The sequence below is a fragment of the Peromyscus californicus genome, unplaced genomic scaffold (genome assembly GCF_007827085.1).
Source record: "Peromyscus californicus insignis strain IS unplaced genomic scaffold, ASM782708v3 Scaffold_5__1_contigs__length_169319896, whole genome shotgun sequence".
Taxonomy (NCBI): Eukaryota; Metazoa; Chordata; class Mammalia; order Rodentia; family Cricetidae; genus Peromyscus; species Peromyscus californicus.
The window spans coordinates 22316155-22449052 of NW_026294573.1; the positions used below are offsets into that span (position 1 = coordinate 22316155).

The window sequence follows — 132898 nt, forward strand, 5'->3', positions numbered from 1 at the left end:
TCTGTGAGTTCGAGGCCAGCCTGGTCTACAGAGCGAGATTCAGGACAGGCACCAAAACTACAGAGAAACTCTGTCTCCAAACCCAACCCCCCCCCCCCCCAAAAAAAAAACCTTACCTGAGTGATGGAGGTTCCTGAGCCAATGCTGTGAGTTCAGAGAGCTTACAGACTAAGGTGAAGTGGTTGAAGATGGACAGGTGACAGGAGAGATAGGTTGAAGAGGTAGGAGGAGTCGTTTTAGGCCACACCTTGTACAATATGGTAGACATTTGGGATTTAATTCAGTGTGCAGTGGAAAGGCACAAACTGACGAGTGAGATGCTAATTTATATCTACAGAATACTTGTGGTGCCGTGTGTTAGCACACGCCTTTGATCCCAGCACTCAGGAAGCAGAGGCAGGTGAATCTTTCTGAGTTTGAGGTCAGCCTGGTCTCCAGGCTCTCCAGGGCTACACAGTAAGACCATGTGTCAAATAAAAGGACACATGAACACTGTTGGGTTATAGGATTCCTTGATGGACACTTGTTAGCACCCACTAGTTTCAACTACCTCTTTTGCAGTGTGAGAGCTGTTATTTATGTATCTCCTTTTTTTTGTAGATTCCACTTCATAAAGAGCAGGGAACTATACGTTATTAAAATATATTAAAGTACAATGACGCTGGGCGGTGGTGGCGCACGCCTTTAATCCCAGCACTCGGGAGGCAGAGCCAGGCGGATCTCTGTGAGTTCGAGGCCAGCCTGGGCTACCAAGTGAGTTCCAGGAAAAGGCACAAAGCTACACAGAGAAACCCTGTCTCGAAAAAACCAAAAAAAATAAAAAAATAAAAAATAAATAAATAAATAAAATAAAGTACAATGTCCAAAAGTCTGGTTTTTGGTTATTGTTTGTTTTAAAACTAAGCATATGCCATTGTGCCTAGCTTCTATACATGTTACTGTGAGAATGGTAAGGGGTGGGGAAATGGATCACTAAGTGGGGAAAGTACTCAATGCGAACATAAGGACACCTGCATTCCACCCCCAGCATCCTCAGACTGCTGCGCCAGACTGGTACCTGTATGCTCTGAGGAGGTGAGAACAGGAGTCCTGGGGCTGTTGGTCAATCTACATGAACTGAGGATGGTTAGGTGAGAGACCTTGCCTCAAAAAATGAAATGATTGGGGAAAAACATCTGACATTGACCCCCTGGCCTATACAAACAGTAAACTGAGCATTACTGGGACTTTCCAGTAATCCGATCACTGTGGCTACTGGATTCAGAGTTAGAGGGCTGCAGAGACATGCCGAACAGTGAGAGCCTTTTTTTTCCTTTTTTTTTTTTCTATTTCTTTTTTTGTCTTCCTTAAAAAGCACTCTGGAAGCTGAAGCAGCAGCCACTCCAGTCCAATCCTGCGCTACACAATGAGACACTTCTAAGAGCAGACATAACATCTACCCTTCTTCCCAAAGTCCCAAAGACAAACCAAACTGAGGCATGATTCCACCAAAGTTCACTCTGGGCAGCCAATTTATTAATTTATTGGGCTGCTTTACAGAGTGAGTGAGGGGTTAGCAACAGGGGTGGGAGTATTTTTGTCCCCCAGAAGTCATACTTTAAGCAGGGATAATGGCTCTCCTATAGTGCATGGATGAGCCCCCTCCCCTAGTGTTCTTTGGCCTATATACTGTCACCTTTGCTGGACACCACATGCAATTAAAGAAGAATTGCACGTGACAGGTGGTTCTTGAGCAACCCAACCCTCTCCTTGAGGGGATGTCAATTAACTGGTATGATCTTTTGCAAGTGGGCTCAGCTGAACACCCCAAGATGGTGATTAATGGGCTTGGGGTCTAGTCATGAGCAACACCCTGTCTCAGAAATAAGTAGATTAAAATTCATCAGTCATTTTTGGGGGGCTTTTTGTCTTTTGACACGGGTTCCCCATGTAACCTAGACTTACTTGGAACTGCTACAGCCTCCCATGTGGGATTATGTGCACCACTAAGGTAGGCCCAATGGTTTTATGGGTTTTTTTCTTGTTTGTTTGTTTTTGTTGTTGAGATAGGTAGGGTGTCTTGTAGCCCAGGCTGGCTTGGAACTCATTACTCCAGCCTAGCTAGAATTCCCTATAATGCTCCTGTTTCTGCCTCCTGGGTAACACGAATCTTAGATGATCTTTTAAGAAAAAACCCAGAGCCAGATATTGGGATGAAAGCTGAAAGATCAGAGAAATAGAACAAGCCACAGCCAACCTCATCTCTCCAACTCCTCACCTGATCTGTTTCCACGAATCCTCAGACTGAAAGCTTCGTCCTCACATCTGAGGGTCTCAGTTGAACTGCTGCTTAGTACCTGTCTTCTCACGCCTTACATACCATTCTCCACCCAGCCATGGCACTTCCTGGGATTAAAGGCGGGTGTGTGTGTGTGTGTGTGTGTGTGTGTGTGCTTCCCAAGCAAAGGCAGGAGATCTCATTTTGGGATTAAAGGCATGTGCCACCACTGCCTGACTCTGTTCTCAGTGTGCCTTGAACTCACAAAGATTCAGAAGAATCCCTGCCTCCCAAGTGATAGGATTAAGGGTGTGTGCCACCATTGTCTGGCCTCTATGTCTAATCTGGCTCTGTCCTCTGATTCTCAGATAAGTTTATTAGGGTACACAATATATTGGGGTACACAATATATCACCATACTCCTGAGTGCAGGAATTACAGGAATAAGGCACCAGGCTGAATTTTTGGGGGGAGTGGGGGTTGCGGGGGAGTTGGTTTGGTTTGGTTTTTTTGAGGCAGGGTTTCTCTGTAACAGTCCTGGCTGTCCCGGAACTCACTCTGTAGACCAGGCTGGCCTCGAACATACTGAGATCCACCAACTTCTGCCTCCCAAGTGCTGGAATCAAAGGCGTGGGCCACCAACGCCCTGCCCAACTTCTTTTTTTAAAAAATATATCTGAGACGGTGGTGCACGCCTTTAATCCCAACACTTGGGAGGCAGAGGCAGGTGGATCCCTGTGAGTTCGAGGCCTGCCTGGGCTACAGAGTGAGTTCCAGGAAAGGCACAAAGCTACACAGAGAAATCCTGTCTCAAAAAACCAAATATATGTATATATGAACCGGGTGTGGTGGCACATGCCTTTAATCCTGGCATTCAGGATGCAGGAGCTGGCAGATGTCTGTGCTCAGCCTGGTCTACAAAACGAGTTCCAGGACAGCTAAGGTTACACAGAGAAACCTGTACCGAAAAACAGGGTGGGGATGGAGTGGCCGTGTGTGTGTGTGTGTGTGTGTGTGTGTGTGTGTGTGTGTGTGTGTGTGTGTGTGTGTGTGTGTGTGTGTGTGTGTGTGTGTGTGTGTGTGTGTGTATGTGTGTACATATATATAAGGGTTGGCTTTGCTTATCCCTCCCTATCACCTAGAATGGAGGTCCTAGATGTTCCAGTTGCTCCGTTTTTGCTTTTACAGTCTCTGGTTCCTCCTGTGCGTCTCTGTGTGTGGTCCAGGGTGGACGGCTAGGAGTGGCACTAGACTGTATATTTTCAGTTTTGATAGGTTGGGGCTTAGTGCTCCCCAGTAAATTACCCACAGTCTCCTAGCGCTAGGCTTCCCAGGGCGGATCTTCCCACCGTGAGCTGGAAGCAGCTGTTGGCGGCAGCGCCGCCTACCTTTCCCACCGCGCCAGCCAGCGCCATCCCGACAAGCACTGCTCTCATTTGCATAATGACTCACGACCTTTCCTTTACTTCGATTCAAAAATCTAAAAACAATAGTTCTCTTGTGAAGACGTCCCTCTGCCTCAGAAGAGTCCAGAGATTTTGTCGCAAGCCTCAGCAATATAGAATTGGAAGTCGGCTGGACTTCATTTTCGCCTTTACTCTAAGATGGGTGGACCGACAGTGCCACCCTGCTCCTGGGATCGCTCAGGCAAAAAGGGCTTCTGTCGTGAGTGGCACACGTAGGGCAACTCGATTGCTCTGCGTGCGGAATCGACATCAAGAGATTTCGGAAGCATAATTTTTTGGCAGTTGGGCAGCTGGTGATCGTTGGTCCCGGCGCCTGCGTTTTTTGTTGAAAAAAAAAAAACAGGTTTTCTTTAGTTTTTCTTTATACAGCTCTAGTGTTTACCAGCGTGAAGTTGCCGCCTTCCTGTTTGTAGCCACACGGTTTTCTCGGGGAAGTCGGCCTTTTCCATCAAAACGTTCAAGAGGTTGTATGTGGTTTTTCTGACATGTTGCCCCGCTCTCACTAGAAACTAATATGGGCCATGACTTTTATCGGATTTGTGAAGACCACTTTGTCAGCTTTCCGGGCGTGTGAGTTACAAATCTATGCCACACCTGGCTCAAGTCTTGATTTGTAATTAAAATGTATTTGATGTGCACAAGTATCTTGCCCTCATGGACACCTGAACTTACTTACATGCTTTATAGTGCCCAAGGAGCCAAAAAAGGACATCGGATCCTCTAGAACTGGAGTTTATATTTCATTGTGTTCTGTCATATGGGTGCCGGGAATGGAACTGGAGTCTTACAGAAGAGCAAACAAGTGCTCTTCCCCTCTGAGCCGCCTCTTCAGCCTTGATTTGCTATTTCTTTTCATTCTCTTTTAAATTATTTTTGGTTTATATGTGTGAGTGTTTTGCCTAAATACAAAGAGGATAGAAAGGTATGAGCTGCCATGTAGGTGCTGGGAATTGAACCTGGGTCCTTAGGAAGAACAGCCAATGCTCTTATCCAATGAGCCCCCAACTGATTCTTAAGAGGAGTGTGTATGGCTCTACACAGGTTAGAAAATGAAGGGTTACACTGTATTATGCACGCAAAAGAAATGTCCAACTTCAAAATGCCTTCCTGTAAGAGTAAGGGAATCACATGACACTTGACTGTAAAATTTCGTTCTTTGATATATATTTCATATACATATGTGTATTTATATTTAAAATATCCTAATGTGGCCGGGCAGTGGTTGCTCATGCCTTTAATCTCAGCCCTGAAGAGGCAGAGCCAGGCGGATATCTGTGAGTTTGAGGCCAGCCTGGTCTACAGAGTGAGATCCAGGACTGGCTCCAAAGCTACACAGAGAAACCCTGTCTCGAAAAACAAGAAAACAAAAACAAAAATCCTAATGTGTATAGATATATATTTTGATGTGTACATATGTCATATCCCTTTTTTGTTTTGTTTGTTTTTGAGACAGCATTTCTCTATAACAGCTCTGTTGTCCTAGAACTCACTTTGTAGACCAGGCTGGTCCCTATGCCTTTTTTAAATTATTTCTTTCTTTATTTTTGAGACAGGATCACACTATGTAGTACTTATGACTGGCCTTTTTTTCTCTTTGTAGATCAGGCCTGACCTTAAACTCACAGATCCGCCTGCTTCTGCTCCTTGAGTGCTTAGATTTTTTTATTTCTGTGTATGTGTGTATGCCGTGTGTGGGTTCATGAGGATTTTGCTCCTCATGAATCCATGTGGTGGAAGGAACCTCTACCGGCTGTTTTCTGACCTTCAGAGGTCAGTCATGGTGTTCCTCTCATCCCATAAATCAATAAATAAATATAATTTAAAAATAGGGGCTGGAGAGATGGCTCAGAGGTTAAGATTTGCACTAGCTGCTCTTCCAGAGGTCCTGAGTTCAATTCCCAGTACCCACATGGTGGCTCACAACCATCTGTAGTGAGATCGGATGCTCTCTTCTGATGTGCATGCATACATGCAGATAGAGCAATTTAAAGAGAAATGAATCTTTAAAAAAAAAATCTTTGAAATAAGCCAGGTGGTAGTAGCACACATCTTTAATCCCAGTGCTTGGGAGGCAGAGGCAGGCAGATCTCTAAGAGTTCGAGGCCTGCCTGGTCTAAAAAGACAGTTCCAGGACAGCCCTGGAAAACCCTGTCTCAAAAAAAACAAAACGAAAATCTTTGAAATAGCTATTCACATACACACACACACACACACACACACACACACACACACACACACACACACACACATACACACACACCTATATGTATGGGGGTATTTTTCTTTTTGTTTTGTTTTGTTTTGTTTGGTACAGGCTCTCACTATGTAGCTCTCTGTCTGTCCTGAACTCACTGTATAGACCAGGTTCGCCTCGAACTCACAGAGATCTGCCTGTCTCTGTTTCCCAAGTGCTGGGATTAAACTGAGAGGCAGAGAGAGAAAGAAAAGAGAAAAGCAAATGGCAAAGAAAAAGAATTTGGACTTCCTATGGGCTTTGATGTTCCTGCACTGGGCCGGAAGGTGGTCCCGGGCTCAAGAAGCTCATACTCCAGCGGCCAAAGCTGCATGTGTGGCTCCGACTCACTTAATACCCGCTATGGAAGAAACTCTGGTCTTCATCCAGGCCCCATGGGTAGCTGAGGCAGCACTTCCTGGGCACTGAGCACTTAGGTGGGTAGGTAGGTAGGTGGCAAGTGCCTGTGGAATAGTGGTGCCAGCTGGAATTTCTTTTTTGTTGGGGGTGTTTTTGTTTTTTGAGACAAAGGCTCATTATGTAAACAGACTGGCCTAGAACTCACAGAGATCTGCTGGGGTTAAAGATTTGTGCTAACACACCCAGTTCCCATTGGCATTTCTAGAGTGCTCACGACATTCTTGAGATGTTCTAAGACCTTTTTGCACGTGTGCAGTGCCTCATTTTCTCTTTACAACCCCTGCCCCAACACATACACCTATGTCTGAGGTGCTTCTTCCATCCCCCCACTGCCTCCCCTTTTTTTTGAGGCAGGGTCTCTCTACTGTCCTGGAACTTACTATGTAGACCAGGCTGGCCTCAAACTCACAGAGATCCTCCTGCTTCTGCCTCCTGGATGCTGGAATTGCAGGTGTGGGCTACCACTCCGACCTCCATCTCCCTTCTATATGTAAGGATACTGTAGTTGCAGAGTCTCATGAGCACAGCTCCAGCAGGCTTTGACTCTTACCCTGACTCCTAAGCCAGAAGTCAGCCTTTTCCTTTGGTCCTGACAGTGGGGTGCAGATGGGGCAGGGGTGGGGTGGGTGGGTGAGGCAGTGACTCACCTGTCTCCATCTACATTAGTCTCCAATTCGTTTTTTCTTTTTTTCATCAACTGCAGAGCTTTCTCCCTTTCTGATTCTGCCTCCTTTTCTGATTCACGCCCCATCTGTTACTAGTTTCTGGTTTCTGAGAGCGTGGAAGGGAGGGACAAGCTGTGGGGGGTGGGGAGGTAGGAACAAAAATGCAGTAGTCCTTAAGCAACCAATTATTTTTGAGAGTTCTGTGTACCAGGGTGTCCTCTGTGACTAACATAAGCTGTTGTTGCCCTCACAGAGAGTCTTTTGAGGGTGTGTATTGTGGAGGGGGACCTGTGCAGGCAGGAGGGAGCCCCGTCAGGTCTGGGTAAACAGATGTGGAAGGGAGCGTCCATGAGGACAGTGAGGACCAGAAAGGCCTCAGCCTGGAAGGAGGCTGCTGAGCTGGACGAGTGTCCCAGGCATGGGAAAACTGCATACTTTCGAAGGCTGTGGAATTCCTGTGTTGGAATGAGAGGGCCAATGTGGGGCTGAGGTGGGGTTCAGTGGAAAGTGGGGGGAGGGAAGCCAGTGTAAGGCCCCAGAGGGACAGAAAGAAAACAAATCAAGGTCAGGTAGCCTGATGAGAAGCCCAAGTTTGGTTCTAAGGCCATGGGGGCACATTAGAAGGCTGAATACTTCTCACTTCCTGCGGCAGGGCAGGGCAGGAAGTGAGAAGACCACCAGGGGGCTCTCTGACTGTTAGGGAGCTATGTGAAGAGGTCAAGACCAAGTAGGGGTACAGAGAAGAGAGGTGTTTTTTAATTTGTTTTTGTTTTTTGGTTTTTTTTTTTTTTTACTTGCTTTTTGAGACAGTTCTGATATCATGAGCTGGATTAGAACTCACTGTGTAGCACAGGCTAGTCTCAAAGTCATAACACTTCTTGCCTCAGCCTACCCAGATGTTGGGAATATATATTAAATGTATAAACAAAATGTATTTATAGGGGCTGGAGGAGAGCTTATGTCAAAATAAAAATCAGATAAATACACTAAATACATGTAAAATATTCATGTCTCATTGAAAGGACCAAGCAGATGCCATAACAGGCTGCTCAGTCTTCTCTCAGAGATCAGGCCTCAATTTCGGTTTCCTGAGACTTGAGCAAGCAGTTTCTGGGAGGGCCATGAACAAAAGACGTAGTCCTTGCAGTAGCTCCCTTTCTGCACGCACTCTGACTGCTCAAAGTTCAGCCAGATGTTTACTGTCTGGGGCACCTCACCAACTTAGAGTTATGTGCAGTACGTGCTTGGCCAGCCAGCCCCCATGGTGGCTCAAGGACAAAGCCTGGGACTTGTGCTGGACTGCCCCCAAAGTAATAAATTGTAACCACCAACCAGTAAATTCAAAGGTTACATACCCTCACCCAATTAAAAGAGAACAGAGATAAAAATAAACCAATCCGAGTTGCACCCGTGCAAAACTCCCCCAACCCCCCTGAAGGGCTTGTGGATTTTGCCTTTAAAAAGCTAGCCACACAAAGAAAAAGCAAGTTCCTCCTGGCCTCACAGTTACTACCAGTGAGTGCTTTGGATCGAGCTTCCCTGCCCGCGGCTTGTAAACAAACAGAAATAAACCATGCTATTGCATTCTGTACCTAAGGTCTGTGGTGGAATCTTTGGGGTCACAATCTGGGCATAACATCATTTCCCCCTCCAAAAATACTGCCTGGGGTCATCTGGAGTGCCCTGGGATGTGTGTGCATAGTCTCCCCAGGTATTTCCCCATGCATCCAGGGACAGTAGTGGGGGCTCTGTAGATCACCTACTCATCTTCAGATCTCACAACTGGGAACTTGAAGAAGTTGCCTCGCTTCTTACCCCAAAAGCAGTAACAGAGCACTTGAGTTTGGGTAGATCCAGTTTTTAGGGCAGGGCCTGGAATCTAGCAAGCTGGAAGCAAGCCTGAGCAGAAACCCTAATGTCCTCACTGTTGACAAACTGGCTTGCAGCCATGGAGGGCCTATGTCCAGTTTATCCCCCTAATCTCCTTAATGGGGCCTGGGAGATCTTTACTATCTCACGGGGAAATGTCTCTCAACCTTGATGGTTACTCCTTCAGAAAATTTGGCTGTTTCATTGTTCAATTGCCTTTTTCACTCAATAAACAGAATCATCTCCTAAACAAAATCAGCTAGCAGAACCCAAAAATGCTGGCAGGTAGAACAGAACCAGATTGGGCGTCGAGTATCTTTATTCCTTTGTGTTGTGTGTTTGGTGGGGGTTCCTACGGGGGGCCTCTTCCTGCTTTTTTCTTTCTTATTCTTATCTTTTTTTGGGGGGGGGTTTGAGACAGGGTTCTTCGATGTAGCCTTAGCTGTCCTGGAACTCACTCTGTAGACCAGGCTGGCCTCAAACTCAGAGACCCGCCTGCCTCTGCTTCCTGAGTGCTGGGATTAAAGGCCTGTGCCACCACCACCTGGTTTCTACTTTCTATTTTCAAACTGGGTTTTCTAAGTTACCCAGACTAGCCTTGAACTCACTGTGCAACTCAGGCCAACCTTGAACTTGTGATCTTTATTGCCTCAACCTCCCCAGTAGCAGAGATTGCAGTCTGGGCTACCAGGCTGGGTCCAAGCATCTTTCATATTGTAAAGAGACAAGAAGGCTGGGAGTATAGACCAATGGTGAAGCACTTTCTTAGCATGCACCAGGCACTGGGTTTGATCCCAGCATGGCAAAAAAAACAAAAAAAAATTCAAAACTAAACTATACTAACACCTCTTCAATGCTTAAGAAACAGCATTTAGTGGACTAAAAAGAAGTATACTTCAGAATTATATATTTATAATAAATCATGAAGGTAAACGAGGAAAATTAACAGAAAAATGTTGGAAGGAAACACATCAGTTATAAATAGAAATTACTTCTGTGTTTTTCCATCCTTTATGTGCTTTGCAGTTTTCCACAGTGAACATTTAGTTACAGGAAGAATGAGTACGTGTTGGTGGGGGAGGGGCTTTCACACCATTTTCCTCTTAAAACCTAAACAGTCATCTTATTGCCTTGTTTTATTGTTCCTTTCCTTCCAGCAAAATACATATAAATCCAGTTCAGGTTGTCTCTACTCAGTGTTTTCTGTCCACGCTCCAATTATGCCATCTAGCCTCCTTCCCAGCCTCAGAAAGGAAGCTGCCCCAGCAGGATCAGCTCTCACATGCTGAACTGATGGCTCTTCCTTTCCCTTCCAGAGTTCTCTGCAGTTCTGATATTGTTGGCATCTTCTCCTCCTAGGAACTTCCGGTCTGCTCTGTGGCATTCCTTTCTCCCTCTGCCCAGGGACCCAATCTTTCCAACCACTCTGGCTGACTGAGGGTTCCTTCAGGTTCAGTGCTCTCTAAGTTTGGGTTCCTGGTTCCCACCCTATTTCTGGATGTTCATTCTTTTCTGGGTGACCCCATCCATTTTGACTTTGGTGGTCTCATCTGTAGGACAACTCAAATACCCTACACACTAAATAAATCTTAAAAATAAACAAGTAAAAGACTTGGGGCTGGTGATGAAGCTCAGTTGGTAAAAGCTTGACTAGCATTTCCAAAGCCCTGGGTTCTATCCCCATACCTCAGAAACTGGGCTTGGTGGTGTTGGGTTGTATTCGAAACACTGAGGCAGAGGAAAGGAGGAACAGGTATTCAAGGTCACCTTCTACTACAAAGTGCTGGTCTCCCAAACACAGACTTAACATAGTACTGAATCTTTTTTTTTTTTTTTTTTGGTTTTCTGCTGAGACAGGGTTTCTCTGTAGCTTTGGAGCCTGTCCTGGACTAGCTCTGTAGACCACACTGGCCTCGAACTCACAGAGATCCGCCTGGCTCTGCCTCCCAAGTGCTGGGATTATAGGCGTGCGCCACCGCCTGGCGTACTGAATCTTCTTATTGGGCCCCGGTGACAGACTTGAGCACAGTGGGACAACCGTTTTATAGGTGAAGACAGCAGAGTTAAGGGAGGTGTGACTTGACCTTGATCCAGAGCAGCTAACACCAAACCTGGAATTCTGGTAGTCTCCTCCCTCCTCCCCCCAACCCAGTTCTACTGTTTAATTCCTGTCCTTGGGGGAGGGGGAGGTCAAATTTTTATTTATTTTTAACTGTATCTATTTGTTCATGTGAATGCAGTGTCACTAGAGACCACAATAGGGGTTGGATCCCCTAGAGATAGAGTTACAGGTGATCATGAGCCAGCCCACATGAGTCCTTTGCACGTACAATATATACCCTGAATTGCTGAGCCATCTCTCCAGCCCCCAGTGATTCCTAGCCTTTCCTGCTTGCTCTCAAATAAAAACCCTGTTAAAACCCCCTCATATACTGTATTAGTCAGGTTCTCTAGAGTCACAGAACTTATGGAATAAATCTGTGTGTGTGTGTGTGTGTGTGTGTGTGTGTGTGTGTGTGACAGAGAGAGAGGGAGAGGGGAAGGGAGAGAGAGAGAGAGAATTTATTGGAATATTGGAATGACTTCCAGGCTGCAGTCCAACAATGGCTAGCTGTGAATGGGAAGTCCAAGAATCTAGTAGTTTCTCCATCCCACGAGGTTGGGTGTCTCAGCTGGTCTTCTGTATGTGCTGGGATCCTGAAGAAGCAGGCTCCAATGCCAGTGATGGAATGGATGTGCTGACAAGGCCAGGGCAAGCAGGAGAATGAATGAACCCTTCCTTCTTCCGTTGTCCAGCAGGTGTGGCCCAGATTTAAAATGTATCTTCCCAGCTCAGGATCTGGATTAAAAGCCTGTGTCATCCTGCCTCAAGATCCTGATCAAAAGGGTATGTTTAGCCGAGTGGTGGTGACACATGCCTTTTTTTTTCTTTCTTTCTTTCTTTTTTTTTTTTTTTTTTTTTTTCGAGACAGGGTTTCTCTGTGTAGTTTTGCGCCTTTCCTGGAACTCACTTGGTAGTCCAGGCTGGCCTCGAACTCACAGAGATCTGCCTGCCTCTGCCTCCCGAGTGCTGGGATTAAAGGCGTGCGCCACCACCGCCCGGCTCTTTTTTTGTTTTTCAAGACAGGGTTTCTCTGTAGCTTTGGTGCCTGTCCTGGATCTCACTTTGTAGACCAGGCTGGCCTCGAACTCACAGAGATACAACTGAGTCTGCCTCCCGAGTGTTGGGATTAAAGTCCTGTGCCACCAAGCATGACTTTGACCTCAGCACTTGGCACTCAGGAGGCAGAGGCAGGAGGATCTCTGTGAGTTCGAGGCCAGCATGGTCTACAGAGTGAGCTCCACGGCAGCCAGGGCTACACAGAGAAACCCTGTCTCAAAAAACAAAACAAAACAAAACAAAAAAAAATGAGTCTTCCTGCCTCAACATCCGGATCACAAGTGTGCCCTCCAATTCTGGAATATAACCCATTCCAGTTACAGTCAAGTTGACAACCAAGAATAGCCATCACACATACTTACATATCGTTTTAAAAGTTATATTTATTTAGAGTGTGTCTGCTGCATCTCCTTCCATCACTGTGGGTTGGAGTGATGGAACTCAGGTCTTCAGCAGCCTGTACCGGATGAGCCATCTCCACCAGCCCTCCACCCCCCACGTTTTTTCTTAAAGGAAAGAAGACAGATACAATGTATAAGAAGCAAGATGGAGAAACAATTCAATTCTCGCTCTTCAAAAAAAAACTTACAGCCTGACACTCCCCCCCCCCATACTGTAGAAGGAATCCAGGTTCCGCATGTATTCTACCACAGATCTGTTTCATCTGTTCTTTTTGCTTGCTTTTTTGAGCCAGGGTCCCTCTAGGTAGCGTTGGCTGGCTTAGAACTCACTATGTAGACTAGACTGGCCAGGAACTCTTCTTACTTCGGCCTCAGAGTTCTGGGATCAAAGGCATGCACCACCATGCCCAAATGCTTATATTTAATATTTAAGACGAGAATGAAAGGTAAAGAGTAGGGTTGTTGTGAGGATTATAAACCCAAAGCATCTTCCCCAAGGCCTGACCACATTGTCTAAATGCTTGTCAGTTAATACTACTGGCCTCAAGAACTTTCCTAAGTACTTTTCAAGTATCATTTCATTGAACACGTGCGATATATACCTTTTGAGAAAAATACAGGCTTAGAGTTGTCAAGTCATTCTACAGTTGTACATGTTCCAAGTAGGTCCAAACTTGAACCCAGAACCCGCACAAGCAGGAAAGCCTGGGCCAAGAGCCATGGTTCAAACGCAGGACGGGGTTACTGATCTATGCTCAGCCACCTATTTTGATTTCACATTGGTAACCTGAAACCCCGATAAACTGTAATTGTCAATAAACAGGATTTGGGGAGAGAAAAACCCTAGCCTTCCACAAGAGTCAAGACGAGGTGACCTCTGCATCTAGGCCTTATTCAGTCCCAGGGGTCTCCCGCGATCCCTCCAACACTGCCTTCCAACAGCCGAAGGCCTAAGCTCACGAACCGCCCCAATCGCTTGGCTGAGGTGGTGCACCCTCCCGGCGGCCCACAATAGGGACGCGTCCCCTTTAAGGCGCCAGCACAGCTGCCGCGGCGGCCGGAAGTGTAGGAGCCCGGCTCGGCGGCGGCGGTGGCGGCGGTAGCCGTGGCGGCTTGTGCGCATGCTCCGTCGCCCGCCCGCCCTGGCCGCTCGCCGCCCGCCCGCCCGACGGAGACGGTGAGGAGGGGGAGGGGTGGGCGCGCGGCGCGGGCGCGGCGAGGGCTGGGGGCGGAGGGGGGGGGGCGGGCGCGGGGGCCGCGCGGCGGCCGGCGAGGGCGGGCGGGCGGGCGCGCAGGGGGCGGGGGGCTGCTGCCTCCGCGGGCGCCTCCCCACGCCCTGTGCGTGCCGCCGCCGCCGCCGGGGAGCGAGCGGACGTCGCGGCGCCGCGGGGGGGGTGGGGGGACGCTGCCGCTGGGTCCGCCCGAGCAGCCGGGCCGCCCCCAGCGTGGCCGGCAGGGCCTGGGCTCCCGGCCCCTCGAGCCGCGTGCCGGGCGGGGGTGGGGTGGGGTGGGGTGGGGTGGGGGGAAGGCTCGGCGCCCCCGGACCGAGGAGCCCGGAAGTCCCCGCGGAGGGGCCGGGGGAGCCGGGGTACCCCCCCCCCAAAGGCGGGGGTCTGGGAGCTCGGGCCTTCGGCGGAGCCGCTGGATCAGGCCTGGGTCGCGCCCAGGGGAAGGGGGGGACGGCGTGCTGGGGCGGGGGGGGGGTGTGTGCTGAGTGTGGGGAGTGAGGGGCCAGCCGGGGCCCGAGCGAGGGAAGAGGCCTCGGCCGCCGGACCTGCGGAGAGGGAGGGAGGCAGGTCCTTTCGAGGACCAGGGGGAGGAAGGAGCGCCCTTCCCAAAGACGAGCAGTGGGAAGGAGAGGGGTTCCACCCGAGGGCCGCAGAATGGATGAGTACCTCCGCTGGCTAAGGTGCAGAGCAGGGTGGTCCTCTGCTCCGGGAGATGGGGAAAGCCTATGGTTATGAGGGGTGGTGAGAAGATAATTACGGGGATAGGGAACCCCTTGTTTTCAGAAATGACAGAGGAATTGGCCAGGTGTCCTTTAATTGAGAGGTAAGAGGAATGAGGGCAGAATCTTACCCGAGGGTCTTGACCTAGGAATCGGAGGAAGGAAGGCTTGGCTGTCCAAGGAGCAGGGAAACTCAAAGCGAGACTTGTCACAGTGTCAAAGAGAACCAGGAAGTGGGGGTTTCCTCCATGTCTGGAGACTTCCCATTGCCTTAGCTAGTATTAGGGAACGTTTTCACGAGGGCTTGGGCCTGCTGTTAATTTTTCAGACTTAATAATAACTTGTTTTTCATCTGTACTTGATCAAGTCCATTGATTAGCTGCGTCCCCCTGCGTGTCTTTGGGTTAGTTTGGGCCCTGTTTTTTGGTTCCTTAAACTCTTGAGAGATGACTTTAAAAATCATATCCATTGATTCCTCCAAACACCTACATAGAAGTCTCCAATCTGATTTATATAGAACTTCATTTCCTCTGGATACTTCCTGCAAAGTGGTTCTCTGTAATCCTTGGGTTCGTTATACCTGAGGTCACTCTGGCTCAACTATTAAGTTCATAACAAAGGGGTGGATTTAATTTAAGTTTTTTCTTAAATAATAAAGTTGCATCTTGGGAGATTTTTGTTTTGTTTTGAGTTTCGTTTGTTTTTTTTCCGTCCAGCAGTGAAGGTGTACACCTTTAATCCCAGCACCAGGAGGCAGAGCAGGCGGATATGTTCATTTTTTTTTCTTTTCCTTCTTTTCTTTTTTTCTTTCTAGACAGGGTTTCTCTGTGTATCTCTGGGCTACCTAGCGAGTTCCAGACAAACCAGGGCTACAAGGTGAGATGGCAAGGAAGTAAAGAAAAGCACAAAAACCTGGTATGACCTCACCTATGATTCAAGCACCTGAGCATCTGAGACAGGATTGCCAAAAGCTCAAGGCCAGCCTGGGCTACATAGTGAGTTCAAAGCTAACATGGGATACAGTGAGCCCCAGTGTCAAAAAACATAACACAACAGCCTGGCATTGTTAGGGAGGCAGAGGCAGGTGGATTTCTGTGAGTTCGAGGACAGCCAGGACTATATAATGAGACCCTCGCAAAAAAATAAAAGCCAGGTGGTGGTGGTTGATGCCTTTAATCCCAGCACTTGGGAGGCAGAGGCAGGCAAGTCTTTGCATTTGAGGCCAGCCTGGTCTACTGAGTAAGTTCCACAGCCAGAGCTACATAGTGAGCCCCGTCTCAAAAAAAAAAAAAAAGTCTATATGTGTGTGGCAGGATCTGTGTACCACCAAGTCCTTGTGGAGGTCAGAGGACAACCCAGGATTTGATTCTGTCCTTCCACCATGTGTACCCTGAAGATGAAACTCAGGTTTCCGTGTTTGACCACAAGCGCTTTGACCTGCTGAGCCGTCTCACCAGCACCCATCCCACCAGGCACCACTCCTCCTTTCTTTGGGACAAAGGTTTCATAAAGTCTCAACCTTCTTATGTAACTGAGGGAGACCTTGAACCCCTGACCCTTCTGCTCCCCAAGTGCTGGTTTACAGACTTTCCCACTATGCCTGGCTTCATGCTCACTTTGAAATTTTTAAATTTATTCTGTGTGCATGATGTTAGGAGGGTGCATGTACCACGACGGTGTGCATGTGGATGGAGGTAGGGGACTTTATGGAATTGGGTCTCCTTTACTTTTATATGAATGAGGTCTAGAGATGTAACTCAGGTAACCAGGCCTGCAGCGCAAGCACCTTTCAAGAGTTTTTTTTTTTTTTTTTCTTGAAAATAACTACAGAGCAGCCGCCCATTAGCACCTGTCTAGAAACGCAGCTTTCTGTAGGCTGAACCAGGAGGATTGAAAATTCAAGTCCAGTCTTAACTATCTCTTGTCTCAAAAGAAACAAGAACCCCCAAGTAACTGAGTGTGGGATTCTTGCATGCAATTCCTGAGCTTGGGTCATCCTCTGCTACATAGTGAGTTTGAGGCCAGCCTTGACTGCATGAAACCCTGTCTCCAAAACCCCAAAGCAAGGGCAACAAAAGTAGAGAAGCTCTTTTTTTGCAGGTTGAACTCACATTCATGCCAAGCCTCTGCCCTGAGCTGTACTCCCTTTGCAATACTTCTTTCCACATCAGTTGACTAAGTTTTAACAAAATTTTGTCATGTTTTGTATGTTCTCATAGAGTTACAGAGCACACACTGATTTCACAAGGGATATTGCAAGGTCTCTTCTGTGAAGCACCCATGGGACCAGCTCCCTCACCTTGTCTCAGGAGTTTGTGTTGTTATAAACAAGGGGCAGTTTTCTGTGTACACAGCTTACAGAGATGACTTTGCTGTAGTCTGCTGTTTGTAGTTGGTTTGGGGTTACTCACTAGAAAAATGTGATATTTAAGATAATGAGAGATATTGAACCTAAACTTCATTTACTAAAGAATTATGAATCACCATGTTGGTGTGGACTCTCTTCTCTGTTACTAAAAACATGTTTTGTTTTGTTTCGTTTTGTAAGGTTTACTTTCTTAGACGGGTGTGGTGGTACATGCATTTAATCCCAGCACTAGGGAGGCAAAGGCAGGTGGATCTCTGAGTTTGAAGCTAACCTGGTCTACATAGCTCCAGGACAGCCATAGCTACATAGAGAAACCCTGTGTGTAGGGGATGGGGGTGATTTACTTTAGTTTACTCCAACCTGATATAGTGAATTTCAAGCTAGCAAAAGCTATATAGTGAGACCCTGTCTCAAAAAAAACCAAGACAAAATAAAAAGATATTTTTGCTTTTTTTTTTTTTAATGAATATTAGTGTTTTGCCTACATGTATGCATATGTACCACATGTGTGCCTAGGGAGGTCAGGAGTGCATCAGACCCCTTGGAACTGAAGTTAAGGTGGTTGTGAGCCCCTATGTGGGTGCTGGGAATCCAACCTGGGTCCTCTATAAGATCAACAAGGGCTCTTACCTGATGATACATCTCTCTAGCCCTACTTCAAACTTTCAAGAGGCTACTATTTCAGCATGCAACAAACTCAGGATTTCTTTTTGTTTTGTTTTGTTTGAGACAGGGTTTTTCTGTTGTATCTCTGCCTGTCCTGGAACTGGCTCTGTAGAGATCTGCCTGCCTCTGCCTCCTGAATGCTGGGACTAAAAGTGTGTGCCACCACCGCTGGCAGGATTTCTTATTAAATTGTACTGCAAAGCTGGGCACAGTGGCTTACATTTGTAATAACATCTGGGAAGTGGAGGCAGGAGGATCAGGAGTTCAAGATCATCCTTAAGCTAGGAAGAAGTGGCACATGCCTTTAAACCCAGAAGGCCAAGGCAGGCAGATCTCTTGAATTCGAGGCCAACCTGGTCTACAAATTGAGTTCCAGGATAGCCAGGGCTACACAGAGAAGCCCTGTCTCAATAAACAAACAAACAAACAAAAAGATCATCCTTAGTGACATAGTGATTTTCAAGGCCACTACAAGTAACCCCCAAAATTAGTAACGTATAATTCCAACTACTCTGGATGCTGTGGTAGTAGGCTCTCTTTGACCCAGGAGTTGGATACCAGCCTGGTCAACACAGCAGAACCATACCTGTGGGAACAAAACAGCCTGAACTTGAAGCTATGCAGAAGAGCCTTCACATCAATCCTCAACAGTCCCCCTCCCCACACCCAAAAAAAAAGAAAGAAAGAGGGCTGGAGAGATGGCTCAGCGGTTAAGAGCACTGGCTGTTCTTCCAGAGGTCCTGAGTTCAATTCCCAGCAACCACATGGTGGCTCACAACCATCTGTAATGAGATATGACACCCTCTTCTGGCCTGCAGGTATATTTGTAAACAGAGCACTATATATACAATAAATAAATAAATCTTTAAAAAAAAAAGAAAGAAAAACGCATGATGAAAAAGGAAAGAAAGAAAGAAAAAGAAAAACGCATGATGGGAAACTAGAGCATAAGCTGAAACCTAGTGATGGAAGTCACCGGAAGACCTTTCCGAAGAATGATGCTTCAGAGGGTTAACAGAGACTAGCCCAAAAGGAAGGGAAGAATCCTAGGGACAGGAAGCAAGTTTAAAGGCTCAGTCTAGGAAAGGCTGTACATTTGAGAACTGGAGAACAGTGACAGTGTGCCAGCCGGGAGGAAGGGGGCTGACCTGGAAGCTTTGGAGGCCATGCTAAAGTGCTTGCACTTTATTTTCACAGCAACAGGAATACAGTAAGACATTTTTTTTTTTTTTTTTTTTTGGTTTTTCGAGACAGGGTTTCTCTGTGTAGCTTTGCGCCTTTCCTGGATCTCGCTCTGTAGACCAGGCTGGCCTCGAACTCACAGAGATCCGCCTGCCTCGGCCTCCCGAGTGCTGGGATTAAAGGCGTGCGCCACCACCGCCCGGCCTAGTAAGACATTTTTAAGTGGGAAAGTGGCCTGTGGCCTTTAGTAGGATCATTTTGGTTGCTATGTGGGGAATGAATTGGAGGAATCCAAGACCAAAGGTTAGGATATGGGAAAGTAGCTGAAAAAACCCAGGTAACAGTGTGGCAGCCCACATATATTTTGACAGCACAGATGGAGTATATGAGGAACACACACACACACACACACACACACACACACACACACACACACACCTGGTAGACTGGATAGGATTTTGTGGCTGATTGGATTTAGAAAGAGGAGGCAAAAATAACTTCTGAGTTCCCTCTTTTTGAAAACGGGTGGAAGATAGCATCACTTAGGGAAACAGGAAATCTAGGAGCAGGTTTGAGGAAATATGGTTCAGTTTAATGTAGTAGAGACTGATAAATACAGGGATATAGAATTCATAAAAAAAATTGAATGAAATTAAAAAGCCAGATATGAAGAAATTTGACTAGGTCATATATACATGCAAAAGTGATTGAATCAACATATCAGAGTTGATGAGAGTGATGGGGGCACAAAGATGTTTAGATAAAATAGTGCCTAAGTGCAGGGCAGTGGTGGTACACGCCTTTAATCCCAGCACTTGGGAGTCAGAGGCAGGGGCATTTCTTAGGTTCTGTTTTACAGATCGAAGTACAAGACAGCCAGGGCTACACAGAAACTCTATTTCAAAAAAACCAAGAGAGGGAAACAAAACAAAAACAAAAAACAAACCAAGAGAGGAAGGAATGAAGGAACCAGGAGCTGTGGATTATAGTTCAGTTGTGAAACACTTGCTGATGTGTGCACAGCCCTGTCTTCCATCCCCAGAAGCAACAGAACAAATACACAAGAGGATGCAGGGTAGCTGTGGCTGTCAAGGTCTACATGGGGAGCTGCAGTGAAGGGCAGTGTGTAAAGACCAGGAGGGAGTGACAGGCCACATTTAGGGGAACATTCTGAAAAGCAAGTGTAGTGATGGCTTCATGGAGGAGTGAACATTAGGGACGAAGGAGCTTAGAGCTTAGAGCCTAGAACGGCTGGGAGCTCTGGAAGCATATTGGTAAGTGTTGAGAGTACTGTGAGTGGCTGATATGGTAGGGGAGTAATGCTGTAGCTAAACTGGAGTATTCCGAGGCCAGTGAGGTCTACTTTGAGCTCCACGTTATGTATGTATATTTTCATTTTTTTTTTAAAATGATTTATTTAGGCTGGGAGGTGGTGGCACACGCCTTTGATCGCAGCACTTGTAGGCAGAGGCAGGCGGATCTCTGTGAGTTCTAGGCCAGCCTGGTCTACAGAGTGAGATCCAGGACAGGTACCAAAACTACACAGAGAAACCCTGTCTCAAAAACACCAATTATGGCCGGGCGGTGGTGGCGCACGCCTTTAATCCCAGCACTCGGGAGGCCGAGCCAGGCGGATCTCTGTGAGTTCGAGGCCAGCCTGGTCTACAGAGTGAGATCCAGGAAAGGCGCAAAGCTACACAGAGAAACCCTGTCTCGAAAAACCAAAAAAAAAAAAAAAAAAAAAAAAAACACCAATTATGTAAACTGTTCTGCTTGCATGTATGCCTGCAGGCCAGAAGAGGACACCAGATCTCATTACAGATGGTTGTGAGCCACCATGTAGTTGCTGGGAATTGAACTCAGGACCTCTTGAAGAGGAGCCAGTGCTCTTAACCTCTGAGCCATCTTTTTAGCCCACGTATGTGTGTTTTCAAGATTGGCAGAGCTGAGGAGTGACTTGAGTCTCTGGCTACCAGTTACATATTCCAGTATGCATCTGTAATCAACACGGCTGTCCCCTGCCCACCTTCACATGTTCACATATATTCATTTAGTAAATTCAGTGTTTTTTTCTTGTATTCTCTACAGTAACTTTTTTTTTTTTTAAAGACAGGCTGGCCTTCAATTTATGTAGCTCAAGCTGTATTCATTCAAATGCGCCATAATCTTCCTGCTTCAGCCTCCCAAGTGTTGGGATAATGATGTGAATCACAGCACCTGGCCCCCCATGCTTTTCAGCTGTAACATGTAAAGGATTGCAGACATAGCTCAGGGTGAGCTCGAGTGTTAGAGCACTTCCCCACCATGCACGAGGCTTTGAGTTGGGTCCCTAGCACTGAAAAAATCAATTCTCCTGAACGCTAAAGGCTAACAGCAGCAGGATATCCTGAGACCCTCTGTGTTTTCATAAAGATTGGGACAACAGGGACAAGTGCTTGCCATGCAAGCCTGATGACCTGATTTTGATACCCGAATCTCGTGGCAGAGGGACAGAACTGACTCCTGAAAGTTGTCCTCTGACTTCTACATGTGTGCTGTGGCATGTGCACAAACATACAAACAACAACAATAATAAAAAGAGTGGGTTAGTACTTTAGATTGGAGGAGCACGTGGTACTTGCTGATAGTTTCCTCAGTAGCTCTGCAAGGAGCTGTCAGGCAGGGTCATCCCCATTCACACTGAGGAGCTGAGATGTTCCTGTGACCCTCCTGGAGGGACACACCTTAGTCCCAGCACTCCCAGTGGAAGCAGGAAGATCAGGAGTTCAAGGTCATTCTCAGCTCCATAGCAAGTTCCAAGTCAGCCATTTGAGACTCGTCTCTAAAAATAAAACAAGAACATAAAGTTCTTAGAGCCAGGCTTGGTGACTCACGGCCTGTAATTCCAGCACATTGAAGCTGAGGCAGAAGGATTGCTTTGAGTTTGAGACTAGGCTGGGCTTCAGAATGAGACCTAGTCTTGGCCTCTTGGTGTAGTCTATGTCTTTAATCCCAGCAACAGGATCTCTGAGTTTGAGGCCAGCCTGGTCTACAGAGCAAGTTCCAGGACAGCCAGGGCTACACAGAGAAACCTTGTCTAAGAAAGAGAGAAAGGAAGGAAGGGAGGGAAGAAGGAAGGAAGGAAGGCAAGGTTCTTAGAGATTATACAGTGAATTCAACATTTATTTTTTTTTTATTTTTTTTTTTTTTGGTTTTTCGAGACAGGGTTTCTCTGTGTAGCTTTGCGCCTTTTCCTGGAACTCACTTGGTAGCCCAGGCTGGCCTCGAACTCACAGAGATCCGCCTGGCTCTGCCTCCCGAGTGCTGGGATTAAAGGCGTGCGCCACCACCGCCCGGCGTGAATTCAACATTTATTAACAGCTATGCAGCTGACACTCAGATACTGAATATAAAGGATAGTACTGTATGCAGTGTCATATAGTTGATATGTAATGGTTACTTGGTCTTAAAATAGGTACAATTCATACTTTTCAGGGCCCACTCTTTGGGATGGAACTAGTCTATGTTGTAAATTGATCCACAGAAAAAGCAAGCCAGATGTGGTGCATGCTCGTAATGCCAGCACTTGGGAGGCAGAGGTAGGCAGATCAGCAAGCTGAAGCCAGCCTGGACTACTTATTAATATTCCCTTCTCAAAAAGAAAACAGAGGCTTTTGATCTCAGAAGCAGGAGACAGAGGCAGGCTCATCTTTGAGTTTGAGGCCAGCCTGGTCTACATATTGAGTTCCAGGTCAGACAGCATTTCTTTGTGAGACTATGTCTTAAAAACAAAAGAAAAACCTGAAACAACAGAAAAACCTTAAATCTAGTGCTGTTAATCTCAGTGCTGTGTGTAATCTCAGTTCTGTGATCCCAAGCTACCAATTTGATGTCTCTAAACTTAAGAGGAGAGGAGATGCACAATCAGGTCTGAGAGACTGGTGGAGTTGGCTCTGGCAAACCGCTGGGTGAGTCACATGTACTATGAAAGCATACTAAGAGCCTGTGTCGGCTTCTGTCAGCTCCCTCTCAGTCCTCATTCTTTACAGAGGATGGTGATGCCGGGGCGCTCAGAACTGTTGGTTATCTCAGCATCCCTTTCTTTCAAAGACAAAGTAATCACACTGCTTGTTCCTCATAGCAGTCCCGGCCAGCTGACTTCATGTGAAAGATGGCTAATGCAGAAGTGAGTGTCCCGGTAGGAGATGTGGTTGTGGTACCCACTGCAGGAAACGAAGGCGAGAACCCTGAAGACACTAAAACCCAAGTGATCTTGCAACTGCAGCCTGTGCAACAGGGGTAAGTAGCTGGAGATGTGGCTGCTCTGAAATGTATTATTGGGAGATTGAAAGGATGGGGATAAGAACTGTGCAGGAGTTTAGTACAGCATGAGCACTGGCATCAGTCAGCGTGTTCGAGTTTTCGTCCCAGGAATAGGTACTCCCTCTGCCATCTTAGGGCTTTTTGTTTTATTTAGTTAGTTTTAGTTTTAGTTTTTGTAATTTTTGAGACAGTCTCATGTAGCCCCAGGCTTACCTCAAACTTACTATGTTGTAAAGGGTAGCCTTGAACACCTGATTTTCCTACCTTTTCTTCCCAATTACTAGGATTACAGATGTACACACCATGTCAAGTTGTCACTCACTTCTTACTACAGCAGCTGTTTCCTGGTGTCCCTCTCTGTCTTTACAGTGTGAGCTCTCTGAGGGTGAGTTAGTTACATGGCTCCCTCGTCTTCTCTGTCCACACTATTTAGCACAGGGCCCAAATGCATGTTTCTCAAATACAGTGTTGACTCAGAGACTAAGCAAGGCACCTCCAAAAGATATTCCTACTCTAAGCTCTAAAATGTTCCTGGATTGGCAGTTTATTACACTGAGTCTATCACAAGTGTCTGTCCACTGCTGCCATGATGATGTGTCGTGAACGTGTTAGAAGAATCGAGTACAAGGTCCTCGCCAGCATGAGGCTTGCCGTCTAGTTGTAAAACAAAAGTGCGTGTATATAGTATGGAATCCTTACATAGTGAGGACTAAGACGTGTGGAGTGGCCTGGGAGTTCAGAGGATCACAATCAATTAGAAAGGAAAGTTGACCAAGATGCTTTTGCAATGTCCAAAGTCAAACCTGGGACCTTTCTCATGCTGCACAGATCATCTGCCACTGAGCTATGCTATATGCTAGCCCTAAGAGATACAATTTAACAAGTTTTTCTTTCAACCTGGGCAGTGGTGGCACATGTCTTCAGTCCCAGCACTTGGGAGGCAGAGGCAGGCAGATCTCTGAGTTCCAAGGCAAGCCTGGTATATAGAGTGAGTTCTAGAACAGCTAGGGCTACACAGAGAAACTCTGTCTTGGGTGGAAAAGAAAAAGAAGTCTCTTTCTCTCTCTCTTTCAGCAAGGTTTTGTTACGTAGCCCAGGTTGGACTTCAGTTTAACTATCCTTCTGCTTTAGCCTTCTCAGTGTTGGGATGACAGGTATGTGCTGCCATGCCTAACTTTAAAGGGGATCTTTAAAAAAAAAAAATTAGGCCAGACAGTGGTGGCGTACACCTTTAATCTCAGCACTTGGGAAGCAGAGGCAGTCGGATCTCTGAGTTTGAGGCCAGCCTGGTCTGCAGAGTGAGTTCTAGGACACCCTGGGCTACCCAGAGAAACCCTGTCTCAAAACCAAACAAGAAGGGGGAGTGGGAAGAGGGAAGAGGGGGATCTGTGGTTGGTGTGTAAAATGAATAAAAAAAAATTACAGAGCTAAACAGAGAATTCTCAACAGAAGATTCTCAAATAGCCAAAAGACATTTAAGGAAATGTTCAACATCCTTAGCCATCAGGGAAATACAAATCAAACAGCTCTGAGATACCATCTTATGCCTGTCAGAATGGCTTAAGATCAAAAACACAGATGACAGCTTATGTTGGAGAGGATGTGGAGAAAGGGGAACACTCCTCCACTGCTGGTGGGAGTGCAATCTTGTACAGCCACTCTGGAAATCAGTATGGCAGATCTCAGAAAATTGAAAATCAACCTATCTCAAGACCCAACAATACTACTCCTGGGCATATACCCAAAGGATGGTCAGTCATACCACAAGGATACCTGTTCGACTATGTTCATAGCAGCATTATTCATAATAGCCAGAACCTGGAAACAACCTAGATGCCCTTCAACCGAAGAATGAATAAAGAAAATGTGGTACATTTACACAGTGGAATATTATGCAGTGGTAAAAAAAACAATGTCATCATGAAATTTGTAGGCAAATGGATGGAACTAGAAAATATTATCCTGAGTGAGGTAACCCAGACCCAGAAAGACAGACACGGTATGTACTCACTCATAAGTGAATATTAGATGCAAAGCAAAGGATAACCAGGCTACAGTCCACAACCTCAGAGAAGCTAAAGGTAAAGAGGAGGACACTAAGAGGGGCACACATGGATCGCCCCAGGAAGGGGAAAGGGTTAAGATCTCTTGGATAAACTTGGAGGAGGGAGTAGAGGGGAGGGGGTAAGAGGTGGGAACATGAGGGCTCAAGATGGCCTAGTTGGGGGAGAGACGGGGAGGGAGAGCAATGAAAGAGATACCTTGACAGAGTGTACCATTAAAGGGATGGGGAAAAATCTGCAGATAAGGAAAACCCAGGAACTCACAAGATTGTCCCCAGCTAAGACTCATAGCAATGGTGGAGAGGATGCTTGAACTAGCCTTCACCTGTACTCGGATTGGTGACTACCCTAATTGTCATCATAGAACCTTCATCCAGTGACTGATGGAAGCAGATGCAGAGACCCACAGCCAAGCACTGGGCCAAGATCCTCAAGTTCAGTTGAATAGAGGGAGGATGGATTATAAGAGCAAGGGGAGTCAGAATCATGGTGGGAAAAACCACAGAGAGATGACCCAAGATAGTGGGAGCTCATGGACTCTGGACTGACAGCTGGGGACTTGCATGGGACCGAACTAAGCCCTCTGAATGTGGGTGAAAGTTGCATGGCTTGATGTGTTTGTGGGTCCCCTGGCAATGGGACCAGGACTTACCCTGGGTACACGAACTGGCTTTTTAGAGCCCGTTCACTATGGTGTGATTCCTTGCTCAGCCTTGATGGAAGGAGGAGGGGCTAGGCCCTGCCCCAACTTGGTGTGCCAGCCTGTGTTGACTACCCAAGGGAGGCCTTACCCTCTCTGAGGAGGGGCTGGGGGTGGGATGAGGGTAGATGGGAGGAGTGGGAGAAGGGGAGGGAGGCAGAACAGGGGTTGGTATGTAAAAGAAAAGAAAAAAAAATTAATAAAAAATGAATTAAAAAGTTAAAAAATGGAATACACTTATTCTAGGACTGAAAATATTAAAGCCAATTAAGATCTTAAAAAAAAAGGGGAGGGAGGGTCTGAAGAGATGGCTCAGTGGTTAAGAGTGCTGGCTGCTCTTCCAGAGGGCCTGAGTTCAATTCCCAGTAACCACATGGGGGCTCACAGCCATCTATAATGAGATCTGGCGCCCTCTGCTGGTGTGTAGGGATACATGCAGATGGAGCACTCATACCTAAAAAATATATACATAAATTAAAAATAAAAACAAAGCCAAAACATACACACATTTGTTTTGTTTTGTTTTGTTTTTCAAGACAGAGTTTCTCTGTGTAGCCCTGGCTGTCCTGGAACTCGCTCTGTAGACCAGGCTGGCCTCGAACTCACAGAGATCCATCTGTCTCTGCTTCCCGAGTGTACACATACAGGTGCTGGAGAAATGCTCAGTAGTTAAGAACACTGACTGCTCTTGAATGGGAACCCTGATTCAGTTCCTAGCACCCACATGGTAGTGGGCACTGTATGCATGTGATGTACATGTATGCAGGTATTCACTCATAAAAGTAAATCTGTTTTTAAAAAAAATCACAAAAACAAACCAAACCAAGAAACACTGAGGTGTAACTGCACCAAAGAGGAAACAAAAAAAGAAAAAGAGACTTGTGGTATGAGGACAACCAAGGTAGGGTAGCTGCTTCCAAAGCTGGGGGTGGAGTTGAGGTGAGGAGGTGGAGGAGAGTTTATACTTTATACTTTTTTGTTTGTTTCTTTTGAAACAGAATCTTTGATGGGTAGCACAGATTTGCCTTGTATTCCCGGCCGTCTGCCTCTACCTTGTAAATGCTGGTATTCGGGTATGCAAGACTGCCTCCAGCTTTTTGTTTTTAGTATTTGTAAATGAATTTTTAAAAGTTTGGGTATATCTTTGTACAGGCATGTGCATATGGGTGTAGTGCACATAGATACCAGAGGAGGCGGTCAGCTCCCCTGGAGCTACAGTTACAGGCAGCTGTGAGCCACCGAATGCGGGAGGGGCCTCTGGAAAAACACAGTGTTCTTAACCTCAGAGCCATCTCTTCAAGAGTACTCTTCTTCTCTTTCTTTTTTGAAAGCAGGATCTCAGGGTGGCCTTGAACTCACTATGAAGCCCAGACCTCAAATTAGAAATCCTCCTGTCTTAGCTTCCCAAGTGTTGGAATTACAGGCATGCAGCACTAAACTTCTATTTGGACTTTTCTAGGTATTTGTTATGTACATGTTTGCAGGAATGCATTAGGCAGCAAAGGTAGATTGGAACAGTCTTCCCACGTGTGCACAAAGAAGCTGGCATAGTATATGAGATGATACTTTAGGTTTTTCTGTTCTTTTCTTTCTTTCTTTGGTTTTTCAAGACAGGGTTTCTCTGTGTAGCCCTGCCTGTCCAGGAACTGGCGCTGTAGACCAGATGGCCTCGAACTCAAGGAGATCGGCCTGCCTCTGCCTCCCAAGTGCTGGGATTAAAGGTATGCACCACCACCGCCGCCGCCGCCGGGCTTTTTTGTTTTTGTTTTTGTTTGGTTTTGATACTTTTTCCCCCTAATTTTATTTTATTTTTTTATTTTATAATTTAATTTTACATATCAGCCACGATTCCCCTGTCCTCCCTCCCCCCACTCTCCCCCTCTTCCCCCCAGCCCACCCCCCATTTATTAGTAGGGTCACTTTAAATTAGGCCTTCAGCTTAACCTTTGTTTTCCCCCATATACAGTAAAATATCTAGAAAGCTTTTTACTAATTCTAGGGAAGGTTTGGGGTATATCTCAGTGATTAAGCACTTGCCTGACATGGGCAAGGCCCTCAGTTCACATTTCTATCACTGCAAATGATAATTTCCAGAACTTTCCATAATAGCATAAAAGAAAATATATTCAGCATGTAGTTTCTTGAGAGAGAGAGAGAGAGAGAGAGAGAGAGAGAGAGAAAACGAACGAACTGGGGCACGGTGGTGCATACGTGTAAATCCAGTACTTGGGAGTTGCAGGATAATCAGAGACTTAAGGCTGTGCTCAGGTGCATAGCAAATTTGAAGCTAGCCTGAACTACAAGAAACCCAATCTCAAAACAAACAAAAATCCAGTGAAAAGACCCAGTAAGTACAAGAATGTCCTGGAAATGTCACCTAGTAATCCAGTACTTCCTTAGTATTCAGAAGGCCCCGAGTTACATCTCCAGCATTTCAAATAAAATAAAACCATCTCAAAATAGTTATTAATTTTTTCAAATAAATCTCCTTTATAACATATTTAGAATTCTCAGAAGAAACGAAGGTCCCAAGATTCTGTCACCATTCTTGACTTTCCAGGCCATTTTGGATTTCCTAATGAACAGTTTTGGTTTACATTTTGTGGATGTTGTTCTTTGTTTGTTTTTAATGTGTATGGTTGTTTGGGCTGCATGGATGTTTGAGCACCAGGTGCATGCAGTGTCCACAGAGGCCAGAAGAGGACCTGGAGTTAGAGATGGTTGTTAACCTATATTTAGGTGCTGGTGACTAAATTTGACATCTCAGGTGGGCATGGTGATGAACACCTTTTTCTTTTTTGGTTTTTTGAGACAGTGATTTTTTGTGTTGCCCTGGCTGTCCTGGAACTCACTTTGTAGACCAGGCTCTGCCTCACGAGTGCTGGAATTAAAGGCATGGGACACCACCACCTGGCTATGACGAACACCTTTATTTATTTATTTATTTATTTTATTTATTTTATTTTATTTTTTTGGAGCTGAGGATCGAACCCAGGGCCTTGTGCTTGCTAGGCAAGTGCTCTACCACTGAGCTAAATACCCAACCCAAACTTAGGTCTTTTTTTTTTTTTTTTTTTTTTTTTTGAGACAGGGTTTCTCTGTGTTGCTTTGCACCTTTCCTGGAACTCGATTTGGAGACCAGGCTGGCCTCGAACTCACAGAGATCCACCTGCCTCTGCCTCTCAAGTGCTGGGATTAAAGGCATGCGCCACCACCGCCAGGCGACGAACACCTTTAATCCCAGTTTTTTAATTAGCATTCCTCTATTTGATTTGTTCATATGGTCTTATAACTACTATTGAAATTATGTTCAGAACTCAAAGACTTTGACAACACATCAAACACATCACAAACTTAAAGACAGCTGTTGTACATTTAACCTCAGCATCCAGTTCTGCTTTTGGATTGCACAGAATCAATAACTAATTCATACAGAAAATAACTAAATGTCTTAGCCAGCCTTAGCTCAGTCTACATCTTAAACATGGGCAACACCTGAAAACTATTGGTAACACAGTTGCACGTGACTGTGACAAGTATGTCTGAACCACACAAGCTGACATTTGAGAGAGGCCTGGGCAGCATGGCTCCTGACTTTTCTTGTCTCCCTGTAACACTGCACTCCTTTGATGACTTACTTCCTGGTCCAAATAATTATTGGTGACACACTGGGGAGACATTCAGTAGGGACACATGACAGACAAAGAGTTTATTCTGAAGACTGTAGTAAGTTAGAGCCCAGGGTGGAGCCTTGGGTATCAGTCACTGCAGTGAGTTCCACTAACAGGTTCTGATCATTGAATGTCAGTCACTGCAGTGAGTTCCCATCATGTTCCTTCCCATCACTGAATGTCAGTCACTGCAGTGAGTTCCACCATCATGTTCCCATCATGGTGCTGTCTTGATCTTCTGAGGCAGGTGGAATACCTGTCTGGAGAAGGACCGCTTCCTGCTTCTCTGTGTCTCCTTATCCTGTATCAGTGTCAGTAGCTGTGACGAGCCTGGGGCTGGGCTACCTTGTGGCAGTCTAGTCTGTGAACTGTTTATTAAGACAGGTGGAGAGTGGAGCTCAGTTGATTCGGTGCTGTCCCCAGCAATGCAAAAAATAAAAACAAACACCGTATCTAAAGCTGGGAATGAAGACAATGCCTGTAATTTCAACACTGTGGAGTCTGAGGCAGAAGGATCACTTTGAATTCTAGGCCAGCCTAGTCAACTTACTATGACCTGTCTCAAAATAAAAAGTAAAAAATAAGCTAGGTGGTGGTGTCGCACACCTTTAACCCCAGCACTTGGGAGGCAGAGGCAGAGGCAGGTGGATCTCAGTGAATTCAAGACCAGACTGGTCTATAGTGCAAGTTCCAGGACAGCCAGGGCTGTACAGAGAAACCCTGTCTAAAAAAAAAAAAAAAAAAAGTATCTATCTCAGGGATAGAACCCTGGGCTAGCATCTGAGAGGTTCTGGGTTCAGTCCCTAGAACTGCAAGAACAAAGAAACACAAATTTCCAGTGTTTTAAAGAGGTGAATCCCATGATTGCTCTGCTGGAGTGTACAGGATTGATGAGATGGAGTGGGCAAGCTTTCCAGGCTGGACATAATGACACCTGAGTCAAAGGGGTAGCAGTGGCATTAGAGGCAGGGAGGACAACTGGTGTTAAAAAGGTCTGTCTGGCAAGATTTGACAACTGTGCAGGATCTGAAGGGAACTCCAGCAGAAGGGCTGGGTGTGTGGTTTTGTCACAGAGTGCCTATCTAGCATGCATAAGGGACTAGGTTTAATCTCCACTAGTCAAAAAAAAAAAAAAAAGATTCAAGAAAGAGGACGAAATAAAAGCAGTTGCCACCCCATCCCAAAAGCAGGAAGGAAGGAGAGGAAGAGGTCTGTCTACTGCAGTGCTCAGGTCCCATCCAGTGTGCCAGGTGACACCAGTGACACGGATGGAGAGTATGGGCGACAAGAGACAAGAGGATGGCTTTTTTTTTTTTAATTACTTATTTTTATTTTATCAGTGTTTTGCCTGTATATATGTCTATGTGAGGTGTTGGTTTCTGGAGTTACAGAAAGTTGTGAGCTGCCATGTGGGTGCTGAAAACTGAACCCGGGTCCTCTGGAGGAGCAGTCAGTGCTCTTAACCACTGAGCTATCTCTCCAGCCCATAGTGCAGCTTTTGTATTGTTCGGTTTTGTTTGAGACAGTCTCCTGTGTATTCTAGGTTGACCTAGAACTCCTGGCCCTCCTGCCTCTACCTCCCAAGTGCTGGGATTGCTGGTGTGTGACTACACCCAGCTCAGGAATAAAAGTAAATGGTGATTATTGCAAGCATAATGAGCGCAGCGATGTTCTTCGAGATAAAAATGTCCAAATGTGCTTGCTTGTTCACTTAGCAGTTAGCTGCATTGTGGTGTGAAGTTCAGAGGGGAGGTCTGCACTCGGGGTGTCACCACGGAGGTGGACCAGCACACTGCAAAGAAGAGCGTGCAGGGCGTGCTTTCAGATAACAAAGTGTAAGGATTAATGTAGTAGGATTTGCTCCGCCCATGACCTTGGGCTATAGGGCCAGAAGGAGGTGGTACTTCTTGCCCTTGTGACCTCTTAAAAGGAAATGGAGAAGGGTCGCATGCCTCTTCTTCCGGTTGCCTGCGAGGTGGATTCGCTCGGTCAGATCAGAGGACGACTTCAGCTATCTACTCCGTTCTGTATTCATGAGTGCATTTCCTCAATTTATATCTTAATAAATCCCTATTACCCATTAAAAAAGAGGAGAGGAGCCGGGCAGTGGTGGGCACGCCTTTAATCCCAGCACTCGGGAGGCAGAGCCAGGCGGATCTCTGTGAGTTCGAGGCCAGCCTGGTCTCCAAAGCGAGTTCCAGGAAAGGCGCAAAGCTACACAGAGAAACCCTGTCTCGAAAAACCAAAAAAAAAAAAAAAAAAAAGGAGAGGAGAGATGGCTCAGAGGTTAAGAGCACCGACTGCTCTTCCAGAGGTCCCGAGTTCAATTCCCAGCACCCACATGGTGGCTCACAACCATCTGTAATGAGATCTGGCGCCCTCTTCTTCTGTGTACATAATAAATAAATAAATCTTTAAAAAAAAAAAAAGAGCATTGACTGATGTTCCAGAGGAACCGGATTCAATTCCCAGGTCCTCCCTCCGGAGTCCAATCACACCAGGATAGTAAATAAATAAATAAATAAAAGGAAGGGACCATGTGACCCTTCTCCCTTTCCTTTAAGAGGTCACGTAGGGCGGAAACACCACCTCCTTCCGGACCTATAGCCCAAGGTCATGGGTGGAGCAAATACCACTACAAATTAACCCTTAGGCTGATTACAGAAATGAAAGGGACACTCAGGTGTCCTGATGGGTTATCTGAGGTGTTAGGTTACCTGAGCCCCAGGATGTATCTTGAGGAAGATCTGCTTTACCTAACCTACCCCATCAAAGTCCCAAATAGGCCCAGTCCTGATTAGCTGCTAAGAGCCGAGGGCATTGGGTGTGTCCAAGTGGTATTTTGCATAGCCTCCTGTTTGGGGGAGCCTCTAGTGATTGCTGGTTACCTGGGCCAGTTCCATGTTGGTTTGTTTGTTTCTATATACTTGGTTTATGTCAATAATTTAGTTCTGATGCCCTGAAAGGCTAAAACACTAAAAAGTAAAATAAGCTGAAATGTCCAGATTTCAGCAAGGGTCATTGTTTCCAGGTCATCAGCTGCTTCCTGTCTTGCGCTGTCTGCCGGCTCTGCTTTTGGCAGATGAGTTTTATGAAAAAGTCTATCTTGACTTGGAACAGCACTCCTATATCTTGAACATTTAAAGCAGTGGTTCTCAACATGTGGGTCATGACCCCTTTGAGAGTAGAATGAACCTTTCACAGGGGTCCCCTGAGAGCATCAGAAAACACAGATATTTACATTACAATTCACAACAGTAGCAAAATTAGTTACAAAGTAGCAATGAAAATAATTTTATGCTGGACGATGGTGGCACACGCCTTTAATCCCAGCACTGGGGAGGCAGAGCCAGGTGGATCTCTGTGAGTTCGAGGCCAGCCTGGGCTACCAAGTGAGTTCCAGGAAAGGCGCAAAGCTACACAGAGAAACCCTGTCTCAAAAAACCAAAAGAAAAAAGAAAAGAATTTTATGGTCAAGGGTCACCAAAACATGAGGAATTCTATTAAAGAGTAGCAGCATTAGGAAGGTGGAAAACCAGTGATTTAAAGTTAATGAGGAAGGGGCTGGAGAGCTGGCTCATTAGTTAAAGAGCATGTTGCCCTTTGTAGGACCCAAGTTCAGTTCCCAGTACTCACGGCAGGCAGCTCACAGCCACTTGTAATTTCTGCTCCATGGGTTCTGACACCCCCTTCTGTTCTAGGCACATACACACATGCATGCACGTTCTCACACACAAGTGTGTGTGTGTTTGCGCTTGCAAGTAATCACACGGTTTTGTAATATAAGTAACAAATCTTTAAAGTTATTAAGGAAGAAGTCTGTGTAATACACATAGCAAATATTAATTTACTTGGGGTGAAGTGAGTTGTTTTCATTTTCCTGGCATGAACTGCTAAGCAGTTCTGGGCCTCTTGGAGTTTAATACAGTGGGAAACTTGTCGAAGTACTATGGTACTGTTATAAAATATACTTACTTTACTCGTTTGGGGATAGATTAAAACAAATGTCTGAACTCTGTGCTGTGAGTATTAATTTTTTCACGATCTATGTAGTTTGTTTATCGATGGACATTCTTACAACAGGATTTATGATGCTGGGTCGGAGAACAATGCAGCAGTTGTAGCCGTAGAAACCCACACGATACACAAAATTGAAGAAGGAATTGGTAAGTCTTTCTGCTGTTCTATCCAGTACCTTTGACTTCAGCTTGGTGGTTGAGAGTTTCTGTATATTTTTGCTTTTAAATTTCTGGGCATAAAACCTGGGATTTTGTCCAAGCCAGGCTGGTGCTCCACTACTGAGCTGTGCCCCCAGCCTGTGATTTCTGGCCTTTTATGTCTTATTTTCTGTCCCCACCAATGCAGTGTGCCTACTGATACTGCCAATTACCATGGCAGACTTGCCAGGCATGGTGGTGCGTGGCTTTAATCCTAGCACACAGGAGGCAGAGGCAGACAGATCTCTAAGTTCCAAGTTCCTGGACAGCCAGGGCTACATAGAAAAACTGTCTCAAAAAAACCAACCAACCAAAAAGATGGCAGACCTGTCACTTGATCACCTAATATCAATATGTTGCAAGAGCCAAAAAAATGTTTTTGTCTATAAAAATCCTATAAAGAGGCGTGGGGTAAAATGTTTAGCTTGAGTCTCTATGTGGGATCCCTAAACACCATTGGGGTGGGGGGTTGAAAATGAAACAAAACAAAAAGAACCATGGGGCCTATGATGTTAATCTGTAAATCTAGCTACTTGGGAAGCTGAGGCAGAGACAGGCGGATCTATGTGAGTTCGAGGCCAGCCTGGGCTACAGAGTTAGTTCCAGGAAAGGCGCAAAGCTACACAGAGAAACCCTGTCTTAAAAAACCAAACCAGGCCGGGCGGTGGTGGCGCACGCCTTTAATCCCAGCACTTGGGAGGCAGAGCCAGGCGGATCTCTGTGAGTTCGAGGCCAGCCTGGGCTACCAAGTGAGTTCCAGGAGAGGCGCAAAGCTACACAGAGAAACCCTGTCTCGAAAAACCAAAAAAAAAAAAAAAACCAAACCAGGTTGGGCGGTGGTGGCGCATGCCTTTAATCCCAGCACTCGGGAGGCAGAGGCAGGTGGATCTTTGTTAGTTCGAGGCCAGCCTGGTCTACAGAGCGAGATTCAGGAAAAGGCGCAAAGCTACACAGAGAAACCCTGTCTCAAAAAACCAAAAAAAAAAAAAAAAAAAAAAAAAAAAAAAAACCAAAAAAAAAAACAAAAACAAAAAAACCAAACCAAAGCAAAACAAAACAAAACAAATCACAGATTTAGGGCCTATCTGCATGACAGAGCACGTTCAAGGCCAGAAGATTAGGTATATAAATTCAGTAGTAAAATGCTTGCCTAGCATGTGCAAAGACCATTCAGTCCATAGCCATCCCTACCTACCTCCACCCCCTCATCACACTGGGCATGATGAGGCAGACCTGTAATCCCAACATTGGGAGGCTGAGACAGGAAGATTATGTTTGAGGTTGGGCTGTATAGCAAAACCCTGCCTTAAAAAAGTAATCCCACAATGAAAAGGGAGCATTTAAATTGATCCCTGTCATTAGGGGAGGCTGCAGGTGAAGACTGAAGAGTCATTGTATTGACTGGGAAATTGTCAATGAAAGAAAACTTAGAATCTAAGACTTTTTTACATTTTCTCACTCAGTGTTCTTGAGAAATTAACTTCTCCGCTCGAGAGATGGCTCAGAGGTTAAGAGCACTGGCAACTTTTCCAGAGGTCCTGAGTTCAATTCCCAGCAACCACATGGTGGCTCACAACCATCTGTAATGTGATCTGGTGCCCTCTTCTGGCGTGCAGACAGAACACTGTGTACATAATAAAGAAATAAATCTTTAGCCAGGAGGTGGTGGCTCATGCCTTTAATCCCAGCATTTGGGAGGCAGAGCCAGGTGGATCTCTGTGAGTTCGAGGCCAGCCTGGTCTACAGATCGAGATCCAGGACAGGCTCCAAAATTACACAGAGAAACCCTCTCTTGAAAAACAGCAACAACAAAAAGAGAAACTCACTTCTCTTTTGAAGCCCATGTATATATGTAAAACACAGGAAGTAATTACCATCTCACAAGATTATAATAACTAAAATGCTGGGTGTTTTGTCTCATGCTTATAATCCTGACACTTTGGAATTAGCAAGATTCGGAGTTCAGGGGCTGGAGAAAGGCTTAGTGGTTCCAGCACTAAGTTCAATTCCCAGCACCCATGTGACAGCTCTGTCTGTAACTCCAGTTCCAGGGATTCTGACACCCTCACACAGACACACATGCAGGCAAAACACCAATGCACATAAAATAAAAATAAATAAATAAATAAAAAAGAACAGGAGTTCAAAGCTATCCTTGGCTACATAAAAAGTTCATGGCAGTTTGAAACTGTCTCGAAAAACAACCAAACAAAAGAATTATAGTAGCACATGTAAAGGTTTATGGTAGGGTTGACCATGTAGCTCAGCGGTACAACACTTAACTAGCTTGCATAATGCCCTGGGTTTTATCCTCAACAACATGCGAAACAAACAAATCTGAGGCTCAGCAATTAAAATGGCTTGCCGTATATGTAGGCAAACCTGCAACCTGAGTTCAATCTCCAGAACCCATGTAAAGTTGGAAGAAGAGGACACTCTCCAGAGTTGGCCATCTCCACAGCGTGATGCGCATGCCCTCCCCAGTAAGAATAAATAATTTTTTTTTTCCGAGATAGGATTTCTCTATGTTAGTTTTGGTGCCTGTCCTGGATCTCGCTTTGTAGACCAGACTGGCCTCGAATTCACAGAGATCCACCTGCCTCTGCCTCCCGAGTGCTGGGATTAAAGGCGTGTACCACCACTGCCCAGCAAATAATATTTTTAAATTAAAAAATAGAGAGAATATGTCATAGTGTCTTTTTTTTTTTATTGGTTTTTCTAGACAGGGTTTTTCTGTGTAGTTTTGGTGCCTGTCCTGGATCTCGCTCTGTAGACCAGGCTGGCCTCGAACTCACAGAGTTCTGCCTGGCTCTACCTCCCTAGTGCTGGGTTTATAGGCATGCGCCACCACTGCCGGGCTGTGTCATAGTGTCTTAACACATTGGTGCCTTAGTAAGACATAGCTGTTATGTTGAATTTCAAAAGTCTTTCTGGGGCTGGAGAGATTACTAAGTGTTACGAGCACTTGCTGCAAGGACGTGGCTTAGATTCGAGCTCACAAGATAACTCACAGCCATCGTAACTCCAGTCCCAGGGGAGCCAGTGCTTTCTTCTGGTCTCTGCAGGCATCAGGCAAACAACTGGTGGACAGACTTGCATGCAGGCCAAACACCCATGCAATTTTTATTTTTATTTTTAAAGAGTGCCTTGTTAGTGGTGGGAATATAGCCTAGTTGGTAGAGTTCAAGGATCAGTTATCTGAGGTCATCATTGCTGTATACTGAGTTCAAGGCCAGCCTGAGCTACATGAGACCCTATCTAAAAAAAAAAAAAAAAAAAAAAAAAAAAAAAAAAAAAAAAAAAGATGGCCTGAAAGGAACCCGAAAACTGTACATTTGGAATTTAAGTTTGGGGAAGAATTGTTCAGTAAACAGTGGATTGCTTTTTCCATTTTCAGATGCAAGTAGTATAGAAGCGAATGAGGATATGGAAATTGCTTACCCTATAACCTGTGGAGAGAGCAAAGCCATCCTCCTCTGGAAGAAGTTTGTGTGTCCAGGAATAAATGTCAAGTGCGTCAAGGTAATTGTCTCCTCTTGAGGTTTTTGGAGGGCTCTGATCTAGGGTCTGGAAATGCTGGGCAAGTGCTATTTGTTTAGTTATTTTTCATGGCGCCCATGTGCAAGGTAAAGGAGGTTTGTAGCAGTCTGTTCTCTCCTTTCCCCATGTGGATTCATCGGAGGCTTGAACTCTACTTGTCAGGCTTGGCAGCTGCCGCTCCTGCAATGTTTGGGTCCTGGAACCCTGGCTAGGGCCATCAAGGGGATGAAGAAAGACAACCACATGTACAGTAAAGCTGGGGTCAGGTTTGGTTCTCTAACTGCTATCTGGAACCTCAGCATATTATATTTTAGGTACAGCACAGAGAGAAAGGTTAGGTAGTCTTGGTATAGTAGGTCTCTGTAGGTGTAAACATCTGGGAGGAGGAAGCTGCAGTTGCTAGTCTGGGCTCACACTGATCAATTATTCATTCATAAGCACTTGTACTTGTAAGCGTGGGCCACGTGGGTAAAGGTTTTGCCAGTTGCTCCTGGTCTGAGGCTTTGGGCTTTCTTGGCATGGCTGCACCCATGTCAAAATATATATCCTCAGCCGGCGGGCATAGTGGTACACACCTTTAATCGCAGGACTTGAGAGGCAGAGGCAAGACCAGCCTGGTCTACAGAGCGAGTTCCAGGACAGCCAGGGCTACATAGTGAGACCCTATCTTGAAACAATGATAACAAAAATACCCATTCCTTCAGGGCTTCACTCCCTCCCTCAGAGTTTGTCACTTCCTACAGGCAGCAAATACCTTCATCTGCTGAGCCGTCTTGCTGTCCCCACAGCTTTGTTCTTACGGTGTCACAGTAGAAAACCTAAGGATTTTGAAATAAAATGGGTCTGGCCCTAGTTCCACTGGAGCATGGGTCTTGTGCAAGCAGAGAGTATTATCTGTTTCACCAAGATAAACCTAGTCCATATGATGCCTTGGTGGTGGTGGCAGGACCTTGTGCATGACAAAGGCCGACCCTGTGTGGCGCCTAATAGTGTTTGATAAGTGTTCAACAGGTAAGTGAATGAATAGCCAGAACCCTTCACTATCTCTGCCTAGTCATGTGATTTTGAGCAAGTTGTTTAATAATTAAAATTTCAGAGCCTTGCTGGGCATTGTAGTGTACACCTTTAATCCCAGCAATCAGGAGGCAGAGGTAGGCAGAGGCAGGCAGATCTCTGAGTTCAAGGCCTGCCTGGTCTACGAAGTGAGTTCCAGGACAGCTGGGGCTGCACAAAGAAACTTGAGCCTTATGTATTAAAATAGTAATCATTCTCATCAATATACATACGGCTATACAGCACATACACTGTGCTATAGTAAACAAGATCATATATGTAACATGCCTTGAACTGATGCATCGTAATAGGCTTTATTCAGAATTGTTGTTTATAAGAATAAGTAAGGTGTAATAGGTCATGCCTGTAATCCCAGCATGGAGGCAGTAGGATTTAAGTTTGAGGCTAAGAGGTGATGGAGTGGGACCCTGTCTCAAAAAACCCAAAAGGTATGGTGGCGTACGCCTTTAATGACAGCATTTGGAGGCAGAGGCAGGTGGACCTCTGTGAGTTCAGGGCCAACCTGGTCTACACTCACGGAGTCCTAGATCAGCCAGGGCTGTATGGTGAAACCCTGACACCCAAAAAACAAAACAAACAAATCTCATGAGAGCCAGGCATGCTGGTACACACCCTTAATTCCAGCACTTGGGAGGCAGAGGCAGGCAGATTTCTATGAGTTCAAGGCCAGCCTGGTTCCAGGCCGGTCAGAGCTGCACAGTGAGACCCTGTCTCAAGAAAAAAAAAAATTAAAAAAGAAAAATCTCCTCAGAGCATCTGTAAGTAGCTGTTCATTCCGCTTCCACTGGTGGCCACAGTGGTTCATCTTGCCTCCTTTGGTGGCCACAGTGATGATCCCTCATATTGTCATGTTGCCCTCACCATGGGAGTTTAGTGGTGCCAGCCTAGGCTGAGAAGGGCTGCAGAGTCTGAGGCTCTGCACTGTTCTTGGTTTTTACTATATTTACTCTTTCTAACATCTTGAATCCCTAAAAAAAATACTGAGCTAGGTGACTGGAGAAATGGTGCAGTGTGAAAAGCATTGGCTGCTGTTCCAGAGGACCTGGGTTCAGTTTCCAGCACCTATATAGCAGCTCAGAACCAGTCTATAACTCCAGTTTCAGGGGATCTGTCACCGTCTTCAGGCCTCTGTGGGCAGTGCATGTGTGTGGTGCACAGACACATATGCAGGCAGAACACCCATGCACGTAAGATAAACATCAATCTTTAAAAGGGTCTTCAGTGTGTGGTGTGTGTGTGTGTGTGTGTGTGTGTGTGTGTGTGTGTGTGTGTGTGTGTGTGTGTGAGTGCTGGACTGAGTATTCCAGGCTAACCAGTCTTCCAGCTTCCCATCTCACAATAAGAGTGCGGAACTACAGATGCAGTTCACGTTGTTAAGTGATTTCTGGGATTGAGGTCAGTGTGTAGTCTTGTACAGTTAGCACCTTTACCTGTGAGTTATCTCCCTGGCCCATCCATCTTTAGCTCTACTTAGATTTCTTCAGTTTCTTGACCAGCCTCTGGAACACTAGACCCATCCCCCTGCTTCAGAGTATAAGTGGATTTGTAGATACTATTTAGCATGTTTATTTCTCGTCCTCACCCTCTGTAACTCTGTCCTAGGAAAGGACAGGTACTCAGAGGGGGATAATGTTTAGTACCACAGGACAGGGGGTTGAGTGGCACTGATATGGCTTATAGCATTGTCTGGGGTTTTGTGTAGAGCAAGTGGCATTGTTTCATTCTTTCTAAGTTCACATTGGCCCACTTTGGATTTTTCTTTCTTACTGTAGTTCAATGATCAATTGATCAGCCCCAAGCACTTTGTTCACCTGGCTGGCAAGTCCACTCTGAAGGACTGGAAGAGAGCCATCCGTTTAGGCGGGATCATGCTCAGGTGAGTGCTGGGACATCACATGCATCTCAATGCAGCACTTAGTCAGGGTAGAATCTTCCACACTCTTTGACCTTCATCGACTTTCCCGTAACCTTTTTTTTTTGCTTTGTGACACTAGGGTTGGAACCCAGGGCCTTGCGCATGCTACATAAGCACTCTACCACTGAATTATACCCCCTGTAGCCTCTAACTATTAAATCAAACTAATTAACCTTTCCCAGCATCTACACTCGATTTTTCATTCTTTCTTTTTAGGTTTTTAAGTCTCATTTAGGTCCGTTTAGCCCAGAACTTGCTGTGTAGCCGAGGCGGACGCCAGCATGCTTCGGTGCTGATGTCAGGGGGTTGGACCGAACCTTTTTTAGGCAGAGCAGCTCCGAGTAGCCGACTGTCCTCCCTGTCCTCACAGAGAGAGCCAAGCTGGGTGCTGAGCAAGTGCACCAGCGTGACTGACAGATCCTGGGATAGCCTGTTCAAATAGAAGACCACGGTTGAGAAATACCAGGCGTAATGTTTGCAGTCTTTGCCATCCCTGTCTAACAGACAGATGTCAGCATATGGAATAGCCCTCACCAGCAAGTTACCATTGCACTTTTCCCCCTTGAATGCATTAGTTAGTATGCCTTGAATGTTCACCTGCTGATAGAAAAAAAAAAGTAAATGTAAAGCCTGGGGCTGGAGAGATGACTCAGATATTAAGAGTTCTGGCTGCTCTTCTGGGTGGCCTGGGTTCAGTTTCCAGCACCCGCATGGCAGCTCACAACCATCCAGGGGAATCCGACACCTTCTTCTAGCCTTCATGGGAACCAGATGTACACATAGTACATAGACATACATGCAGGCAAAGCACCCATACACATAGAATTCTAAAAAACAAGTTTAAAAAAATTTTTTATTTGTTTTAATTTTATGTGCATTAGTATTTTGCCATGGGTGTCGGGTCCCCTGGAATTGGAGTCACAGACAGCTGTGAGCTGCCATATGGGTGGTGGGAATTGAACCCAGGTCCTCTGGAAGAGCAGCCAGTACTCTTGACTGCTGAGCCATCTTTCCAGACCCCTTAAAAACAAAAATTTTAAGGTCAAGAATTAGAAGTGTCCAGCCAGGTGTGGTGGCACCTTTAATCTCGGCACATGGGAGGCAGAGGCAGGAGGATCTCAAGTTTAAGGTCAAGCGTAGAAACAACACACAGAAAAGGGGCTGCTTCCGTTGGGTACAATTTCTCAGTGGTGGAGACACGTCCTCAACAGATCCTAGCCCTGGGCTCATTATAGTTGAAGGATTTGAGAAGAATGCCTTTCCTGTCCCTTCTGTTTTCTTCTTGACTTGTTTTATCTGCCCAGGAAGATGAGCATGTGCCAGTTTCCCCGCAGATGTTAAAAGGACTCAGATGCCTAGAGATCTATTAGTGAAAACCAAGTGACAGGATGACAGAGTGTGAAATGCTTCCTGGGTTTGCTCATGATCTGCAATAGTGGGTCTCATGGATTTTTGTTACAAGGACATTTTCCAGAAGGAATTAACATCATCAACATTGTACAGTATTTCTAGGAGACTTCTTTTTTGTTTGTTTGTTTTTTTTAAGATTTATTTATTTATTATGTACACAGTGTTCTGTCTGCACGTATCTCTGCAGGCCAGAAGAGGGCACCAAATCTCTTACTGATGGTCATAAGCCACCATGTGGTTGCTGGGAATTGAACTCAGGACCTTTGGAAGAGCAAGCAGTGCTCTTAACCTCTGAGCCATCTCTCCAGCCCCATGTTTGTTTGTTTTTGAGACAGGTTTTCTCTGTGAAGTCCTGGCTGTCCTGGAACTGGCTTTGTAGACCAGGCTGGCCTGGAACTCCCTGAGATCCACCTGCCTCTGCCTTCACTTCCTGAGTGCTGAGATTAAAGGCCCATGCCACCACTGCCCTGCCTCTAGGAGACTTCTACTTTTTTTTTTTTTAAGGTTTATTAATTTATTGTGTATACTGTATTCTGCCTGCACGTATCCCTGCAGGCCAGAAGAGGGCACCAGATCTCATTACAGATGGTTGTGAGCCACCACGTGGTTGCTGGGAATTGAACTCAGGACCTCTGGAAGAGTAGTCAGCTCTTAACTGCTGAGCCATCTCTCTAGCCCCATCTCTAGGAGACGTCTTGATTTTGTAAATTTTACTTACTTTCTGCTGTTCGATTGAACTGACAGCCTCCCACATGCTGGACAAGGAGTCTGCAGCTGTGCCATGGCTTCTCGCAGCTAGACTCTAGTCCCTCCCTCACTGTTTCCCTTTTTCCTTCCTCCCCTCTCTTCATTCCTCCGCGCCTCTTTGTCTTCTGAAATGTTTTATCTCTAAAAGTGGCAATAAACTAGGCCTTCTGGAACTGATACTAGCCAGGGGTGGTGGGTGGTGCCTGCTTCTTAGCTCAGTTCTTTTTTTTTTTTTCCCAGACAGGGTTTCTCTGTGTAGTTTTGGTGCCTGTCCTGGATCTCTATAGACCAGGCTGGCCTCGAACTCACAGAGATCTGCCTGCCTCTGCCTCCCAGCTGGGACTAAAGGCGTGCGCTACCACTGTCAGGCTTGTGGTTGTTTGTTTGTTTGTGAGACAGGGTTTCACTGTGTAGCCCAGCATTGCCTGGAACTTGCTGTGTAGACCAGGTTGACCTTGAACTCACTGGGCCTCTGCCTCTCAAGTGCCGGGACTTTCAGCTTTGGTTTTCAATGACATTCCTGACATTCTTAGTGTATCTAAAGCTTGGTGAAGAGTACTGATGCTGAGGAAACTCAGAAGAGAAATGGTGGTCAATGTGGGCAGGACTGATGGACGTTTTATAATTCCAATTAGAATTTTCACAGTGCGATGGCTTCAGATTTATTAGGCCCCTTTAATCTTCATCATGGACTCAGCAGATTGTTCCATCTGCCCCTTAGTTCTCATAGTTCCCATAGTTCTCATAGTTCTCATAGGTGAAACGTGGGCTCAACTGCTTCTTGTCTCTGGACAGGAAAATGATGGACTCTGGACAGATCGATTTTTACCAGCATGACAAAGTGTGCTCCAATACCTGCAGGAGCACCAAGTTCGACCTCCTCATCAGCAGCGCGAGAGCCCCAGTACCAGGCCAGCAGACCAGTGTGGTGCAGACCCCCACCTCGGCCGATGGTACGGGGTAGGAAACCACCCGGAAAGCTACTGCGTTCACCTGCCCTTCCCTCCTCACCCATTGCTTCTCCCTTGTGGCTTTGTTTTTGAGACCCTGTCTCACCGTGTAGCCCGGGCTGGACTTGTACTTCCTGTGATTTTCTTGCTTCTGCCTCCCCAGACAAACAAACCAACCACCATGCCTGGGCCCCCGGTATTTCTCTTTCCAGTACCTGTGAGCATTGATGTGCTTTGGTGCTGTGTTGTAAGGTATTACAGCAATCTCGGCTAGAGGCGTAAGCCCTGGAAACAGATTCCTTTTTTCCTCTTAAAATGACTCATTTTGTTTGGTTTGAGACTAGGTTTTTGTAGCCCAGGCTATCCAGGAACTCACTTTGTAGCCCAGGCTGACTTTAAATTCATGGCTGTTCTCCTCTCTCAACCTCTAGAATGTTGGGATTACAGGCTTGAATCACCTATGCATAGCTTATTCTCTCTTTTTTTGGGGGGTGTTTTTCCAGACAGTGTTTCTCTGTGCCGCCCAACAATCCTTTCTTTCTGCCTCCCAAGTGCTGGGATTAAAGGCATGTGCCACTATACTCAGCATGCCTGGCTATTTTAATTGATTCTATTTTGTTTGTTTTTTCCGAGACAGGGTTTTTCTGTGTAGTTTTGGAGCCTGTCCTGGAACTCACTCTGTAGACCAGGCTGGCCTCGAACTCATAGAGATCAGCCTGGCTCTGCCTCCTGACTGCTGGGACTAAAGGCGTATGCCGCCACCGCTGCCTGGCTTTAATTGATTCTTGTTGGCCAACTCTCTTTCTTGTTTTTTCTTTTCTTTTTTCTTCATCATCATCATCATCATCATCATCATCATCAATCCTGCCTGTGCATGCTAGGCACATTTTCTATCTCTAACTTAAATTTCCAGTATTCTTTGTTTGTCTTTGTTTTGGTTTTTGAGACAGGGTTTCTCTGTGTAGTCCTGACTGTCCTGGAACTAGCTCTGTGGACCTGGCTGGCCTCAAACTCAGAGATCTGCCTGCCTCTGCCTCCCCAGTACTGGAATTAAAGGCATGCGCCACCACCTGGCTTATTTCCAGCATTCTTCTTTCTTACAGTACGTGCCAAGCATTAGAGAGATGTTCTGTACTTACAGGGCTTATTCAGTGTTCTCACTTTCATGCCAGTCTCCAGGCGTGTCAAGGTTGAGTGGAGCCTTGGTAAGATTAGAAAGGTTGATTAGAATGACAAACATCTTCAAATGTTGAAGAGGCAGGCATCAGTGGCTGGGCTGAGCAGACCACCGCCTGAATCAGGCTGAGCAGACCACTACCTGAGTGAGCCCCAGCTTACCAACCTAGACTTCCTCACAGATGAGTAAATTGGGCACACACTCACCCTCAGGCTTTGTTTGTTTAGACGAGGCCTTCCTATAGAGCCCTGGCCGGCCTGAATTTGCTGTGTAGACCAGCTGAAACTTAGGGCCAACCTTCTGTCTTTTGTTGTTGCTGTTGTTTTCTTTTGATTTGATTTGTTTTGAGACATAGTCTGATCATGTAGTCCAAGCTGGCCTAGGACGCCTCCTGCATCTACCTCCTGAGTGCTGGGGTTCCAGGCCTGTGATACTATGCTCAACTGACCTTTAGTGCTTTTGAATTTGGGTCTGGGGCTCCTTCTTATCATCTAGGGGAGAGCGAGGAGGGAGGGAAAGAGAGGGAAAAGGAGAATATATATGAATATGAATTCTGGTGGATTTAGTCACGGCCTCTGGAGACACCACAGTTGTGTAAAATATGTCTCAGCTGCTATTATAAAGCCTTGGGTATGAGGGCACCAGGCTTTCTGCTTCAGCCTCCCAAGTGCTGGGATTATATATAGTCCTGACCCACCTCACATGTCTTTGTGGGGTTAATTTTGGTTTAGTTTTCGGTGAACTCACAAATTCTGAGAGTAACCAATAGGAGAGTAAAAACCAAATCTCTCAGAGCCTAAATGCCGTTTCAGGAACGTGTCTAGTGGAGAATTTTCATGTATTTGACTCTTGCTTAGAAAAGGAAGAATATTCCAAACTGATTGATTTTTATTCGTCAAGACTTTACTTGATTGTCCATGTCCTGCGATTTCTTTGGTTACTGCTGTCCTCTGGTATATAGAGCTCACGTGTGTCTTTATTGCTGTCTGAGCCACTTTGGTTTTTCTTAGTTTTTGTTCAGCTTTTTAGAGACAATTGAAAGGTAAAGTGTGTGAATGTGTGTGTTTTAAGATTTATTTGAATCGTGTGTGTATATGTGTGTCTGTGGTTTTATGTGCGTGTGTATGGGTGTGTTTGTGTGGGTATGTGCATATATATGTGGGTACCCATAGAAGCCAACAGAGTTGGATCCCCTTGGAGCTGGAGTTACAGACAGTTGTGAACTGCCTGATATGGGTACTGGGAACTGAACACCAGTCCTCTGCAAGAGAAATATGTGCTCTTAACCACTGAGCCATCTTTCCAGTTCCATGTCTGTGTCTATAATTCATGGATCTCTTATGTGATCTTTTTTTGTCTCTCTTTCTCTTGCTTTCTCATCCCAGGCTGGTTCATTAGCTCAGGCTGGTTCATTAGCTATGACAACTTCAGATATTCCAGATGCTTACATCAAACATGTTTATAGTAGGGCTCATGACAAGTACACTGTTTTGAAATGATCCTAGGTCTTTCTCATCCTCAGGAAGTCTTCAGTGGGTGGCCTGACAGGCATATCTACCCTTAGTCACTTTCAAAACATCTGCCTGCCTGGGAAGCAGACTGCCCTTGGAAGGTTTTGTTGTTGTTGTTGTTCTTTTTCTTTTTCTATTCAGAGTAAAAATAAAGCTTTTTCTTTGAAAGGCAAGTTTTCTTTAGGAAACTCTGTGTACATCCTGACTTACCTAGACATCTAGATTTTAAAATATAGACACTAGGCAAGAGGCAGCATGCTAAAAATCACATGGTTTTTCTGTCTTTATGAGAGAGGATACTGACTTTTCCTCACAAAATTGATGGCTTTGTTTCTAACGGACCCTGCTTAGGTAACATCACACAGATTGCCATCTCAGAGGAGAGCATGGAAGAGGCTGGGCTGGAGTGGAACTCGGCTCTCACTGCCGCTGTCACCATGGCCACAGAGGAGGGCATCAAAAAAGAATCGGAAGAAATTTCAGGTACTTTCCTGTGTAGCCCCGTCCTCCTGTGTAGCCCTGACTTCCTGTTGGTGTAGGATCTCTTCTTATGTCTGCTTGTCTTCCGCAAAAAGATGAGTACTAACTATAACTGGGATCATCTCCTTTTAAATCTCATTTTGCACATGGAGGGATTGAGATTTAAGGTGGTCCATGTCAGAGCTGAACTGTTTGGTTGTTTGACTCCATTGTCCATGCTTTTCTTATTACCAGCTGTCCCCATCTCTGGGTCATTTCTTAGGTAAATCAAACTTGGAGATGTTAGAAGGAAAAATTAGGTAGCAGGTAGCATAAAGTATATGACTATTAATTCCCTTAGAGGGGACCAGGAAAAGCTTCCTCACTTTTCCCTTCTCATCATTCATTTAATAAATATCTGTTGCCTGTTGGACACTGTTGCTGTTTGCTGGATACGCACATGAAGAGACTTAGCTGCTACCCTAGGGAAACCTGCAGACCCTCCCACCCAGCTGTTTGGTCTAGCGTCGAATAGAGGGAATATCTTTAATTAATATTTAGCTCAATATCTTTATTAGCTAACCTTTATAAAATTAAGTCTTATCTAATTGAAAGCAAAATTAAAATTGAATTATTCAAGTAATACTTAGTCTTAAATATTGAATGCCTGTTTAATATTTAACTGAATATCTTTATTGGACTGAGATGTCTGTTTTGATAGCCAGAATCATAACAAATCAAGGGCATGACAAATTGAGGCAGGCAATTATCCCAAGCCCCTAGTGACTGAAGGGGCTAATAATTAGGTACCAACTCCTGGAGGCAGCCAGTCTTCCGTGTTTTAGTACAGAATCCTTTCGAATTGGAATTAACATTATAGACAGGTGCTGAGGCGTTTGGGTAATATCTCTGTCTACCTTCTGTCTCCTCCCTCTTGCACCAGAGGACACTTTGATGTTCTGGAAAGGAATAGCTGATGTAGGGTTGATGGAGGAGGTCGTCTGTAATATACAGAAGGAGATAGAAGAGCTGCTCAGGGGCGTTCAGCAGCGGCTCCTCCAGGCTCCCTTCCAGGTCACAGGTAAGTGCACTGAGCCTGGTAATAGCCTTCAGTTTTGAATACTCACAACTGCGAGGCAAAGGTATCGTTATCTTCGTATTACAGATAAGGAAAGTAAAGCTCATAAAGTTACGTCACTGTCTTTTTGTGGTTCCTGACAGTGTTTTGTTCATGTATGTGGTCCTGGGGATTTAATGTGGCCTCAGCACACTAGGCAAGCACTCTTCTACTGAGGTATAGCCCTAGCCTTATTTTATTTTGTTTGTTAACTGGGTTTTAAACTTTAGTTTGGTCAACCTTGTTTTAAAGATTTTATTTTTATTTTTTAAGAATGTTTTTTAAAGTTTCTATTACTGTGATAAAAAACAGCATAACAAAAGCAGCTTGGGTGTGTGAGGGGGAAGGGTTTATTTATCATATGCTTTTAGGTCACACTCTATCACTGAGGGAAGTCAGGGCAGGAACTCAGACAGGGCAGATGTAGCTAGAGTTTGCCTGCCTGGCCCACAGTCAGGACAAATCTTTCTCACCCACCAGTCCCACAGCTGCTCAGACCCGACCAAGTAAACACAGAGACTTATATTGGTTACAAACTGTATGGCCGTAGCAGGCTTCTTGCTAACTGTTCTTACAGCTTAAATTAATCCATTTCTATTAATCTATACCTTGCTACGTGGCTTGTGGCTTACCGGCATCTTCTCTTCACATGCTGTTTGTCATCATGGCGGCTGGCAGTGTCTCTCTGACTCAGCCTTCCACTTCCCAGAATTATTCTCCTCCTTGTCCCGCCTACACTTCCCCCTTCCTGACTACTGGCCAATCAGTATTTTATTTACTAAGCAATCAGAGCAAAACATTTGTCATATAGAACATCCCACAGCAGGCAGGAACCTAAGCAGAGGCCATGGAGGAGTGCTGCTTACTGGCTTGCTCCTCATGGTTTGTTTAACCTGCCTTCTTATAGCACCTAGGACCACCAGTTAAGGGGTGACACTGCTCACAGTGAGCTGGACTCTCTCATATCAATCAACAGTCAAGAAAATGCTTCATGGACTGGAGAGATGGCTCAGTGGTTAAGAGCATTGACTGATCTTCCAGAGGACCAGAGTTCAATTCCCATCACCCACATGACAGCTCACAACTGTCTGTAACTCCAGTTCCAGGGGATCCAACGCCCTTACAGACATACATTCAAGCAAAACACCAGTGAACTTAAATAAAAATTAAGAAAAAAAAGAAAGAAAATGCTTCATGCTAGGCCATGGTGGTGGCGCATGCCTTTAACCACAGCATTCTGGAGGAAGAGCAAGCAAATCTCTGAGTTTGAGGCCAGCCTGGTCTACAGAGCTCCAGGATAGCCAGGGCGCCACAGAGAAGCCCTGTCTTGAAAAACAGGCTTGTTCACAGACCACTCTGATGGGAATATTTTCTAAATTGTGGTTTTTCTCTTCCAAAATGATTCTAGCTTGTGTTGAGTGACATAAAACGCTTTAGCACACATGTCTATGTGTGTCTGTTTGTGTGTGGGTGTGTGCACATGAATCCAAGTGCTCGTGGAGGACAGAGGTGTCAGTCGCCCTGGAGCTGGCAGTTGTGCACCACTTGATGTAGGTGCTGGGAACGTAACTCAGGTCTTCTGGAAGAGCAGTAAGTGTGCTCTTAACCACTGAGCTGTCCGTCTCCCTACCCCCTGTGGTCTTGAAGCAGGACTTCATGTAGCCCAGGCTGGCACTGAGTTCTCTACGTATCACAGGCTGTAAACACCTGATCCCCTCCTTTAGTCTCTCTCAAGTGCTGGGATACAGCACTCCCAAATGTCTGCTTTGTCCTTTTAAGTTGTGCCAAAAAAACACTCTCTCCCCATCCCCCTTTTACCTTTATTTTGATATATGTGTAATGTATGTACATATAGATATATATGCATATGCACATGAAACACATGCATAATCTGGAGATAGGTGAAATCCACAGGGTTTAGATTAGCCTCACAGTCTATTAATTTAAGGCCTTGTGAACTGTGTGTTCACTTACAGCTATTTTAGATATTCTCGAGGTTATTGCTGTTGTACTGAGTATAAAGGGTATTTTGTTCATACACATACGGTTATGATGAGGCTTCACAGCTTGTATGTTCACTGACTTCTTCGACTTGTTCTTACTCTATTTCTTTTTAGATTTATTTGCTTGTTTATTTGTTTGTTTATTTTGGTTTTTCAAGACAGGGTTTCTCTGTGTAACAGCCCTGGCTGTCATGGAACTCACTGTGTAGACCAGGAATCCTCCTGCTTCTGCCTCCCAAGTGCAGGTGAATCTCTGTGAGTTCGAGGCCTGCCTGGTCTACAAAGTGAGTTCCAGGATAGGCTCCAAAAGCTACACAGAGAAACCCTGTCTCGAAAAATAAAACAAAACAAAAAGTTGTGCACCACCTTATCCCCCTTCAATGTGTATTTTTTGTGACAGTGTCCCGTGTGTCCCAAGCTGCCCTCTGACTTTATATAGCCAAGGTCAACCTTGAATTTCCATCCTCTGACCTCCCCTGCTGAGTGCTGCCTAGAGGCCTGAGCCAGGAAATCTACCTTTACTTACATTTATTTGTTTGTTTGTTCATTTCTTTCCTTGGAGAGGGCAGTATCCATACCATAGTGCATATGTGGAGGCCAGAGGACAATGTGCAATTTTTTCCGTCTATCAAGCAGGTCCCAGGAATCAAACTCAGATCTTTGGGCTTGGCACCAAGCACCTTTCCCTGCTGAGCCCTCTCACTGGCCCTGTTTACTTATTGTTTGGGCCCTGGAAATGAAAGCTAGGGCTTTGCATATGCCAAGGAAATGCTCTGTCACAGAGCTAACTCCCACCCTGGTGTAAATCAATGTGTGCTTGGAATGTAACACAAGCAGATAATACAGAAAGCTAAGGTAATTGTTTTCATAGTAGTTAAGAAAGGCCTTTGAGGGCACTGACCTTTGAGAAGAATCTGAATTTTAGAAGTTAGGCATGTAATGAGCTGGGAGAAAGAAACTTTCAGGCAGAGAGATCAAAGATCTTGGAGTGACAATGTCTGGTGATTACAAAGAATTATAGGAAGCTGGGTGGTGGTGGTGCACGCCTTTAATCTCGCACTTGGAAGGCACAGGCAGACAGATCTCTGTGAGTTTTGAGGCCAGCCTGGTCTACAAAGTCTACAAATTGAGTTCCAGGACGTCCAGGGCTGTCACACACACACACACACACACACACACACACACACACACACACACACAGAGAATTATCGGAAAACCCATTGTAACTGTTGCAGTGGATAAGGCATTGGTAAGGCTGAGGGTGCAGATAGGTAGGGCCTGTGTTGTTGTTTGTTGAGATAGGGTCTCTACATAGCCTTGGCTGTCCTGAAACTCACTATGTAGGCCAGGCTTGCCTTACTGTTATCATTCCCTCCTGAGTTCTGGGAAAGGTATGTGCCACCACACCCAGCCATTTATTGGTTGTTTTTTTTTGAGACAAGGTTTCATCTATAACCCAGGTTGGCCTTCAATTCCAGACAGTGATTTCACCTCAGCCTCCCAAATGCTGGATTACAGGTATGAGCTGTCATACCCGGCCTATTAGATTATTTGGAGAGGGAGTCTCACCATGTTGCCCAGGCTGATCTCAAATTGTCTTGCTTTAGCCTTCAGAATAGCTGGGGCTAGAGCTGTCCATCACCACACCCAGATTTTACCATCCTGTTTTCTAAACATGGGTCAGAATTTATAACTCGATGCAAAATTTAGAGTTTTTATTGTTTTCCTTTTGTGGGGTTTTGTTTGTTTTAAGATGGGGTTTTACTATATAGCTTTGGCTATCCTGGAACTTGCTATGTGGACCCGGCTGGCCTTGAACTCAACAGAGATCTGCCTGCCTCTGCCTTTCAAGTGCTAAGATTAAAGGCATGCACCATTATGCCTGGATTTTTTTTTTTTTAAAGATTATTTATTTCACCTATTTCTGTATTTTTGCTTTTTGTCTTTGCAGTGGTAGGGATAGGAGCAGCATGCTGCCACTACCCTACCACTGTGTCATACCCTGTTTTATTGTTTATGTAGGAAGATCTTCCAATGTGTTACAAAACCAAAATTAAATACATATGATAAATCTGCCATAAAAAAACTTGCTAGCCTGGGCTGGAGAGATAGCTCAGAGGTTAAGAGCACTAGCTGCTGCTCTTCCAGAGGTCCTGAATTCAATTCCCAGCAACCACATGATGGCTCATAACCATCTATAATGAGATCTGGTACTCTCTTCTGACCTGCAGGCAGAACACTGTACACATAATAAATAAATAAACCTTAAAAAAAACAAAAAAACTTGCTAGCCAAGCAGTGGTGATCCATGCCTTTAATGCCAGCACTCAAGAGGCAGAGGCAAGCAGATCTCTATGAGTTTGAGACCAGTCTAGTCTACAGAAGAGTTCTAGGACAACCAGAGCTGTTACACAGAGAAACCCTCTCTCAAAAAACCCAAATGGGACAAACAAACAAATAAATAAACTGCCAGGCATGGTGATAAGTACCTATCATCCCAGAACTAAAGTTGTAGAAGTAGGAGTTCAAGGCTATCCTGGGCAAGTTTGAGGCCAGCCTGGGCAATGAGATCCTTTCTGAAAACCACCACCACCACCACCACCACCACCACAATTACTGAAATGTGTTTAAGAGAGTTCCATAATTTCTTTGTTCTTATCCTTGTTGGGAGTGAGGGAAGGTGTGATCAAATCAGAGGCTCAGGCTGGCCTAGAAGTCACTCCATAGCTTAGGCTAGCCTTGAATTACTGATCATACTGCCTCCATCTCCTGTGTTGGGATTACAAGCATGCAGCACCACTCTGGGTTTCTGGGTTCTTTCAGATCTATAACTATCACATCAGGGGGCTGTTTAGACTCTACAGGCCTGTGCTTTGTTTCAAATAGATGCTGCTGTTCTAAACAATGTGGCACATACATTTGGCCTAATGGACACAGTCAAGAGAGTTTTGGACAACAGACGGAAGCAAGTGGAGCAGGGAGAGGGCCAGTTTCTCTACACCCTGGCAGGTACGTGGGCATGTGCTAGTCTTGAGTGCTGTTTGAAGGGTTGATGTGTCACTAGGTGTTCTAATAATCTCGGAAAGTTGGTGGCAGGAGACACCATCAGCTTTCCTTTTATTACATTATTGATAGGGCTCTTTTGACTATAGATTTTGTACATTTTCCATTGTTTGTCATAGTCATAAATTATGACTAGGGTGATGGCTGGCTGAGTTGGTAAAATGTTGCCCCTGTACGCATGAGGACTTCATATTTGAATCCCCAATGCGAACATGAAAAATTCAGGTTCAGGGCATGCATCTGCAGTCCCAGTATTGGGGAAAAGGAGACAGGTGGATGCCTGGAACTCGGTGGCTGGACAGCCTAGCCAAATTGAGGAGTTCTAGGTTCAGTGAGAGACCCTGTCTCAAAAAATAAGGTGGGGAGTCACCAAGGAAAACATCCAGTACCCACACACATGGGTACACCCCCACATAAACACATCCCTGCGCCCCAAACAGTAAATCTGTAACAAAGTAGTCAGAAACTATGAGCGCCCAGGTCTTTGAACGCAGCTACTCTGTTCATTTCGAAACAAGGGTTTAGAGCCACATATGGGGCCGGGCGGCGGCGGCGGCTGCTGCGCACGCCTTTAATCACAGCACTCTGGAGGCAGAGCCAGGTGGATCTCTGTGAGTTCAAGGCCAGCCTGGTCTACAGAGCAAGATCCAGGACAGGCACCAAAACTACACAGAGAAACCCTGTCTCAAAAAACCAAAAAACCCAAAAAACTACAATATGACATAAAATAGTCTCTGTCTCTTCAGGGTCTTTAAGGAACTTAAGGAAAAACAGAGACAAATAACCACAAGGAAACAGTTGGGTTTGTAGGTGTGATGGAAGAAGAAAGGGACTTTTCCCTTAGACCTGGAGGGAACTGAGAAGATTCGGAGGATGGAGTCATAGCTCCGTTGTAGAACGTGTGCTTTGCATGTGCAGTGCCTTGGATTTGATCCCAACCACTGCACAAGAGATAGGAAGAGGGAAGGAGAGAGTATGAGAATAATTTTAGGGGGAGATAAAACAGGTTCACAGTGTAAATTGAGTAGAGGTGTCGATGAGCAGCCTTTGAGTAACACCGCAGACTACCTTCCAGACAGTCAGGATTTGAAAGGAAAGAAAAATCACTTTAGCATTGGTCTGGTGGTGCACACCTGTGTCTTCCCTGCTGCCCTGAAGACTGAAGAGGAAGAACCTGACTGAGTTCAAAGTCTGCCTGGCCTATATAGCAACATCAAGGTCTACCTGGACAATTTAATGAAAATAAAATGTAAAGAGAAAGCTATGGAGTAACTCACTATACAGAGCCCTTGGGTTCAACTGCCAGTACTGTCAAACATAAAAAGGAGAACAGTGGGCATGGTGATACATGCCTTGACTCTCAGCACTGGGGAGGCACAGGCGGGTGGATCTCTGAGTTCAAGGCCAGCCTTGTCCACATAGTGAGTGCCAGGACAGCCAGGGCTACATAGAGAGACTTTGTCTCAAAAAAACACAAAATGAGAAATTTTTTAAAAAGAATTATTTAAAAAAGAAAGAAAGAATAAGTAAGCTGAGTATTACACCCATAATGCCAGCAGTTGAGGGGTTGAAGCAGGAGGACTTGAGATCATCAGCCTGAGTCACATGACAGAGGCCTGTCTTTCAAGAAAAAGAGTGCAGTGAGATGGCTCAGAGGGTGGAGGTTCCGCCACGAACCTCCACCAGGCTTGATGACCTGATGCTGGACCCCACATGGCGGGAGGAAACAGATTCCTGCAGCCTGTTTTCTGATCGCCAGTGCACGTGGTGGCACAGGTGTGCTGCACAGATATATACCCCTGTTCCCTGCAAAGTGAATGCCAACAACTTCTAGGAAAAGGTCAGGTGTAGGGATGCATGGCTGTCATCCCAGCAGTGGGGAGGTGGAGCCAGGAGAAACAGAAGTTCAAGACCATCCTTGGCTCCCTGTTGAGTTTGAGGGGCCATTTAAGGCAAACACAGGGAAGGGGATAGTAGTTGAGGTTTTTAAAGTGTTCCCTCCTCCCCACCCCCATGCTGGGGATCAGACCAAGGACTTCCTTCATGCTAGGCAAATACTCTGTCCAGAGCTACATTCCCAGCATGCTTGAGGGTTAGTTTTATTCAGTTCCCTTTTTTTTTTTTTTTTTTTTTTTCCGAGACAGGGTTTCTCTGTGTAGCTTTGTGCCTTTCCTGGAACTCGCTTTGGAGACCAGGCTGGCCTCGAACTCAGAGATCCGCCTGCCTCTGCCTCCCGAGTGCTGGGATTAAAGGCGTGCGCCACCACCGCCCAGCCCAGTTCCCATTTTAAACTGTTCACTGAACGTTGGTCCCACTGTTAAGATGACCGTCCTCCCGCTCCTGCAGAAGGACTGACAGGAGGAGGAGGAGTTACCCAAGGCCACATCAGACTGGCCAGCGAAGCTTGGAGGACTCTGTCCTTTATCCTAATTCAGGACTGATGCACTGTTGGAAACTTTTGTTTTGTTTTTGTTTTTTGTTTTTCAAGACAGGGTTTCTCTGTGTAGCCCTGACTATCCTGGAACTTACTTTGTAGACCAGGCTGGTCTTGAACTCACAGAGACCTGCCTGTCTCTGCTGGGATCAAAGGTATGTGCCTCCACCCCACCCCCACCCCCACCCCCTGGCTGGTTTATTTTCTTTTAATTTTTTTTTTTTTTAAATTTATTTATTTATTACGTATACACTCTTTTTCCTGCAGGCCAGAAGAGGGCACCAGATCTCATTATGGATGGTTGTGAGCCACCATGTGGTTGCTGGGAATTGAGCTCAGGACCCCTGGAAGAGTAGCCAGTGCTCTTAACCACTGAGCCATCTCTCTAGCCCAAAGTTTGTTTTTTTGTTTTGTTTTGTTTTTTTGTTTGTTTGATTTTGGTTTTTCGAGACAGGGTTTCTCTGTGTAGCTTTGCGCCTTTCCTGGAACTCACTGTGTAGCCCAGGCTGGCCTCGAACTCACAGAGATCTGCCAGGCTCTGCCTCCCGAGTGCTGGGATTAAAGGCGTGCGCCACGGCCGCCCGGCTGGTTTAAATCTTCTTCTTCTTCTTCTTCTTTTTTTTGGGGGTGGTTTTTTCAAGACAAGGGTTTCTCTGTGTAGCTTTGCATCTTTCCTAGAACTCACTCTGTAGCCCAGGCTGGCATCGAACTCACAGAGATTCACCTGCCTCTGCCTCCCAAGTGCTGGGATTAAAGGCTTGCATCACCACCGCCCGGCTTTAAATGTTCTTTTTTTTTTTTTTTTTTTCTTTTTTCGAGACAGGGTTTCTCTGTGTAGCTTTGCGCCTTTCCTGGAACTCACTTGGTAGCCCAGGCTGGCCTCGAACTCACAGAGATCCGCCTGGCTCTGCCTCCCGAGTGCTGGGATTAAAGGCGTGCGCCACCACCACCCGGCTTAAATGTTCTTAAATGATAGATTTAATTGATAAAGTCAGTCGGGGAGCCAGCCAGTCTAGCTTAATTGGTAAGTTGCAGGCCAATGAGAGACTGTGTCTTGAAGGAGAGAGACACTTGTTTGTCCTCTTGTCTGCACGTGCATCCACATATACATGCTCATACATGTGCACTTATACACACAAACAAACCACAAAAGGTAAAAGAAAAATGTTAGACTATGCCTCGTAACTATGTACAGTTGAAAATAGATACAAGTGTGGCTGAAAAGACAGCTCAGCATTTAGCAGCATACTTCCCCCTCTTCCAGAGAATCTTGGTTCTGTTAGTGGCTCACAACCACCTATAACTCCAGCTCTGGAGTCTCTGATGCACTCCCTGGCCTCAGCAGGCACCTGCACTCACGTGTGCACTCACATGTACACACATGCACACACATGCACATGTACAGGCACACACATACAAATAATTTAAAATTTAATTTAAAAAATATATATGTGTATGCTGGGAGATGTAGCTCAATGCTAAAGCGTGTCCTTAGTATGCCAGTGGCCCTGGGTGTAAATCACATACTTGTGAAAAGGAAAAAGACCATGTGAGACTTCTTTGATTTGTATTTTGCCAAGAGGTGAAAAATTTGTTAGAGGAGCATGTTGGGTTGAGTAAAGTAAGATCAGTTTTAAAGGACTCTGAACTGTTGCCCTGCCCATAATCATGCCATTCATTGCAATTACTGAAGGGTTAAAAAAAAAGTCATCTCCACAAGTCATTTGGGAAACAGTGGTATGACTTGCCTGAGGCTACACAGTGTAAGACTACTGACAAGACCCTGTGTCTCCTGACCCCCTGCCTAATGTCCCCAAGATGATTTCTTTCCACAAACTCTAGCTGTTTGTATGTTTTGTTTTGTTTTTTCCCCCATAGACTTGGAACGGCAGTTGGAAGAGCAAAAAAAGCAAGCTCAAGATCCTAGACTGAAATCCCAGACGGTTCAAAATGTGGTACTAATGCCTGTGAGCACCCCAAAGCCTCCAAAAAGACCCCGGCTCCAGCGGCCAGCCTCCACCACTGTCCTGAGCCCTTCTCCTGTCCAGCAGCCTCAGTTCACTGTCATCTCACCTATCACCATCACCCCCGTGGGGCAGTCCTTCTCGATGGGCAATATTCCGGTGGCTACACTCAGCCAGGGCTCCAGTCCTGTGACTGTCCATACGCTGCCTTCTGGCCCTCAGCTCTTCCGCTATGCCACAGTGGTTTCCTCTGCCAAGAGCAGCTCACCAGACACAGTGACCATCCACCCTTCATCGAGCTTGGCACTGCTAAGCTCCACCACTATGCAGGATGGGAGTACCCTGGGCAATATGGCCACCATGGTGAGCCCTGTGGAGCTGGTGGCCATGGAGTCCGGCCTGACTTCAGCAATCCAGGCTGTTGAAAGCACCTCGGAGGACGGGCAGACCATCATCGAGATTGACCCGGCCCCAGACCCTGAGGCTGAAGACACTGAGGGCAAAGCCGTCATCTTGGAGACAGAGCTGAGGACTGAGGAGAAAGTGGTGGCTGAAATGGAAGAACACCAGCATCAAGTCCACAATGTGGAGATTGTGGTCTTGGAGGACTAACTGGGGATGGGGGCCGAGAGCTATGTTTTGGTTTGGGATTTTAATTATGTTTATTTTTATCATTGTCCCACTCATTTCCACATAGAACCTTTTTTTAAAAAAACAAACAAACTACAAAATCTTGTTGTAACTGACAATGTTGGGTTCCTCCTACCCCCTCACTGGCAAATGGACAGAACAAGCTACCTTTCCAGAAGTTAGGAACAGGTCATCCGGTGTCCTACTCATCTTCCCCCAAGGAAGGTATTGCTTTTAGGGGAGGTGTCAAAGTAACCAAGAACCCTTTCCAGAATAGTCTGTTTGTATACACATGCATGGTTTCACTCTTGTAAAGATGCATTGACCAAACTCTGGAACACAGACCTGACACCGGAAGACGACCAGCTCTCGCGTGGATACAGAAATGCACTTGCCTCTGTATCCTGGATATGGCCTCAGAGGCCAATGCAAAACTCTGAAACAAAAGGAAGTTGAACTCTGCTTAGAGCAGAGAGCAGCATGCCATCAGCAGCTTAAAACGGGAAGTCCTTTGACAAGGAGGGGGCAAGGAATGATCTTCCAGAGGTGCATCCGATGCCTCTCAAACTCTTTGAGGGTTGGGTACCGTTTTGAGAAGAGGCCAGTAATATACAGAAGGCCACACAGCAATCAAGGGATTGTCACAGCTGTGCATTTGGGATAGCTCACCTTGCCCCCAGCCTTGTCAAAGCGCTCACCCTCCTCACCGAGGATTATTAGTCCATTCCTTTGCAGACTGTGATGTGGTGTAAATTGCTCTAGTTCTTGGACTGTGGCTATCATGGGGTGGGGCTCCAAGCCATCCATCATATTGGTTTCTTGACTCCAGGAATGGCAGAGTTCCTCATGCCGACCAGCTGCTATTTCCGGGAGCCCTGCGTACAAGTGTGTGTGGTGTGGTGTGGTTTTGGTGTGTGTGTGTGTACATATTTTGGCTTTGGAACCAAAAGCAGTCACTCACTTGGTGCTTCCCCTTCTCTTCATCCTGCAGTCTCCAGATCCCATGCTCTGCAGCTTTTGGCTGATTTGGAGAACAGGGACAGGTGCCTGCCTGCCTTCATTCCCTGTGAGAGTCACTTCTGTTTATGCCGCAGATGCTTCTGGGAGATACCGAGCTCATAAAAAGGCTTGGGCTTGGCAGGGAAGACTGGAAACACCCCTAGCCTTTCCTGAGGCATGGACTAGAAGTCTCCTGAGTGAGCAGGACTCCCTGGGAAAGAAACTGTGTCTGTCACAACTTTGTCTGGGGTGGGGGCTTCTTCCCAAGTGCTGCTTGTCCATTTCGACCTGGGTCACTTTCCACGCGGTGATCCTTTCTCTAGACCCCTTTTCAGTGTTGGGGAAGAGTGGACAGTGTGAGTTCTTTAATTATATTGCTTACTGTACTAGGGAAAGCAGACACTCTACAGATGACTTAAAGAGTAGCCAGAAAGGCACACAGCTTAGGAGTTAGAACATTTATTATTTATTATTAAAAGTAAAATTTTGACCTTAGTTTCTTTAAAAAAAAAATTAGAGAAGGATGCCTACCTAAACCCGTCTTCCTACCTGGAGGTTTCAGACACTATACTCAAATGAAAACGTCCTTCCATCTCTTAGATGGCCATATATAGCCAGAGAAGCCCTCAGGTCACTCTGAAGACCCTAAGTGTGTTTCAGCTTTAAAGCTGGACTTTTCAGAATACTGAGTTGGGCTGGGGACAGAGCTCAGCTGGTAAAGTGCTCACCTAGCATGCATGAAACCCTGGCTTCAGTCTCTACCGTGAAATAAACGGCCTGGGGGTGGGGTGGGGGGTCGGCACATGCCTTTGATCCTTGGGAAGTAGAGACAGAAGACTCAGAAATTCAAGGTCATTCTCAGCTCTGTAGCAAGTTCAAGACTAACCTGAGATACATAAAATGCTGTCTCAAAAAAAAAAAATCTGTTTTGAACAAGCTTTTGGTCCTTTATACATTTTTAGTGAAGGAACTGGAATTGATTTCCCTGCTTCCTTAGGTTTTCTGTTAATACATAAGAATTTTTATTACACTTATTTATCCGTGTGTGTGTGTGTGTAGTGGAGAGCTTGCTATGGTGTCTGTGTGGAGGTCAGAGAACAACCTGCAGGAGTCTCCTTCCATCATGTGTGTCCTGGGGATTGAACTCAGGTTGCCAGGCTTGGTGGCAAGCACCCTCGTCCTCTGAGCCATCTTGCCAGCCCTAAAAGTTCCAGGCTAAGTCTGAAACTATTACTTGAACCTAGAAAGCCACATATTCTTGTGCTCTTTAGGTCATTTCTCTTTCCCAGAGATGAGAGGACCAATTCAGGACAAGGGAGGAGCCCTAGAGAATAGAGACAGTCCTGCTCAGGTCCTTCCTTTTGCTCATTACAGCTGTTGGAGAATAAAGGTCGTGTGAGCACCATGCTTCCAAAGTCAGATGTCCTTTTGAGACAGAGCCTGTTTACTTTAATCATTCTGGCAGGTGGATTACATGAGCTTTGCTGTTTTCCTGGTCTTCCAAATGCTGTCGTTGCTAGCTGCTGTGGTACTCGTGAGGAAGAGATCTCTCACCCATGGTCTAGATTATTTCAGATGGGGTGAGACCCATGCAAGTTACTGATGTGTGAATAGGCAGTTGCAATGAAATTACTCCTCAGGCTGACTTGATGGTAGCTATCTTTTCTCTAGCCATTCATTAAATAAACATTTGTAAGTACCATGTATGTATAAGTACTGCACGCTAACCGATTGCGCCACCGGAGCCTCGGGAAATACCATGAAAATGCAGCTTCTATGCTAGACATTGACCTTGCAGACAATCCCTGTTCTCAAGGGGTTCATACCCAGACCTCGTCTGCAGTTAGCTGCAGTTCAGTGTCTTTGGTTTCTTTTGTAATCCTGTTTTATCTTCAGCATTGAGAAACATTCTGAGACCTCAGTTCCTAGGTTTTGGCAGGCTGGCAAAGTCACAGAGGTGAAGCCACCCCTAGAGAGCTACTACATCAAATCATTGTGTTGGGGTGAGTGTAGCCTTGGGCTGTTGGCCTGGAGTTAAGGACAAAAGATCAAGCACCTGACTCAGCTTGGAGTGTGAATGGGGATCAGCAAATCTGAGACAGTCTCTTGGAGAAGATGTGTGCACAAGCTTATTTTCAAATACTTGGGCTGTGGGCTGCGTATACAAGAGTAGAATTCTCTAGTCCCGCTTGCTGCTTCTGCTGGAAGACCCAGGTCCTCAGTCAGTGACACTGTTTACTGGAAGCACCCACTGGAGAAAGTGGGGCACACCTGAGCTGGTAATCATCAGATGGGTCCTGGAGCTTGATCTAGGGTGTGGCTGGGGTTTCCCTGGTAGAAGTGAATCTCTGAACTTTCTTGTTTTTCAAAAAGACCTTATTGTGCACTTGTCTAGTCCCTGATCCTGCCTGGTTCCTGCCCTGTCACCCTGTTCTTGCCCCCTCCCCCGCCCCCCGCCATGTCTCTTTTTCTTTCTGGACAGGGTCTCTGTGTAGCCTTGCTTGACCTAGAATTAGCTCTGTAGACCAGCCTGGCCTTGAACTCAGAGATCCATCTGTCTCTGCCTCCCAAGTGCTGGGATTAAAGCATGTGCTCACCACACCTCCTCAATTTCTAGGATTCCAGAGAGGGTGTTGCATGCTTACCTATAATCCCAGCACTAGGGGGCAGATGCAGGAGGATAGCATCAAGACATTGCCTCACAAAACAAAAATTTAGGCTCCCATACCCCAAAACAAAAAGTTTCTCTGCTTTTTTGTGCCTCCCCCATGAACAATAGACATTCGAGATTCAAAGCCACTTCAGTGTGTACTTCCCTCACCCCCCTGCCGTGGTAGTAGGGGGAACCAGTATTAATGAAAATATCTTGGAAATTAATATTCAGGTGATTCTTTTCATGTTGGTGTTTTATTCCAGTTCACGTAAGACTCTGAAGGTAAGTGTGTATAGAGAGTACTGGTTTTATTTACTAAAAATTTACAGTGTGTGTGTGTGTGTGTGTGTGTGTGTGTGTGATGCCAGGGTACACAGTGTCTTGGTCAAATGATAACTTTCAGGAGTCAGTGTGCTCCCACCACGAGGTGGGTTCCAGGCATCAAATTCAGTTCACCAGGCTTGGCAGGCAGACACATTTATTTATTTATTTGCTTTATTCATTTATTTATTTATTTATTTATTTATTTATTTATTTATTTATTTTTCCTTTCCGGAGCTGAGGACCGAACCCAGGGCCTTGCGCTCTACCACTGAGCTAAATCCCCAACCCTAGGCAGACACTTTTAATTACTGAACTGTCGCTGGCCCAAGATGTTTGTTTGTTTTAATTTTTTTAATTTTTATTTTATGTCTATAAATTTTTTCTTGCGCTGGGCGTTGGTGGCGCACGCCTTTAATCCCAGCACTTGAGAGGCAGAGGCAGGCAGATCTCTGTGAGTTCGAGGCCAGCCTGAGCTACAGAGTGAGTTTCAGGAAAGGTGAAAAGCTACACAGAGAAACCCTGTCTCAAAAAACACCAAAAAAAAAAAAATTTTTTTTTCTTGCAAGTATATATGTACACTATATGCATGCCTGATGTCTGAGGAGGTCAGAAGAGGGTTTCAGATCCCCTGGAACTAGAGTTAGGGATGTTAGCCACCATGTGGGTGATGGAAACCCAACCCAGGTTCTCTGGAAGAGCTAATGTTCTTAACTACTGAGCCATCTCTTCAGCTGATGTTTAAGTAGCAAAAGTCCGTCATGAAATACTGAGTCACGGAGTCAGAACTGATCCAGAATGGAGGACTATCTAGGGGGTAGAAAAGGCACCCCCCCCCAAAAAAAAAGGTTGAATTCCGAAAATAGGAATGAAGTGGTTTGTTTCGGTCAATATTTACTGAGGATCAAGTCAGTTAAGAGGAAGTGGACTCAGGCTACCCCTGCACTTCTGGAAGATTTCCTAGTATAGGTGATCACTGGGAGGCGAGACAGATCCCTTCCACCTAGAATAATTCTTCCCTGGGAAATCCTGCTGGAGATAGGAGTGTGCTTCAACAGCCCTTGCCTGGCAAGCACTGGAATTCTAATATAGTCTGTAATGTGCTAATGAACAACCGAAGTAGGCCAGGTGTGGTGGGTCCTACCTGCAACCTAACTCTCCAAAGAGAAGCCGGAAGAGCTTGAGTTGAGATCTACAGGATCTTGGGTTCTACAGGAAAATCCTGTTTTAAACAAGCACCAAGAACCAAGTTTGCCGGTGACTCCGGGGGATTCTTTCTACCACATCTTCTTCTGCAACATCTGTTCTCCATTCTGAGTCCTTGCCACATGTCCTTCTCAGTCCTGAAGCACTTCCCCAGCTTGAGTTAACACAATTTGAAGATTTATTTTCAAATCACCCAATCCACACTTGTACACCATCCTTCCTCTTCAGCTCTTGCTTTTAGGAGCCATAGTTTGGTTCCCAGGTTCTGCCGAGTTAGTAGCTGTTTGTCTATGTTTGTTCATTAGTATATTTTTAAGATTCATTTATTTATATATTTTATGTATATAGGATAGGTGTTTTATCTGCATGTACATCTGCACATCAGAAGAAGGCATCACATCCCATTGGACTACAGTTATAGATGGTTGTGAGCTGCTGCGGGGGAGGGGGGGGGGGGGACACGACACTGGGAATTGAACTCAGAACCTGTGCAAGAGCATCCAGTGCTTTTATCAGATGAACTATCTTTCCAGCCCCTTGTGTGTGTGTATACATATATATACATATGTGTATATATATATACATATATATAATATGAATTGAAATCAGGTCATTATGGTTGTGAAGAGACACCTTACTGGCTACAGACCTCTTGTCTGGTTTTTTTTTTTTGTTGTTGTTGTTTTTTAAGCAGAGTTTCTTTGTCTAGCCCTGGCTGTCCTGGAACTCGATCTGTAGATCACAGAGATCTGCCTGCCTCTGTCTCCTGAGTGCTGGGATTAACTGCTGTACCACCACTGCCCCACTTCCAGACCTCTTTAGAGAGAGAATGTCATTAAGTTGCCCCGGCTGACCTTGGAGTTCCTTTCCCAGCCTCCTAAGAAGCAGTAGTGAGCAGCCTGCTCCAGGCCTGGTTTTGAAATACTGCTTGTCATGTGCTGTGTGCACACAGTAAGTTTCCCAGAACAAACAGATTCTGAAAGCATATCTGGGGCCGGGGGAGATGGCTCACAGGGTAAGAGTATTTACTGTGCAACCTTGAGGACTTTAGTTTGAATTCCAGCATCCATGCCAAAAGCTTGATGAGACCTCATGCACACATATGTGCCCACTGTTGTGTGGGCAGAAACAGGAGTGTTGGTAGGGCTTGCAGGCTGTGAGTCTAGTTCCAGTTCAGTGAAAGACCCTGCCTTAAAAAAATAAGGTGAAGAGTAACAGAGCAGTACTCCTGACATCCTCCTCAGGTATGCATTTCTGCATACTCATGTATACCTGCATGTCCAAGTGTAGAACACACACACACACACACACACACACACACACACACACACACACACACACTCAAGCCTATCCTTTACACCTGCTTCATTTTCTACCCAGGATCATGACCTGTGTTCAGACACACCTCAATTTCTGGATAAATAACTTCTGCTGTGTAGAATTTCTACTTCGTAATTACCTGAAATTTCTCTTATGTCTTGTAAGCTGCTCAACTGTAACTGAACTCTGCCTTGTAGAATTGCCTCTGGGTTCTCACGCATCTCTAGTCTTCTGATAGCCACAGCTTAGAACATGCTCTGCATGGTCTGTCACCCATGTGAGAACAATGATGAACAATATGTTTGGATATATAAACATATATATCCCACACCTGGAATCCCAAATCCCAAACATTATTCCCAGAAATCCAAACTCAAAGGCAGGTATGTTGCATGCCTGTAAGCCCAGCACTCAGGAGCTCCAGGCAGGACTTGAACCTCAAAGACAGTGTTAGCTACATCCTGAGTTGGAGGTTAGCCTGGTCTATGTGATGTCCTCCTCAAAACAAGCAAAAACAAAACCAACCACCAGAAGTTCTGATAACAGTATTTCCTCACAGAGCCCTTGAGACATGGCTTCGTTGGGGCCTGGCTTCTTCCTAGGTGCCACCAACTGCTGCGACAAACCACCATTTCCTTATATTGGCAGGATATTGTTTTCCTTCCGCATCCCCTTAGTCAGTCTTCGCACAGATAATTGCCAGGCTCATCTCCTTATTTCTTTCAAATCCCTGTTCACATGGTAGCTTCTCAGAGAGGGCTTTCCTAAGCACCCACCCCAGGAAAAACAGCGGCTTCCTCCTGCCCTGCTCTGTACTTCCTGTTTTCTTTTACCCTGCTTTTTGTTGTTGTTGTTGTTTGTTGTTTTTTTTTTTTTTTTTTTTTTGGTTTTTCGAGACAGGGTTTCTCTGTGTAGCTTTGCGCCTTTCCTGGGACTCACTTGGTAGACCAGGCTGGCCTCGAACTCACAGAGATCCACCTGGCTCTGCCTCCCGAGTGCTGGGATTAAAGGCGTGCGCCACCACCGCCCGGCATTGTTGTTTGTTGTTTTGAGACATGGTCTCTCTCTATATCTCTGGTTGTCCTGGGACTTGCTATATAGACCAGGCTGGCCTTCAACTCACAGAGATCTGCTGCCCCGGCCTCCCATGTGCCCCTGTTCCTGACCCAGGCTATTCTTGAGCAGCGCAGGATGGTACACACCTTTAATACCAGCTTGGAGACAGGAGTGGATGGATTCGGTTTTTTGTTTTTTTTTGTGTGTGTGACTCCAATACTTTTTTTTTTAAAGATTTATTATATATCCAGTGTTCTGTCTGCATATACACCTGCATGTCAGAAGAGGGCGCCAGATCTTATTACAGATGGATGTGAGCCACCATGTGGTTGCTGGGAATTGAACTCAGGACCTTCTGGAAGAGCAGTCAGTGCTCTTAACCTCTGAGCCATCTCTCCAGCCCCGACTCCAATACTTTTAAAAGAAAAGCAAATACTATTGTAAACAGTTTTTATTTATGTATATGTATATATGTATGCCATGTGTGTGCAGGTGTCCTGGGAGGCCAGAGGAGGGTGACAGATCTCCTGGAGTTGGAATTACAGGTGGTTCCCAAGCTGCCTGACATCAGTTCTGGGAACACAACTTCATGGAACTTGGGTCCTCTGGGCAAGCAGGAAACAGTTTTTAAATCCTAAAACAACTTCCCATAGACTTTAACAAAGTATCAAACACCTTTTTTCTGTATGGGAGAAGAAACAGACTTCACTATCAAGGATATTGGAGGATAAACAGTGGGTAAGAAAGATGATATACTTCACACAAGATCAAACACGTTTAGGGTGGTATGGCCTCTGAGGAAAGATTACATTTCGGGCACAAAAAACTGAGGACATAATTCTGTGGTAGAGTGCTGTCTACCATGGGCAGGGCCTTGGGGTCCTATCCCCAACATCAATGAAAGAAAACAAAACCACTGGGTGGTGGCACACGCCTTTAGTCCTAGCACTCGGGAGGCAGCAGAAGCAGGTGGATCTCTATGAATTTGAGGCCTGGTCTACATAGAGAGATCCTCTCTGAAAAAACAAACACACCAAAAAAACCATGTGAAAGAACATTTTGCCTACATGTATGTAAATCGACCACACGAGTACACCAGATCCCCTGGAATTAGAGTTACAGGTGGTTGTGAGTCACTGTGTGGGAATCAAACCTAGACCTTTGAAAGAGCAGTAAGTGCTCTTCTTCTTCCTCTTCCTCTTCAGCTTCTTCTTCCTTCCTTCCTTTCTTTCTTTCTTTTGATTTTGGAGACAGGATTTGTGTAGTTAGTCCTGCTGTCCTGGAACTTGCTCTTTAGACCAGGCTGGCCTTGAACTCTTGAGATCCTCCTGCCTCTGCCTCCTGAGTACTGGTATCAAAGGCGTGCACCACAACCACCCGGCCATTGTCAATTTTTTTACTTCCCCCAACACAGTTTCCCTTCCCTCCTCTCCTCCTAGTCTCTACCCCTCCCCTCCCCTCTGCCCCTCCCCCCACTCCCTCCTCGTCAGTTTCTCTTCAGAATAGGACTCCCATAGATATATATCAACCAAACACGGCATGTCAGGTTGCAGTAAGACTAGGCATCTCCCCTCATATTAGGGCTGGACTAAGCAACCCAGAATGAGGAAAGGGGTCCCAAAAGCAGGCAAAGAGTCAGAGACAGAGCTGGGCTATGGTGGCGCACGTCTTTCTTTATTCCCAGTGCTTGGGACACATGAGGCAGGCGGATCTCTGTGAGTCTGAGGCCAGCCTAGTCTACCAAAAAAAAAAAAAAAAGTCAGAGACAGCTACCACAAGAAAACCCACAGAAGCAACCAATCTTTCTACCCACAACTGAATTTATTTATCTATCTATTTATTTATTTATTTTTTTGAGACAGGGTTTCACTGTGTAGCCCTGGCTGTCCTGGAACTCACTCTGTAGACCAGGCTGGCCTCGAACTCACAGAGATCCGCCTGCCTCTACCTCCCAAGTGCTGGGATTAAAGGCATGTGCCACCACCGCCTAATTTATTTTTAATCCTGTGTGTATGCATGCGCATGTCTGTGTGTTGTTGTCTGTGGAGGCCAGAATCTCTCTAGTCCCTGTAGGTTTTAGAGAGACTCTCATGCAGACAAGATTGGCCTTGAAGTCCTAATCTTCCTGCTTCTACCTCCTAAGTACTTGTATGACAGGCATGGCCCACCATCCCTGCTTAGATTCTGGCCTGTCTACAAGTTAGCTCACAGGACCACTGAATTTGCTGCCATTATTTTTTGTCTAGATTCAGTGGAATGATCTTCCTAATTCCTCATCTCTTTTCCCCCCACAATACACTGGGACCGCTTATGCTCTTAACCTTTTATTGGCCTATCAAAATTTGTAACAAAAGAATGAGGTCCTTAAGGGGTTGGGTAGAGTGCTTGCCTAGCAAGTGCAAAGCCCTGGATTCGGTCCTCAGCTCCGGGGAAAAAAAGAAAGAAAGAAAAAAAAAAAAAAAAAGAATGAGGTCCTTAGCTGGGCAATGGTGGCACAAGCCTTTAGTCCCAGCATGCAGAGGTAGTTAGATATCTGTGAGTTCAAGGCCAGGCTGGTCTACAGGACAGCCAAGACTACACAAAAAAATCCTTTCTCAAAAAACAAAGAACCAAAAAACAAAAACAAAATCAAAACAAACAAACAAACAAAACCCAAATGGAAACAAAAAAGAATGAAGTCCTTATGTCTTTTCTGCTTAATTCTCCAGTTTCATCTGGTACCACCCTCTCTGTCATTATGTGCCAGCCATGGCAACCTATCAGTCCTTGCCAGTGCCTGCCTCTTCCTCATTTAGGGTCTCTGCACACACTCTTGCTGGCTTCCTTCCTTGTCTGCCTAATAACTCATGGTCCTTCCCCAGTGACAACTTCCATGCTCTTCTGAAGAGGTCATTTGCCTGTGCTCCCTCGTTGCACTTTGCACAGCTATAACTGAATCACTTTGAATAACTATTTGCATGCTCTCAATTTCCTTAACTAGCCTATGAACTCCAAGGGAAAGTGAACTGTAAGCCTTTCTCCCCAGCACATTGCCTGGCCCTCGGTAGCTCCTGTTAAAAAGCTCCAGTGGAGGGCTCACATTAGAACCTAAACCATACAGTGTTCCTCTCTCCAAGCCCTAAAATGCTATCACTCACCCCAGACTTCCCTTCTGTCTTCCCAGTGATTAGACATATCAGTTTGTTATGTTCTGTTTATTCAGGAGTCTGTGAAAGCCAATCTGGTAAACTAACCCAGGGTTAGTATTACTCTTCCCCCCCAGGGAGATTTTAGCATTTAACTGGGGACTCCTGCAGAGAAGGTGATCTCACAGGAGCTAATCAAAACTTCCTGTACCATGAAGATACTGTTGGAAACCCCGCCCCCACCTCTTAATGGATCGAAAGGAAAGGAACCTACAGTGTACCAGACATTTTCTAATGCTTGCAGTTTTTTTTTAACTTATATTTTTGTGAAAAACTTGTTAGGCAGGTGGTATTAGCCTCTGTCTTAAAGGCGGGAATCTGAGACAGGTGTAATAATTTCCCAGTGTTGTACATAGGCCAGGGAGATCAGTACTTAGACTCTCTTGCTCTCAGGATATGACTCCTGATCCAATTCTTTTTACAAAACCATGCTGCCTCCAAGTGTAGGCAACTGCTGATACAATTTATACACAAACCTGGACTATGGGGTTAACTGGCTGATTTTCTTTACTTACTAGGCTTCTCTCGTTCCCTCTGTGAGATCTCCACCCCCAGCCTCGCCATCTTACCAGAAGTCCTTCACCTTTGATGCCTGCTCTTATTCACTTTGACCATAAATGTGAGAAGAGACAGAAAATAAATGCTTTGTGCTTTGAGCAGATTTATGAATTAAAATCCAAGATTCTTTGGGGTTTTTTTGTTTGTTTTGTTTTGAGACAGGTTTCTCTGTGTAGCCCTGGCTGTCCTGGAACTTTGCTCTGTAGACCAGGCTGGCCTCAAACTCACTGAGATCCACCTGCCTCTGCCTCCCAAGTGCTGGGATTAAAGGCATGTGCCACCTTGCCTGGCAGGATGCTTTGATTTTATTCACTCGTGAAGCCACCAAAGCATTCTCTATCTAGCAAGCACTTGGGAGGCAAAGGCAGGTGGATCTCAGTGAGTTTGGGGCCAGCCTGGTCTACAAAGAGAGTTCCAGGGCAGCCAAGAAACCCTGTCTCAAAAAACAAAACAAAACAAAAAACAAAAAAAGTCTTTGCTAGCTGGGAGTGGTGGTGCATGCCTTTGCTATCAGTATCTAGGAAGGAGAAGCAGGTAGATTTATAAGTTTAAGGCCAACCTGGTCTACCTAGTGAGCTCCAGGACAGCTAGGGACTTTGTAGACACACCCTGTCTGAAGCAAACAAACAAACAAAAAAGTGTCTTTGCTCATCCTTTGGATCTCCTCCGGATCTTGGATCCTGAAGACGAGCAGTTGAAAGATGATATTATGTTTTTCTTTGTGTCAAAAGCACGGGTCTATTTAATAGCTCAGTAACTTTGGGCAGAATAGTTAATCTCGGTTTTCCCAGCTGTTACAAGGGAGACTGATAGCCACTTTGAACTTGTTGAAAGCCTCTTAAGTTTCATGTGTTGGAAAGCACTTAATGACAAAGCCCTCCACACAGCAAGTCCTAGAATAAAGTTCATTTTTCTGTCCTCAGATCAAGGATATTCCCTCTTAAAGTCCCACAGGACTTTAGAGGTGTGCCGGACCCCGTGGAAGTATGTGTGAAATTTGTGTGCACACGTGTGAGGTGTCTTTTTCTTGGAAATAAAGCCCAGAGTTTGGTGGATTATTTTGGTGTCAGTGACTTCTCTGCAAAGGGACTGTATATTTTTCTCCCTCAAAAGCCAAAGGGGCGAATGTCTTTTGTGAAGGGCAAAGGGGGTCGGGGGTTTTAATGCTTAGTAGATGTACTGCTGGGCAAGTCCCTGAGGAAGGAAGATGACAATACTCCTAGGGTAGGGCTCCTGTGTCCTGGGCTGACCTCCATGAAGTTTTCCCTAGGAGCTCTCAAGGACCTCTCATCAGGTTCCCTTTCAAATTGGGGGAGAGTTGTCAAATGCAGTTAGGGATCACGATTCAAGTCTTGCATGCTGCAGAGGCCTCTGCATCACTAAGAAACTGACTTTTGTTTGTTTTCTGAAGACAAAGCAATTTTTTTTTTTTTTTTTTAAGGTGTTTGCCAAAATCTCCAGGCGCGGACCCCGGCCACCCAGCGCTCCTAGGCCCAAAGCGGCGGCGGTGGGGGCGGGGAGGCGGCGCGCGCCGCTTCCGCTCCTCCAGCCCACCAGAGGGCGCCACGGGCACCGCGCTGCCTTCCCGAGGTGCTCCGCGCCGGGCCCCTTCCGCGTGGGTGAGTGAATGTGAGAGTCAGCGCTCGCGCCGCGCGCGCCGCCCGTCTCCGCTGCTCGGCGCCCACATTCCGGCTGCGAGGGGCGCGCGCGCGCGCGCGGCGCCAAGGCATAGAGACGGGCGTTGAGCTGTCCGGCTAGAGCGTCGCCGAGTCGGAGCCGGAGCCCGAGCCGCGCGCTGTGTCTCCGCTGCGTCCGCCGAGGCTCCCGAGTGTCAGGGACAAAAGCCGCCGCCGCCGCCGCACCCTCTGCTCCCGCCGCCGGGGCTCAATCCGCCGCTGCCGCCGTCCTGAGGAGGAGTCCGCTGCCGTCGTCACCAGTGAGGATCCGAGAACCATGTCGGCCAGCAGCCTCTTGGAGCAGGTACAGGCCCCAGCCCGCATGCCTCGGCCATTGTGTGAGTCGAGACGGAGCCCGACTAGGCCCGGGCCCGCCGCTCCTGGCCGGGCCGCGGCGGCGGCGCCTCCTCTCGCGGCTTGGGATTCCGGCCTGAGGCCGGCCGCGCCCTGCGCCTCCCGGTCTGGCCCGCTCTTCCCCGCTCCTCCCCGGACCTCGCCGGCCGCGCCGCGCTCCCTCCCCTTAGCGGCCCGGGCTTTCCTTCCTCGTTTCCTTCTCCTTCCCTCGTGTCGCTGCTGGCCCGGCCCGGGTGACCCGCCGGCCTAGCGCTCTCCGCCCCCCCCCCCCCCCCCCCCCGCCTCCCCCTCACCACGCGTCCCCTCAGGCCTGCCTGCTCCTTTCTTCCCGGCGCGGGCCCTGTTCTCATTTGTCTTTTCCTTTTCCGTTTTCTTCCCGGACGACTTGCTGCTCGCCGACGTCCCCTCCGCCCGCAGAGACCCAAAGGTCAAGGAAACAAAGGTAAGCCCGGCTCCGCCGGTGGCCGCGGGCCGGGATGGGGGGGCGAGCACGCCGGCCAGGGGGGGGGCGGGGTCTCGGGGACGCGCCCCGGGGAAAGGACCTTTCCGAAGCGGCTCAGTTCGCAGGTGCCTCGCGCCGGGTGTGCGACCCTTTTGGTGTGTTCTTGCAGCTGGCGAGCAGCTTTTTCGTTAACAACGAGTAATTCATGAGCGGGTGGGGGTGGAAGGCGTTTTGAAAAGCACCAGGTCCTTAGTTTCCCGTAGGTCTTAGGAGGCCTTTGTTTTTCCTCCTCGTGGATCACTTTCTGGAAGTAACTCACATGTGAGGGGGGAGAGAAAGCCGGAGGGAATTGAAATTCCGAGGAGCCAATAAACTGACCTTTTAAAAAGATCAGCTTGCTCTGGGGTGGAGAGAGAGTTTTTCACTGGGGAATCTTGCTTGAGCCTTGGCGCTCATGTTATCCCTTTAAGAGGTTGGTGGCTCTGTGAACCAGCGTGATCTCTTCCTGGTGAGAATGTAATTGCTGAACTTGGGAGGGAACTCTCGGGCCAGGACATTACTAATTTGACTTTCTCCTTCTAGTACAAAATGGATCTGTGCATCAAAAGGATGGACTAAATGATGATGATTTTGAACCTTACTTGAGTCCACAGGCAAGGCCCGTGAGTAACTGATCGTTTTCTATTATCTGAGGGTGTTGTGTACTGTTAGTAAGTCTCACTTTTGTGTTGGAGGGAGTTTACTCTTAATACTTATTAACTTGTTATAGAACAAACAAATGTTATAGGCTATAGTACTGATAACATTTCGTTGTGTAAGAACAATAATTGAGTAATTGTCCCTCATTTGCCAGGAATATGTCAGTGCAAAATTTAGAATATTGGCCCGAGTTTAATGTTCTGACTGCACTGAAGGAAACAGAACCTTGTCTTTTAGGAAAGTTGGGTTCCTGATGTAGTGAGGAAATTTTAGCGTAGAATCACTTGAATTTCACTGATACAAAACTACCATCCATTGGTCTCTCATGAGCTTTCGTGTATTAAAATTTTGAAGTGAGACAAAGTGGGATGCTTGCTATTTTGATTTGCATTTATTTAATATCTATAGAGAACAACTTTGTATACCTACCTTTTCTGGAAGAGAAATGGAGTTAAAGTTAAAACATTGTTTAGCACAGTTGATGCTCAGATCAAGAATGATTGCAGCCGGGCGGTGGTGGCGCACGCCTTTAATCCCAGCACTCAGGAGGCAGAGGCAGGTGGATCTTTGTGAGTTCGAGGCCAGCCTGGGCTACAGAGTGAGTTCCAGGAAAGGCACAAAGCTACACAGAGAAACCCTGTCTCGAAAAACTAAAAAAAAAAAAAAAAAAAAAAAAAAAATGATTGCAGTTGCAGGTGGGCCTGAACTTCCTTAGTGATGGAGAGAGGGCTTTTGCACCAGTGTGTCATTCTGGTATAATGTCCATCGCTGACAAAAAAAGTTTGAGATGTACTTAATGTTTCTGATGGAAAGATTAGTTGCATATATATTCAGATACCCCTAATGTGAACTGTACATGTGGAGGTTTATTTGATTCACCAGTTTTGTTTTCCTGTCTCATGACGGTCACAAAGTCTTAGTTAACATAAGTCCACAGATTTATACTTCAAAATTTATACATCAAAAGAGTTGATGGTATTACTTTTAAGCTATTGTAACATAGATTAAGAAGTTTATGCAACATTTATATAAAATTGTGAACATACCCTGTAGGAAGGAAATAGAGTTGGTTCTCAGTAACTTGACGTGTGTGTGTGTGTGTGTGTGTGTGTGTGTGTGTGTGTGTGTGTGTGTGTGTGTACACTCAGATTTGGGTCTTATGTAAGATTTTTGAGATAACGTATCTAAAAATTTTCATAGTTAAGAGTACAAAAACCATCTAGGGTAGTTTTCAACCTTCCTTTAATACAGTTCCTCATGTTGTGGTGAACCCCAACCATAAAATGATTTTTGTTGCTACTTCATAACTAATTTTGCTGCTGTTATGAGTCATAATGTAAATATCTGATATGCAGGATATCTGATAATGGGACCCCAAAAGGGTTGTGACCCAGAGATTGAGAACTGCTGATCTAGGAAGTAATTGGCAGAAAGTTTCCACAGAGGACAACCAGCTAATCAAGAAAATCAGGGAAGGAAGTAGTGGAATGAATTGTTAATAGTTACTGTTAATGAAGTAGTTTGCTTTCCTAATCACTTTAACAGAGAGTGGGAACATTTAGAATCAATTCTAGGTAGTTCTTGTAAAGTATTGTGTAATTTAGATTTCTGAGCTCTGCAGCATGTGGGAACTTGTCATTACAGGTATAGACATTCACGGATGTCTTGGCCTAGTCCGTGCTAATAAGAGCGTTTTGTTTTTCTTTCAGAAGTAAGCTGAAGCTTAAAGGACCTTTTTAAAAAATTGGGCCGTAGTTATAAACCTTGAAGAAGGGTGGCTCTTTGTTTTTTTGTGGTCAGTCACCAAGAGTAAGCCTTAGAGCTGGGTGTACATCACTGTTTCTTTTTGTAGCAGCCCTGGCTGTCCTGGAACTCTTTCAAATGTAGATCAAGCTGGTCTTAAACTCTCAGATCCACCTGCCTCTGCCTCCGCCTCCCAAGGCGTGTGCCACGACACCCAGCTATTCATGTAATTTTTAACTTTCTTCTTTCTGTCTGTCTCTGTTTGTTTGTCTTTTTGAGTCTCCCTATGTAATCTTGACTAGCCTTACTTACACTCGCTGAGATCTGTCTGCCTCTGTCTCCTGAGTACTGGGATTAAAGGCATAAGTTACCACACCTGGCCTTCTCAAACTCCATTAGTTGAATTTTATTATGTAGATGTGTTTAGAGGCTGAAGAAACTGTTTATACTGTTTCCTGGCCTTGGTAATAAAAGTTCAAGTCCTAAGGTACTTACCGTTTTCAAGTCTCTTCAGGTCAGATCTACCTATTAGGTAGCTAATGGACTGGTAAATAATGAGTGTCTTATATTACTAGAACTATTACAGCTAAGGCAGATTATATGAATTGAGCTCTGTATTTATGGAGATCAATTTCATGTACCTCTTGCTTTTCATTTGAGGTTATTCTGTGTGCTGTAGGGTTTATTTAGTTTAGTTTTGAGATAAGGTCTTACAGTGTTGCCCTGGCTGGCCAGGAGCTATGTATGTGTAGACCATGTTGGCGTCCAGTTGATGGAGATCTTCCTGCCTCTGCCTCCCCAGTGCTGGGATGACAGGTGTACACCACTCTGCCCAGCAGTGCTGTAGGGTTTTTATTGGGGAAAAAAAAAAAAATCACAAACTAAGATCAAGAATGATTAAAGCTCTCACAATACAGTCTATATCCTTGATGTGAAGAGTAATTGTACACATTTCATATTTCTGATAATTTAAGGTTATAGACTTAATGTCATACTTTTATACTTCTAATGCAAAAGGTAGTATAAATTTCAAATGATTGGCATTCATTTTATAGGTGAAATGAAACAGGAAGTAATCCCTCTACCCCCACCCATATTTTAAGTCTTTTGGAAACCACTATTTCCCTTCCAGTTATTGTAGAGTTTATGTAGTGAACATTGTTAGTTTATGAGGGAAGAATGCTTGGATAGACATTTGGACTAGAACTTGAAATTTCTAGTTCTTTCTGTTTTTTTTAATCCCCTTCCAAAATTTTCTTACACACACACAATATAAATAACTGGGCATGTGTGTGTCATCATACAGATTGGAGGCAAAGGACAGTTTGCAGGAGTTGGTTCTCTCTGTCCACCATGTGGGTTCCAGGGATCTAACTCAAGTTCTTGACCTGACTGCTCATTGAGCTAGGCTTTTTTATTTTTAAGCATTTATGTGATGTGGGGCTACCATGGCATGTATGTGGAGGCCAAGGCAACTTGACAGTAGTGTCAATTCTCTTGGCCCTGTGGGCGCTGGTAATTGAATTCAGGTCATTAAGCATGGTGACAAACACCTTTACCCATTGAGCCATCTGTTTTTCTGTGTGTGTGTGTACAGTGAGTGTTTGCCTGTGGAGGTCAGAAGAGGACATCAGATTCCCTGGAACTGGAGTTACAGATGGTTGTGAGCCACCACATGGTGCTAGGAACTGAACCTAAGTTCTTTTAGCCACCGAGTCATCGTTCCAGTCCCTACTTTTTTTTTTTTCTTGTTGGACATAGAATCTGTTTTTGTTTGTTTGTTGTTTTTGTTTTTGTTTTTTCCCCTGAGACAGGGTTTCCCTGTAGCTTTGGAGCCTGTCCTGGAACTCACTTTGTAGACCAGGCTGGCCTCGAACTCACAGAGATCCGCCTGTTTCTGCTTCCTGAGTGCTGGGATTAATTAAAGGTGTGCACCACCACTAGAATCTGGTTTTGTTAGCTCTCAAACTCACTGTATAGCTAAGAAAGCTCTTGAGTTCTACCTTCATACCTGTATTTCCTGCTTGCTGGGATTACAAACATGTGCCATGAAGTCTGTCTGGCTCTTTTGCTGGGAAGCTCTTAAACACTGATCTTGCAAAATTCCCACTTTGTGTGTGTGTGTGTGTGTGTGTGTGTGTGTGTGTGTGTGTGTGTGTGTGTGTGTATGTATATGTATATGTGTGCATTGGTGTTTTGTCTCCATGTATGTCTGTGTGAGGGTGTCAGCTCTTGGAGTTACAGACAGTTTTGTTAGCTGCCACGTGGGTACTGGGAATTGAACCCGGGTCCTCTGGAAGAGCAGTCAGCTTAACTGCTGAGCCATCTCTTCAGTCCCCAAAATTCCCACTTTTTTTTTTTTTTTTTTTTTTTTTTTCTTCTTCGAGACAGGGTTTCTCTGTGTAGCTTTGCGCCTGTCCTGGAACTCACTTGGTAGCCCAGGCTGGCCTTGAACTCACAGAGATCCGCCTGGCTCTGCCTCCCGAGTGCTGGGATTAAAGGCGTGCGCCACTACCGCTCGGCCCTCCCACTTTTTTAAATCCAAAATTAATTAGTTTTAATAAAGACATCATCTCAATTGGGCCTGGATTGGCAGGAGTTAGAAGTAAGCCTGGGGCACATAGTTCCCACCTCTCTGGGATGTAGAGTAAGAACCTTTAATTCTAGGACTTGGGAGGCAGAGGCAGGGGGATCTCTGGGAGTTCAAGGCCCAGCCTGGTTTGTGCCAGTTAGAGCTTCATAGTGAGAACCTGTGTAAAAGGAACAACTGACCAGGCATGATGGGGTATGGGGACACTCCCCACCCTGCCTTATTGTGGTATGTATGGGTGTATTGCCTGCATGTATGTTATGTACCACGTGTTTGCATTACTTACAGAAGGTATCAGATCTCTTGACTGTAGTAACAGATGGTTGTTAGCTGCCATGTGTGTGCTGGGAACCAAATCTGGATCTTCTGGAAGTACTGCAAATATTCTTAACTGTTGAGCTACTTTCCAGCCCTAGTAGTATACACCTTTATTTAATCCCACCATACTGAGTTCTAGTCCAGCCTGGTTTCCATAACAAGTTCTAGGACAGCCAAAGCTACATAGTAAGACCCTGTTTCAAAAACAAAAACAAACAACAACAGCAAAAACAAAACAAAACTATATACTATATGTATCAACTTTACATGTTTACACAGGACCTTTAGGTATGGTGTAACATATCTTTAACCCCAACACTTAGAATCTGAGGCAGGAGCCGGGCAGTGGTGGCGCACACCTTTAATCCCAGCACTCGGGAGGCAGAGCCAGGCGGATCTCTGTGAGTTCGAGGCCAGCCTGGACTACCAAGTGAGTCCCAGGAAAGGCGCAAAGCTACACAGAGAAACCCTGTCTCGAAAAACCAAAAAAAAAAAAAAAAAAAAAAAAAAAGAATCTGAGGCAGGAAGATTGCCGTAAGTTTGAGGCCAGCTGGGCTACATAGCACATAAAAAACCAGCAGATATCACATCAAAATTTCATATAGTTCAAAAATGCAAAGAAGTTTACAGAAAGGTATATGGGCTACTCCCTTTTGTAGTGATGGCTCAAATACTTGAGTTGTGATTGTGGAAGGAAATGTCCTGTTATTTATATTATTTATATATATATATGTTGTTTTGATGTATTTGCCTTTTCTTCCACAGAATAATGCATATACTGCCATGTCAGACTCCTACTTACCCAGTTACTACAGCCCCTCCATTGGCTTTTCCTACTCTTTGGGTGAAGCTGCTTGGTCTACTGGAGGCGACACAGCCATGCCCTATCTAACTTCCTATGGACAACTGAGCAACGGGGAGCCCCACTTCCTACCAGATGCAATGTTTGGGCAGCCAGGAGCCCTAGGTAGCACTCCATTTCTTGGTCAGCATGGTTTTAATTTTTTTCCCAGTGGGATCGACTTCTCAGCATGGGGAAATAACAGTTCTCAGGGACAGTCTACTCAAAGCTCTGGATATAGTAGCAATTATGCTTATGCACCCAGCTCCTTAGGTGGAGCCATGATTGATGGACAGTCAGCTTTTGCCAATGAGACCCTCAATAAAGCTCCTGGCATGAATACTATAGACCAAGGGATGGCAGCACTGAAACTGGGTAGCACAGAAGTTGCAAGCAGTGTTCCAAAAGTTGTAGGCTCTGCTGTTGGTAGTGGGTCCATTACTAGTAACATTGTGGCTTCTAGCAGTTTGCCTCCAGCTACTATTGCTCCTCCAAAACCAGCGTCTTGGGCTGATATTGCTAGCAAGCCTGCAAAACAGCAACCTAAACTGAAGACCAAGAATGGCATTGCAGGATCAAGTCTTCCACCGCCCCCAATAAAGCATAACATGGATATTGGAACTTGGGATAACAAGGGTCCCGTGGCAAAAGCTCCCTCACAGGCTTTGGTTCAAAATATAGGTCAGCCAACCCAGGGGTCTCCTCAGCCTGTAGGACAGCAGGCCAATAATAGCCCACCAGTGGCTCAGACATCAGTGGGGCAACAGACACAGCCATTGCCTCCGCCTCCACCACAGCCTGCCCAGCTCTCAGTCCAGCAACAGGCAGCTCAGCCAGCTCGCTGGGTAGCACCTCGGAACCGTGGCAGTGGGTTCGGTCATAATGGGGTGGATGGTAATGGAGTAGGACAGTCTCAGGCAGGCTCTGGATCTGCTCCTTCAGAGCCTCACCCAGTATTGGAGAAGCTTCGGTCCATTAATAACTATAACCCTAAAGATTTCGACTGGAATCTGAAACATGGCCGGGTTTTCATCATTAAGAGCTACTCTGAGGACGATATCCACCGTTCCATTAAGTATAATATCTGGTGCAGCACAGAGCACGGTAACAAGAGACTGGATGCTGCGTACCGTTCCATGAACGGGAAAGGTCCCGTTTACTTACTTTTCAGTGTCAACGGCAGTGGACACTTCTGTGGAGTTGCAGAGATGAAATCTGCTGTGGACTACAACACATGTGCAGGTGTGTGGTCCCAGGACAAATGGAAGGGTCGTTTTGATGTCAGATGGATTTTTGTGAAGGACGTTCCCAATAGCCAACTGCGACACATTCGTCTAGAGAACAACGAGAATAAACCAGTGACCAACTCTAGGGACACTCAGGAAGTGCCTCTGGAAAAAGCTAAGCAGGTGTTGAAAATCATAGCCAGCTACAAGCACACCACTTCCATTTTTGATGACTTCTCACACTATGAGAAACGCCAAGAGGAAGAAGAAAGTGTTAAAAAGGTAACGAGCTTATTCAGACTATGGGGAAGGAGGAGGCATTACAGAGGCTAAGAGAGGTATTGCAGTGAGTGAATGGTTAATAAAAGCTCTGGAAATAATGGTGTCATGTAGCAGCTTAAGGCTTTATGGGAGGGAGTATAATTGGTCTTTTGAACCCTAGTGTGAAGGAATGTGAGCATTAGTGGAGAGCAGAAACAATACAGTTTGAACTTAACTGATAGAGACAGGTAAAGATACAAAAGGGATAATTGAAGTGATGGTATGATGAGAAAGGGAAGGATGGAGGGTGTAATATACAGAAAGTATGAACACGCTATGCAAGAATTGACATTGTTTGTTAGAACATGTTTTACTGTTTGTAGTGTTCACTTTATTTATTTATTTATTTTCTTCTCAGTGATAGGGATTGAAACAAGGATATGCTAGGCAAGCCCTATGGTCACTGCTCCACATCCCCAGCCATAGGAAAGTTTTAATATAAAACTTTTAATATTAAAACTTTCCTATATAAAACTTTTTTTTTTAAAGAGTTATTTATTTATTATGTATACAGTATATATGACTGCAGGCCAGAAGAGGGCACCAGATCTCATTACAGATGGTTCTGAGCCACCATGTGGTTGCTGGGAATTGAACTCAGGACCTCTGGAAGAGCAGTCAGTGCTCTTAACCTCTGAGCCATCTCTCCAGCCCCCTATATAAAACTTTAAAAACGGCATTAAAGGGACTGGGGAAACTTGGTTTTAACATTTTATTACTCATTTTATCTTGATTTTTTTTTTAAAATCTGGTAGAAAGAGTGATAGAAAATGGATCCAAACTAGAGTGATTTATTTGAAATACACAGTGCTTGCTCTGAGGGTATTAGGTATATATAAATTTTAGGACCACAATGGGGGTGTTTGTTTGTTTTATTAAGATTTATTTTGCTAGGCAGTAGTGCCACATGCCTTTAATCCCAGCACTCAGGAGGCAGAGGTGGGCAGATCTCTGAATTTGAGGCCACCCTGGTCTACAAAGTGAGTTCCAGGACAGACTCAAACTACACAGAGAAGCCCTGTCTCGAAAATAAAAACAGAACAAAAAAAATATTGTTTTATTTGTATGTATATGAGCCTGCATGTATGCATGAGGTCTGCAGAGACCAGAAGAGGGTGATGGGTACCCTGGGATTGGAGTTACAGGTGTTTGTAGGCTTTGCCATTTGGGTGCAGGGAATCGAACCCAGGTCCTTGAGAAGAGCAGCTAGTGATCTTAACCATTGAGCCTTCTTTCCACCTTTTTTGTTACTTATTCATATTTTATTAACTTTTATTTTCTGTGTACAGGTGTTTTGCCTGCATGTGTGTCTGTGTACTACATGCAGGCCTGGTATACACACAGAAACCAGAAGAGGGTTTCAGATCCCATGAAACTGGAGTTTACTGTTGATTTATGCTGGCTTAATTTTTGTTCTGCTGGTGATTGAACTCAGGGTGAATTTGTGTTTTTATTTTTAAACCAGTGCTCTGGATGGAACGAGGACCTTGAGCATGCTAGGGAAACAGTCTGTCTCTGAGCTAAGCCCCTGAATCTATGTTGACTTTTATTCAAGGGTGTATTTGGATTAAATTCACTGCAGTGGTTGTGAGTGAATTGAACCTGGAGAGAGGATCTCATAGTTAGGACCTCAGACCTCATTAACTGAGGATGACTTTGAATCTCTGAGACTAATTTTTTTGTTTGTTTGACTTTTGAGACAGGGTCTCACTGTGTAGTCATCCATGGTCTGGAACTTACTATGTAGACCAGGCTGGCCTTGAACTCACAGATCTGTTTGTCTCTGCTGGGAAAGAGGTGTACCATCATTTCCAGTACTGAAGCTAATTTTTTTTAATATTTTAGGTTGTTTTTTTTCCCCCCTAAGTTTTTAGATTTATTTTAGGTTTTACGCTTTTGTATGTCTGTGTACCACAGTGTATGTATGGATGGTTGTGACAGGCTGCCATGTGGGTGCTGGGAGTTGAACCCTGATCTCTGTAAGAACAAGTGCTCTTAACTGCTTATCTCTCTAGCCCCAATAAATATGTAGCCTAGGCTGGCCTTGAACTCGTGGTCCTCCTTCTGCCTTCTGTGCCCGCTTTAGGGTAGGAGCACACAGATACACAGTTGGTTCTCACCTTCTACCTTTATTTTATCTGGTTCTCGGAATCAAATTAGGTCTCTTGGGTTATGGCCAGCACCTTTACACGTTGAGCTAGAATTTCTGATCCTCCTATCTCAACTTTGCAAGTGCTAGTGTTATAGCTACCACCACTGACTGCCACCACAACCCATTTATACATTGTTTGGAATTGAACCCAGAGCTTTATGCAGGCTAAGAGCTTCACTGAGTTACCGGCCAGTTCTGATAATGAACTTTGTATAATTAGATGTGAGATTCTTATCTTAGGATTGACTAGACTTTTACTGTTTTCCTAGAATGAACTTAATAATGAAAGTCTAGGGTTAGGGATGTAACTCTGGTAGAATGTTTGGGGAACATGCACCAGACCTTGGGTTCTATCCTTAGCACTATCCGCCTTTAAATAAAAAGGTAATGGTTTATTTCTAAAACCACACATAAAGACTTAGATGGATGAGTATCCTAATTGTTCTCAGGCTGGTGAACAAAACACCAGATAAAAGTTAAAGCTTTGATTATATTTATGCCCCATTGCCTTTGAGGTAATGTTCTTTGGGAAGAGACTCTGGTTTCAGGAGAGCTCGATGCTAGCCCTGTTCCATTTCAGTCCGATGCTTGTTCCTCCTGTCCTTGCATAACTGACTATAATCTGTTAGTTTATTAGGCTTCCAAGAGAGTTTGTGAGAATGGGATTCATAGCTCATCAAGGCACTACTTTAGGTGTGTGTGCTTTGTGTTAATTACAAGATGGCAGAAGACTGGATGGCATGGAGGGGTGGTAATGCAGCAAGCAACTTGGACGTAACTAGGAAGCACTTAAAACTTCTCCTAGGATATCACAGCTGTTCTGAAGGTCCATGACCAGACATGGATCTTGGCAGACCACACTGAAGTAGAGACAGCCAGCCATTATTACTGAATCCTTCTGTCACCTGATATAATTCAGTATCCTGAAACCTTCAAACTGCATCTGTCTGGCTTGACATTTCCAGTAAATTTTAGCGATATCTTTGTCTTTTGGGTGTCCTCCCCTCCCTCCTCCCCAATCTAGTCCACCTGGCCTTCAACTCATGATCCTCTTGCCTCCACCTCCTGGGTGCTGGGATTACAGGCCAGCTATGTCCTGGTTTGTAACTTGTTTTTTAAACTTTGTATCTAAAGCATTATTTAATTGTGAGAGAGAGCAAGCACATCCCCGTGCATGAAAGTGGAGGTCAGGGGAACTTTTTAGAGGTCAGGGGTTGATCTCCACCACATAGGTCTTCAGGCTTCCTTTTACCCACTGAGCTATTCCACTGGCCTGGTTCAAAACATCTTTTTAGCCCTGAGTGTTGTTCACTTATACCACACCAGATTCTGTGACATCACTTTTAGTGGCTTTGTAATCTGTTATAAACGTGTTGACTGGTTTTGTTCTTTGGGACAGCCTGACTGTAGCACAGACTGGCCTCAAACTCGAAGCCGTCCTTCCTTAGCCTTTCAGGATTACAGATGTGAGCCATTGCACCCAGGTTCTACATTTTCTAACTAAATGATTAGGATAGAAATAACCATACCTGCCTTTACTCACAGCACTCAGGAAGCAGAGACAAACGGATCTCTTGAATTTGAGACCAGCCTGGTAGTGACTTCCAGGACAGCCAGGGCTACACATTGAGGCCTTGTCAAAGGACAAAGACATACTAATTGTTGTTTCCATTTATTCCTGCTTTAACGCTTGAAGTTCCTCCTCACACTTACTGAGTGGACACCCCCTTCTGTGTGTGGGTGTATTTGTATACTCCACATGTACGTGCCTGGGAGTCAGAAGACAAATTGTGGGAGTCAGATCCCTATTTCCAGTGTCTGGAAATGTAGCTCTGTTGGTAGAATGCTTGTTCAGCATGTACAAAATACTGGGTTCAGCTCCCAGCGCTGCATAAACTGAGTGGCCCACACCTCATCCCAGCACTGGAAGGGTGGAGGCAGGAGGAGCAGAAGTTCAGTGTTACCTCTGGGCTAGCCTGGGCTGGCTACATGGCACCCTTGATTTAAAGAGAAAAAAGAAATGGAGGAATGTGAGTGGAAATTCTTCAGGTTCAGCGTCTCTGCTATGTGTTGTGTTGTTTAGTGTGGGGGTGTGGTGAGTGAAGAAGCCTAGATTTCTTTGCTGTTATGTTGTAGAGGTGGCTACAGCTTTTGAAACACTGCATTGAATTCTCATTGGATGTCCTAGTTCAAGGGATAAAGGACTTTCCTATAGCTCTTTATTTATTGTCACTTATTTTGTGTTTGTGTACACATGTGGGTGCATGAGCCACAGTGTGCATGTGTAGGTCAGGGCAGTCTACTCTAGTTCTCTGCTAACGTGGTTCCCTGGGATCATAGTCAGACTGCAAGCTGTTCCAATGTTGACCCGGTTGTAATTCTTAAAAGAAGGAAAAAAAAAACAACAAAAAACTAGTGAAGTAAGGCAAGCAACGGTGATCTCTTTCTGCTTTTCTGTATTCACTGTTGACCCCTAAGTCTGCAAATGAGCCAAGAAGAAAAGTGTGGCTGTAAAGTTGTTGCCGCCCCCTTCTGGACACAATTATAACTCCAACAAAGGTAGTGCAAGTATCTGCGTAATACTTTCCACCCTGCTGAGTAAACAAGCTCCAGCAGACCTGGTGTTAGGGATAATTAGAACATGAGGTCACTTGAAATGTTACAGAACAGTGTATGTTAAAATGCTGACACTGGGCCAGCAAGATGGCTCAGTGGGTAAAATGCTGGCTGTGTCGGCCGGAGAGCTTGAGTTCAGTCCCTAGAATTCATGTTTTTGATTGCTTTAAAGATGGACCAAAAAAACTTTAGAGATGGTCCAGCAGTTAAGAGCATGTACTGCTCTGGGCAAAGGATCTGAGTTCAGTTCCAGCACCCATGCTGGGTAGCTGACAAAAGCCTATAACTTCAGCTCCAGGGAGGTCCATGCCTCTGGTGTCTGGGGGCATCTGCACTCACTTGCATAGACACACATAATTTAAAAACAAACAAACAACTTTTAATAAAAAGTGGAGTATGATAGAGGAAGACACTTGATGTCAGCCTCTGGTGCAGACAAGCACACCTACAACACACTAAGCTGTACACTGCATACATGGGAAACACTAAAAATATGGAGGAGAGAAGAGAACATTTTACAAAATTGACCACTGCAGGCGTGCATTCCTGCGCATACATTATATGCACGCAAATAACTTTTTTTAGATTTATTTATTATGTATATAGTGTTTTGCCTGCTTGTATGCCTGCACACCAGAATAGGGCACCAGATCCCATTATAAATGGTTGTGAGCTACCATGTGGGTGCTGGGAATTGAACCCAGGTCCTCTGGAAGATCAGCCAGTGCTCTTAACCTCTGAGCCATCTCTCCAGCTCCCCACAATAACTTTTTCAGTGTTGATGTTACAGTATGTGACCAAGTACAGAAGAGACTAGCAAGACCAGCTAAGACTAGTGTCACTCGAGTTTTATGGAATGCTTAATTACATGTACACCTGGAAGGAGGATGAGTAGGGAAAGATAATGGAAAGATGGAGGAGGAAGAAATGGTAGATAGGTCTCTGAGGCCTGCCTAATTTCATAGTGATTTTTTTCAGGCCAGTCAGGGTTATGTAGCTGTTAGAAATAGAGGAAGCTGCTCTTTTCAACTTTATTTGATCTTGAACTTAATGATTATCCCAAATCTACTTTCTGGGTGCTGGGGTTTCAGGCATGTGCTACCATACCTGACTATGTGGTATTGGAGCTTACTTTGTGCATACAAAACAAATACTTCTATATCTCTTGATTCAGCTGATGGGATTAGAAATATTTAAGGGCCGGCAGTGGTGGCTCACGCCTTTGATCCCAGCACTCGGGAGGCAGAGCCAGGTGGATCTTTGTGATTTCAAGGACAACCTGGTCTACAGAGCGAGATCCAGGACAGGCACCAGAACTACACATGAAACCCTGTCTTGAACCCCCCCCCCCCAAAAAAAAGTGTCGGTTGTATGCAAACACTACCATTTCCTTTGTTATTGTTTACTTTTATACTGTGCCATTTTCTGAAAGGTATTTGTGCATCTCTGGATTTTGTTAGCCAATGGGGGAGATCCCTATGATTATTCAGTTTGTAATTTTTATTTAATTTTTCAGATAGGGTCTTACAGCCCAGAACTTGCTATGTAGCTAAAGATGACCTTGAACTTATAATTATACTGCATCTACTTTCTGGGTGCTGGGGTTATAGACATAAGCTACTGTACCTGATTTTATGTGGTGTTGGAGCTTAAATCTTTGTGCATACAAGTGCAAACAAACACTACCAGCATAGTTACATCCCAGTCCTCTGGCAGGTCTTCACAAACATCAGAAACTGCCTACTACATACACAAGTTTAGTCATTTAGAGAAGATAGACTCATGTAAGATTTGACTTCACGTGAATTTATTTATTTGTTTATTTACTTATTTTGGAGAAAAGGTCTCTCTGTGTAACCCTGGTGTCCCAGAACACTCTGTGCAGATCAGACTGCCTTCAAACTCACAGGGACCACCTGCCTCTGCCTCCCAAGTGCTGGGGTTAAAGGTGTGCTCTACTGCATGATACGTGAACTTCAAAGAAAATATTTATGGAGCTGGAAAGCATGGCTCAAGAGGTTTAAGAGCACTTGTTGCAGATGACCTGGGTTCAGTTCCCAGTAATCAACATGATAGCTCACAGTCATCTTTAACTCATTTCCAGGGGACATGACCCAAAATAAAATAAATTACGTGTTTTTATGTATATGTGAGCCTGAATACACCACATGCATTCAGGAACCTGAGGAGGTCAGAAAAGGTGTCAGATCCTTTGGAATTAAAGTCCATTTGATGAGAGTTTCCAGGGTTGTGATTTAATGATAGGCAGTAAGAGCAAGAATGCAAATGGTTTTGAGATGTCATAAGACTGAGTGGAAGACTATAGTCCACTCACTTCTAGTTTACACAAAAACTATAAGGTTACATCACCTCATTGGCAGAGTTAGAGCCTAGACCAGTTATTGGGTAATTTAGCCATTTATGTCAAAAGTTACATTACTTAAGGTTCATGATCCAGCAAAGGGATAAGGAGGTGGGACACTGGGTAGATGTGGAAAAAGTATCATAGTATAAATCCTCTCCATCTCCTGAAAATACTGATTTAAGATTTTTTTTTTTTAAATTTGAAAAAATCCCAAACATTAGTGTGTGTGTTTGGAGCAGTGTGCTATATCACACGTGCAGGTCAGAGAACAACGTGGTGAAGTTGGCTCTTCTTCCACTTTCGTGTAGGTTCTGGAGATTACATTTGCTTGTCAGACTTTGTTTTATTTTTGTTTTTCTGTATGTAGACCAGGCTGGCCTGGAACTCACTGAGATCCTCCTGCCTCTGCCTCCCAAGTACTGCAATTAAAGGTGTGTGTCACTTCACCCAGCAGTCCTTAGGTTTCTGAAGCAAAGCCCTTCACTTGCTGAGCCATCTCATGGGGTCCCCTTGGGGTGTGTGTGTTTAATTTTTATGTGTATGAGTACGCATACATGTATGCCTGCATGTATGTCTGTGCAGCAAGTGTGTGCAGGAACTGGAGCTACAGGTGGTTGTGAGCTGCCATATGTTGAACCTAGGTCCTCTGGAAGAGTAGTCAATGCCCCTGTCTACTGATCCCATCTCTCTTTCCCTTTTTTTCTTTTTGAGACAGGGTCTGATGATGTAGTCCTGGCTGTCCTGGAACTCACTGTGTAGACCAGACCTGCCAGATCATGCCTGCCTCTGCCTCCTGAGCTCTGGGATTAAGGGTGTGGTTTACACCATACCTGGCCCTTGTTTTTATTTTTGAAACAGTATTTTGGAGCCTGTGCTGGAATTATAGGTCTAAAGATAACTTTTGAGTTATTTGAAAAGGTTTTAAAGCTATATCTATACTTAGGTCCTACCTCCAGAGTTATTTAAATTTTACTAGATAAGCAGTCTAGGTATAAATGAAGAGCCATGTGTAGTGGTACATACCTGTAGTCCCTGTTACATGGATGGCTGGTAGACTTGAGCTCAGGAATTTGAGGCAACCATGGAGAGTCAGTTATCTGGAGCTGGAGTTACAGTTGTGAGCCACCCTGTAAGTGCTAGGAGCCAAACTTGGATCCTCTGAAGAATAGCAAATGCTCTTAACTGCTGAACTATCTCTCCAGTGTCCTGTTCCTCTTCTCATTTGTAAGTTTTAAACTTTAAAATTGAGTGACTCTTAGATATCTCGAGTTAGTTGCTTAGAATGTGACTTCAAAAGTTGAGGGGGTGTTCATTTGTTTGAGACAGGGTTTATTCTAGCTCAGCCTGGCCTGCAATTCACTTTGTAGTTTGAGGGTGACCTTGAGCATGATCCTGCCTCCACTTCCCAACTACTAGGATTATAGACTTGTGCCACTGCCTTGCCTGATAAAATTAGTTGTGAAATTGTTGCACTTTACTTGTAGCTCTTTGTTAGTGGAATGCCAAATAATGATTCTGAGAATAGTCCATCTTGGCAAACAATTTCATTTGGTTTAGAAATAGTATTTTCAATTTTTACTTTTGGTTACACTTAAAAATAACCCTGTTTTATCGTACTTTTCTTTTTTCTTTTTTCTGAGACAGGGTTTCTCTGTGTAACAGTTCTGGCTGTCCTGAACTTGCTTTGTAGACCAAGCTGGCCTCAAACTCACTGAGATCCTCCTGCCTTTGCCTCCCAAGTGCTGGGATTAAAGGCATGTACCACCACCACCACCACCCGGCCTTCAGTTGTAGTTTATGAACACTTAGAAGTGGAGAGAGGGCTGGGGAGTATAGATGAGTGGTAAAGCTTGCCTAGCATGTGCAAAGCTTTGGGTTCAATTTCCAATACCACAAAAAGAAAGGGAAAGTAGAAGAAGAGCGAATAAGCAAATGATAAGTAATTGGGCAAGGTGGCATATTGTCTAGGAGATTGAAAATCTCACAGCCCGTGTCACCAACACTCTCTTTAAAAATGAACTGGGGCTGGAGAGAAGGCTTAGCACTTTGCTGCTCTTGCAGAGGACTGGAATTTGGTTACTGCATATATGTCAGGCTGCTCACAATTGGTTGCCTATAATTCCAATTCTGGGGAATCATCCAGTGTCCTCTTGGACTCTGAGGGCACTTGCATGCATGTGCACAGTATGTGCAGACACATATTTAAAATGAAAACTGAAGAGTGGGAGGAGGAGGAGGGGCTGGAAAGATGGCTTAGAGGTTAAGAGCACTGCCTGCTCTTCCAAAGGACCCCGGTTCAATTCCCAGCATACACATGGGAACTCACCACCATCTGTAGTTTCAGTTCCAAGGAATCTGACACCCTCTTCTGGTCTCTGAAGGCACCAGACATGCACTTAGTACACAGATATGCAGGCAGACGGAACACACAAAATAATAAAAATAATAAGTAAAAGATGAGAGAGTATTTTGTATGGGTATGCATGGGTGGGCTTGGCTTGCATGTGCACATTGTCAGGTGTCTTCCTCTGTTCTTTATCTTATTTTTGAGACTCTATTTCTCACTGGACCTGGAGCCTAACTGACTTGCCAGTTAGAACTCTGGGATCTGCTTGTCTCTGTCCTAGCTTTCTTCTCCCTGCTCTAGGATTATTGATATGTACCACCCTGATTGGCTTTTACATGAAAGTCTTGGGATCTGAATTCAAGTCTCCATGCTTGTACAGAAAGCTCTTTATCTAGCTTTGGAAAGAATGTTTTTACTTATTTATTCATTCACTTATTTTAGTTTCTTTGTGTAGTCTTGGCTGTCCTAGAACTAGCTCTGTAGATCAGGCTGGCCTTGAACTCAAAGAGATCCACCTGCCTCTGCCTCCTAAGTGTTGGGATTAAAGTCATGTGCCACCACAACCCAGCAGATATTTTTATTTTTTTATTTTATTTTATTTTGGTTTTTCGAGACAGGGCTTCTCTGTGTACTTTGCGCCTTTCTTGGAACTCACTTGGTAGCCCAGGCTGGCCTCGAACTCACAGAGATCCACCTGCCTCTGCCTCCCGAGTGCTGGGATTAAAGGCGTGCGCCACCACCGCCCGGCTCAGCAGATATTTTTAATTGAGAAAATTTTTATTCATTTTACATTACCAACCACAGATCCCCCTCTTCCCAGCAGGTATTTTTATAGAAGAAAGGATATTAAACTAGAGATAAGTGTGGTGGGCCAATCCACTAACCCCAACCTTTAGGAGGCCAGGGCAAAGGGATTTCAGCCAGCTTGAGATTTCATAGAGTAAATTGAACACTGCCACCTTGTGGCTGCAAGGTATTCTTGTGAGCAAATTTTAAACTTTGTAATTAGTTTGTATTGCAGTGCTGGGTAGTGAATTCAGAGCCTTGTGGGTGCTAGACAAGCTCTCTACCACAGCCACATCTCTAGTTCTGTAAACAGATTGAAAGTGAGGAGGGGGCTGAAGTGGTTTGAATAGAGGTGTGGGTGTTACTTGGAACCAGTTACTTAAGCCGAAGACTAGAGGTTGAGGCTTAGAAACATTCAAGATTATAGTTATTTTAAAAAACAAATACCAAGCTGGGCAGTGATGGCGTGAACACCTTTAATCCTAGCACTCAGGAGGCAGAGGCTGGTGGATGGATCTCTTGAGTTCGAAGCCAGCCTGATCTTCAGATGGAGTTCCAGAACAGGCTACACAGAGAAACCCTGTCTCAAAACACTTAAAAAACAAAAACACCTTTAAATATTAGAGGTGGAAGTTTGAGATGTTGGTAAGAGGATACATAATTACAGATAGGTGGTGGTGCATGCCTTTAATCCCAGCACTCAGTAGGCAGAGGCAGGCGGATCCCTGTGAGTTCAAGGGTAGCCCAGCTACGGAGTGAGTTCCAGGAGTGAGTTCCAGGAAAGGCGCAAAAGCTACACAGAGAAACCCTGTCTTGAAACTCCCCCCCCCCCAAAAAAAAGGCAAGTTTTTCTCTGTACTGCCAGCTCCCCAAATAACTACACAGAGACATTAATTATTAAAGCTTGGCCTTAGCTTAGGCTTGTCCCACTAGCTCTTACAACTTAAATTAACTTATTTATTTAACATATGTTCTGTTGTGTGCCTCGATTCCTCATCTCTTGGTACTGCCCATGCATGCTGCTTTCTTTGAGTCTGGCTCACAACCCCGCCTTTCTTCCTCTCCAAGTCCTTTCTATCCCCAGAAATCCTACCTAACCTCTTCCTGCCTAGCTATTGGCCATTCAGTTTTTTATTAAACCAATCACAGTGACACATATTTACAATGTAAAGGAATATTCTGCAAGGGGATTAAATTTAAAGAGATTTATTGCATTGTGTGATAGTTAATGATGGTGCATTGTGTGGTAATTTTGAGAAAGCAGAATAAATGGTATCATCAAAGATAAGTACAGGGCTGGGGAAAATAGCTCAGTGGAGGGTAAAATGCTTGCCAGGCAAGCAAGATGACTGGAGGTTGGGTCCCCAGGGCCCATGTAAATGTTGGGCATGTGTAGCAAGCTTTCTCAAATGTAGTCAGGCTTTTGTTTTGTGAGCCCACCAGCTCCCCAATAACGCTATGGAGACTTAATGTTAATTATGAAAGCCTGGCTTTAGCTTAGCCATTTTCCAACTGTCTCTTTTAACCTATATTCTGCCATGTGGCTCGGTTACCTCTGTTTTGTACCATATGTCCGACTTCTTCAGAGTTTCTGGCAAAATATGAGCCCATAGATTTCTTTCTCTTTCTCTCTCTCCCTGGAAATCCCGCCTATCCTCTGCTGCCCAGCTATTGGCCATTCAGCTCTTTATAACCAATCAGAAGACGCCTTGGCAAAGACATACCTTCACAGGGCACAAATATTCTGAACAGGTGTGTGTGGCAGCCCACCCGTAATCCCACAACTCGGGAAGCAGAGACAAGATCCCTGAAGTAGGAGGGCTGGAGAGATGGCTGAGGTTAAGAGCACTGCCTGTTCTTCCAGAGGTCCTGAGTTCAAATCCCAGCAACCACACGGTGGCTTCCAACCATCTACAATGAGCTCTGATGCCTTCTTCTGGCATGCAGGCATGCATGCAGATAGAACACTGTATACATAACAAAATAAATAAATCTTAAAAAAAAAACAAAAACAAACAACAGATCCCTGAAGTAAGCTGGCTTGCTAGACTAGCTGAGTTGAATGTGAAACCCTGCCTCAGTATAAATGGTGGGAGAATGGATACCTGATGTTAATCTCTGGCTTCCAAACATATATAGGCATATATGCACACTTCTCTCTCTTTCTCTCTCTCTCTCTCTCTCTCTCTCTCTCTCTCTCTCTCTCTCTCTCTCTCTCTCTCTCACACACACACACACACACAAAAATACACAAATGTCAAGCAAAGTGACTGGTGTGTAGTTTATCTGATAAAGCAGATGGAAAGGTTTCGGGCACTTAGGAGCCAAGGAATACCACAAAGTCACTGTAAGCTTAGCAGTTTAGTCTGCTCCAGGGAAAGGTTTCCCCAATGTAGCAACTCTGCTCCGGCAGGGGAGGATTTTCCCACCAAAGTTGTTACAGTTCTACTCAGGGCCCCCGGAGTGTAACAACTCTGCTCTCTAGGGGAAGGTTTTCTCAGCAAAAGTGTTGCAGTTCTGCTCTTTTCCAGCAAAGAAGGTCTCGCCCAAACCTCATTCAAGAGCTTTATTGGGAGGGAAGAATCCAGGAGGGTGGCTGCCTCTGCCAGGGTGGGAAAAGGCAGCAGCAAACTGACCAGGCATAGGGTTTATATAGGACTTCTTAGGGGCGGGTTTTTTCTAGGTGAAGATTTGTAGGGTGGGAGTTGGTCGGATTTCAATCCCTGAGCTTGGATAAGCTCAAGAGACTAGCTGGATGTTGTGCTCAGGGATTGGTTGGTTTTTTGTATTGAGTTGGTCAGGGGCAGAATGTGTTTCTTTGGCTCTGGTTTCAGGGCCAAAGTGTGTTTCACTGTCCCCTTTTAACCTTTTGGCTCTGGTTTCAGGGCCAGTGTGTTGTTTGGCTGACCCTTTTACCCTACAACAGGGACCTGATTTTAATTCCCAGGACCCACATAAATAAAAGCTGGTGGGATGTTGGAGACAGATCCCTGGGGCTCACTGGCCAGCTAGCCTTCCTGCCTGGCTGCCTTGGTGACAGACGCTGACTGAAAAAGGTAGATGGCACCTCAGGAACAATACCCAAGATTGTCCTCTGGCCTTTACAGGAGCACACACAGAAATGACAAGCAGATTCAGATGTGATGACACATACTTGGAAGAGGACACTTGGGAGGTAGAAGCAGGACGATCAGGAATTCAAGGTCATCCTCAGTGAATCCAAGGCCAGCCTTAGGTACATGAGACCTTGCCTCAAAGACATGGAGGGTCTGAGGAGTTGGCCTAGCTCTTGTTCTTGCAGAGGGTTTGTGCTGGGTTCCTAGTACCCATGTGGTGGCTCCCACCCATTCGTAACTCCAGTTCCAGGGGCTCTCACACCCTCCTATGACCTCCACAGCTACTAGGCACTCACATGATGCACATATATACATGCAGGCAAAACAACACACATAAAATCTAAAATTTTAGATATTGTTGGAGGTCAGAGGATAAGTTTGTTTTTCCCTCTCTCATGTGGGTCTTTAGACTTGGCAAGTGTTTTTTTTATCCACTGAGCCATCTCATTGGCTGGCTTTAACTTTTCAAGACAGGATCTCTCTATATATAGCTTAGGTTGGCATTGACCTCAGGAACCTCCTGCCTGAGGCTTCTATGTTCTTGGATGACAAGCGTGTCCCATTGTATGTGGTGTGAAAAAGTATTATTTTGTTTTGTTTTTAGAGGTAAGGTCTCTGTAGTCCTGCTTGGTCTCAGACTTCAGCCTCAGCCTTTTAGTGCTGAGTTTACAGGTGTGTGCTATGAACCACAGTTCCTGGTTCCAATGTTCTTAATGTTCTATAGCAATTTCCTTTTGTCTGGGTTCTAGTCTGGTATCATTTAGTTTCATATGCTTTAAACTATAGTGATTTCAAGAGAGAGTATGCCCACAGTGGGTCAGTCACTAGGTAGATGGTGTTTGTTCATGCCATTATTTGTAACTTCATGTAAGCTGTTCCCTGCCAGGGTTTCCATTTTTATTTGCTATTTTTACTAGGTTTGAGGGTGCCTACCTGTGATCCCAGCATTTGGGAGACCAAGAGGATTGATTGTAATTTCATGGCACCTTGGATGACATCAAACGCTGTGTCCAGGGGCTGGAGAGATGGCTCGGTAGTTAAGAGAACTTGCTGAAGTTTTTTAGAGGACGTTAGTTCAGTTCCAGCTCCTGTGCTGGGCAGCTTACAACCCCATTAACTCTGGCTCCAGGGCATCTGCGCTGTCTTCTGGCCTCCCCAGGCATGCACATACATGCACACATGAATAAAAATCTTAAAAATATTATATCAAAAATAATTTTTCCTTTTCATCAGCAGAAGACTATGAATATCTTTTTTCTTATCAGACTTTCACCCCTTTAAATATTTATTGATAAATCTTGCTTGGTTCAGATGCTAATTATTAATTAATCCATGCATTGCAAAAGTTGGCCCTTGAGAAACTCTTCAAGCAGGATCCTAGTGATTCTTATTCTTTCTAATCTGTACTTTTTCTTCTTAATCAAAATAATGCTCTAATTTTTTAAGGGATTGATTTATTTTATGCGTGTGTTTTGCCTGCATGTATTTTTGTGTCTCATGTATATTTTGACTTGAAGAGGTCTGAAAAGGTCACAAGAGGGTGTTAGAACTGGAATTACAGATGGTTATGAACTGCCTTGTGGGTGCTGGGAATTGAACCCCAGTCCTCTGGAAAAGTAGGCCAGTGCTCTTAACCAGAGTCCATTTCTTTCCAGTTCCTCAAAACTACTTTAAATATGATTTAGTATTTAAGATTCTGTGAATTATTTACTCGTTCCAAAATCATTTGCTTTTTAAGATGCTTTGGTGTAAATTCTAAAGGGTCTTTATAACCTGTAATGACTTTAATCTTTATTTTTATTTATTTTTTGTATGCGTATCAAAACAGCTGTGTTTGGAAATTGAACATTTAAGCTGGCTCATTAAACTATAACACTGAAATTGCTAGCCTCATTTTTGAGATCCTACAACTGACCTTATCTCTTGATTTTTTTTTTTTTCTTACTAAATATTTTAAGTGCTTGTTTGTTTTGTTTTGAGGCAGGGTCTCTCTGTAGCCTGGAGCTGTCCTGGAGCTCACTATGTAAACCAGGCTGGCCTCGAACTCACAGAGATCTTCCTGCCTCTCTGCCTCCCTACCGCCGGAATTAGACTTGTGTCACCATGCTGAGCTTTAAGTGTTGTGACTAAGCATGTTGGTAAAATTAGATGTATTTGTTAGGGTTTGGTTTCTTACAGTATAAGGAAAGTAGGTTAAAACTTTCTGTGTGTTTGTTAAGATATAAGAAGCAGGGCTAGAGAGATGGCTCAGAGGTTAAGAGCACTGGCTGCTCTTCCAGAGGTCCTGAGTTCAGTTCCCAGCAACTACATGGTGGCTCACAACCATCTGTAATGAGATCTGGTGCCCTCTTCTGACGTGCAGGGATACATGCAGACAGAATACTGTATACATAATAAATAAATAAATCTTTAAAGAAAAAGCTATAACAAGCACCATTTTATTTAATAGTCAATTAGCCTAATTTACCTTGTAAAGCAAATAAGCATGAGTTAGGTAAGTGAAGACCTGTTTTTGTTTGTTTTTAGGGTTTTCGTTTTGTTTTTTTAGATTTAATGGTGCTTGAAAGTGAACGAGTAGACTAGTTTTAAATTTTCAGGCTGACCTTGAACAACTCCTGTATACTTCTGGCTGTCTCTGAATTCACAGTCCTGCTCCAGCCTCACAAATGCTAAGATTGCCTATGTGTACCAGCTGATTTTGTTGTTCCTAGTGCTGGAAATTGAACCTAGAACCCTGCCCATCAAGCATTGTAGCACTGAGCTACATCCTATCTCTGAATGAAAGATTGATATAAGGTGCTATTGAAAGATTGGTTAACTTCAGGATAATTATTATTATTATTTTCCCCAAGGCAAGGTTTCTCTGCGTAGCCCTAGATGTCCTGGAACTCGGTCTGTAGACCAGGCTAGCCTTGAACTCAGATACTCCTGCCTCTGCCTCCTGAGTGCTGGGATTACAGCTGTTCTCCACCACTGCCTGGCCAGAATTACTATTTTTTGAGATAGGGTCACAATCTAGCAGCTCAGGCTGTCCTCAAACTCTTGATGATCCTCCTACTTTAGTATCCTGAGTGCTGGTATTGTGGCCCTGTGCCATGATGCCTGGCAGTTTCATTTTACTTTTTAAACCTGTTTTCCTACTGTAAAGCAATAATATGTCTGTCTTAGTTACTTTTCTGTTGCTGTAATAAAAAACGGTGACCAAGGCAACTTTAAAAGAATGCATTTAATTTAGGTTTTAGAGATGGTGGAACAAAGGTTTAGTGCAGGAGCAGCTGAGAGCTCACATCTTGATACAAAAGTTGGAGACAGACAGACAGAGACACTGGGAATGGAACCTCAAAGCCTTCCCCTCCAGTAACATATCTCTAATAAGTCCACACACTTCCTTCCTTATCCTTCCCAAACAGTTCTACCAGCTGGGGACCAAGTATTCAAACATGAGCCTATGGGGTCCGTTCTCCTTCAAACCATCACAGTGTCTGTTCTTGAAATTTTAGGAGAGTTTAATAGAAAAATTCTAGGAACATTAAAACTTAAGTTTCTGTTACATTGGATGGAACTTTTTTCTTTTTCTATAGCAGCTGATTTTCTGATTGGAATATATGGGTTAGTTATAATGTTTACTGCTGTGATTGATAAGTGTAGTGTCTCCTTGTGACATTTTCATACATGTATATAAGGTACTTTATCACACATATGTAGAGGGCCAAAGGTGACAATGGGTGTCTTCCTTGCTTGATCTCCACTTTATTGAGGCAGGCTTTCTTGATAAACCTTAAGCTTCCTAGTTCCGGTCCAGCTAGCCAGCTAGCTTGCCTTGGGAATCCCCTCTCTGCCTCCTGAGTGATGGTGATTAAAGTCGTTAGTTTTTCTCAGAGATTGGTACAATAGCTGCACAGTCCTTGGTTCATCTTGGGTCGATAGTCTTGGACAGGTAAATAACTTCTTTGAAGTTTAGTTTAATGAGAATAATGGCTTGGTGTATGTGCCTATCTTTAGTACACTGAGGGCTAAGGCAGGAGGATTCCAAGTTGGGACCAGCGTGGGTTGTGATGATCTTAAATGAAACCATAACAAAATATAAGCCTTAGAAGTAAATACAGTCTTTGGAGGGAAAATACGGAGATGATTAATAGTTAACAGTACCTGGGACATGGAAGTCCAAATGTGAGGGTTGCTATTCTTTCTGGGATTCGTACTAACATCAGAGCCATAGTTATAAGATCAGTGGGAGCAAATACGTAAGTTTAGGACTGTGCACTCTGTTGTTGTTGTTTTGGTGTTTTGAGACAGAGTCTCTCTACATAGCCCTGGCTATCCTAGAGTTCACTCTGTAGACCAGGCTGGCCTGGAACTCACAGATCCTCCTGCCCTTTGCCTCCAGGTGCTGGGGTCAAAGTTGTGTGCCACCACAGCTGGCCAGGCCTTTTCCTTTTAAAATGATTGTAGTTTTTGTGTTTGTTTATTTATTATTACTTTCATTTAGATAGGTTTTAGCTAACTATTTCAACTTTTTTCTTACCTCCCCAGGAACGTCAAGGTCGTGGGAAATAAAAAGCGGTTCTGCACAGACTGCAGCAACGGTTGCATCTGCTTATCCTAAGAGGACACAATGACCTTCAAGAAAATTAGGACTTTTTTCTTAATTTCATTGACTTCAGAGACGATTGCAAACTTGCAGTTTAAGTATTGGAATTTCACAAAAGACATAGGACTTAACTGGAAAATGGGAAAAAAAAAAAGGAAAAAAAAAAAGAAAAACCTAAACAAAAATTCCCTCTAGGTAGTTTAGGTAAAAAAAAGTCCCTTTTATTTTGGCTTTGGTTGTGATTCAGAGCATAATGCTTTGGTTTTTTTTTTTTTTTTTTTTTTTTTTTTTTTTTTTTTTTTTTTTTTTGTCTTTTTACTATATTTTTCCGGATTTTTAAGTCCGTAAGTGCATACAATTTTCTCTAATTTTTAAACCCTTTCCTCTTCCCATTTTGACATTTGCACTTGGAGAACACTTGAGTTACACAGATTTTGGGTGTCCACCCCAGAAAGTGGGAATTTGATTTTTCCCTTCCGAACTGGAAGAAAATCTTTATGAAGAATTTGTGTCTAGGAGAGGTTAATAACAGTGTTACCCAAGGTTGTGTCTGTAAGGGTGATTCATTTTCTCTGACCCTTTGTTACTCAAAGTAAAGTACTAGGAGTCCTAAGAAATGTTCTGTTCTTGTACATTATACTGATTAAGTCAGGATTAATTTGATTTCAAAGCTAAGAACAGTGGTAAAAACTTGTTTTCAGAAATGCATTTTGGAAGAGAAAATATTGTAAAACATGTAGTGAATGTTTCTTCAGTTTCTTGTTCAGCCAATGAGGAAAGGGCATTGCCTTTCTTTTTACCATTAATCACTTCTCAATAAACGTGAGATCCTGTTGAGCATCATTTCTAGTACCATTTAGTATTATTTGTCTGCTGTGTTTTGGGGAAAGATTTTGGCATGTAAGGAGTTTTGAGAGTTGTTAAAGGCACTGCATGGTACTGCATTCCTATACTCCCAGCACTTAGGAAGGGGGCCCGGGTTGGAGAAAGTCAGAGCTTGTCCTTACCACATAGCAAGTTTGAGGTCAGTCATCAAAAAAGTTTGTATTGAAAGGATATAGTTTGGACTTGTCCTGACTTCTGTAAACCGAGGTGTGTGACAGTATCTAACGCTTTGTTTCTGGTTCTTCGTATAGAAAGCACAGCACTGCTAAACCACTCAGTAGTATTTGTGTTTTATTAGGTGTCAGCTGCTGAGCTAATTCCATAGGAACCTCACTCTACAAAAAGAGGTAGCACCCAGGATCCAAGGATATAAGTGTCTAATCCAATATATGATTACTTTAGACAGCATTCCCCAGGGATTTGGGTCTCAAAAGTGAAATTCCAGTGGTTTGCTCTTTGTACACTTTGACCACAGTGGAATTTGTTTATTCCCTAATATTTAAAGGGCTTCTCTGCTTTAGAGAATTTTGCTCTTAAGATGTCCCAATTTTAGATAAATGTGCAAAAACTACACTAAGAGGATTCTGAAAATGGAGTTAATACTGTAGACAGTATTACCAGGGTATGCCTTGTTCCACACATCCAGGCTGCTAAGTAAGCAAGCTCAGTAACACTGGGATATAGCTCAGTTAGTAGACGCTTACTGACCCTAGGAAGGAAAGTCAGGGCTGATTTCTAGCATTATAGTCAGCACTGTATATCAAAGGCACAGTAGAATCTTCTAGATATTTTTTCCTGCCAAGCTTTTTATTATAAATTCTCCCCCAATTAGAGTTCTCAGTGTTTTCATTAGTTTGAATATATACATTTTTCAAATTTAACTTTTTTTAAATGTGCATTGGTGTTTGTCCTGCATGTATGTCTGTGTAAGGGAGTCAGATCCACTGGAACTTGAATTATAGACAGTTGTGAGCTGCCATGTGGTTACTAGGAATTGGACCCCAGTCCTCTGGAAGAACAGCCAGTGCTCTCAATCGCTGAGCCATCTCTCCAGCCCCACATTTATCTCAAGTCCTGTTGGTTAAACAGGGTTCTCACGGGTCACTTGGTTGAGTAATTTGCCTTCAAGTGGGAAAATATCCAGAGAAAAGCAGTTTTACCTGTGTTTTCCCTACTTTATTTAAGTTGGACATGAGATTATTCAAGATGACCTTTTACAATTGAAACGTTAGCTCTTTGGTGGTTTAAGCCGTTGCTTCCCAACCCCTTCATATCACATACAAAGTGTCTCTGGCCTTGGACGCTCCCAAGAAGGGAGCGTCCTGAGTATTGAGGGGCTCAAGATTGCTGGATGTTGGAGGAGTTTAGGTTCTTGGGTTTTGTCTATTTGAAAAAATTTCTCCAAAGCCTTTCGTTGACCTTTTTTTTTTTTTCTCATCTAAAATGTTAGACTCAGGATGGAGATGAAGCTCAGTGGTAGAGTACTTGTCTAGTAATTGAAAACCCTGGGGTTGATTCCTAATACCACATAAACAGCATGGTAGCAACACCTGTAATCCCTACCTTGCAGGTGAGGGCAGGAAGATCAGAAACTGAAGGTTGGTCTCAGTCACATAGGGAGTTCAGGGCCAGCCTGGGCTATGTGAAACCCTGGGGAGGGGATGGTGCTGCTTCCTGAGTGCTAAAGAGACTGGTCTAGAAAGTAGTTCCATTAAAGACAAATTTTCACTGACTACTCGCACAGCCTGGTTGTATTTTGTCTTCTGTGACTGTCGCAGCTTTGGATAGCTAAATGAGGGGAAGCAATTTAGTGTCAGAGTTCAGAGAATTTCAAAATTTGAATATAAACAAAATGCTTGAATCTCTGAAACCTGCTCACTTGAATTTTAGCTGTGTTTGATTGCTGTCTACTCCCAGCATGTCATCGTTTAAAGCTTACTCTTTCAAAAATAATAGAAGTTTGCCGGGCGGTGGTGGCGCACGCCTTTAATCCCAGCACTCGGGAGGCAGAGCCAGGCGGATCTCTGTGAGTTCGAGGCCAGCCTGGGCTACCAAGTGAGTTCCAGGAAAGGCGCAAAGCTACACAGAGAAACCCTGTCTCAAAAAAACGGGAAAAAAAAAAATTAAAGAAGTTTCTTCTATTGACTCAGCTTCCCTCTAAATGTTAACATTCTGCATAACCATAATGAAGTTACCCAGGCCACTTAATTTTTATAAAGCACTAGTCACTACAGACTGAACTTGAATTGTGCCTGCTGCCTTTTTGTTGTGTGGCATGTATCTAGAAATTCCACAATGCATTTTGTTGCCTTTACTTTTTAGCCTCGGCTGTTTTTTAGTCCTTGGCTTTCTCCACAGAGCTGGGGGTGGGGAAGCAAAAAGGCTTACAAATTCAATGTCAGGCTGCACAATTTCAGCCAAACCATCTCAGAATAAATAAAAGGGGCCAGAGAAGTAATTCTGTGGCAGGGTACTTACACACATAACGTCCTAGTTCAACCCCCAGCTCTGTGGAGAAAGCCAAGGACTAAAAAACAGCCGAGGCTAAAAAGTAAAGGCAACAAAATGCATTGTGGAATTTCTAGATACATGCCACACAACAAAAAGGCAGCAGGCACAATTCAAGTTCAGTCTGTAGTGACTAGTGCTTTATAAAAATTAAGTGGCCTGGGTAACTTCATTATGGTTATGCAGAATGTTAACATTTAGAGGGAAGCTGAGTCAATAGAAGAAACTTCTTTAATTTTTTTTTTTCCCGTTTTTTTGAGAAACCCTGTCTCAAAAAAAACGGGAAAAAAAAAAATTAAAGAAGTTTCTTCTATTGACTCAGCTTCCCTCTAAATGTTAACATTCTGCATAACCATAATCCACTTAATTTTTATAAAGCACTAGTCACTACAGACTGAACTTGAATTGTGCCTGCTGCCTTTTTGTTGTGTGGCATGTATCTAGAAATTCCACAATGCATTTTGTTGCCTTTACTTTTTAGCCTCGGCTGTTTTTTAGTCCTTGGCTTTCTCCACAGAGCTGGGGGTTGAACTAGGACGTTATGTGTGTAAGTACCCTGCCACAGAATTACTTCTCTGGCCCCTTTTATTTATTCTGAGATGGTTTGGCTGAAATTGTGCAGCCTGACATTGAATTTGTAAGCCTTTTTGCTTCCCCAGTAACTGGGATTACTATCACCACAGCTGGCTTTAGTCAGCTTTTTCCAGATTTGACACTTGGGGGAGTGTTAGCCAGTTACAGAATGCTTTTTTTTTTTTCTTTCCGAGACAGGGTTTCTCTGTGTAGTTTTGTGCCTGTCCTGGATCTCGCTCTGTAGTCCAGGCTGGCCTCGAACTCAGAGATCCTCCTGCCTCTGCCTCCCTCATACTTAAAGGCGTGCGCCACCACCGCCTGGCATTACAGAATGCCTTTTAAGTTGTGTTTGTGTTTATTCACCTGATAACTTGCATTATTAGATTGAGGTTATTTGGCAGGAGAGTCATACAATTCCATTGTCTTTCTGTGCATTGTATCCCTTTCATGATGCTGATTAGACTTAGTACCAATGAGAAACCTGGAGGGCTTGTGTAAAGAAGTCTGCTAGACTTCTGCACTGTAAATTGTTCTTCCTTTGGAGTAACTTGTAGGGAGGGGTATACTATGTTCTCTGACCCGAATTTTAGCATCTGTGAATTGCTACTGAGTGCAGCAAACTACTGTGGATTTGACCAAATGTTAATTCGCTTCTTCTGTTCTGTCATTTACTAATTATAATCAGTAAGGAGGATGTGGGGCTACTCCCATTTATTTATTCGGTTATATCATTATGGATTAATATCAGTTCTGTAGTTTATATTGGTAAATTGTTTCAGCTTGGGGCTGGAGAGAAGGCTCAGCAGTTAGGAGCACGGCCGGTTCTTCCAGAAGACCGGGTTCTATTCCCAGAACCTACACGGCAGCTCACAGTTGTCCGTGACTCCAAGATCTGACACCCTCACATATTGCAGGCAAAACACCAATGCACATAAAACAGAAAATATTTTTTTGTTTTGTTTTTCAAGACAGTTTCACTGTGTAGTTTTTGGTGTCTGTCCTAGATCTTGCTCTGTAGACCAGGCCTGGCCTCGAACTCAGAGTTCCTCCTGGCTTTGCCTCCCAAGTGCTGGGATTTAAATTCTTTTTTTTTTTCCTTTTTTAAGTCAGTTGATCTAGGTGGGGTAGAGAGTTTCTTAGCCTAATGGAGACACTTAGAACACTTCTCCTCACCTCCCTACCTGTGTGAGTGGTTCTGGTTTGGAGGGTACTTTTATTTGGCCTTATTCTAGGATAGGGCTCAGGAAGCATGGATTGGTTTTCATTTATATATATATATATATATATATATATATATATATATAAAATCTTTAGTACCATATGTTGAAAGTTGTTTCTATTCCCATGGAAAATGGCGATGTACTAATTTTCTGTTCCATCTTGGTGCTCAGAGCATGTGAATACTATCACGTACTTTGGTTCTTCAAAACGGTTGGTCAGAAATGTACTGAAGAGGACAGTGTAGGTAAAAGGTCCTTAAGACCTGGGATCAGATGAGTCCATCGAAGTTTTTTCCCCTGCACTGAGTTGAATTGCCACAGGCTGGGATCCATTTGTGAGACTCCTTAACCCCGAGGCGTTTGGAATAGACGCAAGACTGCTGCTGGGTTTGCACCAGAAAACGGGTGACTGCTAGAGCGCCCTGGGCTAGGCTAAGGGAGGTGGGGATTCCACCCGGCGGGCTCTGGAATGACCCTGGAACTCCGCGGGGTTCTGGTGCCCGCCTCCCGGCTGATCCAGTTCCCTCGTGCTCCGCAGACTCTGACGGTGTCCACTTTACCTCTAGCCGCACAGTTCTGAGGGGCTGTGTCCCGCGCTGCTTCTGCGCTTGCGCAGTCTCTTCTAGCCAAATGACTCACCTTGTTTGCAAGGCAAAGGTGTCTTTGCTTCTTTCTGTTTATTTCGTGTGGGTGTAGGTGTAGGTGTAGGTTAATTTGTGGGAGTTGGTGCTTTGCTCCCACCATGTGGGTCCCGGGATCGACCTGCGGTTGTCGGTCTTGGCAGACCCCTGTACCCGCTGAACTATCTCTTGCGCCCCCAAAGATGACCTCAAATGCTTTTCAGCCTTCTCCACAATGCTCAAGGTTGGAAGGCTCCGCCTGCTGGCCGAGTTGCCCTCTAAATGAGCAGCACCCGCATGAGAAACTCCCAATTTGCGGCTTTACCTAGTTTTGCTGTCTGCTGTTTGGTCTCTCCCTGTATGAGTCACCCAGCCTGTATTTTGTGCACCTCTGTGGCTCCCGCTTGGCACTGGGGCAAAGAAGTAAGAAATGCACCGAGTTTAGAGTTCTGGGAGAGAATGCTGAGTGCTGAAAAAGCAGAAAGTGGTACAGGTCTGGAACCCAGCTGCTTGGAAGGTGGAGGCAGGAGGATCACAAGTTCAAAGGTCAGTCCAGGCAACTTAGTGATACACTCGCCTCTCAGGCCTGAAAAAGTAAAGAAGTGCTCAGTGGTGGAGCACTTGCCCAGCATGTCAGTGTACCGAAGTTGAATCCCCAGGATTTCAGGGGCGGGGTGGAGAGGGGTCTACCCACAAAACTGTTCACAGTTGGACTTTACAGTGCGGCTTCTTTTCATCTTTCACAGTTTCGGCTCCTACCGTGTTCCGCCCCATCCTCACTGTGCTAAGTGATCCTGGGCAAGCCTCTGCATAAATTTCATCACTGAAAAGGAAATGGTCCCTGAAAGCACTTGATTGTGATATCTTTTATAGAGCTTTAATTTTAGGGGCTGAGACAATTTTGCTTAGTGAATTACTTGATATGCCAGTGTGAGGATCTGAGTTAGAGTCCTCAGCACCTGCAAAAAGCTGGGTCCCAGCTTTGGGGAGGTGTGGAGGGAACGTTTTTAAAACTTGCTTTATGGAGGGCTGGAGAGATGACTCAGTGTTTAAGAGCTCTGACTGCTCTTCCAGAGGCTCTGCATTTGATTCCTAGCACCCACTATCTAACTCCAGTTCCAAGGGATCTGGCGCCCTCTTCTGGCATCCATGGATCCTGCATGCATGTGATACATAATTTAAGCAGTCTAAACATGCCTTTTAAAAATTACACTTGTTTAGGTGATGGCACACACCTTTGATCCCAGCCCCTTGAGGCAGAGGCAGGTGGATCTCTGAGTTCAAGGCCAGCCTGGTCTACATGTGAGTTCCAGGACAGTCAAGGCTACACAGTGAAACCCTGTCTTGAAAAACACAAACAAAAAATTAAAATTACATTTGTTTATTGTGTGGGTGGATGCATGTGCTGTATGGCACAGAAGTGGAGGTTCTCTCCTTCCACTATGTTGGTTTCAGGGATTGAACTCAGGTCATCAGCCTTGGTGACAAATGCTTTTACCCACTATCTTTCCAGCCTTTGGATTTTGTTGAGCTAAGGTCTTGTATAACTCAACCTGGCTTCAAACTCACTATGTAGAGGAGGCTGGCCTTGAACTCCTGATCCTGCTGCCTCCACTTCCCAAGTGCTGGCCTTCACCACCATGCCCAGTTCTTTCATTCCTTCCACCAGTTACCATTCCTTCCTTTCTTGAGGTAGCATCTCACTGTGTTGACCAGGCTCGTTTTAAACTCCTGGGCTTATGCTGTTCTCCTGCCGTGACTGCTAATGTGGCAGAGGCTGCTAGGTGTGGTAGCACACACTCATGATCCTAGCACTCTGGAGGCTAACATAGGGGGCTCACCATGAGTCCCATACCAGCCTGGGTTACATAGTTCAAGGCCTAGATTAGGGAGAGAGACCTTGTCTTTTTTAAAAAATATATTATAGCCGGGCAGTGGTGGTGCACGCCTTTAACCCCAGCACTTGGAGGCAGAGGCAGGTGGATCTCTGTGTTCAAAGCCACCCTGGTCTACAGAACGAGTTCCAGGACAGTCAAGAGTACACAGAGAAACCCTATATTGATATTTGAGTATATGTGTGGGCAGAGAACAACCTTCAAGAGTTGTTTCTCTTCCTTCATCCTGTGGTTTCTGGGTCCCCAACTCGGGCAGTCAGGCTTGGTGGCAAGTGCCTTTACTCACAGAGCCATCTCACCGTAGGTGGTGAGCCCAGGATCAGCTGTGCTCCTTTCTCCACTTGGGTCTTGGCTTTTTTCTTTCTCCAAGACAGGGTTTCTCTGTTTAACTTTGCACCTTTCCTGGAACTCACTCTGTAGCCCAGGCTGGCCTCGAACTCAGAGATCCGCCTGCCTCTGCCTCCCAAGTGCTGGGATTAAAGGCGTGAGCCACCACCGCCCAGCTGGTTCTTTGCTCTTATTCAAAGTCTCCTCTCCGGCTCTCTCCGACCCACTCAGTCTGCTCTGTATCTCCTCCCCATGGGAGTATGCTGATCCCCAGCCACCTGGCTTGGTCCAGCAGCAGTGTGTCATGTTGCTGCTACTTTGATCCTTAATGTACTTGAACTCTAACAAGCCGTCTCTCTTGATATGGCAGACACCGTGACCCTAGCACTTGGGAGATGGAGACAGGGGGATCATGAATTTGATTAAAGTCAGCCTGGACTACATAATGAAATCTTGCCTCAGAAAAACAACCAGCAGAAGTAATAATAGACTCTACTGACCTATTATCTCTAAGGATGTGGATTGACCCTTGGCTCTATACACCTTACACCAAAGACTAGGTTCAGGCAAACAAAGACCCTTGCCTAATTCAGATATGGCCTCAGTATGAGATTTTTATCAGTGCTGACTCCTGGCGTGACCCTTGGACCTCTGACCCAGGACCCATTACTGGCTGTTTGTTGATCGACTCCAGGAACTTTAAGGGTTTTGCCATGGCTGGGCCAAGTCTGGGTCTGGGTCTCTCCAGTGGAATTTAGTTCTCTCTTGCCTTCTGGCCAGCTAGGTTTAGCTGAGATCCAAGTTGGGGGCCATGTTGGGTGCTCCCTGTACTGGAGGAAGGTCTGGGGATTCTGCTGCAGCAAAGGACCACCATAAGGCTCCAAATATGTGAGGAAAACCCAGAAAACAGGGCCAGTGGCAAGATGTTTCAGCAGATAAGGGTGCTGGCTACCAGAATTGATAACCCTGAGTGTGACCCTGGGAACCCACATGATAGGAGACAGCCAACTCCTAAAGGTTGTCCTTTGACCCCTACATGCACACTGTGGCACAACATGTATGCAGCACACACAAAAAATGAAGATAAAGCCGGGCGGTGGTGGCACACGCCTTTAATCCCAGCACTCGGGAGGCAGAGCCAGGTGGATCCCTGTGAGTTCGAGGCCAGCCTGGTCCACAGAGCAAGTTCCAGGAAAGGCGCAAAGCTACACAGAGAAACCCTGTCTTGAAAAACAAAACAAAACAAAAAAAAGATAAAATAAAATACACCAAAAACCCAAAGCAGTTTCATCCTGTCCTGTGTTTATACATTTGGACAGGCCCATGCTGTCTCCTGAATGCTGCTATAGTCCAGGTTTCGAGCTATTTTATCCATGTCTGTGGCCCAAACCCAGATCCCTCCCTGGTTTGCTCTGCCTCATTAATAACCAATTTATCCTTCCCTTCTGTGTTGGCTAGGTTTATGTCAACTTGAAACAAGCTAGCCACCTGAGAACCTCAACTGAGAGAATGCCTCCATGAGATCTGGTCATAGGCAAGCCTGTAGGGCATTGTCTTAATTAGTGATTGATGGGGGAGTGTTTCTGGATCCTAATGGCTCCCCTGGGGGAGGGGATGAGAAGGCGTGGTGTCAATGACACAGACACCAGGAGTCAGTTGAAGGCAAATAACAAGCTCATTTATTCAATAACGGGGGAGGCTTTATATACCCTCCTCCCAGCACCCAGTCTGTGTGGTCGTCCCTCATTGGCTGGCCATGATCAGGAACTCTGACATCCATCAGGAACTCTGACAGCGCCTGTTCCTAGGCCCTCAGGCAGACTCCAGGTTGGCTCATAAGGAGTACATTATGTGCATGCCTTGGCAACTGGTCTGAGCTAATTTCCTAGACCCTATGGGCCTGTCCTACTACAGGGGAGGGCCCAGCCCATTGTGGATGGTGCCATCTCTGGGATAGAGGTCCTGTTCTATAAGAAAGCAGGCTGAGCCAAGTGGTGGTGGCGCATGCCTTTAATCCCAGCACTTGGGAGGCAGAGCCAGGCGGATCTCTGTGAGTTCGAGGCCAACCTGGGCTACAGAGCGAGATCTGGGACAGGCACCAAAACTACACTGTGGTGTTCCCCAAAATATTGTGCATACTAATAAACTTATCTGGGGTCAGAGACAGAACAGCCACAATATTAAACATAGAAGTCAGGCAGTGGTAGCACATGCCTTTAATCCTAGCATTCCAGAAGCAGAAATCCATCTGTTCAAGGATACAGTCAAGCATGGTGACTCACACCTTTAATCCCAGAAAGCCAGCCTTTAATCCCAGGGAGTGATGGCAAAAACAGAAAGATATATAAGGTGTGGAGACCAGAAACTAGAGGCATTTGGCTGGTTAGGCATTTGGCAGGTTAAGCATTTGGCTGGTTAGGCATTTGGCTGGTTAAGCTTTTAGGTTTCGAGCACAGTTCAGCTGAGAGCCATTGGGATGAGGACACAGAAGCTTCCAGTCTGAGGAAACAAGATCAGCTGAGAAATTGGCCAGTGAGGTAGCTGTGGCTTGTTCTGCTTCTCTGATCTTCCAGCATTCACCCCAATAACTGGCCTCAGGTTTGATTTTATTAATAAGAACTTTTAAGATTCATGCTACACTACACAGAGACACCCTGTCTCGAAAAACAAAACAAAACAAAACAAAACAAAAAAAGGAAGCAAGCTGAGCAAGTCACGTGAAGCAAGCCAGTAAGCAGCACTCCTCCATGGCCTCTGCATCAGCTCCTACCTCCAGACTCCTGCCCTGCTTGAGTTCCTGTCCTGGCTTCCTTTGGTAATGAACTGTGATGTGGAAGTGTAAGCCAAATAAATCCTTTCTCTCCAAGTTGCTTTGGTCATGGTGTTCCAGCAATGGTAACTCTGAGTAGGTTTACTTCCTTAGACCATATCTTGTGGGTGATGTTAGGCTTTCCTCCTACCCTGTGCCATGTTAGTACATTTTGGCTGTCCACATCCGGGCATACCCACCCTCGGCCTAGTCTCTGTGTCCTCTCACCTAGGGATTTTAGTCGCCTTTCAGCTAGTGTCCACATCTCCCTTTGCTTGCCATAGTCCCTTCTCCCTCCACACAGCAGCAGAAGAGTCCTTTGTTTAGGACATTAAAGGATGCCCCTTAGTTCACACCTTCACCTGGTTCCAATCTCGGTAAAGGCCTGAAGCCATTTGCCCAATTTCCCACTCTCTCTCAGGACTTGTGAAGTGGTGGCCTGAGGGTCAGGGTTCAAAGTTTTCCTCAGTTATGTATCTCAAGGCTGATCTGGGCAACATAAGAGACTTGGTTTCAAAAGCTAAGAAAAAGGCCTGGGGGGATGGTAGCTCTGTTAGTAAATGTCTCACTTTCTCCACGACTGTGCTGGAACACCGGGCAGAGCGGCGGCTTGAGGGAGGGTTAGTCTATCTTGGTGGTGAAATCTGGGTGTCTGGAACTTGAGGCAACTGGCTGGTTACCGTGCCTGCAGTCAGGAAGCCGAGCATGTGACTCTTGTGTTCATCCTTTTCTCCTTTTTATACGGTCCTGGATCCCAGCTCAAGGAAGGGTACCATCCACAGTGGGCAGGGTCTCCCCTCAACTACCCTACTCAAGGTGGTCCCCCACAGGCATGCCCAGAGGGCTAGTTGAACTGATGCTGATCTCAACAAGTCAACAATTGACATTAGCCACCATCCTGTGCAAACGTGAGGCTCTGAGTTTGAATTTCAGCATCTATGTGGAAGACTAGGCAGGATGGCACATGCTTGTAGTCCAGTGTGGGAGAGGCAAAGACAGGGGGCTCTCTGGAGACCAGCCTAGCCGAGTGGGTGAGCCACAGGCCCCAGTGAGAGACTGTCTCCCAAATCAAAGTGGGGCCGGCAGTTTGGCTGAAGGTGCTGACAGCCCGACATTGCAAGTCTGATGACCAGAGTTGAATTCCCAGAATCCACACAAAGGAGGAAGGAACTTACTCCACAGATGTTGTCTCAGACCTCCCCGTGTGTGCTGTGGCATGTGAGCCACACCCACCTCTCTCTCTGTCGGTCTGTCTTTCTATTGCTCTCTAAATCACACACAATATTAGTGTAATGAAATTAAAAAAAAAAACACTGGACAGCTCCTGAAGAATGATACTCAAGATTGACCTCTAGCCTCCACACACAAGCACACACACGTGCACATACACTCTCAAAACAAAAGAAAGAAAATGAAAAGATTTTGAGTTTCCTGGACTCAAGAGAAACCAAGAACTGTTATACACCAGCAGGCCAGTAGGTGGCACTAAGGTAGCATTTCTGAGCCCCTGGGCCCCGGCTTTGCAGTCTGAGGTGCAGTAGCTTTTTTTTTTCACACATTTATTTCATTATTATTATTGTTATTTTGTTTTTTTTGAGACAGCGTTTCTCTGTGTATCTTTGGCTGTCCTGGAACTCACTGTGTAGACCAGGCTGTCCTCAAACTCACAGAGATCCACCCGCCTCTGCCTCCCGAGTGCTGGGACTAAAGGCATGCGCCACCAATGCTTGGCCATTTTTATTTTATTTATTGATCTCATTGCTGTGTGCGCTCTGTACCTGTGAGTTCAGACATGCATTTTTTGGGCGGGTTCTCTTTCCCCACGGGATCCAGGGATGGATCTCAGGTAGTTAAGGCTCAAGCGGGGAGTGTCTCAACCACTGAGTCCTCCTCAGCCCCCCATTCATCGACTTCTAATTAGAGACCCAGATCGGCCGGCCAGGAAGACTGTAACCCCAGAGGCTGATCAGCTCTTTAGAAGAGCACACATGCTATTCTCGGCTAGGAGCTGGAGAAAGGCAGGTTCCACTTGGCATTGGGAAAAGGGTCACAGAGGTGACCTTTGAACTGGGCCTAGAAATGGGCTGGGGATATAGCATGGTGGTTCAAAGGGGCCTAGAAACTGGGAGGTTTTATCTGGTTGGGGGATATTCTAGGTGGAGGGAACAGACTCCCGAGAAACTGGGGGAACTGGGAAGAATGCCTGGTTTAGCCTGAATTTGGGGCAGATGAAAGTGGAGGAAAAGTCCTGCTGTGGAGAACGTATGTGCATGTTATGTGTACTTGTGTGTGTGCGCGCGTGCGCACGCTTGAGTGATGTGCACACCGGTGAGTGTTCAGAGACCTTTGGGTCTCCTGCTCCATCACTTCCCATCTTATTTCACCTTATTTCCTTGAGACATGGTATCTCACTGAACTTGGCACTAGTGAGCCCCAGTGATCCAAGCTGGCCCCCAAATCAGGCAATCTTCCTGTCCCAGTCTCCGAGCACTGGGATACTACACAGTTCACTTTTTATGAAGTTCTAGAACCGACCAAAATAATCTATGGTGACAGAGGGGAAGGTGGTTTCAGTCAGACACTGAGTGGGTGGGGGTGAGGCAGAGGGACTTTTCTGGGGTCTGGATCTGAGAGAGGACCCCTGAGCATATGCAAAGCATGAGAAAATGTATTTAACACACATGCTTCAGGCCACGGGTTCAATCCCGAGCATTTGGAAGAAAAAAAAGTTTGTCCAAGATGTGTGTAATTTACTGTTTGGAAATTATGTCAGAAAAAAAAATGCTAGGGGAGTTTCTAGAAAGGGACGATTTCTTCTAGCTCAAAAACAACAGGACAGACCCATAGTGGGTAAAGAAGCTGCAGGGAAAAATTGAGACAAGGAGCTAGAGGCAGCATTTAAAGGTCCTGTAATGGAGTCAGGCGTTGGCAGTAAATGGCTTTGGAGTGTTTGCCGTCTGTTTACAATTCGAGAAAAAAGCCAACAACTTTGGGATTACATGATTGCGCAAGTGGTGGCCAGCGAGGTGATTATCAAGTGTGACATGAGTGTTCTATTTTGGGGCCTTACTGCTGCCGGCTCTCTGGCCCTCATCCCCTTCAGCTGATGTGATTGCGGCTTGTTTTGCTGGACCTTTTCTGTGGGAGGTGGCTGGATGATGGGAGGCGATACCAACGGGGGAGATGTAGAGTGGATGGGGTGGGGAGGAGATGTGGAGTCACTGTTCTGCCGGGCTGTGCGATGCACAGAGCACATGTGTGCATGGTACCTCACAAGGCAGTGTTGTCGGAGGGCGGCAAGGCATCCGTCAGGGCTCCCAACCGCAACATGGAAGATTCCACTGAGGAACTTAGCCTGAGAAGAGAGGCTGCCAAAGAGATTACAAAATCAAAGAGAAAACTGGAATTAGGCCTGAAAAGCAGGCTTCGCTAAGTCCCTGTATTGTAGGGTGTTGGTTTCTGCGACTTACCTATTTTATCCTATTTTTTTTTAAGATTTTTTTTTTTTTTTTTCCGAGACAGGGTTTCTCTGTGTCGCTTTGGAGCCTGTCCTGGAACTCACTCTGTAGACCAGGCTGGCCTCAAACTCACAGAGATCCGCCTGCCTCTGCCTCCGGAGTGCTGGGATTAAAGGCGTGCGCCACCACCGCCTGGCTAAGATTTGTTTTTATTGTTGTATTTTGTATGTATGTGTACTATGCATGCAGGAGCCTGCAGAGGCCAGAAGAAGGTGTCCATCCCACTATATAGGTGCTGGGAACTGAGCCCCGGTCCTCTGGAAGAGCAGCCAGTACTCTTAACCACTGAGCCACCTCTCCATCCTTAATTTTATTTTCTTTCATTCTAGGGATAAAACCTAGGACCTTGTGTATGCTAAGCAAGTGCTCTACCACTGAGTCCTGCTCCAATCCCCAAATTACCCATTTTACACTTAGGTTTCAGCATGATCAAGACTTTTTTTTGTTTGTTTGTTTGTTTGTTTGTTTTTCGAGATAGGGTTTCTCTGTGTAGCTTTGCGCCTTTCCTGGATCTCTCTCTGTAGACCAGGCTGGCCTCGAACTCACAAAGATCCACCTGCCTCTGCCTCCCAAGTGCTGGGATTAAAGGCAAGACTTTTTTTATTCTTTTTAAGATTTATTTGTTTATGTGTATGGGTGTTTTGTCTGCATGTACATCTATGCAGCCGAGGAAGGCGTTGGGTCTCAAGGAACTACAGTTAGTTGTAATCTGTCATGTGAGTGCTTAGAACTGAACCCAGGACCTGTAGAAGAAGAGCCAGCATGTCATCGCTCTAGCCCTTGAGACTTTATCTGTCTGTCTATACCTATGTGAGTGTATGTGCATATGTGTTTGTGTGTATCTGGACTCACATAGAGTCCAGAAGAGGGTGTCAGGTGTCTTCTATCATTGACTATTCCCGTGAGGCAGGGGCTTTCCCTGAACCTGGGGCTCAAGTTCTCTCTCCTGGTCTGGAAGCCAGCAAGCTCCATTGATCCTTCTGTTTCTGCTCAGCTGAGCCGGAGCCACAGGCACACTCAAGGTGCCTAGCATGTTTCCTGCATGCTGGAATCCAAACCTCAGTACTCACGGTTCTGCACTTCAGTGTTCCTAACCTCTGCACCACCGCAGACCATCTCCCTCCGTTTTTTCTTTTTTTTAAAAGATGGGTCTTGCAGGCCAGGCGGTGGTGGTGCATACCTTTAATCCCAGCACTCAGGAGGCAGAGGCAGGTGGATCTCTGTGAGTTCGAGGCCAGCCTAGGCTACAGAGTGCGTTCCAGGAAAGGCGCAAAGCTACACAGAGAAACCCTGTCTCAAAAAACAAAACAAACAAAAAAGATAGGTCTTGCTGTGTAGCTCAGGTTGGCTTCAAACTCTTGATCTTCCTCTCTCTGCTTCCCAAACCCTGGGATTACCGGAGTGTGCCTCTATGCCTGGCTCCAATCCAGGTTTTAAGGATGTGGTAGCATGGACCTGGATGATGAAGTAGTTTGATCAGTAGAGGGAAGAGCTTTTAAGAGGGAATTGATGCATAAGCAAAGGGGGGAAGTTGGGGGAGGTGGCCAGGGTGTGGCTGGGGACACGACTTGGGGTAGGAATGAGGGGCTTGGAGGCTCTGTTGCCAAAGAACTTTGCTTGCCTGTGTGAAGATTTTGCACTTTAAACAGTAGCAGTACGGAGGATTTGAACATGGGAAGGACCATTTTAAAATCAGTAAAATTCTAAAGATTTATTTTTATTCCTGACTGTGTGTATATGTGTGTCTGTCAGGGTGTGTGATCATGTGAGCACAGGTGACTCCCAGCCACCCCCAGGCCAGAGGCATTACATCCACTGGAGCTGCAGTTAGAGGTAGTTGTGAATGACCAAATGTAGTTGCTGGGAACTGAACTTGGGTCCTCTGCAAAAGCATTACATGTTCTTAACCTCCTAGCCATTTCTCCAGCTCCTAAGCTGATTTTTTCCCATCATGATATTTTTATTGATTATTGGGAGTTTCACACAATGCATCCGGATTAACTCCCCAGTCTTCCCAGGTCCCACTTCCCTTGTGACCTCCTCCAAAGGAAAAAAAAAAAACAAAAAAACACCAAGTCCAATTTCTGTTTCCCCTATACTCACTGGAGTGTGGCCTAACTCCCCGTGTCCAGCCCTTTAAAGACAACTTCCCCACCCTATCCCCACCAGAAGTCATCAACCACGAAGGGCTACACCTCAGCATCCCTGTCACAATTTTTTTTTTTTGTTTTGTTTTTCAAGACAGGGTTTCTCTGTGTAGCTTTGCGCCTCTCCTGGAACTCACTTGGTAGCCCAGGCTGGCCTCGAACTCACAGAGATCCGCCTGGCTCTGCCTCCCGAGTGCTGGGATTAAAGGCGTGCGCCACCACCGCCCGGCTCCCTGTCACAATTTTTACGACTTCTCTTCAATGGCTTCCTGTCTAGACTGTTTCTTTATATTTTGGGGGGGGGGAGAGGGGGGCAGAGGTTGCCACAACAGCCTTCTGTGTCTCTCGTTCTCCACTGTGAGTCTACAGTCGTCAACACCAGTGCAAAAGAAGCTGCCTTGCTCTTGACAGCCAGTGGCAGAGTGGGTCATGGACTTCCACATGGTTTCTGGCGGCAGTACATCCAGTACATGGATGTACATGGACATCCACATGGCCTTCAGTGGTAGTATGGACAATGGACATCCACATGGCCTCTGACAACAACATGGTATCCTGTGGGAGCACAGACCATGGACATCCACATGGCCTCCGGTTGCAGCACGGACCACAGATACCATTGTAGGTGGAGTTTTCTCATCTACTTCCAAATTACCACACAGAGGCTTATATTCAATTGTAAATGATCAGCTGATAGCTCAGGCTTGTTACTAACTCTTTTTTTTTTTTTTTTTTTTTTTTTTTAAAAGATTTATTTATTTATTATGTATACAGCATGTATGGCTGCAGGCCAGAAGAGGGCACCAGATCTCATTACAGATGGTTGTGAGTCACCATGTGGTTGCTGGGAATTGAACTCAGGACCTCTGGAAGAGCAGTCAGTGGTCTTAACCTCTGAGCCATCTCTCCAGCCCTTGTTACTAACTCTTACACTTAAATTAGCCCATATTTCTATTTATGCCTTGCCGCGTGGTTCATGGCTTGTTACCTCATTTTTTTTTTTTTTTTTGGTTTTTCGAGACAGGGTTTCTCTGTGTAGCTTTGCGCCTTTCCTGGAACTCACGGCTTGTTACCTCATTTTTTATGTGTCCTGCTTGCTTGGTGGCTGGCTGGCATCTGCCTTGACTCTGCCCTCTTTCTTCCCATCATCCTCAGTTTGGCTTTCCCACTTAACTTCCTGCTCTGTCAGCTTTTTATTAACCAGTGAGAGTAATACATATTCATAATGTAGAAAAGGATTGTTTCACATCATGGCTCTTGGTGGCAGTACAGGCCACAGACATCAACATGGCCTCCAGTGGCAACAGGACCCAAGGATGTCAACATGGCGTCAGGTTGCAGCACAGGCTATAGACAGCCACATAGCCTCTGGTGGCAGCAAAGACCATGACAGACCTTAACATGGTCTCTGGTGGCAGCACAAACCATGGATATCCACATGGCCTTTGGTGGTAACACAGATCAGGACATCCACATGACCTCTGGCCACAGCATGGACCACAGACACCACCATGGCCCTCAGCAGCAGTACAGGCCATGGACATTAACATGGCCTTGGGCATCAACATGGCCTGGGGTGGCAGCATGGATCACGAAAAGCAGCATGTCCTCAGGTACCATCACAGATACCAACATGGCTTCCGGGGGACCCTGGAGGTCCTTCGAGGAATCCCAATCCAGAAATCGAACCATTCTCCATCTTGGACATCCTATTGTTGTTCAGAGCCAAGGGGATTGTGGGGCTGGGCAGTGTGTTTGGGGGCAGAGCCTGCACAAGCTCCAGGCGGCTGCACACCACCCTGCCAGCCCTACTTGGCAGCGACATATTCCTCTACCCATGACAGATTTCTTCCACACCTGTCACTGCCGCATCCCTAGTTCCTCCTCTCTCCACCGCACACTCGCCGCTCCATTCTTCCATCTTTCCCTCTTCTCCATTGTATATTTGTTAGTCAGAGTGGTATTGCAAACTGCAGTGTGTCACACACACACACACACACACACACACACATATATATTCCCCCCAAATAGCTTTAATGCAAATATTCATTGCAACGAGTCACTGGTCTGGTTCAAGGTTTCTGGTTTCTGAAGTACCATAAGTACTGGACCACTGCAGAGACTACTCTCAGATAGCCCAGAGCCAGGCTGATCTTGTAGCTAGGCAGGGTGTCCAAGGGCAGGATCTGGAAGAACTCTGGGCCACCACACACCTCCCTGCCCGTGGTTCCCACCGCCCCGAGGCTCACCTGGAGCTACTGTAGCGCTTGCAGCCCTGTAGGCGGTGGCTCCATGCTTCTGGCAGGCCAGCAGGTGGAAGGCTGGGCCCTATTCAGTAATGACATGGCCAGGAACTCTGTCGCACAGGCTACCCTCACACTTGACATCCTCTTGCCTCAGCCTCCTTAGTGATGGAATTACAGTTGTGTACCACTGCCGCTGTGTCTGTCTTGGGAACTGATACTTTTGCAACAATGTCAGCTGCTCCTGAGGGGCTGAAGAGTGAGACCAGGAAAGGGCTTTGGTGGCTGGGTCACCTGTAGAGGAAGCTGTTTTGGAGTGTCCTCTGGCTGTAGTCCATTGGCAAATTAGGGACTGAGTGGGGATGAGACCAAGGTGTCAAGAACAGGCTCTCCCGGGCCCTGTGGTTTATTATTCCCTTTCTCCTTGGTGCCCAGCCTCTGCCATGGATGCCCTTCCTCAGAGCTCAACTCTGCACTGGGACCCATCTCCCGGAGTCTGTCCTTCAGTCTGACACTGAAGCTTAGCTCTGAAGGGACATTAGATGTGAAGGAGGACGCTGGAGAGGTGGCCCTGTGGCTAAGAGCACTGGCTGCTCTTCCAGAGGACCCAGATTCTGCTCCCAGCACCCACATGACAACTCACAGCCTTCTGTAACTCCAGTTCCAGGAATTCTAATGCCCTCTGCTGGCCTCCGTGGGCACCAGGCATGCGTGTGGTGCACAGACATACATACATACAAAACAATCATACACATACAATTTTTATTTTATTTTATTTATTTATTTTAAAGATTTATTTATTTATTATGTATACAGAGTTCTGCCTGCACACATGCTTGCAGGCCAGAAGAGGGCACCAGATCTCATTACAGATGGTTGTGAGCCACCATGTGGTTGCTGGGAATTGAACTCAGGACCTCTGGAAGAACAGCCAGTGCTCTTAACTGCTGAGCCATCACTCCAGCCCTATTTATTTATTTTTCAAGACAGTGTTTCTCTGTGTAACAGCCCTGGCTGTCCTGGAACTCCCTTTGTAGACCAGGCTGGACTCAGACCCAGAGATCTGCCTGCCTCTGCCTCCTAAGTGCTGGGATTAAAGCCGTGTACCACCATCTCCTGGCTAAAATTTTTAAATAATGTTTTTTAAATGTGAAGGAGTAGGCTCAGGCAGGAGAAGGATTGAAGAGGACCGATAGCCAGTAATGCTCTCTTCCCTCTCTATGACCCAGGGGTCTTTGAGATAACCCTGTGAGAGACCCAGCTCTTCCAAGACACCATCCCTGACTCAGGCCCCTTTGTTGGTTAATTTACAGTTTAGTGGTGTGTCTATATTCTGTTGTATTATGTATTCACTGGCTGATTCATTTTTTAAAATTTTTTGGCTTGCAATGCAAGTTCCCTTACTACTGAGTGACAACTTGGCAACTTGGAAGAAACCGTCTGATTTCAGCCTCAGCCTCGGCATCTCCTCCTGAGCCTTTTGTAGGGCTCTGCTGGAGAACCTCTGGGTCCAGGATGGAGGATGCACAGAGCAGGGCAGGAGCCTGAAGTGCCCACTGTGGCTTTGTTACCACTGAGGCTGGTTTTGTGACCCTGTGCCTGGACCTCAAGGCACCACAGTGCTCAGCATGAGACCGCCATTCTGAGAAACCATAAAGCAAAGATTCTGTGTCAGTCTTCTGTCCCCTTGGGCCCTGCATCTCTCGGAGAACTCTAGCTCAGCCTGCAGCTGGCTCCAGGAGATCCTGTGAATACAGCCTACGCCTCCCCTCTCACCATCTTCCAGGGTTACATTCCCAGACTGTCAGTCAGTGTCTGAAGCCAGGGTACCACACCCGACATACACTGTTTGTTGCCGTTGTTTTCTCCCTTATACGTAAGTACTTATGGAGGCTGAATTTAGAAATTAGTAACTAGGAAAGTACCGGGGAGAAGTGCTTGCCGCCTCTGGGTCACTGAGAACCCTCTGCCTGGCAAGCAGTCCCTCTGGCCTCAGCCCTGCTTAGACTTCATGTTTCTGATTGGTTCACCCAGTAGCGGGGATGGTGCTGCGGTCTGGATATGGTTTGAGTGTCCCTCAAGGATTCAGGAGTTGAAAATTAATCCCCATTGTGTGGGAGTAGGAACCAAATATGAATGTGGGCTTTGGAGCTGCGGCCTTGGGAGATGAGTGGAATGATATATGGCTCTGGGGGTGGGGCCTGAGATTGACCCTGATGATCCTGGTGGAGCGACCAGAATACACACACACACACACACACACACACACACACACACACACACACACACACACACACGAATGCATGCACACTCCCTGTCTCCTTTTACATAATGCCTTGCACTGCCTACAAGGTCTGCAGGTAGGCAGATAGGCTGGGAGATGGCGTTTGATTCACTAAAACCCATGCGAAGCTAGGAGCAGCATCAGGAGCCGTTGCGTCGACACTGGGGAAAATCAAGTGACTCTGTCTTGTACCGACACCTGAGGTTGTCTCCTGACTGCCATGTGAGCACAACAGCACACATGCGCTCAAATTGGAGAGCGAGCACAGATATAAAGATAAAGATGATAATAACAAAGCCTGCAAGCAAGAAGGCCACCACCCAATGCAGCCTTTCAATCTCACACATTCAGAACTGCGAGGCAAAACAAACCTTTTTGCTAAAGCTCTTCCAGTCTGCTCCTGCGTTATTGGCAACAGAAAACAGACTAATGCAGATGCGAAGAGCATTATTTTAAAAAGCTGCCTGAAGTGGTAAATCTTACATATAGTTGACTTTTAAAAAAGAAGTACCTTGGGATGAAGGGATGGCTCAGTGGTTAAGAGCACTGACTGTTCTTCCAGAGGACCTGAGTTCAATTCCCAGCACCCACATGGCAGCTCACAACTGTCTGTAACTCCAGTTTCAGGGGACCTGACACCCTCACACAAACACGTATGCAGGCGAAACATTAATGCACATGAAATAAAAATAAATAAAAGAAGACAAGAAGAGGAGAGGGAGGAGGAAGAAGAAGAGGAAGAGGAGGAGGAGCCTGCGGCATCCTCTACAGTGAGCATCTACCTGTGCAGGGAGACTGCCTCTCCTGGACCACACAACTACCTGGGCTCTGGTTATGCAAAGCAAGTGTAAGAAAGAGCTCAGGGAAGTGGAGGCCAGGAATTCAAACTCGAGTGGCTGTGGACACAGTGAGGGGCGACCTTGCCAAGGTCAGGCTGTTATCTCTAGGAGGGAGGCTTCTCTGTCCTCCCTGAGCCGAGGGCTCAGAGTCAGCCCTAACTGATAGGGGGTGGGGGGTGGGGGGGTGGGAGGAGCCCAGGCCAAGGGATGTTAACTTGCCTGGCCCTGAGGGCAGCCTCAGGCAGCTGAGACAGAGGGTGGAGTTAGCGTTGTGGAGGGGAGGACTGGGCAGTCTGTGTTCCTCTCCCACTGTAGAAACAGAAGGGAGAGATGAGCCATCTGTGAGTCTCCTTGGGAGCCTGCCTGCCTTTCTTTTTCAGAGAAGTCTGAAGTGAGTCACGATTCCAAACGCAGGAAGGACCGCAGCCCAGACCCTCTGCTCGGCCCCTTTGCCATCTGCTCCTGGTGAGGAGGGACCTGCATCTCAGCCCTCCCACAAGATGCTGCCATGTGAAGATTTATGCATCTATTTCTTTAAAAGAGGAAAAGAACTTTGTTGGACCCCCCCCCCCCTTGTTGTAAAAGATTTAGAAAGTTACACGAAATTATAAAAAAATAAACAAGTCAGTTAGCTAGGTGGTGGTGGCGCAAGCCTTTAATCCCAGCACTGGTCTACAGAGCTACACAGAGAAACCTTGTATCGAAAACCAAACAAGCCACATACAGTTGCTTTTTCAGAAGGAGCCTGTTCGCTGCTTAGTGGTGGCTTTCGATACTTCATTCTCTTAGGGTTGTTGGTGTCCAGGGCTCCCAGAGTATATCATGGTATTTTCCTCACACTTCCCCCTTCCCTCCCTCATCCCCTCTCCCCCAAGTAGTCCTCCTGCCTTTATGTCTTATTTATATATTTTTTCTTTTTCCATTTGTGTGTGTGTCCTTGAGTGTATGTGCATGTGTGTGTGTCAGCTGGGTCTTAAGAATGTGACAAGAGCCGGGCGGTGGTGGCGCACACCTTTAATCCCAGCACTGGGGAGGCAGAGGCAGGCAGATCTTAGTGAGTTTGAGGTCGGCCTGGGTTACAGAGTGAGTTCCAGGAAAGGGGCAAAGCTACACAGAGAAACCCTGTCTTGAACCCCACCCCCCATAAAAAGATGTGACCAGATCTGTCTTTGTCACTTTGCTGCTGCTCAGTGGGGATTCCCACTGTCTCCTCAGGAAGGGGGACATTTGGAGGGAGGAAGGGGGAACGAGAATAAGGGGGAAGAAACAGGGCATTTTCTCTCACATTGGGATGGCTGTAGCATGAAAATAAATCACAAATAAGAGCGGCGGCGGGTGCAGACGGGTTGGTAGGGACTTAGCCAGCATGCACGAAGCCCTAGGCTAGGTCGCCAGTACCACATGAACTCGGCGTTTCTAATGCCAGCGTTTGGGAGGTGGGGGCAGACAGACCCGAAATTCAAGATCATCCTTGCTGACTTAGCAAGTTTGAGATCACCCTGGGCTATATGAGACCCTATTTCAAAGGCCGAGAGAGAGAAAGAGAGAGAGAGAGAGAGAGAGAGAGAGAGAGAGAGAGAGAGAGAGAGAGAGAGAGAGATTGTAGGAATGAAGGACAGCATGGTAGAGAACTCTTAACTCAGCGGTTAAGAGTGTTTGCTGTCCAATCATGAGGACCGGAGTTCAGACCCCAGCCTCCACATAACAGCCACGTGTTTCACAAACTCCTGTAGCTCCAGCCCTCAGAATCCCATGTTCTCTTCTTGCCTGCACTACCATACACACATGCACTGCAGGTGCACTACCATACACACATGCACATACACTCAAGCACACACAAATAAAAATAAAATTTGAGATAAATATATAAATAAGACGTAAAGGCAGGAGGACTACTTGGGAGAGAGGGGATGAGGGAGGGAAGGGGGAAGTGTGGGGAAAATACCATGCCTGAGAATGTAACAGTAAAGCCCAGTTATTTGTACACTAACATGAAAAAATTAATAATTTTTTAAATTTGTTTTTGTTTTTTGTTTCTTGTTTTTCAAGACAGGGTTCCTCTGCAAAACAGATCTGGCTGTCTTAGAACTCACTCTGTAGACAAGACTGGCCTTGAACTCACAATAAAAATATTTTAAAAGAGAACTTGCATGCATTTCCAAGGGGCTCAAGTTGGCATAGCTGCCCCCAGCTGCCACATTCTAACTCACCCCAACAGTCAGCTCATCAGCTCGCCCACTATTCTGCTATGTAGCTCCAAGTGCCACACAGCCTGGGCTCAATGGAGACTCAGAATTCATCTCTGTTCCTCCATTTGCAGAAAAAAAAAATGCTTTATCAGAAAGAACAAGAGTTACAAACATCACTAGGGTAGAAAGCAAGGGAGGACCAGATTGCCTCATTGAAAAATGCTAGCAATTTAAAACTGGTCATTACTGTTCCAGAAAGTTCCTAGGTCCTTGTTCAGAGGCATGCTGTGCCTTGTCCTCCCCCTTTTCCCTCTTCCAGACAGCCCCACTCAGTTCATGCTGTTTCTAACCAGAGAGCACTCTGAGTTGGTGCCCTGGGTTGGCACGCTCGTCAGAATGCTATCTGAAAGCCAGACAATTCATCTCTGAAGAGGCTGTGGCTGGCTGTGAAGACACAGGCCCTGGGCTGGTGATCTGGTGAGTATGTGCTGCAAAGACTGAACTTGAGTTCAACCCCTGGGACTCACATGGTGGAAGGAGGGACTGGCTTCAGAAAATTGTCCTTTGACCTCCATGTGTGCCATGGCATGATTGGGGTTAGGAGATACACACACACACACACACACACACACACGCACATTTCTATGCTCCACTATCATAAATGAATTTCAAAAAATGTAAGTCCCCGGGCCCCTCCAGCTCACTGGGCACATCCTTCACACATTTATTTGGTTTTTGTTTGTGCCAGTGCTAGGGATGGAGCCTAGAACCTGCAGTATGCTGAGCGAGGACTCTACTACTCAGTTCCCTGCCCCTCCATGCACATTTTTTTTTTTTTGAGACAAGGTCTTACATAGACTAGACTGGACTCTCAACTCTTGCTATATAGGCAAGGATGACCTTGAACTTGTGACCCTCCTTGCCTTCACCTCCCAAATTCTGGAATTATAGGAGTGTGCCACTAGGCCCAGTTTGTTTGGTGCTGGGGATTGAACCCTGGGCTTCATGCATACTTATGTGAGTGTTTTACCAACTGAGACACATCTGCAGTCCCTCCCTACCCCTTGTTTTAACCAAAAATGGGCTCATCCCATGCATTCTCTGTGACAACCAGAGCTCAGATTCTTTCTCTCCATTTTAAGAACGAAGAAACTGAAGTGAAGTCCTCGGTTTTCTCTCAAGGCCTCTCTACTCAGTTCCTCCTCCCCTGGCTTCAGGTCAGTGGGAGGTTTACCCCTCAGCATGCTTGCACCCATTCAGCACTAGTGTATTTAATGTGGGATTGGGCACATTTGTCCTGCTCGATGGATGGCCTGTCTTGGGGATCCAGTGCATAGTAAGTTCTATTAGGCATGGCTTCCCAGAGAAACAGAACTGCTCAGGGGCCTGGAAAGATGGCTCAAGGGTGAAGAGCACTGGCTGTTCTTGCAGAGGACCTGGGTTCATTTCCCAACACCCACATGGCAGCTCACAACCACCTGTAATTCCAGGTTTAGGGGATCTGACTCCCTCTTCTGGCTTCCAAGGACTCTTGCACACATATGGAACACATAAACCCATACAGGCACACACACATACACATAATAAATCTTTTTAAAAAATTGATCCATGAAATCATGGAGTCTGCCAAAACCCAAATCTGTGAGGTAGACCAGTAGGCTGGAGACCCTGAGAAGGGCTGATGTAGAAGTTTGAGTCCAGAGGCTAGCTGTCTGTCTGTCGGTCTGAGCCGGATTTCATTTGTTCTTGGCAGCTTTCACGTGACTGATGAGGCCCACTACATCATGCTTTACCCAGAAGCCTGTGATTTGCATGATAATATTATTTGAAGCACAGTACCATCCAGAGCAGGTCTGGTAGGGGAGTGCATGCCTGTAATCCCAGAATTGGGGAGGCTGAGGCAGGAGGACACACAGTTCGAGGCCAGACTCAGTAACACAGTGAGGGTTTGTTTAAAAAGCCAGGGGTGGGGTTGGGTAGGAGTTCTTCCTTTCTGGCCATCAGCCAAGTTGCCACATAAGTCGGTGTTACTTTGTGTTACGGTTTTTCAGTCGCCAGACACAAATGCGGTGTACTTCCACACATGCAGGCAGAACACTCATGTCATAAAATAAAAATACATCTGAAGAAAAAACAGTCTGCAAAGCTGGGTGTGGTGGCTCATGCCTTTAATCCCAGTACTTGGGAGGCAGAGGCAGACAGATCTCCAAATTCTAGCCCAGCCTGGTCTACAGAGTGAGTTCCAGTACAGCCAGGGCTCCATAGAGTAAGCCTTGTCTCAAAAAAAAAAAAGTCTGGCCGGGCGGTGGTGGCGCACGCCTTTAATCCCAGCACTCAGGAGGCAGAGCCAGGCGGATCTCTGTGAGTTCGAGGCCAGCCTGGGCTACCAAGTGAGTTCCAGGAAAAGGCGCAAAGCTACACAGAGAAACCCTGTCTCGAAAAACCAAAAAAAAAAAAAAAAAAAGTCTGCAATAGCACATGAAGTCATTACGCAATATTTATGTCTGCACTGTAGCTTTTTAAAAAATTATTTTATTAGCCCTTTCTCTGCCTCCCTATCTATCTATCTATCTATCTATCTATCTATCTATCTATCTATCTAGTTTCTAATTTATGCAGAATCTCTCTACATAACCCTGACTGTCATGGAACTCACTAGGTAGACCAGGCTAGCCTTAAACTCACCTGCGTCTGCCTCCCAAATTCTGAGATTAAAGGCCTGTGACACCATGGCTGACCCTATTTTATTTTTATCCATTTTATGTGTATGAGTGTTTTGCCTACATACAATGTTTATGCACCATTTGTGTGCCTGGTGCCCTGAGGAGGCCAGAAGAGGATGGAAATATAGAGGAAGGTTGTCAGCTGCCATGTGGGCGCTGGGAATTGAACCCAGGTCTTCTGGAAGAGCAGCCAGTGCTCTTAACCAATGAGCCATCTCTCCAGCCACTCAATTTAATTTCTTTTGAAATGGGTTCTTGTTCTATTGCTCAGGCTGGCCTCACACTGACTATGTAGGCCAAGACAGCCCAAATCTTTGAATCCACCTGCCTCAGCCCTTCAAGTGCTGAGATTACAGACATGTGCCACTATCCCCGAGTCTCTTTCTGTGAGTTCTACTTGATGTCGTTCTGGCACATGGGGCTCCCTTCCCTCTTCTGCTCAGTTTTTCCATTTACATTAACTCATCCAACAAGCTTTTCTCTCTCTCTCTCTCTCTCTCTCTCTCTCTCTCTCTCTCTCTCTCTCTCTCTCTCTCTCCTGTTTGTTTTTTGAGACAGGGTTTCTCTGTGTAGCCCAGGCTGTCCTGGTACTCACTCTATAGACCAGGATGGCCTCCAACTCAGAGATCCACCTGCCTCTGCCTCTGGAGTGCTGGGATTAAAGGCATCACCATGCCCTGTTTTTTTTTTTTTAATTTAATTTTATGTTTTGTGTATGGGTGTTTGGTTACCTTTATGTCTGTGCATCACATGTGCCTGGTGTCAGCAGAGGCCAGAAGAGGGCGTCAGATCCCTGAAAATGGAGTTACAGCCGGTTGTGAGCTTCCATGGGGCTGTTGGGATCGAACCCTGGTCCTCTTGAGCAGCCAGAGCTCCTGTCCAATGAGCCGTGTCTCCAGCCTCCACCAATGGGAATTTCTTAAATATCTATGAGGAGGCATTCTTTATCTTTGTCCTGGGGACACAGCGGTGAGTAAGAGGGACGAGATCCTGTCTTTCTGGGTTCCCCTGACAGCGCTGGGGAAAGAGCAGAAGCTTGTAGGTGACCAGAATAATCTCGGGGTAACTGGTGTTGGGAAGGAAGCCAGAGATGGACTGCACACAGGAAGTGAAAGGCAGTGTAGAGTGGAGTGGCTGAGATTTAGTTTGGGCCCCGGCCTGCTGAAGTGGCTGTTCAAATCCTACCCTGAATACTTATTGGCTAAACATGTCCCTGAGCACTGACAGGGTGACTGACTGTCCCCATTTTTCAGGGCCTGAGAAGTCTCTGTGGGAACCCCAGGAAAGCCCTGGGCAACCATGATGGGTTATCCTACCTCCTGAGGGAGGGCTGAATGGGGAACCCCCAGCTGTGGGTCAGACCCACCACGCACCACTGTGTCTACAGTGCAGAGGGGCTGGCCTGTGCAGAGTGCAGTGGGGTAGAGTCCAGCTGGGGAATGGGCAGGTGAGTAGCTGAGACGTTCTTCTTGCTTCTGGGTCTGTATCCCTGCTGGGGATTCATAAACACCCCCACTCTCTTACAATAAACACATCCCCTTTGTCTGTTTAAATTAGCTGGATGGATTTCTAGTTTGTGTAACCAGAGTCCCAGTTGACAATAGCCATAAATAACTGGAATCCAGGAAGTGTGTGTCTTCCCGGAGGCGGCTGCATCGGGGGTACAGCTGTGGCATAGGGATCAATTTCCTGCCCACTTGGCTCTTCCCCAGGCAAACCTCTCCACGACTGTTTGACTCAATCCATGGTCTGTCTCAGTCTCTGAAGTCCTAGCAATTCTCTCAATGGGTCTCCTAGTCCACCAGCTACCATTGTGTCTTCCAGGTTGTACAGATTTCTGTGTGGTTCACTGAACCGCTCCCCATGGTGTCTAATGTACCCCTTTCTTCTTCTTCTTCTTCTTCTTCTTCTTCTTCTTCTTCTTCTTCTTCTTCTTCTTCTTCTTCTTCTTCTTCTTTTTTTTTGTTTTTCAAAGCAGGGTTTCTCTGTGTAGCTTTGCACCTTTCCTGGAACTCGCTCTGTAGACCAGGCTGGCCTCGAACTCAGAGATCCCCCTGCCTCTGCCTCCCGAGTGCTGGGATTAAAGGCGTGCGCCACCACCGCCCAGCTCTAATGTACCCTTTCTATAGGAAGTGCTGGGGCCGGTTATTCTATGCATATAAAGAGCTCTGCACACCCAAGGACAGTGAAAATTCTTACTAAGCAGCAAGAACCTCTCACACTGTAGAGCGGGGCACTACAGATAACATTTTCAAATTCGTTATTGTTTGGGCATCTAATTCTTCAGGATTCCAGTAATCATAATACAGGATATTTTCTTTTGTCTGTATTTTCTGTGCTGGGTGAGGAGGGCGGGAGTACTCTCAAGGCTCAGAGAAAGTGATTTGCTCCAGAACAAGACGGTCTGCTTCTGATTGCCTGGACCAGCCTGGGATCCAGCCTGACGATCTTGCAAGAGAGCAGGCTGTGGGTGGCGTGCTTTGTCAGTCTGGCCAAGTCAGGCAATTCCAGCTCCCTGGAGTCGCTACAGTTGCCATGGCACCTTCCTGGGTACCTCTCCTGTAAACCTGGGGGCGAGCTGTTTGGAAGCAAACAGGGAAAACAGAAAAATTCTCCTGCTGATGCTGGCTCCCACATCGAACAGCCTAGTCTCAGAACCCTCCCAAGGCCCTGCAGGTGGGCCTCAAGGGCTGGGGTCCAGATGCTGTCATTCCCCACGAGAGGAAACCGCAGCCCCAGGTACTCAATATTTCCCAAAGTGGTTTATGCCTTGGCCAAGAGGATCCATGGAACTAGAGATCTGGGTTCGAATCTAGCCCTTGTAGGGATCATGTGACATGTGGCCAAGCCCCTTAGAAGCCCTCAGTTCAACTATTGTATGCATGTGAACATTCTTGTGTTTATTGGGAACTTTCCACTCTTGTGTGGCGTTGCTGAGCAGAAAGAAGTTTGAAGCTCTGGGTCCAGGATTCCTCCTGAGTGAGGACCATGCTCTTCACAGACTGCCTGCTGCTTTGGTAAGGATGTGCAATTGTCTGCCGTTACCCCACTCAGTGTCAGGCACAGTGATATGAGACTCAGGGGATCTGTCCTCTGTATTCTGCTGATTCTCCATGTACCGCGTACCTCTAACACTCCGGACCTCAGCCTCTTTTTCTGTAGGCCGAAGAAACGTGGTGCTAGATGCTGCCCAAGCTTGCTTTCTGATGCTGCTGCCATTCCGTGTGTCTGGTGACAGGACACGAATCCCAAGGTCCCTAGCACTATGCTTACTGTGGCACACCACCCTGGCTCACTGCCAGACTGGCCCTTTGCAGGGACTGGGAGCAACCGACCAAAGGTAGGAAGTCAACTTGGGGTGTCATCTGACTCCCTAGCGTTTGCCTCAGGCCTAGGGCCCTGCGCATGCTCCGTCGGAAGGGGCTGAGGAAGAAGGAAAGAAAAGTGTCTAGGGAGGACCTGGCTGACCAGGCCAACAGCCAGCACTTCCTGTAGACCTGGTGCATTAGAGCATGGACATCAGAGGTTGGGCACATCCTATGCTCCGGATGGAAGAGGGCGAGAGAAGGGAGCGACACATCCTTTTAGGATCCCAGCGGGGAAGACAGGAATCCCTGAATGTGGCAGAGAGGGTGGGGAAGCCAAAGGGGATCCACAAAGAAAGGACCCAGAAGGGGGGAGAATTGTTTTCTTTAGCCGAAAACCGAAAAGCCAGGGGCTGGATGGAGGCATATTTCCCTCCACCCTCAGGCTGCTTGCCTGCTGCCCCAGGAGGCTGTTAAGGGGACTTCAGATACCATTTTCATGGAGAAATCTAGAGAAGGCTCTTCTCCCTACACATGGCAGCCTGGGTTGCTGGGCTCAAGCTCAGGGCTCCTTACCTTCTGCACACAGCACCTAGGCCTCCAAGCCCAGAGGCCCCAATGAGTCCCAGGGCTGGCAGGTCTGCGACTGATGCTCTGCTCCCAGGCTGTCCCTTCCTTGCAAGCCCTGTCACCTCTACACCAAACAAACGAACCAACAATCCGGAAGCTTGCTCCTGTAGAGGTACTTCCTGCCAAGTGTCATGATCAGGATCTGGTCCCTGAGAGCCACGGGAGGGAAGGGGGAACCGACTCCTGTGTATCTCTCACCTCCACACTGCACTGTGCCACCACCAACTCCTGGGCACACAGGCCCCTCCTTCTCCAAGGTTCTATAAACAGGAAGGACTGCTGGGAGAAACTGAGATCAGCGGAGCGCCTTGGGAGAAGCCCTCTGACCTGGTGGTTTGCCTGCAATCTCACAGAGAGTTCCAGCGATCTGGATTTGAGAGTCGTTCCTCATGCTGGGGTGGGTATCAGGGATGCCTCGGAGCTGTCCACACTCCTGGGAGTAACCCTTCACCCATATTCCTCTCGGTAACCACAATAACTCACTGCTTCACCCGGAAGGACTTCGGTGGCACACTTACTTTGGTCTGTTGTCGGTTGCCTATCTGAGGTGAGCCGAGGGTTGCTCACGGTGTCCTCTGAGAAGTGTCAGACATTAAAGGTAGAAAGAGGTGAAACCATGGGACCCTCCTAGTCAGGTGACTGCCTAACAGGCCGCAAGCCCGCAAGCCTGCATGCAGGGACAACGTCCATGGTAACAGTTTCAGTGAGAAATGAAGGGTATGAACAGCAGCTGGCAGCTGTTGAGAGGCGGAAACAGGCCCCGCGAGATGGCTCAGCAGGTAGAGACCACTGACAGCCTAAGTTTGAACCCCAGGTCAAACTGGATAGAGAGAACCAACTCCCACAAGTTGTCCTCTGACCTGGCACACACATGCACCATACATAAACACATGTACACACACACATGCACCATACATAAACACATGTACACACACACACATGCACCATACATAAACACATGTACACACACACACACACAAATAAGATGTAATTAAAACAATTTTTGAAGATGGAAAAGGGAGTAGTCAAGAATTAATCTCAGGGCTGGAGAGATGGCTCAGTGGTTAAGAGCACTGGCTGCTTTTCCAGAGGATGTGGGTTCAATTCCCAGCATCCACATACTGAGTAGACCACAATTGTCTGTAGCTCAAGTTACAGGGGACCCGATGGCCTCTTCTGGTCTCCATTAGGCATTAGGCACACATGTGGTGGACAGAAATCCAGCAGGTAAACGCCTATGAACATAATAATAATAAAATCTAAAGAAGAAAAATTAGTCCCAGGGGCTGAAAGTGTGACTCAGTGGTAGAGTGCATATTTAGTTGGTGAGGGGCCCTGGATTCAGTTCCCAGCACTAATAAAAACAAAACAAGAAAGAATGAGCCTCAGGTCAGTTTTGTTTTTAACGTAATATTTTTAATTCTTTGAGGATTTCATACCTGTATGCCATGGATCTTGATCATATTCGCTCCCCGAGTCTCAGCTCCTGCTGCCAGCAACCTGATGGTGGGTGTCAATCCTAATTCTTACTCTCTGTTGTTGGCTGCTCTCAGCACCTCATCTGGGTTCTGAAGATGAAATAAGGAAACCTGACCTCGCTGTCAGGGATGGCATCGAGAGAAGTTGCAGCCGCTAATCTGCAAGTGCTCTGTAGAGTCAAAAGTACTTTGCAAATCAAAGTGGTTATTATTTTACGGTTATCTTTGCGTTCCTCTTCCCTCCTGGGGCTCGCAGATGGAGCCGGACTGAAAGGCAGCCCAGGGGAGCTGCCGAGAGGCAAGCCAGATGCTGTATTTTTCATCAGGCAGATCGTCTCTCTGGCAGGTGGGAGCCACATTCCCACGTACTAAATTGCTAATAGCTTCCCTGGGGAGTCTCCTTTCTGTTCTGACTCCTTCTGTGAATTTCTGTTGCTCCATGGCTGACGCCTTCTGATGCCCCGGGGTGGCCCCGGATTTCCCATCCAGTTTCGGTTTTGCTCCTGAATTCAGGGATAGGGTTAAACACCAAGTCCAGACCAAATTCTCCAGTTAGATATGGAGGGCGTGGTCTGCTCTGTACTGTAGCAGAGGTGGAGATGGAGACAGGTGTGGCGTTCACACCTACATTCCCAGCATCTAGGAGACTGAGGCAGGGGCATTGTGAATTCGAGGCTAGTCTGGGCTACATAGCAAGGCATTCTCTCACCCCAACCCCTAAAAAAGAGTGGCGATAGATTCCAGAAGTTCCTGATTTGCAAAGGAGTGATCCCCTACGTATGGGGAAAGAGATGGGCAGGTGGAGAACTTTCCAGACTTTGCTCTGGGAGGCAGGAAACTAGTGCTGGGTCACACACCCCTGGCAGCTCTGCCGGGACCCTAGCTGAGGTTCCAAATCCAGCTGACCCAATGATGTCAGATTCCTCAGAGCCACCCGGGAAAACCCGAGATGAGAAGAGTGAGTCCACTCTTTCTCTTCTTCTTTCTTCTTTTGGCACAAGGGACTGAACTCAGGCCTCATGCTTGCCAGGTAGGTGTTATGTCACTGAATATATCCGTGGCTCAGGAGCAAGATAGATGTGAAAGCTGACTTGGGCAGGAAGCAGACGTAACCTCTGCCAAATGGAATGATAGTAGCAGATGCTCATGGTGACAGGACTGCTTGAGGACCAAGGGACACCACCCACAATGCACTTGATCAGTGCAAGTTCTCCGTAAATAGGAGCCAACAGGGTCGTGTGAGTTTGTGACTACTGGCAGGAGTCTTGCGACTTCTTCAGGGGACAATGCCTGAGAATAGCAAGAACGGCTGGCTCTCCTGTGGCAAGACCCTGGAGGCCCTGACAACTGGGCAAGGGCCTGTGGACAGTTTGCTGCATAATTCTGGGTATGACCCCAGGAGCATATGTATCTACCTGCTCTCCCTGCTCTCACTATGCTAGCCACACTGCTGGCCTCAGTGAGTCACAGTAGGTCATGAAGTGCAATATTACATATCTGCATAACTGTTCTGGAAAGAATGATTTTCAGCCGTAAGAGCTTTAAAGAAATGCTATTAAATAGATGGTATCCGGAGTTAATGGGAGGCTGGGCAGTGGTGGTGCACGCCTTTAATCATAGCACTTGGGAGGCAGAAGCAGGTGGATCTCTGTGAGTTTGAGGCCAGCCTACAGAGGAAGTTCCAGGACAGCCAGGGCTACACAGAGAAACCCTTTCTCGGGAAAACAAACAAAAAAGTTATTGGGAACATTCAAGGAACAGGGACTGAAGCAGAATCATAGGGACCCACAGTTCCCTCACTTCTAATAACTGTGGCAATACCCTAAGAAGTTAAGAGAGATGGACATTAGGACATCCAGGAACAAGCAGTGCCAACTATTAATTTCCAAGTTATGTTTCCTATAGGATAAATGGAAAAACCTGGTAGATCCCCAGAGATGATAGAATAGTACAGAATGTAGAATGGATTGATCCAGCTTTGACTGGTGAGTTGATCGTGAGAACCCAGACCCTACCAGATGTAAATGTTAGCCACAAAGACAAAACTGTTTCTCATCCTGCATGATGCTGTAACTGCATACATACGCTGCCAAGTGGGGGGAATGTTCTACCTGTAGGTCCGCCTGCTCAGGAAAGTTCTTTTGTAGCTTACTAGACTGCTTATGCTTCTGACAGTAGAGATATAGGTAAAAAAGAGAGGCTACCAGAGGGAGAGTTGGGAGATGGAAGGGGAAAGAGGCAAGGAACAAATTGGTGATTACTGTAACCATTTTTAGAAACGTAGGAAGTAAAAACTGGTTGTAAAACTGTTCATGCAAACCCCAGGGCCACTTGAACGACAACAGGTAGTCACAACCCCTTCTTGGCCTTGACTTCAACATCTGTCCCAGGTCATTGAACCCATCTGGAGCGAGGCCTCCAGCAGACTACAAACATGAGACTCCCCTTCATTTTTACTTTATTATTATTATTTTTGCATTTGAAATTCTGTGTATATGTGTGTGTCTGTGAACATGAGGGCAGGTGCCCATGGAGGTCAGAAGAGGGCATCAGATCACCTGGAACTGGGTTACACATGGTTGTGAGCCACCTGATGGGGCTGCTAGAAACTGAGGCAGTACACGCTCTTACGTGCTTCTCCGTCTCTCCAGCCCTTGGTCATCTTATCTTTTTCTGCTCTTTTCCAGTGTCTTTTTGGGGTTTTGAAGGTCTTCCTCTCTTGCAAATACTTAATCCCCTGAGCCATCTCCCCAGATTCCACTTCACTTTTGTTGTTTTGTTTTTGTTTTTCAAGACAAGGTTTCTCTGTTTAACAGTCCTGGCTGTCTGAACTCACAGAGATCCACCTGCCTCTGCCTCCTGAGTGCTGGGATTAAAGGCGTGTGCCACCATTGCCTGGCAATGCCCTGTTTTTGTTTTTGTTTTTGTTTTTTGAGACAGGGTTTCTCTGTGTAGTTTTGGTGCCTGTCCTGGATCTCGCTCTGTAGACCAGGCTGGCCTCGAACTCACAGAGATCCGCCTGCCTCTGCCTACCGAGTGCTGGGATTAAAGGCGTGCGCCACCACTGCCCGGCGCCCTTTTTTTTTTTTTTTTTTTTTTTTTTTTGGTTTTTCGAGACAGGGTTTCTCTGTGTAGCTTTGCGCCTTTCCTGGAACTCACTTGGTAGCCCAGGCTGGCCTCGAACTCACAGAGATCCACCTGGCTCTGCCTCCCGAGTGCTGGGATTAAAGGCGTGCGCCACCACCGCCCGGCTTTTTTTTTTTTTTTTTTTTTTTTTTTTTTTTTTTTTTTTAAAGAAGAACAAGGGGGTCAAGAGATGGCTCAGTGGTTGAGAGTATTCTGGTGGTTCATAACTGCCTGAAACTCCAGCTCCAGGGATCTGAAGCCCTCTTCTGGACTCTGTAGGTACCTGCACTCATGTGCGTGTACTCATGCACAGACACACACACCTACATATAATTTCTTTTAAATCTTAGGAAAAATAGGAACAAAACAAAACAGAAAACAAACAACAAAACTTCCCAGAAGGAAATGCGTGGCTGTGGAGAGGGATGGAGGTGAAAGTGGGTTGTAGCAGCTTGTGATGGTCGATGGGACCAGGCCAGGGAGGCTCCTAAATGCCATGCCGGAGAGTCAGAGGAG

General features: G+C 45.8%; 2 protein-coding genes and 1 non-coding gene across 12 annotated transcripts; all 3 read left to right on the top strand.

The window, feature by feature from the left end:
• Nucleotides 1-3906: 3906 nt before the first annotated feature.
• Nucleotides 3907-4040, top strand: LOC128098081 (U11 spliceosomal RNA). Its single transcript, XR_008214113.1, has one exon. It is a non-coding gene; the product is annotated as a U11 spliceosomal RNA (small nuclear RNA).
• Nucleotides 4041-12688: 8648 nt separating this feature from the next.
• On the top strand, nucleotides 12689-60281 carry Gmeb1 (glucocorticoid modulatory element binding protein 1). Of its 10 annotated transcripts, none has more exons than XM_052716008.1 (10): nucleotides 12689-13648; nucleotides 22756-22913; nucleotides 33455-33537; nucleotides 36986-37110; nucleotides 39975-40078; nucleotides 43070-43227; nucleotides 46264-46395; nucleotides 47315-47452; nucleotides 52378-52500; nucleotides 56867-60281. In XM_052716008.1, the coding sequence occupies exons 2-10, from the start codon at nucleotides 22786-22788 to the stop codon at nucleotides 57562-57564; spliced, it is 1689 nt and encodes a 562-aa protein (XP_052571968.1). In that variant the 5' UTR covers nucleotides 12689-13648; nucleotides 22756-22785; the 3' UTR covers nucleotides 57565-60281. The 10 variants fall into 10 exon arrangements, with proteins under 10 accessions (XP_052571968.1, XP_052571969.1, XP_052571963.1 ...); XM_052716009.1 differs by having other exon boundaries at nucleotides 22759-22913; XM_052716003.1 differs by lacking the exon at nucleotides 12689-13648 and adding an exon at nucleotides 14208-18271.
• A 10263-nt stretch (nucleotides 60282-70544) lies between these two features.
• Ythdf2 (YTH N6-methyladenosine RNA binding protein F2) lies at nucleotides 70545-97906 on the top strand. The gene is made up of 5 exons (XM_052716973.1): nucleotides 70545-70860; nucleotides 71328-71352; nucleotides 71935-72014; nucleotides 77468-79051; nucleotides 97006-97906. Exons 1-5 carry the CDS (start codon nucleotides 70834-70836, stop codon nucleotides 97027-97029), a joined length of 1740 nt encoding a protein of 579 aa, XP_052572933.1. The 5' UTR covers nucleotides 70545-70833; the 3' UTR covers nucleotides 97030-97906.
• Nucleotides 97907-132898: the final 34992 nt, after the last annotated feature.

Coding starts and splice junctions, on each gene's coding strand:
- Gmeb1 (XM_052716008.1), top strand. CDS start 22,786: ATGGCTAATGCAGAAGTGAGTGTCCCGGTAGGAGATGTGGTTGTGGTA. Junction 43,228..46,263: donor GACCCCCACCTCGGCCGATG/GTACGGGGTAGG, acceptor GACCCTGCTTAG/GTAACATCACACAGATTGCC. Junction 52,501..56,866: donor GTTTCTCTACACCCTGGCAG/GTACGTGGGCAT, acceptor TTTCCCCCATAG/ACTTGGAACGGCAGTTGGAA.
- Ythdf2 (XM_052716973.1), top strand. CDS start 70,834: ATGTCGGCCAGCAGCCTCTTGGAGCAG. Junction 71,353..71,934: donor CAAAGGTCAAGGAAACAAAG/GTAAGCCCGGCT, acceptor TTCTCCTTCTAG/TACAAAATGGATCTGTGCAT. Junction 72,015..77,467: donor TGAGTCCACAGGCAAGGCCC/GTGAGTAACTGA, acceptor TTTCTTCCACAG/AATAATGCATATACTGCCAT.